The 144,179-nt window shown below is 33.7% G+C and overlaps 1 protein-coding gene across 1 annotated transcript; it reads right to left on the bottom strand.

Annotated features, from left to right (window-relative positions):
* Positions 1-62,276: 62,276 nt before the first annotated feature.
* LOC129217477 (WD repeat-containing protein 7-like) lies at positions 62,277-140,499 on the bottom strand. Its single transcript, XM_054851782.1, has 28 exons — positions 140,443-140,499; positions 131,903-132,095; positions 129,592-129,704; positions 127,116-127,194; positions 124,821-124,989; positions 122,370-122,440; positions 122,141-122,257; positions 119,983-120,128; positions 108,936-109,026; positions 102,599-102,761; positions 102,428-102,510; positions 96,657-96,819; positions 94,076-94,296; positions 91,403-91,598; positions 87,921-88,253; positions 86,502-86,633; positions 85,671-85,783; positions 84,933-85,222; positions 83,198-83,416; positions 82,825-83,101; positions 81,888-82,197; positions 80,520-80,714; positions 80,237-80,423; positions 78,598-78,868; positions 78,435-78,517; positions 71,531-71,630; positions 64,365-64,469; positions 62,277-62,644 (listed from the first exon to the last, which is right to left on the bottom strand). The coding sequence occupies exons 2-28, from the start codon at positions 132,062-132,064 to the stop codon at positions 62,459-62,461; spliced, it is 4,575 nt and encodes a 1,524-aa protein (XP_054707757.1). The 5' UTR covers positions 132,065-132,095; positions 140,443-140,499; the 3' UTR covers positions 62,277-62,458.
* Positions 140,500-144,179: the final 3,680 nt, after the last annotated feature.

Here is a 144,179-nt window from a genome sequence, read left to right as displayed (position 1 = left end):
GTAAAAATTAATATTTTCCTCTCGAAATTAAGCAGCAATTCTGCTAACGAAGAAACTGTTAAAAATGTAAACAAATTTAAAATTCCCGACTTACCCTTACCCTCATTTTCGGGAAGGTATGAAGATTTCCAGAACTTTAAAGTTCAGTTTATGTCAATAATCGGGAATAATCCTGAACTAACCCCCACGCAACAATTATGTTATTTAAAAAGTTGCTTAAGGGGAGAAGCTAAAAGACTTGAATCGTCTCAAGATACATATGACTCTCTTTGGTCATCTTTAGAAGACAGATATGAAAATAAACGCGCAGTAATAGAACATTATGTGCTTAAAATATTAACTATGTCTAAGATTCAAGACTCTCCCAATCAGTTAATGCAACTGATAGATGATACAAAATGTCAAATCCGCGCATTAGATTTACTTGGATTGAAATCTAATGAACTGTCAGACACATTAATTCTGCACATCTTGTTTCAAAAATTAGATCCAGATGTCAGGAAGAGTTTCGAAATGACACTAAACAAAAATGTCATTCCGAAACTGAACGATTTCTTAAGCTTTTTAGAAGAGCGTTCGAGAATAATTCAAGCGTCTACTTCTCAAACGCAGAAAAAGAAGTTCCAAGTTAATATGAAACTTAGCTCCCATCCAAACAGTGAAAACCACTCTCTTCTTCTGAAGAATAATAATAAAACTAAGCAATGTGTGATTTTCAATTGCAATGAAACGCACCCCTTATACCGGTGTGAAAAATTTAAACAAATGAATTTAAACAAAAGAATAGGCCTAGTAATTAAGTATAACTTTTGTAGAATTTGTTTGAATAACCATCTTCCAAATCCTTGCCTTTCGAAGAGCAAATGCTTCATTTGCAAAAAGGCTCACCATAGTCTGATTCATTGCATCGAGCAAGAAAAAAATGAAGACGCCAATACGTCTTCTCAAGTAGGCGATATATCAAGTCCACCCCTCCCTTCCTTTCCTTCTACTTCAACCGCCTTACTAGCGCATGAGAATCAGAAAAATCCTTGCGTTATTTTGAACACAGCTGTGATTTATTTGAAAAATAGCAGTGGATCATTCAGTTCATTAGTGGCTTCCTTAGATTGCTGCTCAAGTGTTAATCACCACGAATGCCGCAAATTCTTTAGGATTAAAGAAGCAAAAAACCCACGTTCCTATTGCAGGAATCAGTGATTCCATCTGTAATTCAAAATCATTTATCTCAACTGAGTTATCTAACGAAACTAAATCTAAATTATACCATCTGGATATGTTAGTTGTTCCAAAAATTGCTGTCTTCCCTTCATGTCATATAAATATTTCCAATTATAATTTTCCGTCAAATGTGAAACTAGCGGACAATGCATGGAATATTCCAAAAAAGGTAGATGTAATACTGGGAGCCTCCCTGTTTTTTGATCTTTTAGGCAAAAATAAAATTAAAATTGATAACTCACAGTTATATTTAGTTGAAACTGTATTCGGTCATATCGTATCAGGTACCGTTCCGCCATCAAAATCCGATAAACCATCATGTAATTCATGTCTTCTACTTTTAGAATCTGAGCGTTTGGACAAAGCATTAACTTCCTTTTGGGAAATTGAGCAGGTTGATCAAACCAAACCAATAGTTAGTGAAGAATTGCGTTATTGCAATGAACGTTTTTTAAATACTCATTATCGGAAGAATGATGGTAGATACGTTGTTTATTTGCCTTTTAAACCTCAAATATCAAATGATGAGGGATTGGGGGATTCTCAGCAAATCGCTTCAAAGAGATTAACTCAGTTGTGGAAAAAATTAGATCGCGACCCAAAATTAAAAGAATTGTATGTAGATTTTCTTCAAGAATATGAAAATTTAGGCCATATGGAGGAATTAGTTGAAGATAAAAATCCTGAAGAGGGCTTTTTCTTTCCCCATCATGGTGTGCTCCGACCGTCCAGCACGTCATCAAAATTAAGAGTTGTTTTTGACGGGAGTTGCAAAACAACTAACGGGAAGTCACTAAATGATTTGTTATTAAAGGGAGGAATGATACAAGATGATCTCTTTGCTATAACAACGCGTTTTAGAAAACATATTTGGGCGTTTACTGTTGATATCAATAAAATGTTTCGCCAAATCGAAGTAGATCCTTCTCACACTAATTTCCAAAAAATCTTGTGGAGAGAAGGGAAGGAGGAACCGGACAAAATTTTTCGCTTAAAAAGTGTCACATACGGATGTGCAAGCAGCCCATATCTTGCTACAAGAACGCTGCAACAACTTGCAAGGGATGAGGAAAAAAGTTTCCCATTAGCCTCGGAAATCGTCCTCAACGATTTTTACATGGACGATTGTCTCTCTGGATCATCCAATCTGACGGACTTCAAGGAATTAACTAGACAGTTATCTGAACTACTTCAGGCAGGTCAAATGTGTCTACACAAATGGCGTTCTAATGCAGATGTAAGGTCATTAGACTGTCCAGATTTCTCTTTCAAGGAAAAAGATTTAGATTCACCAGTGAAAACACTAGGACTGCTATGGAATAGTAACTCAGACACCTTTAACTTTAAGGTTACTGTGCACTTAAGCTCTACTTATACAAAGCGAGAAGTGCTCAGCCAAATTGCTCGCTTATTCGACCCGCTAGGACTAATCGGTCCGGTAATATGTCAAGCCAAAATATTAATGCAACAGCTTTGGTTGCTAAAATGCGACTGGAATGAACAAGTTCCACCTGACTTTTTACTGGAATGGGACAAGTTTCTAAGATCTCTTCCAATTATAGAAACATTTAATATTCCAAGATGCATCCTTGTACAAGATCCGACCTCCATCTCTATCCACGGCTTCGCTGATGCCAGCGAAAAGGCGTTTGGAGCGTCAGTATACCTCAAATCCTCTAACTCGGACACTCATAGCTGCAAACTTATCTGTAGCAAAAGCCGAGTTTCACCTTTAAAGACGGTCAGTATTCCCAGATTGGAGCTGTCAGCGTGCCTCCTGCTATGTCAACTGGTTAACAGAGTGATGACCGCTCTCAAGCTTAAAATAGATAAGGTGACATTGTGGTCAGATTCGACTATTGCTCTCGCCTGGATCTCCACCTCACCACATCTCCTCAAGACATTCGTCAGCAATCGAGTATCATTGATTCAGGAACTTTCTAAAAATTTTGACTGGAAACACGTGATTTCCGAGTGTAACCCATCAGATCCACTGTCCCGGGGACAAGACGTCATTTCGCTCTCTACGAACAAGCTTTGGTGGGATGGCCCTGAGTTCCTTGCAGATGACAACTGGACCTTCTACTCAAACCCAGAATCTAATTACAGTGAAGAACATTTTGCGAAAGAACTGAAACAAAATACAACTTCCTTGTTGATTGTACACGACAACTTATTTTTTGAGGACCTCTTTAGTATTACTAATAGTTTCTTGAAATTAATTCGTGTGATTAGTTTACTTTTTAGGTTTCACAATAACTGTAGAAAACCAGGTAGTAAACTAACAGGCCCCATCAGTTCGGATGAAATGGAAAAATCTAAAATTTTTCTTCTTCAACTTGTACAAAGTAAGTACTTTTTTGAAGAAATTTTGGCTTTGAAAAAAGGTTTGCCACTCTCTTCAAGGAGTAAGTTAAAATATTTTGATCCATTTCTTGATAAAAATGGTTTGATTAGAGTAAGTGGTAGGATAAACAATGCAAATTTAAGCTATAATCAAAGGCATCCCATTATATTGCCGTCTGAGCATAAGATAACCAAACTTGTTTTTCTTTATTTTCATGCTAAAAACTTTCACAATGGCCCACAAGCTTTGTTGAATTCGGTCAGGCAATTGTATTGGCCACTTAATAGCAGGAACATTGCTAGGCAGATTGTTCACCAATGTGTTATTTGTACAAAGGCAAAACCTATCCCTTCTCAACAAATAATGGGAGAATTACCTTCAGAAAGGATCAATGTTAATTTTACGTTTAATTCTTGTGCTATTGATTATTGTGGCCCATTTCTGATTAAGTATAAGGGCCAACGAAAAGGTAACTATCACAAGATATACGTTTGTATTTTTGTTTGCATGGCAACAAAAGCAATCCATTTAGAGATCGTAAATGACTTAACTGCCGAAGCATGTATTGCTTGCTTAAAGCGGTTTTTTGCCCGACGAGGTAAACCAGAAAAAATATTTAGTGACAATGCAAAGAATTTCGAGGGTGCAAATTCAGAAATTAAAAAATTGAGGGATCTTTTCAATAAACAAAATGATTCTTTGTACAATTTTTTAACTGAGGAAAATATAAAATGGAAATTTATACCTCCGAGAGCACCAAATTTTAATGGTCTTGCAGAAGCAGGAGTCAAGTCTTTTAAGTATTACTTCAAACGAACTGTAGGAGATACAACATTAACCTATGAAGAGTTTTTAACTATTGTTATTCAAGTAGAGGGAATTTTGAACTCACGCCCTCTAACTCCTTTAACGTCAAATATTGATGATTTAGATGTTCTAACTCCTGGACATTTTCTCATAGGTAGACCAATTAATACTATCGCTGAACCTAACTTAACTGAGTTAAATAATAACAGACTTAATTTATGGCAAAAAACAACTAAAATGGTTCAAAATATCTGGAAGAATTGGTCAAATAACTATTTGAGCACATTAATCCAGAGAAATAAATGGTTGTTTGCTAAACAAAATGTAAAAATTGGAGATATGGTAATTGTAAAAGAAGAAAACCTTCCTACCTGTAAATGGTTATTGGGAAGAATTAATGAGATATTCTACGGAAAAGACAACCATGTAAGAGTTGTTACAGTTCAGACTAAAAATGGTATATACAAAAGACCAATTACAAAAATTGCAGTTTTGCCTATTGAGAATGTATAAAGATTTACCTGTAGAATTTTATATTGTGTGTAATTTTGAATTGTATGTGAATGTTCTGTATTTCTTTAGTAATTTTATATAATTGTCTTTTTTACTATTTATATTTGTTATATTAATTTGTTGAAATCAACATTTCAACGCCGGGCGGAATGTTCGGTGTGCCCTGTCACGCCCTACAGCAGCGCCACCTACGGCAAGTAAGAGTAAGCTAGCAGAAGCAATTGGATGCTCAACGAATGAGGAAGTAATCCTCAGCTGTGCCCTGCACATATATGTAACGGCTCCTTGGCCTATGTGAAGAACTATTTCAGCTGTGCCCTGCACATATATGTAACGGCCCCTTGGCCTATGTAAAGAACCTTATCAATTCAATGCCCACCTTGGCATCAATAAAATAATTAAAATTTTCATAATACAGTCCACTCTTTTCTGAGCTCTCAACACTTATCTCGAGATTTTCACGTGCATGAAGTAATTTTAAACCCTTATTCCGCTATTTCATCGTTTAAATGTCAGTAATGCATTTTATGAAATATTTGCTCTGAAGACTCATTTAGCAAGACACATACATCCTAGTTTAAGAAAGAGAAGGTATTCCGTAGGGCTGTTATTTTCTTCCCAAAAAATGGCAAAAAATCATGGTGTAACTATACTGTTGTGTCAAGAATGTTAAGTAGAACTTTTCCTTGAACCTCGTTATAAGGTTCATGAAACTAAGCATGTTTTCTAACGTTCGCATAAACTCATTACTTATATTTTACACTAACTTTTTTATAGTACATAAAAATTATGAATTTTTTGTGACTTCGTTTTGAAAATTGAGCAGTCAGGGCGTTAATCGGTTTGCTTTTTGAATTTACAGACAGCAATTACGTGAAAGCATCAACCATAATTTTCGTTACTAAAACATTTTTACAAACTATTTTTGAATACGATGCTTGTTATTACGATTCAATTTGTAAACATAGTACCGTTTTAGACTTTTTACAGTAACAGGTATATGATTGACAGATTCAGGCAAAAATCAAGAAGTCTTCTATTACAAAAATAAATTTACTCCTGAGAAAGGAATTAAATTTATTCCCTAAATAAAACGTTTTTAAGTAGATACATAGTTTTGATCGAACTGATAGAAATGGTTCAGAAAATAACAGATCCTCTGAGAGCTACCAAATGAGGCAGTGAGAAGCAAAAGGATGTAAGTGCCAAAATTAAACATTTCAAGATAACCTGCACAAATTGTAGGAGAACCTCTCCTCTGTTTCGGGGCAAAATATAGAACTAGTAGCCCTCGTAGGTGCTGTTACACAGCAGGATTTAGAAAAAGAATTCAATGGAAGCTTACCAAGGATCTGAACTTAAAATACGTTTTTCATAAAATTTTGAAAAGTCCACTTACATCCCTTTGCTTCTCACTGCCTCAAATGTGCAACTACATTAGAAGTGAACATAAGAAAGAAAAACAAAGACTTTTATTTTTCTTTAATGACTCTGCAAGAAATGCAGATAATAGTCGAAAGCATAGATAATGGCGCCATAGGTTTCAAGCAAGATATATATTTCTCAACGCTATTCGCAAAAATGAGAAAGTTGTAATTAAGTACAAAAATTAGAATTCCATTATACTTAATGAACAAATTAAGTTTGACTCTCCCTTCGACGAAATAAATGATGAATGATCAAACAAGGTTCAACTCATTTGGCTTGTAATTTATGTTAGCCCGCATAGACTGCATTGTATCATTAATATCACAATAGAAGAAAGATTCCGGCTCCTTAATTATTTTCCGAGTCATAACGCAAAGATAAACAACCCTGAAATTCCTCTGGAAAGCTTCTCACTGAGAATTTTTTTTTTTATTCATCAATAGCTGGTTTAATAAGCATACAGTTTGTGCCAGTACAGTTTATTTATTTCATCATACTTTATTTACTGTTGGTGTGCTTTAACTGTCGTTTCTCCAAGCACATCTGAGAGATGCAAGAACTTATTGAAGATAGCCAGCAGAGGGAAGAAAATTTATTTTTGAGAAGCTCTGAATGAAAATTAGTAATAAACTTAATGCAATTTTATGTTAGTTCAATTATAAAAAATAAATCCCATGTGCTTAAACTAATATTTTTTGGTTATAATTAGGATACTTTTTCTGGATTCGTCAAAACGATAATCAGCAGATAGTTGCTTAATGCAATTCTGATAGGGAATTTCAAATTTTGCATCAATGAAGAGGACATTTTATCTAGACTTCTTTACAAATGAGCTGATGTGTGCATCACATGACTTCCTTTTACTCCAAATTAAAGATAATAGTGCCTCGGAGTGAGCAACAAAACTCTTTAAATGCTTTCATTCCAAGTCTGTTGCGAACCGAAGAAACAATTTATACAGATAAATTTTCCCAATATTGGCAGTTTTAATGTGATTTAATGGTTAACTCTCCAAATATGGCCAAATTGAAACCAGATTAAAAAAAAAAAAAAAAACTGCGAAATCTGTCGTTAAGTTGGCGACAAAACTTGGCGACCAAAATCTTGGCGATATATTGTCAAGTATTTTCCAAATGATTGCACCGCTTCAGTTTACATTGAAATTAACAATGATTTTACCCCAAAAAGGTGTAAAAGACCCCCTTTGAAACATCCGAATGCGACCAAAAGAGAAGGTGCACAACTAGACCCCACTGGGAGTCTATGTGCCAAATTTCAACTTTCTAGGACATACCGTTCTTGAGTTATGCGAGATACATACACACATACATACGTACTACGGACGTCACGAGAAAACTCGTTGTAATTAACTCAGGGATCGTCAAAATGTATTCTTCAGGTGTCTATACGTTCTTAGGCATGTATCCACGTGTGATCGGGTAGAAAAATAATCAATATTCATTCGGGGGCGAGTAAAATGGAAATTAAGGCCGATTTTTGAGGGAAATTTTTTTTCGCCAATACAATACTTCCTTTTTTGTAAAAGGAAGTAAAAAGGAGGATGAATAAATAATATATGTACATTTAGAATACTTAAAGACATTAATAATGAGTACAGTTTTGAAATAAACAAACGTTATATATAAATTATCAACTGGAACTGGTTAAGTGCAAAAAGATAGATAAAAATTTATTTTAAACAAAGGTAAAATTTTTCCTTCAAACAAGCGCTGAAGGTTTCATGTGCATGAACATGAGTAGCTGCGTACCGAAGTTACTGCAACATTGCAGTTTCCTCCGAATCAAAGGGTCTAACACTTGAAAGTCTTGGAAACAATTAATAAAAGAAAAATTAAAAATTTAGAAACTCATAACAGCGCGTAAAATACGCAGCGATAACTTTTAAAGTAAAAATTTTAAAATGTTTTGAAAACGTTTTGAAAAAAGATTGAAGTACATTAGCAGCCAAAATCATCCTCTAATCTTTATTTCCATAAAACAAAACGAAGACAAAACTAGAAAACACTATTTGTCTTTATTTTATGATAAATTCTGCTCACTGCCTGTTGAGAACATTCTTGACAAATTCCGGTGCTTTAGTTCTTTGACAATCCTCACGCCGCCTCAGAACAACAGTAAATGGGATTAAATGTCTTATTGTTAATCTGAGGCGACGATATATATAATAGCCAATGATCGAATTACGCTCCTGGCGCCATCAACAATGAAACTCGCTCCACGTTATAATAATTGATTATATTTTTTGGTAATGTTTAACATGCAGGGAAAGGCTATATTGTGACAAGGCTGAACTGGATCCAGTAACTTAACTATTTTACTGGTAAGACTGTCCTTTCAGGGGAATGAAAAAACGTGGTCAACAATTATTGGAGTTAAGGGTTAATCCACAGGAGTTAGGGTTAAAATGTCAGCAATCAAAATATCACCAAACAGGAAATTGCTTCGTTCTAATGTAAAAGCAATTTTCACCCGTCATATCTTGACGGGCGATTTTGTAGTAGTATATTATACTTCATCTTTTTGGGGAAGTAATTTTAGTAACCACTGTGAAGCATTTAATGATCATTGAATAACAAAAGCTATTCATCTAGCACTTAGACATGCTTTTTTCCGATGCTTTTTTCATTTCCGCAAAAAGGCTTTTTTATATTAGACAACATAAAATGCTAATTCCCTAATTTCGTATTCACAGAACAAAACAAATCACTTTCTCAATACTGTTATTCATACACTACAAAATAAAAGATCAACATGAAAAAAACCCTCCACAAAGTAAGTATTTAACTATGTAGTTAAGATTGTGTTTAAAAATTCCTTGAAACAATTTTTAAGACTTTACATGCAAATTGAGATGGATTGCAAGATTATTCACACTACAGTAGAAATTGAGATGAATATGCAAAACATGATTGATTAAACACGCGGCTAAAAGTTCTAATTCGTCTGCATAAGATTCAACTTGCCTTTACTCCTAACTGTTAATTTCTTTGAAGGGAGAAGATTTTTGCATTGTGTTTTACCAACAGGGACACATCTTATAAGCTGTCAAGAAGATCGATTATCGCAGCTGATCGCACTCAGGGCCACAAAACTGGCAGCTGCCCTTGGATGATCTCTGAGAGCTCTTGAAAGCAGCTGCCAACTAGATTTTGATGCCTAGTTCCATGTTAGGCACACCCAAACTCCAATTTTTATAAGTAGGATTAGACCGTCATGATAGAATGCTTGATAACTCCACTCAAAAAAACTTAATCCACTGATAGTGTTTGCAACTTAAAAGAAAATCCCCCTCTTAAACTAGTTTTCTCAACAGATGTTGTTGTTTTCATATGCCAGTGGATTAATCATGTGTGTAAACAAACAGGGCGAAGAAGAGACCTTAAAGCCAAATGGTTTCAAATAAGGATGCATGAATCATTTTTACCATCACTTCTTTTTAATATTTGGTACATCCAAAAAAACCTTAATCGAAAAGCACCTTATTTGTGCTTAGTATTCGTAAATAACGTTTGCTCGATAATTTCACTAACACTTTATAACACATCTGCTTCCCAATTGATGTAAAAAAGGTACCAACTTTTGAAAATCCAAAATCGTAGCAGCATTTTGCTGGGGGGAGGGGGGCGTGGCCGCAGAGTTAAACACACACACACACAGTGATGAATTGTCAACAGTATTAAGAACAAAAACAATGAAACTTAAAAAAAAATTAAGTATGATAGAGAAAACATTAATACGGAATAAAAATAAATGTGTATTCTTCACTGAGTTTTGGGCACTTTTTCCGCTCTTTTGCCAAAGATTTCAATGACTGGATCAGCGTCACGATCTAAAAACCGATCTAACTTTACAGCAAGATCGATGCTTCTTGCGCAGAGACCGTCAGCACACGTGTAGAAGTTTGATTTTCTCAACTTATCGGTTTAATTTTCATGATGTCTTTTATTTATTTATTTATTTATTTATTTTTTATTTATTTATTTTTTATTTATTTTTTTTTTTTGCCAGAATATCGTATTTTTTGGACCCGTTTTCGTAGCGTCGTAGATTAAAGTTGTAATTCGTAGAAACGACGATTTTTTTCACAGCAGTTGGCAGCTCTGGATGTAAGTGATATGCTTTATATTTGTCCAAAATTTCCGGCATTGCACAGACTTCACGCAGTAACATATAATACTTCAAACCTTTGGCATCAATATTATTTCAATGCAAAATATTTTAGAATTCATTTTCGCATCTACTTCTGCATCTACCTTTTTGAATAAAGCAATGGTAGAGCCAGTTCAGTTGAAACTGTAGTTTCTTCGTGATGCTTAGTTGTAATCTCTAATTTTGGAATTGATTCTTTCAATTACCAATCTTTTAATTCACAAATTGATGGATACTTACTGAGGAAGCTGAAGAACGAATGGTGTTTGAAAATTTCATCGAACGAGCTGATGTGTGCATCACATGACTTCCTTTTACTTCAATTTAATGTCATTTTCTCATTATTGGTAGTTTTAATGTGATTCAACAGTTTACTCTCTAAATATCACCAACATTGGCTAAATCGAAACCAGAACTTGGCGACCAAAAGACTGGCGATGTATTGCCAAGTGTCCGCCAAATTATAACACCACTTGAGTTTACATCGAAATAAACAATGATTTCCCCCCCAAAAAGGGGCAAAAGACCCAATTTGGAGCATCCAAATGCAACCAAAAAGGGAGGTGCACAACTTGACTCCACTAGGAGTCTAAATACCTAATTTCAACTTTCTAGGACATTCCATTCTTGAGTTATGCGACATACATACGCACATACATACATACATACAGACGTCACGAGAAAACTCGTTGTAATTAAATCGGGGATCGTCAAAATGGATATTTCGGGTGCCTTTACGTTCTTAGGCATATATCCACGTGTGGTCGGGTTGAAAAATAAACTCAACATTCATTCGGGGGTGAGCAAAATGGAAATTAAGGCCGATTTTTGAGTGAAACTTTTTTCGCGAATACAATACTTCCTTTTTTGTAAAAGGAAGTAAAAATACATGTCTTAAGTACACAACTTATATTACACGAAGCTAAAATTATATAAGAAAATTTTTAAACAAAAACTTATAGAACCCTTTTTTTTTATAATACAATCTAAAATATACTTAAATTTGATATCCTTTTACCTTCATCTTTTGCTAAAAAATTTTGAATACCAAATGCTAAGGACGGCTCTGGCTCGTCAGCAGAAAAAGCTGCAGATGGTTCTAATTTTGAATGTGGAATTTCGGAAAAATAATTTGTTTCCAATTTGATTAAAAACACTACAGTCCAGTTTTCCCAATCAGTAAAGTTTTTAAATATCTTTCTTAGTTGAAATTGAAATATTTTCAGCAACAATCGATACACGCTAAAACATTCACTCCTAGTTTATCTTCCTTTCTAAAACTGCATACAATGTAAAAGAAATAGTTTAACCCTAAAGTTTTTACCAATTTGCTGCGGTCCAAAATTATGTAAGTTTAGAATTTCGCTAATAGATTTTCTACAAAAAAAGTAGACTTTTACAATGCTTAACAATGTCGGTGAATAAAAAGAGAATGATTTGTGATTTTAGATTTTTTTTTTTCAATTTAGTCATTAAAGTTGAGGTATGCCCGACTCTTTTGATCATGTGACCTCCCATCTATGTCTCCGCCCAACTAATTCAGCTTCGGTTCCATAATTAAGACTTCGGCTTTTCCTCCAAATAAATTAATCGAAAAATATAGCGATGAGCAAGAGAGATTAAAAAACCTTTATGTACACTCCTGCCACTCCCCGTCCTCTCTCCTCATTTTTGTTACTCCCCCTGTAGTTCGGTTCACCGTTTGCTTGAAAGATTAATGAACTGAAAAAGCGGTCGCATTTCCGAAAAGGGATTTGTGTTTTCCTAAAATCTGACGGCTCGACTAGAAGTGGATTTAGCTGTTTGCATTTCATTATACTTAATTTATGAAGCAATAAAGTACTTGACCGCATTTAAGAACCTGAGAAAAAAAGGCAAAGGATTTTCTTTACAAAAAATAAAGACACTGATACATTCATCCAACAAGACGGTTTGAAGAATGAGTAAATTTATTTACGTTTCCGTCAAAGGAATTAATTGAACCAATGATTATGTAATAGTTATCTTTCTCTGTTTTAATTAAGTAGGAGTTTGTTTTGGTGTAAAAGGATGAATGGATATACAGAATCAATAATAAAAAATATTTATACATCTGAACCAGGGGCGGATACAGATAACCATTTTAGGGGAGGATGGTCATGCTGAGGAGTGACACTCTCCCCTATGAACGAACCTACGCACAGTGTGGCATAGTGGGCAAAAAACCACCGAACTCGCGGGTTTTGAGCTAGGATCTTCTATTATGGCTCAAAATGCGACAAAATCTTCAACTATTTCGTAGTGGTGCTACAATTTTGAATTTCTTAACCCCCTAAGTCCCGCAGAGCTCAGAATAGACCCAAGTCGCGATTTTGAAAACTAAAAAGTATGACCATATTTTTTCCCTGATATGTGGCTCATTGCTTAATATAAATCGAGGAATTGGATGACAAAACACAACTTTTGATCATTGCCGGGTGTTTAGAAATGCTTTTTTCCACCGTATAAGTCATGAAAAACACGATTTTTCAGGTTTTTCTGTTGAAAAAATGGGTCTTAACGGTCTTCACACATCTCCCGCGCAAGAACAAATATATTTTAATTTCAATCTATAAGTTTTCAATCATTTTCCAAAGTTCAAAAGGTAAAAACCTCCCTAAAACACCGAAAAATTGCTCAAAGTTCGAATTTCAGCTTGGGATCCTACCATTGTCCACGGGAATACATTTGTGCAATAGCGGCAAACAGCTTATTTTATATGTATACATTTATATGTATGCATTTTGAGAATAAATCGTATGCGTTCGAATTAAATGTGTAGACGCAAATTTAGTATGTTTGTCTGTTTCCTTGGATTAATTGTAATATTCGAATTATGTAAAAGTGTGAACATACCTGTTACAATTCAAATATTACGATTATTCCGAGGAAAAAGACAAACATACTAAATTTGCGTCTACACATTTGCTCAACTGTTACTTTAAAACATTAAATTTTCTTTAAAACATGAAAAGCATTCGAAATTCTAATTGTAAAGGTTTTAATCTGAACGCAGACGATTTATTCTCAAAATGTATACATATAAATGTATACATATAAAATAAGCTGTTTGCCGCTATTGCACAGATGTATTCCCGTGGACAATGGTAGGATCCCAACCAGAATTCGGACTTTGAGCAATTTTTCGGTGTTTTGGGAGGTTTTTACCTTTTGAACTTTGGAAAATGATTGAAAACTTGTAGATTAGAATTAAAATATATATTTGTTCCTGCGCGGGAGATGTGTGAAGACCGTTAAGACCCATTTTTTCAACAGAAAAACCTGAAAAATTGTGTTTTTAATGACTTATACGGTGGAAAAAAGTATTTCTAAACACCCGGCAGTGATCAAAAGTTGTGTTTTGTCATCCAATTCCTCGATTTATATTAAGCAATGAGCCACATATCAGGGAAAAAATATGGTCATACTTTTTAGTTTTCAAAATCGCGACTTATGTCTATTCTGAGCTCTGCGGGACTTAGGGAGTTAAGAAATTCAAAATTGTAGCACCACTACGAAATAGTTGAAGAATTTTGTCGCATTTTGAGCCATAATAGAAGATCCTAGCTAAAAACCCGTGAGTTCGGTGGATTTTTGCCCACTATGCCACACTGTGCTACGGCTTTGGGTACGAAAATTTTCTGAAACTGCTTGAATGTCAATAAAAAGTACCGAATTGGCCAGGAATAAAGTGCCTAATAGGGCATAAACATTGCCACTAAATTTAATAAGAATTGAAAAGAAGTGGCATTTCAAATATTTACTTCAAAAAATAATTTATAAATTGAAAAGATTACTCAAATTGTTTACATTTTATTCATAACTAGTGGTACTCGCACGGCTTTGCCCGTAGTAGAAAAGGTCATTTGGTTCGCCTGTATATTAACAAATAATGGATGATAAATTTCTCGCCAATTGGCTATGTTCATTTGCTTGCCCATGTCAGGGGTGCCCACAGGGGGGATTATGGCGCAAGTTGCGCCATCAAAATTTTTTTTGGGGGGGGGGAGGGGGATTTTTTTCCAGAAGGTTTTTTTTTTCTTTAGAAAATGGATTTTTGAACTTTGGAACGAAAAAATATTTTAACTCATTCAGCAAGAAATAGATGCATTAATAATACTTTTTTCACGTACTCTTCAGGGCCATCGCCGTAGCACCCCCCCCCCCCCATTTTTTCAGAAGTGGGGCCGCAAATTTCATTTTAGCGATGCAACTAACGAAGAAAAAGGAAAACTCTTCGTTGTTTTTTAAAATTAAAATAGTTATTATAAATGAACAATCGAAATAATAGTGACAAAAAGTATTTTTTTTTTAATTTGAATAGAAAATGTAATCTTAAAATACAATTTAAGAACATCCATGATTCTCTTTTATTAAGAGTATCTAAGTAAGGACCGCGGAAATGTAAGCTTCAAAAACTTTTACTAACGCAAAAAAAAAAAGTAATAAAATAAAATATTCTGTGCAGTACACTTGACCACGCCGCAGAGTGGGTATGTCTGTCTAGTCGGAAAGTATGGGCTCGACTCAAATTAAAGTATTGTACATAGAGTAAAATTAGCAAAATGGGAAGGAAGCAATCAATTTATCATTAGATGATTTTTATTAAAACTTTCAGTGATGTTGGTTTTTGTTGATGGAAGTAGAACAGTCTGTTCCTAAGGTGTTTAAGTTATTTTTCGTAAATCATATTTACTTTCTTCTATATCTAATACGTGTAGAAGGATATTGGGCTCTCCTCTGATATGCCCCCCTCTTGGCGAGATTTTAATTTTTCGCTCGATACGAAAATCGCCAATAAGGCGATAACTTGGCAACCCTGGTTTTGCAACTTGAACGCTGGAAAGTAGTTTCTCGAAGTCTGTCTTTTTGCACGTGTGTGTATGGTAGGAGGTAGGTGCTCATATGTTCCGCTCTTAGGGAGATTTTAAGTTGAATACTCTAAAATAAAGTTTCAATTCAAACTTTATTTTAGAGTATTCTTTTTCTTGTTGTTTTTTAATGTTAATTTAGTTGAATTTTCTATTTTAATTATGAGTTCGGTTTGTGATGTTGTCCAAATGTATCAATTGAAATTTTTGAATGAATCTTCTTTTTCTTTTTCGTCAGGTCGTCCAACGTTTGGACGTACCGGAGTCCTAAATAGATTTTTTATATATATATTTTATATTTAAATATTTTTGTAAAGTAATGATAATAAAAAATGGGATAATTTCCCTAAGAGCGGAACATATGTGCACTGCCTCACGTGAGGAAGTAAAAGAAAAGTAAAAAAGGTAAGTGAACATATTTTGAATTATTGTGTTTTTAGTGTGTTTCTGGTAGTTTGTATTTTGGTCTGGTTGGCATTTTTGTAGCACAAAAATGGTGTTAATTTCACATAAAATCTGTGACTTTATTGTATACTGAACGGAGGAGATCTGTGACTTATATCCGACTGTGATGTATATTAAAAGTCGGAGGGATAACGGACCGAGCGGCAGCGAGGTCCTGGCGAGCCCGAGGTCTCATAGTACTTTCGTAATGAGACCGAGGCAGGGCCGGCGAGCCGAGGTCTCATTACGAAAGTACTATGAGACCGAGGGCTCGTATCCCGGAGAAACAACGGAAAAAAATTAATGCATTAATTTCATTAAATAATTAATGACATAATTTGAATTTTTCCTGTTGGCGCTAAAAAAGCATCGCTAAGAACGATGTATGACATATGACGTCATACATAGTTTTCTTGGCGACGCTTTTCTGGCGCCAACAGGAAAAAGTCGCCAAGAGGGGGGTATATCAGATTTGTTCCGGATATTGGATTCGTTAAAACTCTCGAGCTCTGGTTTTCGATGTGTGCTCAATAGCTGAATTCATTTTCGAGGATTTCCGAAAAAATATCTGTCACGGTGTGTGTGATCCATCTTTTTTGGCTATGTGACTTCAATTTTGGGAAAACTAACAGCCCGTACTGTAGTGCCAGAATAACACCTCTTTATCATCAGTCATCTAAAACTGAGTTTTTAGTACTGCAATTTTGAAAAATTTATAGGAGAGAGCCCTGATTCCCCGTCTTTCTTTAACGCGATCAAACACCAGCCTAAAAATGCGTTTTTAGAGTATCAATTTCAAAAAATTGGCAGGGGAATGGCACCGAAATGGACTTTAACATTATCAAGCTCTATCAAAATTGCGTTTTTAAAGCTAAAAGTTCGAAAATTTAAGTGGAGCACCCCTCTCCCGACCCTCCTCCCCCTACTCTCATCAACATTATTGAAAAATCGTCTTAAAATTGGTTTTCAGGGCTTCAATTTCGAGAAAATTTCGGCAGAGCTTCCGAAAACTTTTTTTTTCTTATTTTCACAAAGGTCGGCTATGATCGCGATTTTAGAGCTTCAATTTCAGAAAACCGCTTTTCTCCCAACCATAGATAGCGTTTTTAAGACTTTTAATTTTAAAAATTTCCCTGTGGCGAGCCCTAGGATATCTTTTTTCCCTAACATTACCACAGATAGTCTAAAACTGCGTTCTTAGAACTGACATTGTGAAAACAAGGGAGAGCCCTCCTTAACACAACGTTGACTATCTACAGTTGCGCTTTTAAAGTTTCAATATTGGAAAATTACTGGGAAGGGAACACCAAACCATGTATCCTCCTAACATCACCAGAGATCGTCTAAAACTGTAGTTTTAAAACTACAATTCCGAAAATTTTCCGGGGGAGAAACCCCTGGACCCCCTATCAAAGTGACAATAAATTTCCGTTTCAAGATTCATATTGTATACATCTAGTAATGACTCCATCCCAATCCAGAAAGTTGAATCCACTCTCCCTGTAACTATTCATACGTTAAAAAAAAAAGGTGTAGCAAAATTCAGGGGTACCTAAAACTTGTTTACACAAGGACTGCGTTGTAAAATTTGGGAAGGCCCGGTGGGTCACACAATCCAACAATATTTCAGTTTGTTAGCGCTCGCCCCCCCCCCCCCCCCCCCGTTGAATTTGACTAGAAATTACACACTCTAAAAACTGTTATGTGTCACCCGATTCGAAAGCGGGAAAATTTTTGGGGGGGGGGGGGGGAATTTGCGCCATTGAGCTTGGGGGGGGGGAATGGGCACCCCTGGGCCCATGTTACGGTTCCATGTTATGATAATTCCGTAATTTATTCGTCCACGTTGTGATAATTTCCTCGGGAAAATTTTCTTAAAATTGGAAAATAAAAAGAACAAAATCGAATTTTCGAAAAATCGCATGAAGGTGCACACCCCCATGCTATAAACTAATTCTGTGAAAATTTCATGAAAATCGGCCTAACGGCCTAGGCGCTATGCGCGTCACAGAGATCCTGTGACAGAGACTTTCAGCTTTATTATTAGTAAAGAAGTGCTTGAACAGTTTAGGGAGGCGTGGTCTTGACCCACATGACCCTCTCCTTGTATCCACCCCTGAGCTGAACAATAAAAATGTATCGGAAAAAACTATTATGAAGCAAAGAGGATCAGTCAAAAGTTTATTGCATTTAATTCACTGAAATCCTGTGTTAAAGGACGTTTTTCGGAAAATTAGACACTATTTTTTGCAGCGCGTAACAAGGCAGGTTTTAGTTTGCAAGCTGATCAGTTTCAAACATGTCTTGAGCATTGCAACTGAAGCACAAAGTGAGCGAGCATTGATTCAATTTCGCGAATTAAATATTTGTGCATATAGTGTACCACGAAAATGAATTACTAGTTCAACCACTGTTAATTGTGGCAATTTACTGCCACAGTTAGAAATTTCTTCTATGAGGAGGAGCAGGTTTGGTCATAGCAAGTCAGAGCTTTTGCTAGATATGTTCTCATTGCAAGATTTTCTCCTGGGATGGATTGGTTATACACTCTTTTATTATACTTTCAAATATATATTAAAATAATTGGCAATATGACTAAAACCCAAGGGTTTTGGATGTCACCCGCAACGTCAAGTTAGTACAGGGGGATGCAACGTATTTCAGAATGGTCGCACGAATGCTGACGACCCTTAACACGAAGATAAACGTTTATTCATGTCTACATATCGATACTGCATGCTTGAGTAATCCTTTTAAAGTTATTAGAGCGAAGAACAAAGAGACCTTTACCCCTCATAGGTATACCTTTCACTCTCTCCCTCATTCGCATGTAACACTGGTTACGTTTTTGGGGGTAACCCATTGAATTTCGAAATGCCTCAACCACACTAGAGTACTTTTCATAGGTGTGCAACATTTATGAATATCAACCATCAGGACTGACGTTTCAAATAAGTCGTAAATCTTTGGAAGTTTTCTTGCCAGTTGCCAAACGTTGTTATAATACAGTGAAGGGGTATTCAATTGCAAGTGTAATGAGTTGCAATAATACAAGAATACAGTATTATTGTAATCTACTAGTGCAATAGGCAATATTACGCAACAATAAAACAGAAGAATTTCCCATGCATGAGCAATTTTTTCGAAAGTTACCTGAGAGGAATAATAGTTATCTAAAAACCGGACTAAATGTCCAGCGTATTTAAGAAAGGTAAGAGGTGACCTTGTATACTTGTACGACAATCGTTCAGCATTTTGTCCACTTGGAATTGTTACCATACCTGACGAGAAATCGTTTCACAGTTTTGATCTCTTTGAGCCGTTACCTGTGGTGATCAAGTTTCTCCCAAGAGCCCAGGTATAAGTTATGTTATTTAGTCAATTTAAATATTCTGTTTATCTAAAAAAATAAGGCATGAACTCCAAACACATTTTAGTTGAATAAAAATGAAGAAAAAAAATCCCGTATTAAAACAATTATGCTTTTTATTTTTTTTTAATTTTCGAGATTTCTTTTAATAACTTCTTTTTTATGTTTTGAAGTTAAAAAAATTTTCAAATCATTTTAAGCTTTTTTCTCGTTTATAGTGGTAGGGCATAAAATTTTGAGTGATTGAGCAATAGATCTGCCCGTTTTCTGAAGTTAGAATAGCTTGAAAATGTAGTACGGTAACTTCACCACTAACAGACAAGGATCCAGTAACAGACAGTCGTAAGTTTGAATTTAAATAATAAGAATTTTAGGCGGATAAAACCGATGTTGCTGCGACCCGTGAATGCGGTGCAACCATCCAGTGTTTATCAGAGTGAATTTTATGAGCCAGTTGGTATTTACAAGGCAGTGGTGGAAGGTTATGAACAGCTACCACGAGGTCTGCCGGTGTTTCATCTGCATTTGAATTTAATAAGTTTTTAGATCTAAAAATAAAGAACTTTTGCACATTTTGAAGAGAAAAAGAGAAATCTGTTCATTACTCATCCTTTCACCATCCGATCTGTTACTGGGTATCATCAGAATTGTCGGTGTCTGTTACTAGGGGTCGGACCTTTTTTTGAAATTGAGCAAAGAAAAATAGAATTAACTAACTTTGGGGATCCAAAAGCAGCGAAGCGCTCTTTGAGACGATGTTGTGTGAGAGAAAAATAGTTTAAAAAGTCTAAATTTACTATAGGCTGAGAAAATTGAGTTAATCTGAGAGCGATGTCTTAAGAATGTCTCTTAATGGTGCCGTTACCCTATGTAGGATTTTAAATACAACATTAAATTTTATTTTTTTACAACTGCACTGTAGCTCATTCGCTAGTCCAATATTTTAGTTCATAAAAAATCCACCTTAGTCTACTTTGTCAACGATCATACTTTTAATAGCATTGCTTGAATTTCAGATTTACATCTTTTCCCATAAGCTTAATGAATTAATCTTTTCCAGCCAAATATTATGAACATGCTTAGAAATCCAAAGTTATCTTTCGCTCATTGACTTCGCTTAATCTTCATTTCTATTGGTGAAAATGAAAAGACTTAAAAATGAAAATGAAAAGACTCAATAAATTTAACAAATCTGTGATACTTATTTTAAAACCATTTTAATACCTATTGTACCAAATTATGGTAATTTTAAGCCATTTACTTCAAACAGTAGCAAAGATTTATTGAGCTTTGTAGAAATGTAAAAGCTACAAAACTTTCATCTAAATAGTTTTAAAGCTAAGAATTTGAAATGGCAAAGTTCATTCTATAAAAGTTTCCCAACAAATATCTGTAAAACTTACAGAAAATCATTTGGTCTCTTAAAACGTAAAAAAATTATCTGATTTTAGAACCATGCATTTCAATTTGAAATCGCACAAAGTAAGGATTATACCAACAACAAAAAAATTTTTTCGCTTACTGTTAAGGCATTTATTTTTACGAACCATAATTTTTGTAAAAATACAGATATCGGCTCTTTCGCGGGCTGAAAATTTTGCAATTTTTATGTGAACAAAATGAAATAATGATAAAAAACAAATATTTCGCGAGTCTTAAATTTTTGTGACTACGATCGGCTCGTGAAAATGAAAGCCGCGCGAAAATAAGTGCCTTTGCAGTAGTCAAGCTACGTTCACTGGACTGCATCTACGAAACTCCTGAAAAAAATTGTTATATTCAATAGCACTCCTCACCTTTACAATTATTATTCTCAGATACGTAACTGTTTTAAAAAATCTCATCGTTTTGAGACACTGTGTTTTAAAATTCTCAAATTTCACAAGACAGAAGTGGCGTTGAATACTATCTTACGAGGACAATGAACAGTATTGAAATAACGGGTGTGCATGAAAATATGTATTGTACGAGTGCTCATCTAAAGTATGGTTGATAAATGTTGTCTTTGAAAACGCAAGCGCTTCACATGAGCACAAAAAGTAGGAACTGAATTAACTACAATCAAATGCATATATCTTTACAGATTAGGAAATCACGTTTTTTTTTTATTTGCTGTGAAATTATGTTTCCTTTTACAGTCATTTCTAATTGTTTCAGTAAATTTGTAGTTAAGAAAAATCTGGAATTCATGCAAAATGTCAAGAAAGTATAAGAACTAAAGCAAACATTAGAGAGATTTTACTTACATGAATTAACAATTTGCAACATAGTTTCTGCGCAATCAGGTGAAACAACGCGTTCAATTCAATGTGACCGATGCAAGTTGAATTTAAAACAGTAATTACTTTAATTTTCATGCTGTTCTTTATTCAATGAAAGCGTATAAATTCAATAGGATTACATTTTAACTTAGAACGCATTTCATAAACGCATGTTAATTAAGATTATTCAAGTTGAATTGAATTAAAAGTGTCCTTAAATTATTTCGTATAGCTTACATACCATGTTGTCTCTGTAATAAAGATTTGTGGAATGTCACATTTATTGTCGTCAGAATAGTCATAATTTTAAAATGCTTTGAAACAATATTTTTACACCATACAATTGTACAATTTATTTACTCAATATTCTTCGCCGACACTTTTTTTGTGTTAGTATCCAAACTTGAAACAGTGTCCCAAATTTGGAGCGTATTTGCAATTTCTTAAACTTATGAATGAATAAGTGAAACTGAATTGTTAGTAGAAAACGTTTGCACAAGTATGTATCCCAAAAGAAGTATAACAGATGTCCACGTCCACACTAATGCTCTAAATAACTTAAGTTATTTGCGTACTTAAAAATCGCAAAATGTGTTGAAATTTTCAAAACAATCGAACTTACCCATAAAACTGAAGCATCAAAGTGCAAATCACCTAGCCTCAAAAGATAACTATTCGTTTATCCTTTAGCACTGCTTATTTCTTATTGGTGGAATATTGACAAATATAGAAGCGCTCAAAGCAAAATTTGTCAAAATGTTTCAAGTTAGGGTACTGTCTGAAGTACAGGTATAGTTGACTGTAATTCCAGACGCACTAATGTCCGTATTCATCAAATGATTTGACTCTCGGTCAGACCCCAAAACCACAAATTGAATCTTTCTTTTTCAATAAAGAAATCTTCGACCGGAGGTTTGGCTGTCTGACCGTGGATCTAATCGTGTGGTGAATACGAATGTTATTTTAATTCAATATGGTTATATATTTGTTAATATGAAAAACAAAAAGCTATCTTTGTTTCAGTTTAACACTATCTATAAATGTGTATGATAACTATTCATTAATTTCCTTGGAAGACGTGAAAAATGGTACGAGCAATAAAGTTAAGCACATATAGAAAGCATCATCTTAAAACTCACTAAAAAATTTGTTCTCTACTCTGCAAATAAAATGCACAGTGATAAATGCTTTTTCAATATCAAAGGAAGTTAAACACTTAAAACAAAACGAAAAAAAATGACGTACTCACCTAATCAACGTGATCAAGAATCCATGAAGAATAGATCAAGTTGCGTTGTTACATCTAATTTTAAGAATTTACCTAAATTGGCTAGAAAGAGATACACTTTCGTTGTGAATTCTGATCTTTTTTTTTCCGGGGAGTATTGCTTAAGCTTTTTGGGTGAAGTCTGCAATCTCAGTGCTTTGCCTACCTTACATATGTTATATTTTCATCTCACACGGTAGATAACAAACACAAACAAGATTGAAAGAATTTTACAGCACAAAGTAGAGCACAAGGACATCAATAAACAAAGGTATCTATCTATCCAATGAGCCATCAGCTCAAAAATTAAAAGAAGACTGCGTACTCTTGCACCTAGCCACTAACATTTACAAAAATTTATTATTTGGTCACTAGAGGGTGCAGTGTTGAGTCGTTGGAAGGATAGGATAAACAAAGGTAATGACTATGACCAAATGTTTTGCATAAGAAATCACATCCAGTCTGGTCACGGTTGCCACGGGGTTAGCAAGGGACCAGTTAAGACGGTTTAGGCTGCGTTCGAAAACAATCCACCGGTCACACCACGTAGTTAGTCCGTTGTGGTGATGACGTAACTGGTATTTCTCTGAGGAGCCTGGTGGAACAACTGTGTTTCCGAACCCTCGTGGTTACAGCGCGATAGTTCTAGTACAGCAGCAAACGACGCTTCAATCAAAGCGTAACTTTCGTGATGGGAAAGTCAAGTGCGTTACGATCAAAACATGAAACACGACCGGATTGGCGAACACACACTTTGACCTCGCTAACCGCGTCGAGACGGCGGTGCGAAAGGTTACTACCGGGTCGACCGCCAGAGAGCGACTGCAGCTTTCCGAACGCGGTTAGGTGACGTCAACAGTTCCACCGCGAGCGTTTCCGAACGCTTGTGGTGGCATCGTGGCGACCGATCCTTGTTTCCGAATACATCCCAGTATGGTCCCCGTTGCCATGGGATTAACAAGGAACAAGTTAATACGGTTTATTGACAACGAGAAGCAAGTTACAACCGGGGCAAAGGGCGGGATTCGAACCTACCTCCTTGGAATTACTACAATGACGAGCTCCCCAACTGCACTACTGAGGCCCCCTTCAGACAGTTCCACCTGAATTTATTTGTTTACAACATACGTTTCGAGTTCGTGTACTTTGTCACACAGAACTCGTTTATGAACTCCTGTCCAATATGACAGGTTGTACAATACAGATATTTAGGGTACGTTAGGAAACAAGGAACGGTCGCCGCAATGGTGCCAAAGATTCCGAACTTCAGTCAGACCCTTTCACCATGGATAATTCAGTAGCTAATCGTCTGCATATAAAGACTAAGATCAGCAATGTAGCGTAGAATTGTCAGTGTTAGCAAAAAAGCAACACTGAGAGAAATAACAACAGGAATCAATGTGGAATTTGAGATTAACCTGTCTGTTGGAGCAGCGCGACAAAATTTGACAACAGAGTACAGACTTTAGTGCCTCTACCAACAGGACGACATCCCCTTCAGCGTCGCTCATGGACTTGTCACCATACATCGGTTAGACTCTTGACCAATGGAAAATCACGGCTTGATCAGTTGAATTAACATTTCTGTTGATAAGAGCTGATGGTATAATTCGACTGTAGTGGAAGGCCCAAGAAGTCATGAACCCATGCTGTCATCAAGAGACTGCGCAAGCTAACTTTGACTCCATAATGGTGTGGACAGCTTTTACGTGCCATTGTCCTTTGGTCCAACTGCACCAATCACTGACTGGAAATGGTTATGTGAGTCATTTTAAGACTTTTTGCAGTCATTCATAGATTTGATAGACCCAAACAATAATGCTTTTTTATGGATGACAATGCCGCAGGACCACGATATTTCACATTTGACTTAAACAACATTTTGAAAAATTCCAGCAAATGATTCTTTTACCTAGACCCCCTGCGTGAATTCCATTGATCATTTATGAAACATAATCGAACGGTATGCTTGTGTACAAACTTCTGCACCGGCAACGCTTTCATAATTGTCTACGTTTATACTGGCATGATCCAATATTTCTGCTGGGGCCTTCTAGCGATTTTTTGGGTCCATGCCACGTCGAGTTGTTGCATTTTACTGGAAAGAAGATTGGTCCGAATGTTATTTGGTATCCCATGACTTTTGTCGCCCAAGGCTCATTACGTAATTGCTTTTCTTAGCGCATGCTGTGTATTATATTAAAGTAACTAAGTTATTAAATCAGTGATTCTGATTTCAGATCACTTCTTGCTTTTTACTTCTATTAATTTCTTCTTTTTTTAGAGGTATCCAATCAACCATGTAACTCATTCACGTCATCATCCTTCTTCTGTTCGTTGCAATTGTCTCGTCGGAAGTAGTTCGAAAAACGGACAACCCGATTGCTGAAAAAGCAACCAACCACTTTAGAATAAAGAGAGATTCGAGGAAGACAGAAGCTCCTTCTAAAGGAAGATATAAATATCGTGGTGGATAAGGGATAAAAAGAAGGTTTTGCCAGATGTTTGGCTGTTATTGCAGTAGACCAAAAGGAGCTGTACTATGCTGTAGTGGATATCGGTATGATAGAAAGTTCAAAAAGTGCCTCAGAAGAGCTTGAATGAAGAAAAGACATATTAATTTCGAAAGCGCGAAGTATGAAATCGTTGAATTAGAAATAAAATTGCGCTTTAATGATCACAAAGCTTTTCTTTCTTTTGAACAGCGAATTCTAGCTGCTTACCGAAAGCTCGGTATACACTGGGAAATTCGCCGTGTTTTCGGAACTCGGTAAAATGTCGGCTATTTACTTTGCAAATGCCGAGTAGAAGTAACAATTAAAAATAGATCGCTGTTGGTAAAATTATACCAAATGTATAGTATCTTCCAGTCTGTTTGCTTTTCAATCCAATCACTCAGTGCTCTTCTTGGAGCAGTAACGCAAATATATTTTATGTTTACTTATGGGTTTCTATGTTACGGCTCCTGTAATATGAGATCTAACCTTAAAACTTTATTTCTCCTTGGGAAATTCATTTATGAAACATAAGGAAAACGGAAAAGGGAAGTCTTATTAGCGTGGATTTCAGTTGGAAAAACTTCTAAGGACCGACCACAAAACAGTTAACTCATGGGCCCCACATTCGTTCTAGGCCCATTGCCAGATGATGCAACGAGCGCCTTCTGTTTTGAACCGTAGAAAATTGTATATGAAGGGAAATTTTACCCTTTTTTCACCCCCATTGTTGCGAAACCTCTACAATTGGGCCGTGTTTCTAGGTAAAATCTCGCAAAAGCTTTTTAATAAAATTGAAAGATTGACTCATTATATGTCACATTTTCTTCAAAGAAAATTGTTTGATTAATTGTCTAGCATAAGGTGGGTTGGGTTATCCTATTCAATTTCCTTTAGTTCGAAAAAAACTATTCCAAGTGTTCTAACTATCATACATTTCTCAAGAAATTTCATCAGGTGCATGTGTTTACGAGGCATGAATGATGTGTAAATTCGTTTGTACAGTGAAGAGCAATGTTAGGACTTAAATTTAAATTCAGAACATTAAGGAACTTTTGTAATTTTCGACCAATTTACCGCTATTGAAATTCTTAAGTATCAAGATGTGTATATCCGTGACAGAAGAAAATTTGGTGAATATCCGATGAAAACTGGATTTGAAACCTGGGCGTGCCCTGTTGGGAGGTCATTGCAACTAACTTAAACCTCTCAAAAAAATCCTTTTTTCGGAAAATTTTGCTCATTCAGCAGATTTTGACTTATAACTGCAGTATTGAATTTAAAAAAATCTAATGCTTTTTTCATTAAATGTAGGTATGTGTACATTCTTGCATTTTATCGTTCCGTAAAATTTGGGGCTTCATTCCTTAAATTGACATCTTTTACAGAAACTAAATCTTCTTCCAAATTTAAGGGGTTTGCCTGCCTGCCCTTGAATGATCATTTTTTCAAAATCAAAAATCGCTTTTATTTTATTTCATTTTATATTTTAAAATAATCACTTTTTCGGACTCCAAAAATGCTTCTTTTTTATTTTTAAGATAATTAGAAACTAAGTTATATCCAGTTAATTAAACCGGAAGATATCGTAAGAACTGGAAGTTGAATTTAAATACCCCAAGGCCTACGAAGACCAAGGGAAACAGAAAAGCTTTTTAAAAAAATACACATATCGACAAGTCAAGTCAAAGAAAGTATAAACTACAAACATGGAGAATTTCAGCCTCAAAAAAGTTGTCTGAAACGTTAACATTAATATGAGAGAAACATTTAAATGCGTTTTTTAAAAAACTACTTTTTTCAATATTTTCATTTGCGACAGATCTCAATAACTTGAAAAGTTTTATGCCTATTAACCTGATTTTTTTTAAAATAATGTTTCCCTCATTATTAGCAATGTCTTGAACTACTCGAGTTTCTAAGCTCTTCGTCAGTGTTTAAAAATTTTACGAGCATTTAATCGTGAAGTTTTAAAAGAGCTTTTCGGTGGAAATTTTCGGACTGTTATAAAACTTTTATCTCAGAACAGAGGTAAGTAATACAGTAACTTACCAAAGAAAATATATTTTAATATATTGCGTTGGAATGAGTGTAGAGTGTTGGGCGTAAACTATGAAATTAGCTTATTTTACGTTCAAATTTCCCATTTTTGAAAAATGTGATGAGAAAACAACTATTTTTTTCAAATTATTTTCGAAATTTCAAATCACTCTTTAATTAAGAAAAAATATATAGTTAGTCAATATTTATTTATTTATTTATTTATTGAAAAAAAGGAACCCGAACGTTGGCAGACACTTAAGTTCACATCGCCACTGTCTTGAACATACACACAAACACACATACATCGTTGTTATATGTATAGATTCAGTAATCCATGGGTGCTCAGAAGAAGTAAAAGATCAGAGGCACTGGCTGCGCCTTTGAAATTTTTAGAGGTCATTTCAGGAGTATATTTTTTTCTTTTTGGGGGAACTCTCGTTCTGGGGGATATATTTGAGGGGATACGTCATTTCTCTTGGGGAGATGAAGGGCACCCTTGAATACCAATTCAACAGACTATCACACAGGTGTGAATGGTCAACTTATTCGCTCAAGAATAACTGATTCTTCCAAGGAATCGCTTTGTAACATGAGCTTTCTGAATTTTCCTTCAGCGGCTCCATTGAACTATTTACCCTTTTGTTTTTATTCATGAGATCACGACCTAAAGTACATTTGATATCCACATACGCGTCAAAACCACCAAAACCACTCCTGATGATCATTGCAGATGTATCGAACCTGCCGACAAAAGAAATTAGCTTCTTTCACACTTCGAGGAACGGGTGCCACAGTATATCATTCTCCGGGCTTCTTAGAAGAATGCAACTGCCAAAAATATGAATCTGTTCCTTAACACGTGAATGGTTGGGAAACAATCAGTAGAAGGAAAATAGAGGGAAGTGGTTACACGGAATTTGTGAACCTTGATTTATATGACATCATTTTTCTGCTAAGCCTATAACTAGCCTTTTTTTCTAATTGTGGTGCTTTAAAAATGTTTTCCAGAGTAAAATTGGTTTAAGATGAGAAATTCATTAAGTAAACTGAATTTAGTGTTTAGTGCACTACCCGTGACTTTGGGACCAGGCCAGCTATCTGGCATTCTTTTAGGGAGGGAGGAGAAAAAGTATATGTACTCAAAAAGAGTAGAAACCACTTCCACTTACATATGAATATGTTAATTTTGCAAAGTCGGGGGGACCCCTTGATCCCCTAAATGACAGAACTGCATGGGATCATTTATTCTAGAGGTGGTGAAACGAAAAAGAAAATCAAACATAAAACAATTAGGAATTTTAAATAAAGAAATAAGTAGGATGGTATGATGGTCAGGAAACCAGTTTACTGTAACGAAAATTCTAACTTTTGTTTTTTTTATTTCATTTTACATCATTGAAAATATTATCGCAGTTAATTCAGAGCATGTGTTTGATAATTTAAATGCAACGTTTGTTTTTGAAATTTCCTCTCAGATTTTGCTACTTGCTTATTACTTCTAACACAAAAAAAAAAAAAAAAAGAAACACACATTTAAAAAAAATAAACAGAGCATTAACAATTGATTCTATTAATAGAAATATATCGCTATACTTATTGAAATATTGATAAATTGGTGTAATTATAAATCCTACTTTTTCACTTTTCTTTACAGTAATATGACAGTTTAATGACTTGAGTAAAATCATCATCATCATCATCATTATTTTTTTTAATTCACTACCCAAACATTTTTTTTAAACATTCAAGCTATGGATTAAAATAAAAAATCATAAAAATCTAACGAAATTGGTTGAATGGGTAAAAGTTGCTTAATTTTTAACCATAAATCAGTTTCAATAACAATAAAAAATGTCAGTAGAACTCCAATCCTGATCCTACTTCTGGTATCCGAACAAGTCCTCTACTGAAATAGTGTCGTCGTGGTTTTACGTGAAGACTAATGAAGAGTCGCCAGAACCTAAATATCTATAAGGTGTCAGAATATCCATGGACACGCCTATCTCTCATCACTCTCTGAGAAGCCAAAGTTTGTTTCTATAAAAGCTTGTGACTTGGTTCATTAAAAAGTCATTGGTGGCGGGTCTATCATTGTTTTCGTCATAAGTTGAGAAGGAACTAAAATTGATCTTCTGTTCCGTCTGAAGAAAAAAAGGTTTCAAAAGGATATCGATCTCATCAATCATAAAAGATTAGTTTTTAAAATTTTTCTATTCAGATTACCTTAAAATTTTAAATAAACTATAATATATTTTTATTTTAGTTGACACATACTACACGAGCTAGAAAAAGATATCAGCGGCATGGCCAAATAACTTTTTGGTGCTCCCAGTATTTGAACTTAACAATTTTAGCCATTGGATAAAGCAATTTTAGTCATTGATTAAAACAGTTTTTGCTATTTGGAGTCCTTAGGCTACGTCCTAGGTGGCCTGTTTAGTAATCAGGCCCTGCTTATTCCCATGAATAAAAATAAGTGAAAAAAGTTTTAAAATGTGGGTTCAGAACATTGCATTAAAACAAACTTAAAATTTTGAAGTTACCATCAATACTTGATAGCACATGGTTAAATAATATAAAAATTGTGAATAGGTACTGAAGAGATTTAGGATCTTAAAATAGCCATCAATGATCTTAATCATTATCTTTACATCATAATTACAAGCGGCTTCATTACAACTGAAGCTACAGAGTGATCTTTACCAGAAAAATCTATGTAAATAAAACAGAGAATATATGTGTATAAATATGTATGTATTACTAGTGGCGTATCTACAATGCTTGCCACCCGGGGAGGTTCTTCAATTTGCCGCCCTTTCGTTGTGAAATAGCTAATACATTAAACTGTCAAGGGTATTTAAATTAAAACGAGAAATTGAAGGGAAAAAAAAACGAAATTAACTTACATACTTCCGAAAAAAAAAAAAGAAACGGGGGGTGGGGGCACACTTGCATAAAAATGCTAAATTTACGTAAAAATCGCAATTTTAGGCAATTTTTAGTAAAGGGAAGGGGAAGGGCGGGTTGTGTTTGTTCCCGATTTTTTTCAAAACTAAAATCTGTTTTACTGTTTCTTTGTTGACGTTTGGGGATCGGTGGTCACCGCAAGGAAATGCTCCGAAATCAAAGTTTTAAAATGCAGCTTAGGTTACTTTAGGGGAGGTTAAAAAAAAATCGGGAGTAGTCGGATACTCAATTCGAAAATTTTCAGCTCTAAAATATGCATTTTTAGGCTATCTTTGGCAACACAATTGCATGTGTATTCTAACGCAGTTGTAGGCGTTAGGGGAAACAGCGGGCACTGAGGTTTCTTACTGAAATATTTTTTAAATTGAAATCAATTTTAAAGGTATCTTTTGTGATTTACTGGAATGGGGGAGGTTCGGCTGAAATTGTTAAGCACCAAAATCTCGAAAACGCAATTCTAGGCTATCTTTGCTGACGTTAAAGGGTTTCCTAACACCTAATGACACCAAAAATGTTATGAAGCTCATAGAAAATGTCAGTAATTGACGCTCGACTTTAGGTTTTGTTTGATATTGATAATGTTAGGAGCAAAAGGGAGCAGATCTTCCCTCCCAAAGTTTTTCTTAAAGCTGAATTTCATTTTAGAATATCTTTTTGAAGTAAAGATTAGCGAGCTCTCCCACCCACGCAAATTTCTTTGAGCGAAACTTTGGATTATCTTTGGCGACGTTAGGAAAAGGTCTGAGGAGTTCGGCTTTCTTTCCTCGGAAATTTTTCAAAATTGAAGTTTTCAAAGCGTTGTTTGAGTCTTTTGAGACGTTAGATGATGAGGGGGGGGGGGTGATTAAGTTATCTGTCTCGGAAAAAATTCTGAAACTAAAGTCCTAAAATCGTATTTTAAGCTATCTTTGATCACGTTAGGGGACCAAAGACAGTCAAGGTTCAAATGCTGTTGTGACAAATTGGTACTGAAGTATCGAAGTTTTAAAAACGTAATTTTAAGCCATGTGTTGACACGTTAGAAAAGACAGAGGGTAGAAATTTTCTCCAGGAAAGTTTTCAGAATTAAAGGCCTAAATATGTACTTTTTGGCTGTTTGCTACGTTAGAAGAAAAGACAGGGTTCGGGGTCCTACCCAGAAATTGTTAAACATTGAGGTTTTAAAACTGTATTCCTAAGCTATTTTTTCTGATATCAGGAAAAGAGATGAAATATTCGAGAGCTCCTTTTGAAGCTATCTTTCACGCTGTTAGACTACAGAGTGGAGGTGGGAGAGGTTCCCAACCGGAGTTATTTGAACCTGAATGCGCTAAAACAGTTTTAGACTATGTTTGGCTAAGTTGAGGGACCAAACCAAATGTTGAAAAATGAAATTCGCTAATCTTCCATAAGAAATAGACTAACATGTGATAAAAAGTTTTCGGATAGATTTTCTACTTTTAAAAGCGAGAAAACAAAAATCCTTTTTACCTCTTTTGAAATGGAGAACTTGCAATGAATGAGAAATCAAAGTCAACTCTGCAACATATAAAGCCACCCCTGTGATGAGCAATAAATTGTTTCATGCAGCATTTTTCACTTCCCTCTCCATTTCTCACTCTTATCACCATTGGTCTTAAAGTTAAAAAAAAATTTTTTTATTTTACTAACAGGTTTTTAAGAAACTCTCTTAAAAATCCAGTATTAACTCTTTTCTGTAACGAAATTTGGAAAACTTCATTGTTTTCTTCCTCCTGGAGTTAACTTCTACAGTTTAAAAAAACATTGGTCGCATGAACGCAGGGAAGATTTTCGAATGCCAAAATGTCACGAACCGTTCAAATTTGAATTTTAGGGCCTAAAAATGGCATTAAACGGTCTTTCTCTAGCAGAAATAATTATCCGATCAATTCAAATTTAGCACCATTCAAAAACCCGCGAAAAATATCCCAGAAATTGAATTAATTCCTTTGAGTTTAAAAAGAAAACCAAGACTAAAACCACAGGGGAAAAATTTAAAAGCATTTTTATGCCTAATGGAACAGAATTTCATACCGGAAAATTATCGTCGGCGCCATCTCATTTTAAACTAGCGTTTAGAAAGTTGCCACATTTTTTTTTACTCGTCTGTGACTAAATAAAATTTTCTTTCTGATTTTGAGGCAAAAATTTCCCTTTTTGATTTTTTTTTTTTTTTTTTTTTTTGTACTGCCATTAGAAGATAATCAAGATTTTGGTTGAATTTATGGAGGGTTGCGTTTAATTTATTCGGGAATTTTTGATTTGCCGTTTTGGATTTTTAAGAATGATTATTTTGACGGGAAATTTTACAGTATTTTTTTTTCTAATTGAAGCCTGATTGTTGAACATGTGTCACTTAACATTACTTTTATTTTTGAAGTAGACCGTGCAAAACCGGGAAATGCAGCTAGTATATGATAAAAATTACTGTATTTCGCCATACTCTTTGCGAAATGAATGCACTATATTAAACCATTGAAGTTCGTTCCGGAAGTTTACTGCAATAATTGTAAGAAATTTTTCTCTCGGAGATCCTACCGCTGCTCTTAACAGTTCAATGCGAAAGTGCTTCGTTTTTGAAAATCGATATTCATTTGTCATGGAGCCATAACAGACATCGTGAATGGAGGTTAATAGATCAGTCCAAGTCTCCTTTAAATGGTAATTTTTCTCAATAAAAACTGACTAATTACTTGACGATTTTGCAAGTTATCGTGACGCCTAAATCCTTTTCTGATCGATTGGTAACTTTTTTTAAGGAATGAAATGTCCTCTTAAAATATTAAAGAGGGCGCAAGAGTCACGTTTGTAACAAGAGGGCTGTTATTCCCGTCAATGAGACAGGCAGACCACACTCATTTCCAAATTTTCTTTTTGAGCTAACTGTATCCATCACTGGTTGAGGCGGAACAAACTCTCAAAAACATTGATATGATTGACGTCATTGGTCACGCCCCGTTTCCTGGTCGTCTTTACTCCCTTATGGTCGTTTCCTAGTCTCATTTATTTGGAGGAAAGATAATTTTAGACAGTAGACAAAACGAATTTTTATGAGATAATGGATCATATTCTTTTTCCTTCAGCCGGATATAATTTCTTATATCTGTTTTTTTTTTTTTTTTTCAAAAATTAAAAGATTCTTTGATATTGTTCATCGTATTTTTTTTATGCGGCCGTCTTTAATAATGTCATGCTAAGAGGCGGAAGGGGGCTCGTGAAGTTGTGAGTTTGTGACAAAAAGAGTATGGACGTAACAAGAAATGTGACGTCATAAAAGTAGCGTGATATGTGACAAGGGAAAGGGACAAGGCAAAGTGGCACTTTGTGACAACGGGGGAAATGGTCAAAACATTGGGAAAAGGTGTGACATCATTTCTGCCGTGCTAAGCACAGATGTGGTATCTGCAGTAGACCTCAAAACGAGAAATTGACGATTAAAGTTTTACAACTCATTTCTTTGATTTATGACTTAATTAAATGCTCAACTTGCGGTAGTTGTTTCATAAATAACTTATCTAAAAACTGTAAGAGAGTATTTTTGTAAAAATGTTAATTTAAAATTAATAAATGCAGTTACGACAAATTTTCTTTTCAAAACCTTTTCATATACTAAGCTATTTTCACCGTAAGTGACAATTACTAGGCATTTTTAGGGGTATATGCATAGATACGACAAAAATAGCTCAGTAAAACGTGCTCCGAGTATCATTAAATAATACTAAAAACATCTGCTTTCTTTAGACTTAGCTGTTTCGCTTTATTTTGTTAATACAAATCTAACAGAATCTACCTTCTGAAAGATACCATTTTTAAAATTCCGAACAATTAATACTGTAATCCATTACAATTTTCTGTTTTTTATATTCTAAGAATGTGTTTTTTATAATGTTTTAATTTCTAGATTCATTTTTACCGAGCATGAAGATAATTTTGACAGCAGACGATACTTAAATAAAAATATTGCTGGCCGTAGAATGAAATGCGTTTTTTTTTTTTTTTTTGCATGAAAGAATTAAATATGAATATTTTACATGCATTTCAGTTTTAAAATTTGCATTTTAAATAAACATTTAAATAGAAAAAGCTGAATATTTACTTTAACAATTATGCAAAGTTGTATTAATTTTTATTATCAACCTGTATCAACTATTCAACAGTAAACTAATTTTAATATTCTGTGTTACAATAAAATGCTACATTATTAAATATGCTGCTTTACTAAGGTATAAAAGTCGTATCTACAAAAAATACTAAGGGAAAAAGTGGTAACTGCGCAGATACCACTTTAAAGGCTTAGTATTTGTCACTTACGTTCAAATTGTCTTAGCAAACTCCGCAAACTATGCAGTTACGACTTTTTTCTTAAAGCTTTTTTTAATATTTCGCGTTCACAAATCGCCAAAAAACTTGATATTTAGGTAAATTAAATTACTAACGACCACCTGGTGACAATAGCTCAATTTTGATAAAATGTGCAGATACCACATCTGTGCTTAGCACGGCAGATTTATGGACAGCCCAAGTGATCTTACGACATTATCTCATTTACAGGCACTTATAAAAAATAGGCAATGAAAATTTGGTTTGAAAATAATTTATTAATAACTTATTTGCTAGGATTATTTTACTAGTAAAAGTAAAATTTCATAAGAAATGCTGTAGTTTGGTTAGGGGAGACGCGGAGGGACGCTGTCCCAGAAGTATTCGGTTTTTTATTGTAAAAATTAATGCAAATGTAATGTAAATTAGTTTCAAACCTCCATTTCATTTGATCAGTCCCCCCCCCCCCCTTAAATCCCTGGGTGAATGCTTCGAAACATTTATTTTTAATTACAGTACGGATAAAAAATAAATGTAAGTCATACATGATTAACACATTCTGAAATTTACAAGAAAAGGATTGTAGTTATATGGAAAAAATAAAGCCGACTAACACATGGGATGAAGGGGTGCGCCTTTATTCTTGGGGTTTCCAATTTCCCCAAGAATAAGGGTGCACAACCTCCCCCAAATACAACAAAGATACCCCTGAATCCCCTTAGGTGGGCACTTCTAACTAATATGAAACGAATAAAATGCAGTGGCTCAATGCACAGCGCATTCGTTTTAGCACATTTTAAAATACAATATTTTAAGCGATTTTAGCGTCAATTGCAGTACATTATTCCATGATTTTGATTAACAATTACAACCCTATCTTTCAATTCAGTAATGAGTTAAACTTAATCTCCTCAAAAACAACCCTGTTGTAAAAATTTCCCCCGCCAAGAAAACCTTTAACTTTTCCGCACAAAAAAGGAAACCTGCATCCTAAACCCAAAAACCCTCAGCCATAAAAAGTTATGATATCTGTTTGCCCGTCAAGTATTGGCCAAACTATCATCCTCCCTCTTCTCCTTTTTCATCACAGCTACTTCCATCAGAACCTCCTCCCACCTTCAACTCCTCAGAAATATGAATAGATCTTTTAAATTGTTTATCTTGTTTGGCGGGAAGCTTTTCAAAGTGAAGTAATTGCTTGAAGAGCAAAAAGCTTCCCGTCAAACAAGATAAACAATTTAAAAGATCTATCCAGATACTTGGCGGGCAAACTAGATATCATAACTTTTTATGGCCGAGGGTTTTTGGGTTTAGGAGGCAGGGTTTTTTTTTTTTTTTTTTTTTTTTTGTGCGGAAAAGTTAAAGGTTTTCTTGGCGGGGAAATTTTTACAACAGGGTTATTTTTGTGAGATATCACATCTTCTTGCATTGATATTATTACTTTGTCTGTATTTTTAGAATTGAGAACTTCAAGTCAGAAAATTTTCAATTGAAACAACGCTGTTTTGTGTTTTTAAGGAACAATAATGGCTAGCCTATTTTTACGTCAAGTTATTTTCTGACTATTATGATTCTATGTTCATTTTGCGAGAATTGGGCGGTTTAATTTTATTGCAATCCTTGTATCCTCTCTGTTACAAAGAAAATTTCTTGGATAATAAAATACTATATTTTAAATTATATTGTTTTCAAGTATTTTACAACTTCGCAATAAATTCTATTACAGTTTTTTTATTTGACAGATAATTCAACATTTTCATGAAGGTTTCTTTAAATGTTTTACAGCTTGAGGGCTATTTTTATCTAGCTTTTCACTTTTTGTTTAATTACATTTTTTCTTAAATCGTGGATTATTTTACGTTTTATGGGATAATTTTAATTGTTTGGTGATTTATCTTTTGCTTGATAGAAGTCTTTGTCTTGTTTAATACCTAGTTTTGTTTGAAAGTTCATTTAAAAAACGAAATAACGCATGTTATCACCAAGTAAAAAAAAGAAAACTAAGTCATTAAATATTTTAAATTTGAATGTGTCAGAAGATCTATACAACTTTACTCAATGTCAAATCGCGGATATCCCAAATTTTCCATAACGAATGCGCATGTTGCGCGCTGACTAAGCTCATTAAAAGTCTTGCTTAAATTAATTGCAAAAATTTTTTCAGCTAACAAATTACTGCAAAGCACGGATATCCACACACGTATTTCATATATTTTCAATTCATTATGTGTTGTTTGTGAAAAATCCATTAATTTAGAAAATAAGCAAACCAGTTAAAAAGTGCTATTTTTCGCTTTCAATTAAAAAGTTATATGTGCCGTATCATATGCGTGCAGTTTCATATAATTTGTCACGTAAAATATTGTAATGGTTTAACCGCAGTTTATCGCCGACATTTAAAATTTCTTCCCTCCATAAATATATCAAAACTGAAAAACAGGGGGAAGGAAATTTCGTATCGGCAAAACTTTGGGGGGGGGGGGGGACAGCATTCTAATCTCATTCATTAATTTGTTTCTCTGCTTAAGTATAAACAAACAACATAGAATCTGAAAACAGAAAGCCCAATGAACTAAGTCTGGGCGCATGCGCAGTCGCTGTGGCAAAGTTGTGATATCCACGATTTAACGTCTAGTTGAAACTGTTGGATATGTTTTACTCTTGATTGAATTTCATTTCCTAAGACAACGTTGGAATAAATGTTAGATCTGTTCTAACCTTGCAATTGCAGTCCGAGATAAACAAACGCTATGAACTGAGAGTAAGTACATAAGAATTTAGGGAAAATTAGTGATTTTCAAACTTCAATTACTTCGGCCCATGATGTCCCTGGGGGTTGAATTTTTGTATATGTACTCAATGGCCCCCTAAGAATATGTACACAAAAAATCATTACCGTAGCCCCCCGGGGGGCTGTGATAGAACCCTGGGAAGGTACAATTTGGGGAGTAAAAACGAGGGGGAAGGGGAGGGAGGTCAAATGGCACAAAAAGCACATCAGTAGGGCACAAGAAATGTGTGTGCGAAATTTCAGCTGATTCCTTTTTTCGTCTGGACTGTAGCTCTGTCAAAGAAAGCGAAAACTTTTTTGAACAGCGATTTTATAACTTTAATACCTCCTCCCCCTGATGGTCTAGGGGATTGTATTTTGGTTTACGGCGTAAGGGGCCACTAGAGATTGAGTGTATCTAAAATCAACTCCGGGGGTCTTCATGGGGCTGAGATACAGAGGGGTGAAAAACCCAAAAGCCCCAACTTGTTCTGTCGTGTAATCTTGTTCTTGGTCGCTTTTTTTTTCTTTCGTCTTTGGCGTTGGATTTGCTTCTGTTGGCTGCTGACGTTTGGTTTCCTTGGCGGGGCGGAACGCTCCCGCGTCCCGTGATCATACTAAACCATCATTTATATTTTTCTTGCTATCATTAGTTGCGTCATAATACCAATGATTTAGCACGCTTTGCTGATAATTTTCCACACTCTATTACATTTGTCTTTATTTATGCATCACTCATTATTTTCTTCACTTATCCATCAATCATAATGTCATTTGCTTAGTTTAACTATTATTTTGCTCCGCAAAAATGAATGTGCATTATTTTTGTTGCAGTCAAATAAAGCAGTGGTGCCCTACCTTTTTTACCCGAGGGCCGCACCTCGTATTAAGATATATCTCGCGCGTCGGAGAACTCAGATAAAATTTAAGTTATTTGATTATTTTTTAATGGATAACATGAGAAAACACGGAAAAAGAAAGAAAATTACAAACCGAGAATTATTGTTAACATTACTACGCGTATATTTTATCAATACGAAGTTTCCATCTGTCTTTGAGAAACCTATTTTTGGCGATTTCACTCCAAATTTCCAATAATCTTTCTTAACTATAAATCGCTCGTCAAGATATGACGGGTGAAAATTGCTTCTACATTTGAACGAAACAATTGCATGTTTGGTGATATTTTGATAGTTGACATTTTAACCCTAAATCCAGCGGATTAACCCTGGATTAACCTGACACTCCAGTAGATAACGTTCATTGTTGACCACTTTTTCGTTTCTTCATTCTCCTAAAATAACAGTTTTCCCAGTGAAACAGTTAAGTAACCGCGTCCAGTTCAGCCTTGTCACAAAGAAGAATTTCCCTGTATGTCAAATATTGGCAAAACATATTATCAAATTATCATGTCGTGGCGCGAGTTTTATAGTCGATGACGTCAGCGTTACTCGATCATTCTTATTATACAGGGTGATTATAATAAAAGTTCCACTTTCAAAACGCTATAAAAATAAAACCACTGGTCAGAATGACGTCAAACTTCAATGGAATATTATCGAAGAAGGGGGGAACTTGATGACAGAAGAAAAATAAATAGCTGAAATTTTTAGCAATAGATGGCATTGTAACTATCGTAATTAATAGTGATCGACTACAAATGACAAATAAATCAAAAAATATTACCTAATGTGTAAACTATAACATTATAACGTACATTAAAACACCGTACTACTCAGCGTGCACGAGGGTATTGGTGTGATACTGTTAGTTAAGTATGCCCATCCAACACGGAAAGGTCATATCACATCGGATGGGAAAAATTGAGTTTTAATTGTCCTGAGGCCAAAAACCGCATAAAAAGCATCAGTAAAAATCAAATCGGTCTTTTATTTTCGTGAGACTGGCGCAAAAGATGCTAATATAATGTACCCCGTTTTCTGTAACAAGTTGAAATCGAGAAACAGCATGTTCCACGACTGATTGAAGTGTTTCTGGGGTCGCGTTTAGAATGTGTTGCGCAATCCATGCCTTCAGCTCAACAAAGTTTGCAATTGGAGCACTGAACACAACAGCTTTCAGATAGCCCCATATCCAGAAGTCACACGGGTTAAGATCAGGTGATCGGGACGGCCAGGTCTTTCATTGAGACTGTCATAGTGAACTTCTCAGATGCGAAATGAGGAAACAAAACGTGTATTTGGCGTTTTTATAACAACTTCAATGAGTCGTGCGCATGACAGGTGTTTTGATTTATATATTCTGACGCTTGCAGCGCCATCTATTGCTAAAAATTCCAACTATTTATTTTTCGTCTGCTATACGTTTTCCCCCTTCTTCGATAATATTCCGTACAAATTTGAGGTCCTTCTGACCAGTGGTTTTATTTTTACAGCGTTTTGAAAGTGGAACTTTAATTATAATCACCCTGTATATGAGGATACCAAAAGATGATTGGTTGTTTTGGTAGTTTCCAGAATATGATGTTCGATTGGTCGCATTAAACAGAAAACAGCGGGTCACGCGATTCAGCTTCGCGGATTGATTTGTGGGTACCACTGATTTAAAGCATGATAATCAATCTTTGCTAATAATGAAGCTGAAAGTCTTAGACTGTTCGGCTGATTTTCATGAAGTTTGGCACAAAGTTAGTTTGTAGCATGTGGGTGTGCATCTTGAAGCGATTTTTCGAAAATTAGATTTTGCTCGTTTTCTATTCCAATTTTAAGCACATTTTCCCGAGCAAAATTATCATAAGATCCACGAGTAAATTACCAAGTTATCATAACGTGGAACCATAACATGAGCAAGTCAATTGGCGAGAAATTCACCATACATTATTTGTAAATATACCGGCGAACCAAAAGACTTTTTAATTTTCTACTACGAGCAAAGCCGTGCGGTTACCACAGGGTTTCAAATAAAAGCGATACATACTTACATTTTGTTGCTTCTATTAGAACTGATATTCGTGTCAAATATGAGTTGAAAGCAGTTTTTTCAAAGATTTTTGAGTATACTGACAATAGGAAATGTAAAACTTAGAGTAATAACAAGAAACATACATATATATATATATATATATATATATATATATATATATATATATATATATATATATATATATATATATATATATATATATATATATATATATATAATTGTTTAATTGTGACAAAGCTGAACTGTATCTGGCATCTTAACTGTTTTTCTGGTAAGATTAGTTTTAGGATAATGAAGAAATGAAAAAGTGAGCGCTATCTGCTGGAGTTAAGGGTTAATCCTCTGGAGTTAGGGTTGAAATTTTAACCATAAAAATATCACCAAACAGGCAATTACTTCGTTCAACGGTAGAAGCAATTTTTCCCCGTCATACCTTGACGGGCGATTTTTTAGTTATTAAATAATGATATCAATAAAAAAAAAACCTAAATGTGAATGATAATCCTCTTTCGATTCCAAGTTAAATGAAATTCTTTTGAAATTTTACATTTACTTTTAAATTATTTATTTGACAAGGGGGGGAAAAGGAAAAAACAGCATTTTAAAGCTAAATGTGTGGCTGTTTTTTTTTATTTTTTATATTGAACAATCACGCTTGCTTATTGTTCTCACTTGACTGTTTTTGGGCGTCCTTTGATTTTATTTTCCCACCGCTTCCCTCTGCAGCACCACCGTTCACCGGCCTCACGATGCTGCTCCTCTAGCGAAAATCTTATCCAGATTGCGTCCATATCCTACGCGCATACATACACACACACACACTTACACACACATACCCACACACGCACATACACACATATACACACACATACCCACACACACATACACACATATACACACATACACACATGTACACACACATACACACATATACACACACATACACACTATATACACACACACATACACACATATGTACACACACACACATACCCACACACTCATTCCTGCACACAGACACAAACACACGCCTACACACACGCACACACACACACACTCACACACACATACACACACACACACTCACACACACATACACACACACACACTCACACACACACATACACATATATACACATATACCCACATACACACTCACATGCCTGCACACAGACACAAGCACACACGCCTACATACACACGTACCCACTCACACACATATGCCTGCACACACGCAAATAAACACGTGATTGCGAAAAACATAATTTGAATTCAAGATGTCAAAATTCAAATTATTTTTTTTCAATTATTATTTTAATTGTTCGTGCAGTGAGAAATGACTTCAAGTAACCGAATTTCTGCAAGAATGTTCCAGGGGTGCCCCCCCCCTAACAGCAAAGGTACTCTGTAATTATCACGAAGACCCCCTAAAAGCAAGAGCCCCCTCCCCTGCCAAATGAAAGAAAACACCCCTCAAAGCAACCCCTTCCCCCCAAAAAAATCAATGGCACAGTCTGCATCATGACCCTCCCCCCCCCCCAGGTGGGCACCCTTGAGTATTCACAATATGCTCTATCTCCCCATATTTTTGACTCTAGAATTATTCTGCCTTTTAAACTTAAGATTCACATTAACTCCTACTTTAAACTGTTGATAAAAAAACAACTTCACTCTTGACTCTTGTGCAAAAAGTAAACTCGTACTTAAGGAAGGTATGTGTGCACTTCTTTCTTCAAATCATTCGCAGTTTTCTTCTTTCTGCCACAAATCAACAACAGAAAGTTCAGCAATATGTGACACATGTTAAAATCCTATGCAATTATTCCAGCATATCACATTCCGTAGGTGACGCTTTTATGCTTTGATTCATATCACTCCCCGTCTTAAAATAAATGAATAGCGTCTAATATTCTAACTTTTTTTTCATTAGCGTGGGACCAACTGGAAATTATACGTTTTTCAAGACCGTTATTACAGCTAATTGAAGGGATAGTATTTGAAGGGTAATTTATGTGATTAACTTTTTGGTTATGTAAATAGTAATGAAGTAAAAAAAAGAGACTAGGGCCTGTTTACTTTTGACCATTCCAGCTTTAAAACAAACAACTAAAAGTCTTTGTTGAACTAGACTCCTTCTAATATGATTCCTTTTCCTATTGTTACCTCCAGTTTCCGCATTCTTAATTCTCTGGGAATGTTTCTGTGCAGTTTAAAATTAAAACAAAAAAAATTAATGTTTGATTGTAACGGAGTTGTTTTCCAGCTGAAAAATTCACCAAGAATGCAACTGCAGATTTTTTTTTAAATAATAAATTTATATTTCTGTTTTAATTGTGCGCAGTGATTTTTCTCTCAATCCGGAAAATTTTTAATCACTTTTTAACATTTACATTCGTCACTCGTCTGGCTATATTTGCATCAAAACGTTCGGGCCATGTTAAACTGTTGTACCTTAATATCAATTCAATGCAAAGACGCTTTAACGAAATGCAGTTGACGATCGATTTTAAATAAGCAGACGTACCTTTTATTCCGCAAAAAGCAATGTTTTGCAACAGAGGGTTGTTTCGCACGATCCGCATTTTTTATATTAAAAAAGGAAATATTGTATTCGCGAAAAAATTTTCACTCAAAACTCTACATTAAATTCCATTTTACTCACCACCGAATGATTGTTGAGTTTTTTTTTTTTTTTTTAATCCATTTTGACGGTTCCCGAGTTAATTACAACGAGTTTTCTCGTGATGTATGTATGTACGTATGTGCGGATGTGCGTATGTAGGTCGCTTAACTCAAGAACGGTATGTTCTAGAAAGTTGAAATTTGGTACGTAAACTCCTAGTGGGGTCTAGTTGTGCACCTCCACTTTTGGTTACATTCGGGGGTTTCTAAAGGGTTTTTTTCCTCCTTTTTGGGGGAAAATTATTGTTAATTTCGATGTAAACTCAAGTGGTGTTGTCATTTGGCGGACACTTGGCGATATATCGCCAGTCTTCTGGTCACCAAGTTTTGTCGCCAACTTGGCGACAAATTTGGCGATATTTTTTAAAAATCTGTTTTAATTTGGCCATTGTTTTTTAATGTTTAGAGAGTAAACTATTGAATAACATTAAAATTGTCAGTAATGGGGAAATGACATTAAATTGGAGTAAAAGGAAGTCATGTGATGCACACATCAGCTCGTTTATTTTCTTAACAAAGAAAAAAGAAAAAAAAGACGTTTAACTTACCATAAAAGAGTTAAAGAATTTGTTGAAACACATTTATTTAAATTGTTAAACTTTTCAATTAAAGCATTTAGCTGCTCTCAATTTAGGAACATTTTTAAAATGCTCTTTAATTCGCAGAGATTGAATTCGTAGCGTTGAGTTCGTAGTTTCCAACTAGAGTGCATGCTTGTTTAACTGTTTGGCACAGAAGCTGGCTGTATGAGGTAAAAGTAGCATTCGATATTCGAATATTCCATAATTTGGAATCTTTCTCACCACCTCATGGTGAAGTTATAGTAAGTGTTTAACAAAATTTACGCGCTTTAAGGACTAGAAAATCGCCTGTTAAGGTATGGAGGGTGAAAATTGCCTCTACATTTGAACGAAGCAATTGCCTGTTGGTTGATATTTTGATAGTTGACATTTTAACTCTAACTCCAGGAGATTGTTGACCACTGCTGACCATTGTTGACCACTTTTTCGTTTCTTCATTCCCCTGAAATGACACAGTCTTACGAGTAAAACAGTTAAGTTACGGGATCGAGTTCAGCCTTGTCAAAATCAAACCTTTCCCTGCATGTTAAACATTACCAAAATATATTACCAAAATTATCATGCCGTGGTGCGAGTTTCATTGTTGATTGAGGAGCGTTACTCGATCATTGGCTATTATACAGGGTGTCCCAAAAGGTCGTTTACAAACTTAACATGCTGGTCTGCCAGATCATGATGAACAAGATTTACATAGTAACATACGTTCGCAAGCCCAATGCTGGCGCACTACGCACACCAAGTCAGGCACTAACGGATGCAGAACATGTCGCATATTTATTACACAAAGACGATTTTACACAACGTTTTAGTTTTCAAGGAACTTATAGCTGTTGTTGAAATTTGCTGCCTTTAACTGTCAGACACCGTCGCAACGAACGAAGTACCAACCGTCGTAATAACGATCCATTCTGACAAGATTTCTCTGATCGCTGCGTTGTCATTGCAACGTGATTATGAGAGCTGGCAGGACTCAAATTTTAGCAACTGCTTTAAGCTTTCCTAAAAGACTAAAATGTTGTATAAAACCGTCTTTGTATAATAGATATGTGACATGTTGTGCATCCGTTAGTGTCTGACTTTGTGTGCATGGAGTGCGCCAGCATTGCGTTTGCGAACACATGTTCCTATGTAAATCTTGTTCATCATGATATGACAGACCAGCATGTTAAGTTTGTAAACGACCTTTTGAGACACCCTGTATATATGAGGATGCGTTTTACTTATTTTCTATGCTACCCGGATTATCCGGCCTTTCGGTTATCCAGACTGCTTTTGGTTCCATTTAGTCCTGATAAATAAGGTTCTACAGTATGGTCAAAAAAATTGAAGCGAAAAAAAAGATATTAATACATATATGTGTGTATATATATATTTAATTTGAATTCTGACACTTTGAATTCGAATTTTGTTTTTCGCAATCACGAGTTGCGACAGGACCCTACTCATTGGAGGATGTTGTTTCTAGAAACGGCTCATGTCCTCCCAAGCATGCCCCTCCTCCTGGGCGGTTACGTGTGTGTATGTGTGTAAGGACTTGTTTGTGTGTAGATGTGTGTGTATGTAGAAATGTGTGCGTAATGCAGGACATGGACGCCACCGCCTAGGAGGAGGGGATTCCGGTGGACAGTGCTGCTAGTGGAGGCTAGGACCAGAGGAGCAGCTCCGTCCTCCGGTGGACGGCGGTGCTGCAGAGGCCCCTGGTCCATTCTGAAAAAGGAACCGGACATCAAGGACGGTCAAATAAAAGCAACAAGCAATCGTGATTGCTCAAAAAAAAAAAAAAAAAAAAAAAAAAAAAACAGGATGTCAGATTAAAATCATTTATCTGAGTATTGGTGCAAAACCGTTAACATTGTCGAAAACACATAAAAAGCAGAAACTACAAATTTTTCTTTTTTTTTTTCATTTTTGTCATCTATGGTACGTTAGCTTTGTAGTACAAGCTTGAATATTTGATTTCCGCTGGAAAAAACACGAAAAAATGTCTCGTTCCAACATTTCCCCATGGTTAGTATTGAATCCAAAGCGTGTTTCTTCAAATTTCTCGAAAACTCGTGTCTGCAGATACTGCCGCTTGCCTGCCCACGGCAAGCAGCAGTCATCATATCATTTTACTAGATCTGCTAGGTCCTGCGATGGAGTCTATGAAACCACTCATCAAGGGGAAAAAAATCCAAAATCATTTTTCAATTTATGGAAATTGACCAGAAGTCGGAAAAGATTTCCTTCGCATCAAGCAAACCGATATTGACAAGCAACATCCTTGAAAATCCCAAGCGAGGCGCTATTTGTCATCGCGGTTTAACGTAGCTAGTCACGGAACAGGTGAAATAGAAATTATCAGCAGGTGGTTTCGCGCGCAACACTTTGATCCAGAATTCTAGATTACTGAGCATCGCTTGCTTCATCTGATGCTCATGAAACTCAGCCTTGATGGCTAAAGAAAACAAAACATTTCAACAACGCAAGATCAGATGAAGGAACTTAACACTGAAAAGCATATACGCATCCAAATTGTTTAATGTTTTACAAAGAATTACGAATCAAACATAAAATTTTGCTTTTTTACTTTTTCAGAAAGGAATTTCAAGGGGGAAAAAAGTTCGAAAAACAAAAAATTGTCAGTAATGCTACTGTACTTGCGTGCTCACTATTTTTGTTAAGTAAATTGAATACAAATTGTTTGGATAATGTTGCGTAGCATTTCTTCAAAAACCCAAGACACACACCAATTTGATTGAAGTTTAAAAACAACGCATGATGTTGCTGTTGTTGTCCTATACGGTAGGCTGGCAATTTGAGGAGCTCTGTGTCATTTTTCCAACATTCCAACTGTAACGTAATTTGGCGTGAAGTCCAACTTCCATAGTTCACACATGTCATTCATAAGGACCCGTTTATAGGATAGGCAACCATACACAGCACAATCACACCAAGAAAGGACAGAACAGAGAGAGAGTTCGAAATCGGAACCTCCTCATCCGCTGTCAAACTACTCTGACCACCAGGGCCGATCCTAGCAGGTGTGCAGAGCGTGCACTGAAGGCGGGCGGCCACACGTTATAGTTCTATTAATCACACGTTCTATTAATCACACGTATATAGTTCTATTAATCTACACGTATATAGTTCTATTAATCAAGCAAAATTTCTCACAATCTAAGTCGAAAAAATATGCTGAATTTTAAATGTTTATCGAAAAATCAAAATAAGTCCCGATTTTCCGATAGCATAGCATAGTTAACGAAAAATAGAATGTGTTGGTGCACAGTGTTTTCTGGTTCATTGTCCCTCACACTCATGCTTCGTTTGATTGTAAAATTTATGGCAGAGCCAGCAATCAGGCATGGATACACTCACGCACGCATGAATACGCTCATGAATAAGGAAGGGGGCATTGAGGAAATGGCCGCCTCCTGAGGCATTAAAGGTGCCTTCTAAGGAGCGCAGAGGGCGACTACTATTGCCTCCCCCTAAGCTTCTATAGACCCTAAATAGTGAAGATTTATCTTAGGGGAAAAAAACTGATAAGATGCATTCGCAAGCACTTCAAACAACAAATTATGTGGTTCAACTGGCGCGGATACAGGAGACGACAATATACAATTACGACTCTCCTGAATAGAGTCCAATACACACGAACAGCGAACGGGAATTTTCGCTATCCTCCTGCACGCTCTTTGTCCTATGGTTATTAAACAATGCCTGCAGTACGATTTTGAGACTTCAAAAACATTTCCGGAAGAGAACCGAATGGCATATGTAACTTTTCGCGATATTAGGGCAGCCTCCAAATGTCAGGAAAGAGTAGATAATTGAATTTTACAGACATTAATGTCAAAAAATATCCATAAAGATCCACTGTCGCTTCCCAGTTTGTCAGAAAGTATAAAATTGTGCTTGTATTAGATTTGTAGAAATATCTATCGGGGAGCCTTCAAACTCTTCCGTCCCAAAAATAGTTGATTTCAGTCCCGAAAAATATTTTGGTTGGGAAATTCCTCACGTCTCCTCTATCGTTACCAAGTATAGCCAAAAATGTGTTTTTGAAACTAGTGCCGAGGAAATTTCCGGAGAAAAGGCACTGGATCCCCTACCGTCACCAAAGACAGCCTAAATTTGCACTTCAGACTTCAATTTCGAAAAGTTTCGGTAGGAGAGAACCGAATCTCCCTCCTTCCAGTAACGTCAACTAAGATAACCCAAAATTACGTGTTTAAAACTTCAGCTTCGAAACACTTTCGAGAAAAGCCCGATTCTTCCTAAGCAACGAAAAAAAAAAAAAAAAGCTTCAAATTTACTTCAATTTGGAGGAAAAAAAAAGGAAAGAACCCAACAATACTTTTCCCTAAAATTTCGAAAAAGTTCCTAAAATTGGGATTTTTGACGTCAATTTTGAAAATTTCTCCATGGACCTTGAATATCCCCAGCTCCTTTCTCCTTGCATCATAAGACAGCCAGAGATTAATTAAAACTATTTTTCATACTTCAATTTCTAAAGTTTTCTGGTTTTTCCCCTCTACCCGCCGTTCCCTACATCTCCGTCCTTCCTCATATGATTTTTTATGACTAGAAATTTAACTATTACTTTCTTCAAAGATATATATTACACCTAAGGAGTTCCTTAGTATAAAACTTTTTTTTTACTTTTTATAAATTCATCTTTATTCTGCTTTTTTTTTACTTAGTGCTTGATACAGAAATTTGAAGGTAGATGGATAAGGACGTTAAGTATTAGTCAAAATATGCAAATTAATCTTGAGGGGTGGCACCTTAGGTCTTTGCACGCGGGCGGTCGACACCCTAGGATCGGCCCTGCTGACCACTAGACAAGGCGGTCAGCAAAACAACGAATTAAACAGTAATTATGATTAAAATCCGCTACACTTTAGTGTTCAATATTCGTTTCTCGAAAATATCATTACTAGAAACAAGGAATGTATTTCATTCACAAAACGTTTTCGGTGTAGAAGTGAAAAACCACATGATTTTAATTGGAAATTGAATGAAAAATTTAAAAAATAAAATAAGGTCGATTTACTTCAAAATCTGCTCATTTTAAAATTTTATCGATAAATGAGACCACTTTTTCAAAAAAGAGGCTACTATATTGCATGTACTAATACTAACTGGTGACTAAAACATTCCCCCGTTTTACCCCTTAATGCTTTCATGTGAAGACTAAATTTGTGGGTAAAATGAATAGAGTAAAGAAATTACTCTATGCATTACTCTATGTATATTTCTTTACTCAATAGTAAAATGTAAATAATTACCTTCTGGGCCATTTCACGAAAAGCAGACATTTTATTCCGCACGTGATAAATCTATTAAATTTCAAAACGTGTAGTAAGTAATTTATTTTTGCTTTAAAAACAGACGTTTATGCGTAGCTTTTTCTTAGGAAAAAATTCTTTGTTTCCCAATTTTTTTTTTTTAATTACTTCTGACACAAAATATGGAGCTGTCACGTGTTGGGAAACATGTCTGATTTAAGTTAGTCACATTCGGGAAAAAATAACAGTATATAACCAATCGAGCAAAATAAGCATAACCACGTGATTAGTATAATGTGTAGAAAACGATTACCATATTTGGCAATATTAGCCAATTTACCATTATTTATAAAGCTCACTTGGCAAATTAAAAGAATATCCAAGGTAGCAATTATTATGTCACATAAAAATTTTGTTACCTCATACGGGGACGGGGAATGAGTTGTAAATATTCAAGTGTGGTTATACAATTGAAATTGTCAAAATATGGTGCAGTTCTCACATATGTCAATTATTTTTGGCTAATTTTATGGCTATTTCCAGAATTTTTCATTTGACAACCCTGATCTGAAAGACGGAAATAGAAAACACACAGTGTCATGTTCCCAGATTAGGTTTAATTACTAATAGTGATTGATTAAATGTATTATTGAAATATTAGGTATTGTATTATTTATTAAGTGTATTATATTTGAGCGTCTATTGAATTCTGAGGTTCTTTTTACTATTAAGAGTTCTCTCTCTCTAAAATTTTAAAGAGGACGTTTTGTGGGAAAGAAAAAAAAATCTGGTCACCTTTGTATTCCGCTTCGCTGGCGTGAAATCCTAATACACTGAGACAAAAAAAATGTTTTAGATTGTGCTAGCTGTAGTTATGGCATTGTGCAATTCTGGAAATTTCCTTTGATATTATTTCTTTTTTTGCCCGTTTGGTAAAAATTAAAAAAAATGTGCTTTCATGAATTGCACTTCTTGTAAAATTTCTGACTATGAGATATGAGTTATCATAGGCTAAATACTTGATCATCCTTGCTATTTTATGATAAAGAATCTACTGATCCACAGCGCAACAATCTTGCTAAAACTTGAAAAAAAAAAAAGATTTAAAAAACAAACTTTCCAAGTCGTGTCTGTACATATAAGAGGACCTTTTAACCCACGAGTTCAAGCCTCCTTATAATCTTCAAGGCTGGGAGAAATGGCACGATCACTTTCTATTTGGAAAGCAGCTGACAGAAGAAGAAAAGAAATTCTACGTCAACTGATTCACACGAACAGAGAGAAGAATTTTTCATACGCTTATAACTTCCTCGTACTATACTTCTCAAATGATTTCTGAACGTGCAGCGGTTTTTATATTGTGTCTACTAGGAGAAAGTCATTCTTCTGAAACAGCGATTTTCTATTTTGTGATGTTAGCATCATGGCCTGATTTATCAATTGCCCAGGAAGTTTGGTTCAGTGGCTCCCTTCCTCCAGAAGCCACTATAAATTACAGGGGGAAAAAAATGCAAAACTGTGACTTTAAAATTGTTTGTTGTGATGCTTAAAATCAAGACTAGTGATGATGTGTATCGCAATGTTAATTTTAAGTATCTATAGTATACACGGTGACATGCCCACTCTCTTAACATCATAACCGGCTGCTACTATATTCATAATAATAGTGTCTAGGTACAGTAAAAAAAAGTAGCCTTGCGCTACTTAATAAAACCGCTTTTGGCGCCACCTGGTGGAAAACTGTGGAGTTAGAATTCCTATCTCAAAAACAGTTTGCGATTGGGAAAAAAGTGACAGGCAAAGTTATAGTAGGACACCATCGATTTAGAACTAAAAGATTATAACGGCAAAAACGGGCATTTGGTTTCTCGTAATTTCTCGAAAATATCCCGGATTTACGTTCTAATGACGTCATGAAATTTTAACGGAAGGAGCCGGGTCAAAGATGACACAGAAATGTCAAATAAAGGTATATAATTACAGTTTGTGAACAAAAACAAGTGCGTGTTTCAGCGTTCTATTCTTTACATTGATGTGCGTTTCAGCGTTCTATTCTTTGCATTAATGTTCACAAGGTGCCTTTTTGTACGAAATCCATCGAGAAGAGATGAAATAGAGGGAGTGAAGACTTTCATTCGTGAAACAAAGACCTCAAGTAACGGATAGATTTTAAAGCGAAGCATTGGAAGAAATCAGGTTTCTTTCGTTATAGTTTCACTAAAAACGTGTCAACCATTCGTAGCTGTTAAGTCACGTGACTTGGGGTCTTTCCCTGAGGTTTTGCTAATGGGATAGTTTCTTCTAGTTAATAGTGTACTACTTTTCGTCACTGAACTTGCATTAATAATAATAATATCATTATGACGTCACAAGTAATGTATTTTGGAGTGCTAATCTATTGTCCCGCTAAATGTTTACGTTTTGCTGTCAACCGCGGTTCCAGGTTATGATAATTTGCGCTGTGTGCCAATGGCTGGCATTTAATCACTCCCCTAATAGCAAAATTTCTTGCATCAATCTTGACAGATCTTGATATTATACTGACGGCGTCAATATTGACGTGTTTCATACTGCATAAAGCTTGCATAAAGATTAAAAAGCAATATTACAATAACAACACGTATGCAACATTGCATTCATCTTAAAATATCAATATTGATATTACCTTACAATAACAACATTGCATACATATTGACGCCGTCAAGATGTATTGATTTCATGCTGTCGCCGTCAAGGTAATTAGTACACAGTAGAACAGGTGGACCTTCGTTGATACTTGCGCATGCGCACAGTTCTTTCTACCCAGCGTCCCTCGAATTGCTGGCACATCTTCCTCCTTCGACCTACGATTTCAGTCGGTTCAGAGGAGCTGCACGTGGCGTTGTCGTTGCGTTCTTTAGGCTTCGTTAAGTTGGTTGCTTAGTTATTAGTGTGGAATAGTATTGTTTTAGGAATAACTTATGAATGACTGATAACTGCATTTGTTTATTAATATAGTACTAAACAAGTCATATCGCAGACGATGTGCGATCAATGTTAGAAATGGCCGAAAATAACTTTTTTCGTCCCTAGACTTCGAAACGAAGGACATGAAGCCCAGAATTTCGTATTATCACTTCAAACTCATGAGTAAGATGAATTTTATTCAATGGTTATTTATGTTATTCTTTAAGATAAATTCATGTGTTTTGTCCATGGGATATTTTCAAATGCTGACATCCATTTGGAAATGTACTTTATTGTATTTATTTACTTATTTATTATTTTGCTTTCTTTATTCTTAAATGTGTTATAAAAACTTCCGCAATTATTCCTAACTAGGCATTTTATGTCTTTATAATACAATTAGAAGCATGAATTTATAAAATAAGTCAAGTATTACGCAAAACGAAGAAACTTTCATTTTTTAAATTAAATTGCGAGTACTATTAATACCTTTATATGAATTTCCGATCAGATGTCAGCTTTAAGGAAATATTCTTAGGCTAGAAAACTATCTTGAAGAATAACAGAAATAATTACAGAATGAAATTTAATTCTCGAGTTTCAAGTGAAAATAATACAAAGAAATAAATAGATAAAACACCTTGCAAACGTGCTGATTTCATACTGTCATGTCAATGTATCCTGACATTTTCCTGTCATATCAATACGTATGCAATATTACAAAAGCAAGATCATCTTGCCTAGACCTTGATTTCATGCTGTCATGACAACATCTTGATATTATCCTGTCATATCAATACGTATGCAAGATTACAAAAGCAAGATCAGCTTGCCTAGACCTTGATTATATGCTGTCATGACAACATCTTGATATTATCCTGTCATATCAATACGTATGCAATATTACAAAAGCAGCCTACCTTGATATTTTCCTGATATTATGTTGCATACACCTTGTCAGCCAATATTGTGGCAGCCTGCTGACAGCATAAAGGGAGTAACATAACAACATTGAGGCAGCATTAATGCAAGATGATTTTTCTTGCATGTCAACCTTTATGCAATACTGAGGCAAAATATTTTGCTTACTGGGTCGTGATGTCATGTGCAGAAGCGCAAAAAAATGAGTTTCAATCAGCGCACCAATTAAAATAATTGTTAACCCTTCAAGCGGCCGTGACGTAAAATTCCTTCACTCAGCGATGTATTGAAGAGCGGCCGTGTCGAAAAATTTGGCCTTGAATATTCTGCTCCGAGAACGGCTGCGGCGTAAAATTCTATAGAAGAATATTCATGGCGAAATTTTTCGACACGGCCGCTCTTCGATACATCGCTGGGTGAAGGAATTTTACATCACAGCCGCTTGAAGGGTTAAAAAATATTTAACTTTGTCAAATTATTTAAAAAACGGTTAAATCCTCACGCTCTTTCAGAAAAAAATGTTTTTGAAATTTCAGAAAAACGACTCCATTCCTGCTCCAAGACGAAATCGATGGTGCTTTACAACTTTGTAAATCACTTTTTTTCTTTATCTCAATCCGTTTTCGAGACAGAAATTCCAGCTCCGTAATTTTATTCAGCAACGCTAAATCGAACCAGCTCAAATTAGTATTGCTTCGGATCTTAATTTAATCTTTGTACGGAGCATTCGAAAACCATAATAATTTCGTTTGCATATCCAAAATTGAAAAGTATTGTTACAAATTCTGTAAATAGTAATTATTTTTATGATTAATTTGTTGTCATCTATCTAAATTTGGCGTTTATTCCATTATCTCTCATCTAAAATTATCTTAGTAACGTAACCTGTAAATACACTGCTCGACATTGAAAATGCAACACCAAGGAGTGTTCAGAAATTTATGCAAATTTTAGAGTAGACATACATCACTGAGTTATGTAAATGATGGGAAATGCGCAACGTTCCGACGCACGTGAAGTAAGATATAAAGAAATGAACTTTCAGGATGGGCAATATTCGTGTCGTTATTTCTGACTGGAGAACTATCGAAGAAATTTTGTTTTTGTCTTGGAGGATATGTGTTACACGGGAGAATGCCAGGCCGACGTCAACGAAGGCACTTCCAGCAGATAGACGATTTTACGAGGGGTATGGTGATTGGACTGAGAAGGGGAGGTTGGTCCGTACGTCAAATCGCAGCTGATACCCACATGGATGCGAGCACGGTGCATCGGCTGTGCCGAAGATGGTTGGAACAACGAAATGTGGCAAGATTGAGGGGTGCAGGGGTAGCCAGAGTGAGGTCAGAACGCGTGGATCGATGCATCCACTGATAAGCTGTAGCAGACCCACAAGTCACTTGTTCCTCGATTCTGCAGCAGGTGCAAGATACCCTGAATATTCCCGTCGTTTGGTCGCACGTGGTCTGCAATCACGGCTTCCGCTAAGAAGACTGTCATTGACCCCACAACATAGACAGCAACATTTAGTGTGGTGCCGGACTAGAGTGACGTGTATGACAGAATGGCGAAATGTTGTGTTCTCAGATGAATCTCGCTTCTGTTTATCCAGTGATGGTCGCCGCATACGTGGGTGGCGTAGACGTGGAGATAGAACTAATCTGGCAGTAACTGTGGAACGTCCCACCACACGACAACGTGGCATAATGGTTTGGGGCGCAATTGCGTACAATTCCATATCACCTCTAGTTCGTATTCAGGGTACTATGACGGCCCAACGATACTTGGATAATGTGCTGCGGCCGGTGGCAATCCCTTACCTTCAAGGGATACCCAATACAATTTTTCCGCAGGATAACGCCCGACCACACAGTGCTTGCATTTGCCAAAATGCTCTCCAAGGCACACAGATGCTTCCTTGACCACCATACTCTCCTGACCTGTCACCAATTGAACATGTGTGGGATGTGATTGGATGCCGTTTGCAGACTCTGTCCCTGCCTCATTCAAAAGACGAACTGCGGCAAATGGTTGAAAGGGAATGGAGAGCCATCCCTGTGGACACCATCCGCGCACCCTTATTGACTCTATGCCTAGACGTGTTTCTTCGTGTATCACTATCCGCAGTGGTCTTATATCCTACTTAGCCGACGCCATTCTCGCTTTGTATTCTGCCTATCATTTTGAAAGTAAGCTCATTTATTATTCCTTGCTGTCTCTGTCTTTTTTCCAAATTTCATCACTTTCTTACTACTCCTTCTTGGTGTTGCATTTTCAATGTCGAGCTTTGTAGTTTCTCGTAATGTACATACAACTGGGGGAGTTAGTTGGTTTGCTTTCTAACTGTGGAGTTTTGTTTTTCGTTGCGCTTCGCGCTGTGTTATTGTGTATTTGGATGTAAATACGTGTTTTTCCATTGAGTTTATGGTGTTAATCGATATTTGCCTAATTGCTATGGTTAAATTAGCAGTTAACGATATTTTTTGCACTTAATTGCAAATAAATCTCCTGTGTTTTCTCAAGAACTATCTCGTCATTTAAAGAAAGTTAGAAGTTGCACCGGAACTTGTAACAGTATAATTTTCAATACCTCTCCTTTCAGGAATTTGTCTCTAAACTAATTACAATGTTACCTTAGTTTTAAGGAAAATAAAATTTCCCCGACGACAAATTTCTCGCTTTTGGCTATTTTAAGAGTTAGCCATAAAATGAGTTTTGTCTCTCAAACTGTATCACTTTAGATATTAGATTTTAACTCTAATTCGAAAATATTATATAATGTTTCAACAAAGCTCAACTAACCTAAAATATTTTTTCAGGTTCATTAAATATTCAACTTGATTACTCGTTTATGAAATCTTTCATCCATTTTAAATGAAGTCAATCACAGAAGCGGAAAAGGGCAACAATTTATTTTCTTAAGGGGAAAACTTGAATCATAACTAACAATCGTCTTATGACTGAGTTAGTCCGACCAGCGAATGAACCGTTCTTTTATACTTCCTTTTACAAAAAGGAAGTATTGTATTTGCAAAAAAATTTTCACTCAAAGTTCGGTATTAATTTCCATTTTGCTCACCCCCGAATTAATGTTGAGATTTTTTTCAACCGACCACATGCGGATATGTGCCTTAGAATGTATAGATAGCCGAAATATCCATTTTGACATTCCCCGAGTTAATTACAACGACTTTTCTAGTGACGTCCGTATGTATGTATGTCGCATAACTCAAGAAAATTACGTCCTAGAAAGTTGAAATTCGGTACGTAGACTCCTAGTAGGGTCTAGTTGTGCACCTCCCTTTTTGGTTGCATTCGGATGTTCCAAAGGGGGTCTTTTACACCTTTTTGGGGGAAATCAATGTTAATTTCAATGCAAACTCAAGTGGTGTTATAATTTATGCAAACACTTGGCAATATATCGCCAAGCTTTTGGTCGACAAGTTTTATCGCCAACTTGGCGACAAATTAGGCGTTTTTTTTTTTTAAATCACGTTTCAATTTGGCCATTGTTGGTGATATTTAGAGTTAACTATTGAATCACATTAAAATTGCCAATAATGGGGAAATAACTTTTAATTGGTGTAAAAGGAAGTCATGTGATGCACACATCGGCTCGTTTATTTTTGTTTTTTAAATAAGGTTTCAAAAGATTTTTTTTTCAATGAATTCGCAATAGTGACTACTAGAAATTCCAAAAGGTGAATCCCTAGAATTTGTTTTGTTTATCTACTGGTTAGACGCGTGCACTAAGCGGCTACACCACTTTCCTTTTAACCCCAAAAAGGAGAGGAAACAGCGCCACAAAAGTTCTCACTGTTTTCTTACTCTTTAAAATAATTACACACATAAATAGAAATGTTTACTATTGTGTACCAAATGTGTTTAATGAAATGATGAGTTTCTGAAAACGAAATTGTTTTTAGGTACTATTTACTGGTCCACGACCCTATATATCTGCACCTCAGATCCAGAAGGACATAAGTCATATTATGAAAATTTTACAGGAGAGAGGAAAAACTGGTGCACTCAAAGGATGGGACGCACTCTTTTAACCCTGGTAAAAAATTTAAAAGTTTTTTTTTTTTTTTTAAGAATCACGCTCACATGGCTTGATGCAGAATAGGCATCTACATACAATCTACATAAATAAAACAGCAAATATATATGTATACATGCTCTCTATAAAAATTCAGTTTACGTTGGATCTCGACCAAATTTGATAGGGAGGTACTTCTGCACCCGAGAAGGAACATAGGGGGGGGGGGGGAGGTTTCAAACGCTAAAAAAGTACCAACCGTTCGAATTTTAATTTTAGTACCAAAAATGGCATTAAATATCTCTTTTCACACAAAAAAAATTAATCGATTTTCTTAATTTAAGTCTGATTCGAAAGCCCACGAAAAATACACTTCAAGTGAATTAACTTCTTTCGAATTAAAAAAAAAAAAAATCAATGCTGTAAAATCGTCAGGAAAAAAGTTATAAGCATTTTTAAGTCTAATGGAACATCAAAATCAAATCAGAAATTTATTGTTTTCCAACTAGTTCAATAAAATTAGCGTGAATAAACCATTGAGAAGAAAGATCTATTACCATGTTTTTTTCGACTGTGAACAAATAAAATTCTTACTTTTGCTTTGAGGTAGAATTTTTGCCTTTGATTATTTTTTGGTCCTTTCTTCTCTCTCCCTATTCTTTTTTTTTTTGCACTGCCAGTGGAATATAATCAAGGATTTTAATTGTATTAATGGATGGTTGCATTTAATTTATTCGGGACTTTTAGAATTCCCATTAACGAAATTGAAGAATCATTATTTTGACAGGAAATTTTGCAGTATCCCCCCCCCCCCCATTAATTGAAGCCTAATTGCTGAACACGTGTCACTTGACTTAACTTTTATTTTTGCAGTAGACAGTGCAAAGCCAGGCAACGCAGGTAGTGCACTGACTCTGAGGTACAGACATAAGGGAATAAAATTCTAGTTTTGAATATAGAGGAGACTGCACTTCAAGCTTTATGTATGGACACTATCACTAATTTTTTACGAGGGCAAAAAATTAGCAATAATATTTTAATTTCTTGTGTGTTCCCACATTTTAAAATATTGTTTCACATCTTGCTGTTATTTTACTGTTTATCTGCAACTTAAAAAAAACTGTCTTAAAAACTGTTTACTTTTATCCTAAAAGTAGATCCCAAATTTTAGCATTTTAATATCAGCTTAAATAACAGCACTAGAAACGCTGAACAAGTAGTCACCAACTTGGCCTGGATAAGGTTTCCAACATAGTTTGGGTGGTAGTCTCCCACCCAAACCATTTTTAAACAGGGGATATAAGATTTGTTTTAATTTCAAGCTATCATACGTGTAATATGTTTCAATAAAAATATAACATAACTTATTCAGTAAATAAGTATACCCAGAATGCATTGATGAATAATTACGACCCATTCAAAATCATAAAAGCTAATGGATACATAAAAAATATTTATCACTAAGACAAGCAATATTTCCAATATGTGAACTGATTATTAGAGACAAGATATCTTTCAATAATTTACAAAAGTGGACTTATTGACCTACCATTAGGAAATATATTGACACATGAAATGCTTTTGAATAAATAAAAAGTAATCAAGAAATATTTCAAAAATAAAAAGAGCAACAACATGTAGTTTATATATATATATTTATTACAACTGTTTCACAATCAATAAGAAAATTTGACACTATTGCTGCAAAATGTAGATGCTTCATTACATTTCTTTCTTGAATAATGCAACGGTCAACTTGTGAGATTGTTTGGAAATCATTCATAGAAATTTTCAGCACATTTAACTCTCAGTGAGAACTTTTAAGCAAATGACAAAAAAGGGTTAACAGAGTAAGTTTTAAGACAACACAAGAAGCAACATAAAATAATTTAGAGAAGATATTTAAAGATACTTTTTTTTTTCATTTGTAAAAAGCAATGTATGTAACAATTAACCTTAATAAGCTGGTAAACATCTACAATGTTAAAAAAATATCACTTAACAATGAAATATGAGTATATGTTTACTATAGCAGATAACAGTTTCATAAAGCTAAAAAATAGAGTTGCATAGACAGGTTTTCTGGCAGGAAAAATGCAGGTTTGAATAATTTTGGAAACATACAAAAAAAAAAAAAAAAAAAAAAAAAAAAAAAAAAAAAAAAAACCTTCATAAAAACAAATAAAATTAAAAGTTAGTTAGCTTGGTTAAATCAACAGATGGAGTCAAAAATATTATACGTACATTTGTTTTTAATAAACGTATAAAAGTAAGTTTTTTAACTACATAAAAACCAAATATATATATATATATATATATATATATATATATATATATATATATATATATATATATATATATATACATATTTACAATTTTAGTAGACTTATAAGCTTTAACGTACAAGCAAAACCTAACTAAAAAATAAAATTTTACTATTTTTAAAACTTTGTAAACAGAGAGACAGCATAATACTTTCTACTTCCAATCAGGAATACATTATCTTAACAGAAATCTAAAAAAATTACAGTATGTACAAATCTTGATTTTTTAAAACAAGAAACAGAAACAATGTACTTAAAGAAATAAATAAAACATAAAGCACATAAAAAGGTAATATCACATTCAAATTTTGAAAAAGTGTTTTATTTGATCCAATATCAGATTGCTTGAAGGAAGAAATAAAAAGAAAATAGATAACAATACAGTAATTGAAAAAAAGGTTTTTTTAAATATTTTTTGGCAGTTTTTACTTGAAGTTGTAGTTGACTGAACAGCAGAACCTCATTTCATTATTTGCTTCGATGATTACTGCTTTTAAAAAATGCATAGCTCAAAAAAATTAATGCATTAGGATTCATCCATATACAACAACAATTAGATTATTAAAATAGAAAATACATTTGAAATTACAACTAATCTAAAATTATTAACATTCAAGTTGGCATCAATAGTTGCTGACGTATTTCTTCTGAATATAAATTCTACTCTAATAGGAAGAAATGAAATACAGTAATCATTCACAGACAATTCATTCCAAACATGGAGCAGCTTCAAATTACACATACAAGCATACATAATATACACACACAACATTTGACTAGTTTAAGAGAGAAAGAGTTACACATATGTATTTATTTGCTAGTGTATAGATGATTGCATTTTTTTTTGTTTACATTTCATTAATTGTTCAGAAAAGTAAAGCTAACATTTAGGAACGAGGTCAATTTTAGCGACTTAAGCAAAACATTTTTATTACTTAACATCTTACACAGCAATTCTCATATTAAAGTATGTTCTCCTTTTGAAGAGAAAATGTAAATTTCATTTCTATTTTTATTTTGACAAATATTTAGTAGTATGAAGAAGCTTTTGTGACATCATAAAAAATTTCGTGATGTGTTTAAATAAAAGAAAATGTAAAACTTGTTATTTGGTTTAAAACCCTTTTACAATTTTTTTTTAACCAAACAATTTTAAAATACCATAGTACAGTAACAAGCGAAAAAGAGAGAGAGTAATGCATGATAATTGATAATTTTAAAACATGGTGTGCAGTAAAAATGTTTTTTCTTTCTTAATTATTTTAAAAAATTATTGCGTAAATAATTTGTTCAATGATTTAATCTGGTACAAATATCAGGAAAATTTTAAAATTTTATGGATAGGTTATTAGTGTTTTTGTTTTAAAAATCATTATCGCAACAAATATATATTTTTTGGAATGTTAAAATGTGTCAAATATAAAAATAAATAAAAAGTACTCTGAATAGTCCGTAACATTAACACATAACAGAACTCACGTCACATTACATTCCAATTCACAAGAACATTATAATAACATTTTCCTTCTTTAAAACTTATAACAAGAATAATTCAACTATTTCTTTTTTGAGTATATTTTTTGAATGTTTCACATAAATCCACAAAGTATAAGTACAAACAGTTTATTTTGTAGGTAACATAATTTTTCACATCAAAATATGTTGGATGCTATATTTTGTTTAAGGAAAATTAAGGTTCGTTGTCAGTATCACAGAAATGGAGTAATACTTAAATAACAGTAATATTAGAAGGAAAAAAAATGTATCTTCCATTTTTTGTGAGTTAAAGTTGAATAATGCCATATGTTACACTTGAACTACAATCAACCTAAAACTAAAACATGGTAAAGTGTGAACATGAAGAGTTGACTCTTGGCTCAGGTTAGTTTTAGAATTGTCCTTTTTGTGAAGACGATATGGAGAGAAAAATTGAAACATAATTTGATAGTGCATCATTGGTTCTAGAGCTTGAATGCGTCACCTAGTAACTTAAGAAATTAACCAAAGAGGAAAAACTTTTTAATGTTGTGCGGTCAGGCAGGTGTCTGATTCAACAGGTCACAGCCTACGCAAGTGAGTGGGTCTTAGTTTTACTTCTTTTAGCAGTCATTGGTCAGAGATAACAATGCTCCTTAAATTTAATTTCATTTGAAAAATGAGAGTAGGGTTGCAATAAGAATACAAAACTTCTCATTTTTACTTTTTTGCCAACTGAATGCAATTACTGCTGCAACTCAAACCTTTCAGGTGTAACCAATCATGTAATGAAAATATACTAGAAGCACTTTTTTTTTCCACATTGCCAAAATGTTGCTAAACTCTAAAGTATGGCACTCATCTTTCTGTCCTTCTCTACCTGTTTTAAGGAATGTACTTATTTTCTCAAATGATTGACAAGGGTCATTTGTTCGCGGTAGGACTATAGTAATCAAATTTTTGTTTGAAAGATAATGAAAATGTTCTGAAAAAATGCACTTAAATTGTTTCGAATATTATGGTTTAAAATGCAAAAAAAAAAAAAAAAAAAAAAAAAAAAAAAAAAAAAACAGTTGAAAACGTGAAGGGGTTATTTTTATAACTTTGAAACAGCTGTTTGCAGAGTTTGTAAACTCTTTTTAGTTGCTTTGATTTTTACACGTATACATGTTTTCATATTTTTACATCCTAAGTCTAGAATATTTACCTCAATGATCTATTACTAGTGATATTATTACAATTTTATTTTTTAAATTATGTATTTTCAAACTTTTACTATTAAATACATACAAATAAATTTTGTTTTGCAATTCATAATAAAAACATTGAGCGAAAAGTTTCCATAGCCAAAAAGAACAAAAATATAATACCATTCATGTATGTTGTATATTTAGTAAATTTTTGGTTTACTAAATATACATAATACTAGTATTTTTTAGTATTTGTTTAGTATTTTTTAAATAAAATATAGCATTTAATAACTTTTAGTTTTTAGTTTTGAAGAGTTGCATCCTTTTTACAATATTTAAAGAAGTTTGAAATTTTTACATGAAAATTATGTACAATTCAACGAGTACAATAGATACTCTAACAATAATAATTAACAACTAAATATTTATAAACCAAATACAATACAAACGTAACAAACATGTCAAAAAAACCTAGAAATATATCCTTTTAAACATTCAACAACTCATACTTTGTACAATGTCGCTTCTTGGATACATTATTTTCTTAGTTACTGTATAAATAAAATGAAATCAAAATTGCATAGTAAAATACATATATTTGATTCCACACTTCTACACGTAATAGGAAACTAAGTCTTACACTTTATACAAAATAATCAATTTCTTCCAGTATCTATGGTGATATTATAAAATTAAATAAATAAACAAATAAACTCTGCTTACAATATGAGATAATTAATATTTCTTCAAAAATCAAAAATGTTTCCTCTCAAGTCACGCTGAAACGATACTCCAAATTATCATCAGTGATCAAGCTAACAACTTTGTTAGCAGCCCACTGTAGCCTGGCCATTTTCAAAGGATTATTTTTCACAACTTCATTCAACAAAGGTGTATTATAAGTTCGTATGCAACGTGTCTGTGCATTTCCTAGACCAAATAGGCCAGTTGCAGTCTGAAAATCAAAAGAGTCACTCTAATTAACTGAATGAACATTAAACATGAAACACATTATGGACAAAGAAAATAATTTAAAAAAATATTTAGGAAACTTGATTTCCTTGCAAGTAGTTGAAAACTCTAAAAGCAGATGAAAAATATAATTTCATGGCATATTTACTCCACCTCAACAAACAAAACAATGGTACTTACTTAAAGGAAAATAACGGGTCACAACAAAAATCGTTACATATAATAAATTATCAAACAAGTACAAAACTTCAATTATCCCCCATGTGTATTGGCAAGAAATCTTTATTTATGAGTGGAAGAATACACACTGAAGATTAAGGAGAGAGTTAATAACAAAAATGTATGTCATGATTTATTTTTAGAGTAAGAAATTTCCATTTCCAACTAACTTTTTTGCACAAGTTATTAGCTGACCCGAAGTGCAGAGGTTTTTTTTTTTCCTTTTTACAAAAAAAAAAAAAAAAAAAAAGTGAAGTGAAAGAGAGGAACTCACTAGTTCAAAAAAAAGTTTTTTAACTGGCCAGGAGTGGAAGGTTTTTTCGGGGGAGGGGGAAAAATAAGCCTCATTGGTCTGCGCTTTTTTTTTTCAAAAGCATTTGCTAGACCGCAGGTAAAACAAGATTGACAAATGCTACTGTAGTGGTTAGAGATTGGCCTCTCATGTTCAAAGGTGCAGGTTAGAACCTTGCTCCAGTTGGTGGGTTTTCATGATACTGAAAACGGACAGCATCCATGTCACATGATTATGCGGCATGAAAAAGATCCCTCTGTACTCATTTGAGTTTGAGTACTCTTGGCAAAATTAAATTCATAGTGCAATTTTGCATTTAAGAGAGTGCAGGTGAGCTTATTTAGCATCAAAACTCTTGTGGCAATGTCATCTGTCAATAGTAGGGAAACATGAAAGAATGGTTGGTTGGTAGATTGGGGTATCTCACTAGGTCTTCAAAAAGCAAAGCTTCTTATGCAGCTCCATTAGAAAGAAAAAAAATATTGCAAGGCTGATGCCCCCCTCCCTCCACACACACAAACAAAGCAGAACGTCAATTCTGGCTGCACTAGTTGTATCAAGCAAAACAAGGTTAAGACTAGACTTGGTGCTTAGTGATACAAAATGAATTATTTCTCTTTTTTTTTCTTTTTCTGTGCTCTCCTGACGAAAGATCTTGAACAGAGACCTGTAATCAGGAAATAAGTAATATTGAAATTTTATCTAACTTGCAATGTTTTTACTTAAAATTTGAGAATAGTTTCTCTTAAATGTTAATAACTTTTCTCTCAGTTTGGCAAAATTTGGTTGCGAACTCTGGCAGTTATACATCAACGTATGAAAGATTTCACGAAAATGCTGAGAGTAATTATCTATAGTAAAATCATTCAGTGGAATTTGCAGCTTTTTTACAATGTAAAATCATTAAAAAATATTTTTTGCTTTTTTCTCTTAGTTGTTCTTTTGAATGCAGATGTGGTAAAATTCTTATTAAGAAGGGAAAAAACAATTTATCATCTGTTTAAAAGAAACTCAGAAAAAAGGGGTGTAATTTTGAAAGTATTAGTATGGTTATATAATGTACCTGTTAAATTACTATGCATACTCTAGATTTGCATATTTCTTGGGTTTAGAAAAAAAAGACAAATGTTTAAAATTTTAAAGAGCTAAATTATATAATATTCTAAAAATTGCATTGAAATACTTCAATTACCTGCCAAAAGCATAATTTATTTTCTTGATTTGAATATGAGGCTAAGTACTTTCCATCAGGGGAAAAGGCACATGCATTAATGGCAGCAGCATGAGCAGATATATTCTGGAAAAGAATTAAATCATATTATGCTTTATTATTTCAGAGAAATAAATATTCAATAATAAAATCATAATTTGTTTTATTTTCATACTAGCAGCATTGCCCGGCTTTGCACAATCTACCTCGAAAATAAAAGTTATGTCAAGTGACGCATGTTCAACAATTAGGCTTCAATTAGAGAGAGAGAGAGAGAAAAAACTAACATTTCATTCTGAAAGAGAGAAAACATGGAATCAAAAATTCCCAAACAAATTGAATGCAACTTTCCTGATTATCTTCTGCGGACCGTACAAAAGAAAGAAAGAAAGAAGATAAACTGTCAAACAAATCAAAAGGAGAAATTTTTACCTCAAAACAAAAACAAAATTTTATTTCCTTGCAGTGGAGAAAAAAAGTGGCAACCTTCTGAAACTTTATTCACGCGAATTAAAAACGATATCACACAAACAATCAGGCTTTGCAGTGCTTTTTAATTTTTTCCTCGGTGATTTTACAGCCTTTTTTTTTAATTTGAAAGAAATGAAGGAACTCTATGGGTGTTTTTCGCGGGCTTTCGAAAAGGACCTGAATCAAAGAAATCAGATAACTATTTCGGGTGTAAAGAGCCATTAAATGCCATTTTCGGGCCCTAAAATTAAAATCCGAAGGGTGTGGTTCTTTTTCGGTGTCCGAAAACTCCCCTACGTTCCTTCTCAGGTGCCCAAGTACCTCCCTGCCAAATTCGGTCGAGATTCGACGCAAGCTGTGGATTTGTATATGGAACATACACACACATACATATATTCTCCGTTTTATTTATATAGATTAAGCTTTTTTGCTGGCGTGATTGCAATAAAAATCCCTGAAATCATAATCTTCAAGGACAAATAACAATATTTTATTCGTGCTAAGTGAAGTAATCTGGTAGTTTTACCTCTGAACTGCGTTTCTTTCTACTGCATATGCAAGAAAAATTAATTTAAAACAAAGAGATTCAATTTAAAATTATTACTTGTAAACTGACTTTGTATAAATGAGAACGTTTACGGTAGTATTGACATAAAATAACAGCTATACTAGCCATCAGGGTGTCGAGTTTAACTGCCTTTGGTGGTGTACTTCCAAGGGTTTTTCCCCTTCCTGCGGCACCTTAAGTCATGGGCAGAACATAAATTATCACGGCATGCGTCTAACTTAATCTACTTTTGCTCAAACCATTCCCAGGTTGACTTTTCCCTGCACCTAACAACTTCTCACTCCTGCTATTAGCAAAGAAAGAGAAATTATTGGCAATATGCCAGTAGTAGAACTGATATTTCAAAGAGAGAAAATGCGGCCCAGAATCTAAGATTTTAATTAATATTTCAATATATCCACAAATTAAAGTCCTAGAAAGGTGAGAGAGGACGATTGGGCTTCCCAGAAAAATTATGAATTTTTATACCTATATATCTGTACCTGGATTGAGTCCCCGTTCGCTTTTGTCCTCGAGGAGATGCAGTTTCAGACAAACAGACAGACATGAACTAATTTTAATGATATAGATTTTTTTCACTTTATTTGTAACTATTAACATTATAAATGTTTAGACATTTTTTGAAATATCAATTTTAAAGAGAAAGAAATAGCAAAAACGCGAGTACAGACGAAACTGTATGTCTTAAATCTTATGGAAAGAATAATTTCTGATAGGAAGCTTTTTGGACAGAGAGATTTTGTTTATAGAATTGGACATTTATCAAATAAAAGTCAAAAGGGTTGAAATACTTTTTAGATTCAAATTCTTGCATTAATATTGTTGAATATTTTGTTATACTATTTATCTTAAGTATTTTATTAAGTTCAGCAATGACATCAACAACAAAAGACTTTAAATATAATTTAAAAATTTTAAAAACTTTAAATTGTTGCTGTTAAAAAATGTTATGTTTTTTTACTTTGTCCTCAAATAAAAGAAAATTGAACTTTCGTTTTAGGCATATCACATTTGTTTTACTTAAGGATTACAATTTTAAACAGATAATCCCTAGACAATACGACTCTTCTTTCTAACTTTCAAACGTAATCTCATTTATTCATAATGCAATAATTAGTTCAAATTAGGGGCGGCATTTTAGCATTTCATTTGGGGTTCGATTTTCTAAAATATGAAATACCTCAGTATGGAACAAAACACATATTGGTTAACAGCAAGTAATCATGATATGGGGTGGGGGGGGGGGGAGATTGCATAGTTAAAGAGCCCCCAGAAAAGATATTTGTTCATATGAGTTTTTTTTTTTTTAAATAGTAAAATTAAAGAGACTAAGGTTCCGGGACCAGATAATATTTATCCAAAAATTTTAGTTGAATGTGCAGAGGAATTAGCAGATGTAATTGTAAATATTTTCAATGCGACTTATAACTCGGGGACAGTGCCAGAGGACTGGAAGCTGGCTAACATTGCACTGCTCTTCAAGAAAGGGTCTAAAGAGAGTGCAGGAAATTATAGACCTGTGAGTCTAACTTTGGTGGTTTGCAAAATTTTTGAAACATTGATAAAAATTAAGATAGTAAATTTTTTAGAGACTAATAATCTATTGACTAGTTTTATGTACGGTTTCAGGAAAGGTAAATCTTGTGCAACTAATTTATTACATTTCTATGACAAAGTTACCATGGCTTTGGACAGTGGCGGAGTGGTTGAAAAAATCGGCCCTGGCATTAGGAGATGTAGTGGCCCCATAGCTCAAAAAGATATTAAATTTAACCTAATGATTGGGATATCACTTAAATATGAGGAAATTATGCTTAACAACTAAATATGTTTTATTTAAACAATTTAACAGATAGGAACACTTCTGCGCTTTAATGGTGAACAAATTGAGAAAGTACTAGCTAAACCTTATTTTGGGGGAAATTGTGATTGTAATTGTCCATTCAAGTATTTTTATAATGCCCAGAACTTGATTGAATATTTCCGTAATGATAACACTGCTTGGCTAGTAAGTCCTTTCCTGCAGTCATAACAAGTAATTTAATTGCCCTGTAATATGAAACTGATCTAGCAATGTTCATGGGTGAAAGACTAGGGTGAAAGACTGTCTTCGAACGTGATGGGTTCCTGACCACAAACATACATTACTGGACCCTATCATAAACATTCTTTTTTTTAATACTGCCATACCCTGACGACCCCCGCCCGAATTCGATGCAAGGTCAAAAACCTGGTGGGAGGGGTCGGGTACGAGTTTGGCAGCCCCTTAATTTTTTTTCAAACGCATGTATCAATAGAAAGAGAGAGAGAGAGGACTAAGCTTTATGGCTTCTGGGAGTCATTAAAGTATTATCAATATAAACTTCTTGGAAAGATTAACATCGAGTCTGAAATAGGGGATACAAGAGGCCTCTCCCCTGGAAAATTTTCGAAATTGTAGTCTTAAAAACTCAATTTTAGACAATATTGGGGACGTTAGAGGAGCGTAGGTTCAGGGTTTCTCCTGCTGCAATTTTTCAGAAGTTGAAATACAAAAACATAATTTTGAATTATCTTCGAGTATATGGTATGAAAAGCAGTTCTGGGGGCTCTCCTCTGAAAATTAAAAAATATATATATATTAGCTCTGTAAACGCCGTTTAAGAAGACCTTTGGTGATTTTAAGTCGAGATAAATTCCGAGGCCATCCACCAGAAAATTTACAAAATGAAGTCTTAAAAGCCTTTTTTGGTAAAAAAGGCAAGACTAGGGCACCGGTAGTTACTCGAAAGTTAAGTTCCAATAACAAAATTTTTGCTGATCTTCAGTGACGTTAGGAAAAAGAGTTTACAGGATGCTCACCCCGGAAAATTTTCGAAATCAAAGCACTAAAAACGAGATTTAAAACGTTCTTCAATGATGATGCCGAAAGAGAGGAGGGGACGGGGCACTTTCCCAGAAAAATTTTTGATATTGTTAATTTAAAAACACAGTTTTAGACCATCTTTGGGAATGTTTAAAAAATGGGAGCAGTTCGAGCATTTTCCTCCAGCAAATTTTCGAAACTGGAATTCCATGTTATGGCGGGAGTGGATTGGGCTGTTTTCTTTTGAAGTTATTCAAAATTGAAGCCCAAAAATTTAAATTTTACACGCTCTTTGATGATATTAGGAGAGGAGGGGGGGGAGGTTCTGAGGACCACCGGAATTCTTTCGACATTGGTTTTTATCAACTTATTTTCTTTTTAAACTGAGGAGACCGAAACCGTGAATTTGTACAGCGTACAGACCACTTTATGTTTCGTCAAAAAATGTTTGAAACTCGCATTTTGGCGGTCTTTGGCCTTTGATTTGATAATTTTAATAATGTCGAGTCTTTCATGCTCCTCAATGGTATTTTAAGATTGCATTTCTTAAAACAATTTTACGTAAAAAATATTTTGTCACTTTCATTCTAATTGTTACAAACAGGGTCGCCGAGAGCAAAAGCGGATCCAGAAAAAAAATGATTTAGGTCATTTCTTTCAAAGGCCCACTTATTCACCTTTCACCATTAGGATAGTTTACCCTCTGCGAGAGTTAAATTCCGAGCAGGGCCCCGATTCTCCAACTAAGCTGACATGACCTCACGTTGGCCCTTGTTGTAAGTTGCATTTTATAGCAATTGTGAATTGTCATTTATAAATAAAAGCGTCAAAGAGACCAAAAGTATTTTAACTTTTTACGGCCGCTAAGGTTTCCCTGTTTTTTAATTTTTTTTAAATTTATTCATTTATTTTTTAGTATACCACTAAAAATATATTGGCAGAAAAAGGGCCCGACTAACTAAAAGTGAGGCCCTAGGCCCACAATTATTTGGAGGCCCCTGAAGCTTATGCAGTGTTTGATTTACATTTTTAAAGCATGAATGCACTTTTGGAGGCCTCTTTGTCTAATCACACAACTATGTATAAATCACTTTTGTGCATTTATGAATCACCTTTGGGCCCCCTCATAATCGTGACCAAGTAAATTCATTACTGGCAGAATGATTAAAAATTCGCCTTTAAAGAAGTTTTTTTCCAATTAAAGTCATAATTTTTATTTTTTTCAAAATTCATGTATTTTTCATATCGTTGCAATGCTATGCAAAAATGTGGGGCCCCTTAGGAACATGGGTCCCCAAGCCTAGGCTTAGTCAGCCTGTGTGGTAATCAGGCCCTGGGCAGCCCCATTTCAGAAATCCCCCCCTCTTGGTGACGGTCTTGCCTCCCTTCATCCACAAGCTTTAGCCCATGCGTAAAGAGGAGCTGAGGGTGTATTTTGCGAATTTGCTTTATTCTAAACACATGCCGCAAAATTTACATTTTGCTGTTAGTAGACAGGCCCGAAAGACTTTGCTGTTAGTTGATCGGCCCGAAGCATGACCGGCCCACCGGGAAAATGCCGGGTTGCCCGCCGGCTATATCCGCCACTGGCTTTGGACAATAAGAGGCCTGTAGATGTTGTTTACATTGATTTTCAAAAAGCTTTCGATAAGGTACCGCATGTTGCTCTACTTAGCAAATTAGCTGATATAGGAATAGGAGGGAAAACTTTCATTTGGGTAAAAAACTGGCTGACCGGAAGGAAACAAAGGGTAGTTGTAAGGGGAAACTATTCTAATTGGAGTGAGATTTTAAATGGGGTTTCTCAAGGATCTGTGTTAGGGCCTGTTTTGTTCATTGTTTTTATTTCTGGGAACATGAATTGTTTTGCTGATGATGTCAAAGTTATGGGGAGTGTAAGAAATGAAGAACAAGCAAATCAGCTGCAAGAGGATCTAGATCATATTACAGAGTGGGCTGATAAATGGGGTATGGCTGTTAATGTTGGGAAATGTCAAGTGCTACATTTAGGGCATGGAAATAAGTGTACAAGTTATTATTTGCAAGGTTCAGTCATTAGTCAGGCAGAAAAGGTTACTGATCTGGGCGTCTTAATAAGTCAGGATTTACAGTTCAGTCAACAGTGCAGCATAGCTAGTAACAAAGCCAATAAGATGCTTGGGTTTATCAATAGATCTATTTCAAACACATCTAAAGAAGTTCTTCTGCCCTAATATAGAAGTTTGGTAAGACCTCATTTGGAGTATGCTGTTCAGTTTCGGTCTCCTTATCTTAAGAAAGATATTAATGTATTGGAAAGGGTTCAAAGGCGGGCTACAAGGCTAATAAATGGATTTTCTCATTTAGACTATGATTCCAGGCTTTGAAGGCTAAAAATATAGTCTTGAGCAAAGAAGAGACCGAGGGGACATGATTCAGTTGTTTAAATTTATAAAATGAAAGATGTAACGGGGCTAAATTTTAGCACTGAAAACAGGACAAGGGATCATTGTTTTAAGCTTTTTAAATCTCAGGCTAACATGGATATTAGGAAAAATTATTACTATAGAAGGGTAGTGGAACTTTGGAACAGCTTACCGGAAGAGGTGGTAATGAGCAAGGGAGTAGATAGCTTTAAGAGGGCCATTGATCTTCACTGGGGATTATAAATTGACCAGGACCAGTCTAGCTGGACCCAGAGTCTGTTGCTGGTCGTAACTTTTGTATTTGTATTTTTGAATAGTATCTATGAAAGTATATTATGCATTGAGCAGTTGAAATGTGTTTCTAATGGAAGAAAATGATGAATAGACACACTTAAAATATGTGAGCGTAACAATCAATTTAAAATAACAAGGCATTTCCTTGTGAAAATCATGCAGCCACACCACTGCACGGGCCTCTCATAACCATCATTATACAGAGCACACAAGAACGAGATATTTAGTCTATATGAGGAAATGAAGTCTTTAGTTAAAATTAACCTTTATTCTTTTTAGTTTTTTCTGTTCTGAAAAGGCTGGTAAAGGCTTGATGAATTTCTAACTATTTAAAAAATGGAAAACACTTGCTCATGTCTGAAAATGTGTCGAGTTTCATCAACCATTACGGAGAACCAGTAAGATTGTTTTCCTTGAACATTGATTGGTGATTTATGTAAATTGAATTTGCACATTTTATCATTCCTCTCAAAAAAATTTCTGGGTGCAACCGCCCCCCCCCCCCTTTTCCGCCCTTGGTTCAAATCAAAATGAGGAAAATTTTGTAATAACACCAGATACATACTTGACACTTATTAGCACGCAGTTCATATATAGCTAACCCACCACTTTTAGCACCAACTGCAATACGTCTTGTAGAACTGCAATAAGTTACATTGTAAAATCTGAAAAATGGGTGATATTAGAAAAGCATGTTTTGAAACAAACAAAGCAAAATATAACAATGGAAATTGAGAAAATATTGAATGAAATCAATTTCACAAAAACAACATATGCAGAGCACATTTCTACAGTTAAAATTCCATTCACATTTAAAGTTCTCCTAAAGCTTCAGAATATAGAAATAGAATAATCTTTACTAATAATAAAGCTGAAAGTCTCTCTGTCTGTCTGTCAGGATCTCTGTGATGCGCATAGTGCCTAGACCGTTTGGCTGATTTTCATGAAATTTGGCACAAAATTAGTTTGTAGCATGGAGGTGTGCACCTCAAAGTGATTTTTCGAAAATTTGATTTTGTTCTTTTTCTAGTCCAATTTAAAGAACATTTTACAAAGCAAATTATCATAACATGGACAAGTAAATTACCAAATTATCATAACGTGGAACCATATCATGGGCGAGCAAATTGGCGAGAAATTCACCATCCATTATTTGTAAATATACAGGCGAACCAAATGACCTTTTAATTTTCTACTACAGGCAGAGCTTTGCGGGTACCACTAGTAATAATAATAAAATGAATAATCTTCAGCACCGAAGAAAGAGCTGCCGCAGGTAGCAAATCATGTTAATTTTTATTGCAAAATTGTAACACAAAAGATAAAATTCTGTTCTTTGAATGAGCATTTCATTTATACTTTTCCTTTTAAGTCTTTGATCTAAGTCTTAATTTTGTGAAGAACTACCCTTTGTTTTTTCCTGACTTTTTAGAAGTAGCACCTCTGAAAAATAAAACTTCTTAATTTAGATTTAAAACTTTGAGACAAGAACTGATAAAGAAGATAAACGATTCAATCAATTTAAAGAAGACCGTCTAAACATCAAAACATAAATTCAGAAATAGTTAGTATTTTTATTCAAAAAAAAAAAAAAAAAAAAGAGGTTAAAAGTTATTCAGAAAAGTGTCTAATATTGAAATGAACAATAACATTAAAATTAACTCTTTTTTTGCATACAGTAGACCCTCGTTTATGCGGGTTTATTTTACGCGGTTTCAATTATACGTGGTTTAAGATTTAACACCTTTTACACGGATGAGTTTCGGTTTTAAGCGGATGCGGCAATGCAAATAGATAATATTTTCCTCTCTTTCAAAATCCAAACTCCTAAAGATTGCAGATTACAAGTAATAAACTGCAGTTTGGCGTGCTAATAACTGAACTTGGACCCCTGGCAGGGGCGGATCTAGAGAAGGGCCATGGGAGCCATGGCCCCTTCCAAAGCCTTGTCATTGTAGGAATTTTTTTAAGGGAAAAAAAAGAAAAAAATATTATGAGAAGATAACAAATGTAACGCATGTATTTTATTGAAAAAGAAGTATAGGCCTTAATTGGGAGATAAATTATATCCCTATCTTCAAAACAAAACGTTTATTTCCAAAAATTTTCTCCATCTTTTACGTCATTTCTTGATTCCACGATCTCTAAATGCTGCGGTTCTCAGATTATACCTATTGTTTACAAGACCAAAGAGAGCCTAAATTTTCGTTTTTATGGCTTTAATTTCAAAACTAGGAGGAGAACCCCCTTTTCCCATGCCCTTTCACAAATGCCTTGATATGTAGCAAAAAATTGTGTTTTAAGTCTTTTATTTGGAAAAAATGTCAATGGAAACTAGCTTATACAGCCTTTATCATTTAACTTGCTTAAAAGTAGGCTTGCCAGATTTCTGAAATGTTCAACCGGGACACTGGAATACCCCCCCCCCTCTCCCCACACTCCAAAAAAACTTTTGAAATATGCTAATAAAAACTATTGAATATAAGCATTTTATTTATTCATTTATCTTTTTTAAAAATAATTTTTCAGCTTCAGAATGAGCTTGTCAGCCCAAAAGTTTTGGAAACTTCGGATTAGAAACACCCCTGAAGGGAACAAATCCCTGGTTGGTTTTTATCATGTTTTAGAGGGTAGTTCATTTTCAATGCTATGAAAAAATACTTATTTTGAACCTAAATCAGGGGTAATAATGAATGACACTAGCAGTTAAATTTAAACAGTTTATTTCTTACATGTAATATTTGTTAGTTACTTTAGTAAGAAGAAATACTTCGAATGAGGAATTAAAACTTGAACAATATTTACATGTATTTTTCAATCGCTAGGACTTTTTTTTTTAGAAACTTGTTTTTAGTTTTAATGTTGTTGTAAAAGTCCTTACAAGCTGATTCGATATTAATTTTACAAGCCTGTGTTTCAAATGACAAAGTATAATTACCCAAAATAATCCTTCACAGTTAATCATTTGTAGACTTTTTTGGTCATATAATCAAAGTTATCTTTTTCCAGGACCTGAAATAAACCGGCCGGGACACCGGGTTTTTGCCTGAAATACGGGGCTGTCCCGGTCAAACCAGGACGTCTGGCAAGCCTACTTAAAAGCAACTTAAATTAATTTTTTTGGGACTTCAATTACAAACAAGTTTTGATAGGACCCCCTCCCTCCCTAGTTTATATCGTGATGATAGCATTAAAAGGAGGTTTTCTGGAGGAGCTCACAAATCTTCTATCCCTTTTTAAAATATGTATAAATATAGTTAAAAATCGAATTTAAAGAGCCTCCAAGGCAAAATATTTCCAGGAAGGAAGGATTCTAAGCACCTTCACACTTCCTTTAATGTAAGCAAACATTACCTAAAGGTGCACTTTTAGGCTGGACAGCTAGAAGAGCATCCCTCCTCTTCTAACTTCTCAATGTATAATGACAGAATATTTTGGTTTCTAAGCTTTATTTTCAAAAAGTATTTTAGGGCCAGCGCCCGAAATCTAACCTTTCTCCTTACATCATCAAAAATAGAGAAAATGCGTTTTTAGTTGTCTAATTTTCAAAAACTACTCAGAAATTTAAATTTTGAAACATTTTCGAGGGAGATTTCTAAATCCACCCACTCACCTAATGTCTCGATACCCCGAAAATTGAGTTGTTAAACCATCATTTTAATAAAATTTCTGGGGAGTTATTAGGGCTCAGTTTTCTAATAGGCAGAGTAGGCAGCTGCCTAGGGTGGCAAACTTTTCAGGGGTGTCAAATTTGCTATTATAACACACATTTTTTGAATTAAATTGTTATTCTTGAAATTAAAATATTAGCATTCTTTCCTTTTCCACAGAGACAATTTTTTCTTGCAATTTAATAATAATTACTTTCACACATCTTATGAAAGTCAAATGTTTTCCAATCATGGTACTATTTGCCGAATCGTCAGCAAAATTTGCCGAATAAAAATTTTTTTGTGAGATTACTGTGATCATTTCATCAAGGCGCCTCAGAATGTGAAATGCCATCATTTCTTAATAAAGTTTGACAGTTTGAATCTGGAGAACACTTTATGTTTTTTTTGAGTCAAGGATATTTTGCTTCTTTTAGGGGGAAGGGGCGGCAGATTACAAATTTGCCTAGGGGTGGCATGGAGCTAAATTTTGCCCTGGGGAGTTTGTTCAAAAATTTCGGATGCCCCCTCCCAAAGCACAATTGGCTGGAACTGCCATAGCCATATCTTCCTTATAAAAGAACACGAAATTAGTTGATGCTTATTGTGCATAAAAATCGATATAAGTACATATTAAACTTATTATACAATTAGTCACCACTAGAATGAAGTTTTTTTTTTATCTACGGAACCTAACCATTATTTTAACTCTACTATTGGGTTTCAATTTAAGCGGTTTCAATTTCCGCGGCATTTATGTGGAACATAACCCTTGCGTAAAACGAGGGTCTACTGTAGTTTGAAAGGAGAAATTAAGTAACAGAAACAATTACTGAAAAATATTGATACTAAAAATACTTCTTTCAGCATCAAACCTGTTGATAAATAATTTTGCATTAATCACATCAACCAAATAACCCTGACATAGTTTGAATTTCTTTCTTTGTTCTTGTATATCATTAATCAAAGCATTAAATGGGAAATTCCTACTTTATTAAAGGTTAAATGCATTTGTGCTATTAAACGTAATTGTTATAAACATTAACTAAACATATAGTAAGTTACCAAGTTAAAAAAAAAAGCTCAATGCATTGCGGATAAAAAATATCATTACATATGCATGCACAATCAATAATCGGTTCACCTCAAGAGAAAATCTGGTTTGATTTTATTCAGGTACATTTAGGCAAAAATTAGTAATAATAATGATACTAAAATTGAATATTTTGCAAATGACACATGAAAAAAGTATAAAGCTTCTCATGGCTGAAATCAAAGAAGCCCGAAATAAAAATTTTTGGAGGGGGAGGAAAATTCTAAGTTTGAGGAAAAAAATTCCAATTTTACCAAATCATAAAGTACAAGCATGTACACATATTGCACATACATAATATCTAATGGAAAGGAACATTATGGATAAGTAAAAAACAAGTTAAAAAAAGAAAAAAAAAATCTCAATGTTGCAAATTGTCGCCAAATTTGCCAAATACTTCTTTTTTTTTGGAAGGTTACAGTAACCATCCATTGGGGCACCCCTGGTTGCAGTAACTGGATGCCATAATCTAAATGTAATTAAATCTACTATTTGTAGTTGTTGCTGTTTTTAATCTCTTAAATCGATGAAGTCGTTGACCCTTTTGAAATCTGACACTAGCAGTGGACTGTTGAAAATGTCGTTCCAGTCCAATCCCAGGCAGCTCAAGATATGCTGTGGTGATGCCTGGTCTTGTTGGCATCTAGGGCAGATGGGGAACCTCTTGGCGCCTCCAGAGAAAGTGAGACTTTTCAGACGTCCACTGGCGAGGCGAGACAGAAGGGTGTTAGTCTGCCTGTCACAGGGTAGGGCAAGAGATTGTCCTGGCTTTTTGCCTTTGTACCAATTGTGAGATGGAGGTATTAACCATTTTTCTTTATTATTGGCTTTTTGCTTGGAGAACAGTTCTAGATAGGTGAGCTCCGAGGTGAAAGATGTTGGATGGGCAAGACTCTCTTTGGCAAGAATATCGGCCAGCTCGTTACCATAGATATCGACATGGGAAGGAATCCATTGAAAGTGAACCTTATGCTGAAGGGCTATGAGCTTTACTTTACGTATGATTGATAGGCTAGTTTTGTCTTCTATGAGGGACCAGTTCTGAGGTGTTGAATTGAACTTTTACTGTCAGAAAGTATCCAAAGATCTCCGAAGTTGTTTTCGCACATAATTTTCTCCAGTCCTATGAGAATAGCAATTAATTCACTTCGGAAAACTGAACAAAAATCGGGATTTCGTTGCTTTAGGAAGAACTTCTCTTGAGGAGTTTTAATGTAAGTTCCACTACCTGCCTGAATATTCATTTTGCTGCCATCTGAATATATTGTAATATCATTTGGGGAGATTTTATTGATGACTTCCAGGGCCAGTTGTCTAAGAAGTTCAGGAACACAATCTTTCTTATTGAGGGTGGTAAGGAGACCATCACAAAACTCAACATTGGAGAGGTCTGTACAAGTATTTAAGTTACAATGAATATAGTGAGGTTCCACATTTGATGCAATTAGTTGTTGTGATTTTATCAGTGAAAAAGGGCTGTTTCTCTTTAGTCTTTTATTGCTTGTCCAACTGTTTAGGTAGCAAGCAGTTTTGTTTCCATGATCTAAACTAGAAAGTTTATTGAAGTATTTGACTAAACTGGCCTGGCGTCTCATGGAAAGAGGCTGTAGATCTGTCTCAAAGAGGACGATTTTGGATGGACAGCTGCGTTTCATTCCAGTAATAATGCGGGCAGCACTCAACTGGACCTTTTCCAGCTTATTCAAGTTGGTTTCAGATGCACAACAATAAATGGGATATCCATATTCTAAGATTGGTCTAATAAGAGCCTGGTAGGAAGTCTTAAGAGTTTTTGCGTCTGCTCCCCAGTTTCGACCTGCAATGTGTTTTAAAATGTTGAGGCGCTTCCTGGCTTTCTGGACTATGAAATCAATATGTTTATTACATGAAAATTCTGGATCAAGGATGAAGCCCAGGTATTTTGGGTGTTTCTCGTAGGCGAGTTTCTGGTTTTTGAGCATCAAAGAAGGTTGATAGTTATAAAGCCTTTTATTGGTGGTAAAGAAAGTGGTTATTGATTTAACTGGGTTGAAGTCCATTTTATGTTCATCTGCAAACTTTGAGATGGCGTCCAAGGTACTATTGAGTTCTGATTCAATTTCATCGATTTCTCTGCCTGAGCTCCAGATAGCAATATCGTCTGCAAACATTCCAACAAGAGTCCTCGGGGAAACGGTTTTTTCAATTCCGGCCATAAACAGAACGAAGAGAGTTGGGCTGAGAACGGTTCCCTGGGGAACACCCTAGCCTAGGCTAAAAGTATCGGAGAGGGTATTTGTATAACATGTAAAAGAAGAACATTCTCTCTAAACTTTTCATCACTAAGTGTGAACTCTTTTTCAAGCCGGTTTTAAGTTTTACTATATTTAGAGATGAAAAAAGTAAAAATAATGACTGAAAATACAGTAAAACCTGTAAAGTTGACCACCCCTAAATTGACCCCTTTGTTCAGACACGGAATTAGCCCTTATCATATAAATCAACCTCTGTAAGTTGACCACCTGTTTAAGTTGACCACTAAAGCAGTGCATTGCAGGTGGTGAACTTACACAGGTTTCACTGTACCTAATAAATGACTTAACATTTCTTTCATTCAAGACAAAGAAATGTGCATTTAACAAAAGATATAATCTGGTGAAATCATAATTCAACAACATTTATACACATTCCTAAAAAAATGAAGAAATTAATCTAAAAAACATATAAATCTAATGAAAAAAATGTACCGGCATATAGCAGGAAAAGTTTCTTTCAACCCTCTGGCTTTTAACTGTGTGTGATCCAGGCAATGTATCACAATGTCCATAACCTAAGAAAACACCAGAGAAATTTTTTAAAAATAAATGTATTTAAAACTAATTTCATTTGAAAGGGGTAAATAATCCTTACCTCTACCAGCAAGTCTGATACATCAGTTTGCATCTTATCAATGAGAAGTTCAACAACTCTTAAAATTTCAGGCTTGGAACGGCTTAACACAGTCATAGTCATGGAAATGTTGAGTGCTTGAGCGTTCTGCGCTAATGTATTGTACCGTGCAACTTCCTTTACTAGAGTAGTAATAAATGCAGGAGGTCGGGCAAGGGCAATTAATGAAAGAGCATGTCGAGCTGTTCGACAGGAATCAGCAGCTGGAGTCAGAGGCAACCCATATGACATGCTTAAGAAAAGAGAAAAAGCAGAATATTTAAGAATTATTTTGCATCCATTATAGATTAGCTTCAATTCTTTTCAGTATACATCTCTTATAGAATGGAAATCAATTATTAAAGGTGATCTGATGAAAAGCCACTTCTCAAAAACTTTCCTTATTTGCATTATTATCAATAATGTAGGATGCTGTGTTTTGCAGTTGCCATTGAAAGAAAAGTTAAGGATGTTTAAATTCAATAGTTCACACAAAAAGAAACAAAACAATGACCTCATTTTTTCCTTTTAAATCAATGGGATCAGAAAATAAAAAATTGAAAACACATCAGAGGGAGCTATAAATTCACAGCATCATCATGGCATCAAAATAACATATGAGGAGCCATTTTGAATTTTGCATGACAGATTTATTATCATCTTACAGCACTGGAATGTAAGAAATTCATGAATTTTTTTCTGTCTATTAGTAACTTTTTGTTACATATCATAGACTAGATCATGTGACAGAAGTCGTAAATTTTATACGAAAGAAATAGTGGTGGTTAATGCTTTTATTCTGTTGAGGATGGTAGAGAATTTTTTGATTTCATTGTCATATTGTTTTACCTTTTGGTTTTAAATCTTTGCCCAAACATAAGTTTGAAGTTAGCCTTATAAGGTTTTCAAACTATGTAAGATTTTTGCTTTAAAAAAAAAAAAAAAGTTAAAATAAAATCACCTTTTATACTTTAATTTAACCTCAGTCTTCTATAAATGAAACACTAAAAGCTTTAGATTTAGCTTGAAATTTAACTGAGAACATCTGCCCATTAAAGCAGGAAAGGTGCATCTCCTAAGTGGTTTTGACAATGAGCATCTTTCTTGTCTTGAATGATAGCAATATATAAATTCAATATTTATTACAACAGAGGTATCAAAGTTAACTTTGTATAGCTGTATACCAAGTCAATAAAATTACCCTCAGATGAAAAAGAAATTGTCAAAACTAAATTGAAGTACATCTTCCTTTCTTAGCAGGACTGACACCCAAGATGTAGCTATTACATTCTAGATCGTCCAAGACACTACGAATGCTGTAAACTAAAATGGGAAATGGTTCAAGTTTAGGTTTATCCAATGAAATGGGAAGAAGAGACTTTATTTTCAACTGATTTAAACGAGTGCTATGTAAAAATAATAATGGGCTGCCATAGGATATTTTGTTTACAAATGTTTCATTGAAAAAGAATGTTGAGAAAAGGTAAAGTACTTATATAACTCAACAAACCAGAATCTTTATTAAGTTTCCCATTTCACTATTTGTGGCCTCAATTATTGCATCATTATAAGCAAATTTTGCTCAAAGGAGGTCAAACGGCAGATAAAAATGGAAACTCACCTAGGAACAAGTTTGTCAGAATCACAACAAAGTTCTAACAAGCCAAGTAAAATTTTGGATACATCTAAGTACGGTTGCCAAACAGTAAACCCTCTGCCAATTAAGTCTATGGCAGCACGCCTCAAAGCAGTATGAGCTGGAAAAGATGGAGAGGGTGGAACCAAAAGCAAAAATGCCAATGCTTGACCTAAAAAAAAGATTAAAAAATTATACATGTAATTCACAACAGTTTTCAACAAGAACAAAAGATCAAACATGAAACTAAGAGTGATTTTTAACTCACTTGTATGCCTTGCCAATGAATAATTAGATAGACCAAAACCATCAACAACACTTCGTCTTTTTTGATCCTCTGCTTTCTTTTTGCTAGTTTCTATTTCATGACCATACTCTGCTCCAATAACTCCCAGAAGAACTATTGCAGTCGTCTGTTTTCGCTTGCCTTCTGCAACACTAGAAGGTTTCCTTGAGCTAACTTCTAAATTAAAATGTAAAATATTTTCATTAAAACATGTAAAATATTTTATCTGAATTAAAATGTAAAATTTTAGCTTCTAAATATTAATTACTGATACAATAGTGGTAGTCATTTAATTAATACATTAGAAGTTATTTTATTTTAATTATACACTAATCAATCAACATTTAAGAGTGATTTCCTAAATTTTCATGACTGTTAATGCATTAGTTTTAAACCTTAACAATTTTGCTCGGCTGCAATAAGCTGTAAATGTCAAAAGTTTCTATGTTATAACTCTAAAATGTAATAATAGTGTAAATATAGAGTAATGTAGCAGTGGCTTTGGGATTTTAAAAGAGATTGTAATTGTAAGTTTATATTTCCCCCCCCCCCCTTTTTTTTTTACATCTTGCGCTGCAAAATAACTGCAATTTTAGAAACTTAGGCAACAGAGTTGGTGCCCAACACATTTTGGTGCTCTGGGTCTGGGCATTAAGTGCTCATAATTTAATCTGGTCCTGAAGGAGAAAGCCTCAAAATTCAGTACTCTCTTAAACAAATCAGGAGATTTGGTAGCTAATAGCTTCATAAATTTGCAGGCACACGTCCCATTTTCTTCATTTTCTGAGCCAAGAATTTGTTATAAAGAATATCTATGCTGGGTGGCAATACTTAAATCATGCATAATTTGTCAATACAAAGAGGGCAATTGCAAAAAAAAAAAGGTTTTGTTTGATTTCCCTTTTTATTCCTTAATTTTTTTATTGTTTTCAATTGTCTTTATCTATTTCTTTCCATTTTCCTATTTCTTTAAGTTAACTTTTCTAATTATAAAATTTAACAGAATCTAACTGATGAAACAGAAAACGTAGATTTGGTAGAGCTCATGTTAAACAGAAAATCAAATCAGTAACTCAACCTTGTCTCAAGATGTAACAAACAAAACAAAACAGATCGACTAAGCAACAAAAATGAAAAAAAAATTTGAAAGTTTTTTAACTGATAAAATTCTGTCTTTCTTATCAGTTTCATACAAAATGCATATTTATAGCACACATATGAGTAAAAACATATAAACTTTTAAATCGTTGTTAGTTATAACTCTTTATTCTTATAAACAAAACATTTAAACCCACTTTTGATAATCAGTGCTTTAACTTAAATTTCGGCTGTATTAAACATCTGACTAACCTTCCAAACTATGATCTTCAGTTTCTTCTTCGGAAGATGAATGTTCCTCATCTTTTATATGCACTTGTTCCCCGTTTTGAGTAGAAGAATTAGACACAGTGTTTCCAGCTGAATTTGGTGTTGAAGCGGGAGCAGGGGGTGCACTGCTTGCATCAGGCTGCTTATGCTGATTCGAAACATGAGGATTCTTAGGATATGGTTCACCATAATTTGGTAGGTATGGCGCCCACTCTTCTACCAGTTGCTTCCTCCCTTTAGGTGATATTCTTCGAAGCTCAGCTAACAAAAGAGCCTGAGCAGCTTCCCTAACCTAAAATTGCAATTACATTTTTTTAAAAAAATTAATTTTTGTTTCACGGCAAATATGACTTTTATTGCTTAGCATGCTTGTTTCTTTAATGTAAGAAAGCGATTGTGTCAATCTTTGCTTCTAAATTACTACTTATAAGTAATATTTTCAATTTGATTTCAAACAATTTAACAAGAAAACTTTATAATGAAAACATGCCGATACTGATAGTTTTAGATGAAAATAAAACACATTCTTAATGCTTAATTCTAACATTTTAAAAAATCATAGAAGATGCAGCTGTTCTATCTCTGGTCTATCATATACTCTTAAAATAAAAAAGGAGGTTATTAAGAATTTTGGTCAATGAAGTATAGAAGCAGAGCAGCTGCAAGGAAATCATATAAAAATAAAGAGGGTAAAAAATAAAATAATATAGAATGCCTCCAAGAAAATTCAAGACTACAATACGAAAATTCATAAAATCAAAGAACAAAAAAGAATTAAAAAAGGAAACTAAACAATATGCACCAAAAAAAAGAAAATCAATATTTGAATCTTGAAACACCCAATAGACACAGAAAATATAAAATATCAATATAAACTGAGACTTTATGCATTGATTCATATGAATTTCAGAACACTTACTTCAAGACAACGATCTTGCCAACGCCGAGCTAACATTTCTACTTGAGGACATTTAAATTTAGGTGATTTGACTAAATCGGGCAGCAGAACACAGTGGAGCGCAGCCAGTAAGCTCCAACCTTGTTTAATTTGAGCCTGTTGACTGCTAAAAGCTCCTGCTTCAGCTGCCATCATTGCTTGAACTGCATCATCTTTGCTTTTAGCATCTGTACTACCTGGTGTTCCTGGCGAAGTTGGCTGAGAATTAACAGCTCTACTGTCAGCTCGGCTAAGTCTTCTGGAAGTTACAATTAAATGTAAGGTTAAGAAAAGTGAGATAAAATATGATAAAAATATACAAAGCTACAAATTAAACTTGGGCAAAATAAATTACCTGTGCAGCTTCCGTCTCCGTTCTTGCTCAGGAATAAAAGTAGCACTGTTCATAGACATCAAAGTATTGGCTAAGGCAATTATAGCTAATAAATGAGTAGTTGTTATGGCTAAAGATAATTCCCAGTGACCCTTTGATGAAAATATTCGAGCTCTTTCCTCTTCCTCCACTAACTCTGGTGGGATAGCAGGAGGCACTAGTTTGATATGCTTGCCTTCTCTAAATTAAATACAGTAGAAAATTACTACAAGATTTCCATGAAGAAAAGTAGTTAAATTTCTATAAAACACCACAACGCAGTTTTGACAAAAATGAAACAAAAGTCTAATAAAATGAACAATTAAAAAAAAAGGGGGAAAAAAAACAATTAATATAAGTAGGTTTTAAAGCTAAGAATATTTCAACTTACAAAAGAAAAACACATGTTTTTTTTTTTTGCTTTGAAAAAATAATTAAGCAATCTTTAAATGCATATTAAAAATAGCAAACATGAAGGAAAATGAATGTTATGGTTAAAACATTAGTTGTTTAAGAATGTTAATTATATTGCTTTGTATAAATAAGTCATTGATGATATTGTTTTTTCTTTGGCAGTAATTTAGAAAACATTCAAAACTGTTTATTGATTGAGCAATGTATTTAAAACATGAAATTTGAAATTTACTTTTACAATTACCAGTTATTTATTCTGTTTAAAAATTGAAAAGAAAAACATTACTGTACAAGCATTTTACATTAGTATGAGCAAAAAACTTAATACAAACAGGTATCCTGTTAAACTTTCATTCCTCTCTGCATATTACTTATTAACTCAAAAAGTTGCAGATCCTTTGTCGAAAGCTAAACTAATGTCTAAAAAGTGTTTTAAAGCTCAGGGTTTGAATTTGAGACACCACAAGAATTATAGTAAAAAACTGAAAACATTATTAATGCAAAAGTACTTTTAAAGTTGGTACCTTTGTTAAAAAAAATATGCAGCATACATTTAAAATACTTATTAAGCAGTTTTTGAACTCAATTTTTTAAAAAGCACATTGCCTTGCAGGGGCAAATCTAGAATTTTTTTTCTCCCTACTTATTTTTGAGAAAGTATTGCATCAACATTTTATTTTTGTGAAAGTCCTTTTTTTTCTCAGCATTGCTTTTGTGTTTTTTTAAAGGCACATTCTAATTTTGTAAAAGAAAATTAGAACAACTTAAATTTTAGTTTGAAAGTGTAAATGTTATCTAGTACTATTGTTTCTAACCGTTTTTTTTTTTTTTTTTTGGAGGGGAACGGGAGTTAATATCTTAAGCAGTACAAAAATACCATCGTATTTTAGCTCAATAAGCTTTGTACTGTGTACAATTCAGGAAATTATCAGAAAAACAGCACTCCATAACAGTTGCTAAGAGATTGCGATAAAATTGTGTAAAAGCACTTAGGCGAAAAATGAGTTAAAAGACTACGAAAAAAGTTGTTACTAAAGCAATTGTTCATATAAATCAGCTAAGCATTTTATGAGTAAATTTAGTTTTAAACAAAAACAAAATTTTTACGAAAATGGATTTTTGTGAAATTTCCAGCTTTTTAATGTTGTTTTTGTGACGATTTTCAAAATAAGTTTTGTGAAGCTGCAGATTTTATTACTTGATTTTTGTGACAGTAACGATTTTTAACTATGATTCTCATGAAGGTAGTAAAATCAGCCTGTATTTAGCCTTGGTATTTATTTATTACAAAAAAGATGCTTACACAGCAGCCACCTTCGGAGTTCCATCTTGCTTTATTGTATGAAGATAGGTGGGCAAAATCAATGACATGTGCCCTCCACGAGATAGTAAACCAAAACATACTGGGCGCATTGGTCTTAAAAGACCTAGTTTACTTTCACATACACGATCCAACTCGGAATCAAGGCCCCAAGCATGAAGAATTGAAAGCAAAAGCTGGGCAATTTCCATTGTCAAATTCGTCTCAGCCAGATTCATCTGTTTCCCCTTTCTTCCCGGAGCTTCGGCACTTCCGGAGCTGCCACCAGAATCCTGTTAAAATATGCACAAGAATACAGTAACTATCAACATAAACTATCAGACCAGAAGCTGATTCATTTAAAAAGAGGAAGTAATTGTTTCATTCTTGTATGCAATATTATATTCATATTTTGTCTTATTTTCGAAATTACAAAAGGTTATAATGTTGCTTAAAATTTGTATAGAAAACATCCATTTTAATTGATCACACAATAAAATGAAAAATAAAAAAAAAGTCGACTTTATAAACTGAAACTGTAACAAATTTAAAACTCAAAATATCATATTCCTAAAGTATGACATTCAAATTCGATATTCCTATGACAAACGTTGCTTAAATATTACTATGAGTACAAACAAAATCTGCACGGATTATGTCATAAGTAATTTTTTTTTGGTTTAGCACATAAAAGTTTTCATGAGCATATTTTTGCTTTAACATAATCACGGCATTATCTACCTTGCGACGAATAGTTATTTCTCCAGAAGTAGTTTTGAAGCCAACACTTTCAGCCTTAGCTTGGATTTTTTGAGCTGCATTCTCAGCAGTGTCTTTGACTTTGGCGATAAGACCTAATAAGGAGAATGATTGTTTTAGTATTCCATTATATAAAAACATGAACTATCAAAAAAAAAAAAAAAATGCACATGATTTAATATTTTTGGAAAAAATATTGTTACTGCAATAACATATTGTTAAATCCACTTAGATTTCTCAACAAGATATACTCATTCTTCCTCTAAAATTTCCTTGCAGCAAAAGTTCTCACAATTTGCTGAGGAGTGGCACAAAAAATAATTATAACTGTCATTACTTTTCATAAAGGATTTTGCTGCTTGCGTTTCAGCATATCAAGCTTTTTGTAATAAATTAGTCATATTTTTGCGATCAGTGTTGTGATTGTAATTAAAAAAAATAAGTAAAAAGTAGATGTTTCTCTTTTTTTTTTTTACTTTTTTGATGCCAAATTAAGAATGAGTTTAATTTATTACTGAGGCACTGAGAAGCAAAGAAACACATTAGTATGTGCAAAAGGAATGGCAACATATATCGCTGATAATGAATGAAGAAATAATTGTTGGGAGCAACAATATACTTTTTGTTGAGAAACAAATTACAATTTAAAACAACAAAGTAAGCTAGAAGTGTTTGTTTTTATAAACAAATTTCAATTCCTATACAGAATGAATTCAATAAGCATATATTTAGCTAAACAGAAATCTAATTTTTATTTTATATCAGAAAACACACACTGTTATAGCATGTTAAACAAATTCAGAACATAAAAACCTGAGAATTTCCTTTGAGCTTCAGGAGAACTGGAAAGAGCTAAATACTTTTGGTGTTCTGACACATTAATAAGACCTTGAATTTCAAGTTGCCCAGGAGATAATGATGAATATTCTTCAGTCAAAAGTTGGACTACAGAAAAGGAATATAAAACTTTTATTACTTTTCATCAATTTGAAACTTTTTTTGCAAATATTTATTACATAGTCATGAAATGTGTCAAAAAAAAAAAAAAAAGACAGATAGATGCTCTAATTTGAACACATTAAGTTAATGGTGCATCATAAAAAAATTTGATCAAAATACATTTACAACATAATGAAGGGACAATGAATCTCAATTGGAATTTTCATTTATAAAGCTTGTTCAACAATGCAATGGCTTGCATTATACCAGAGGTAGGCAACCCGTCGATCGCGATCGACCGGTAGATCCCGAGCCCTTTCCAGTTGATCACATACAACCTTCTGGACTATTTTTTTGTAAGATAACCTTTAATACGCATTATTTCAGGGAAACAAATGGGCTCAACTTCTTAATCAAAATTCATTTGAATACATTTGAAAACATTCCTGTCACTGCTGGAAGTGCCATAATTTATTAATTTCATTGAGAACTTCTTTTTGCTATTACTTCTTGAAAAATGTACTCAAAAAGTACTATAGATTTGCAGTTTACCAATTTTTAAAGTGGGAAAACATTGTTTTTAATGGCATTTTACCGATGGTACAGTGAAGAAGGGAGCCCCGCTCCCCCCCCCCCTCCCAAAGTCAATCTTAGTGCCTGCCAAAATTAGAAAGTAGATTGGCATTTAGTTTATGTTACGTACCACTGCATTAAACCAACAGCTTGGTTATCACATCCAGAGACTGTATTTTCATCCTTATTGTGGACACATCAATCTGGAACAGTGAATGACCGAGCTGGAGGCAGATTTTATCTCATTGAAGCTAAGAGTGCCAATGGCAGTTTAATCAACAGGCTACATAGGAAACGAAATTTCCAAAATGTTTTTGAAAGAGTCTGCATCATATAAAATGCTAGTTTAAAGCCAAACCCTCAAGTCAGGCTGACTATTTTATTTTACCAGGTTCTACTCAACTACAGAGTAACAAATTTTTACTAAACATTTACACAAAATTCATCCTAATTCATTAGAATGATACATTCAAACAAGAAAAAAATTAGATGTAAACCGCATATTCAGATGCAGATAGCAATATATTACAAAGGGAATAAAATGTCCTTTAGCCTTATACACATAGTTAAGTTACAAAAAATAAGTAAATGTATAAATAAATAAATTAGAAGCACAATTTCGCAAAACATTGTAGAGAAAATTCAAAAATGAGACAGAAATGTACATAAAATGTGCTACACGCTAAAATTTAAGTAACAGTAAAAATAATGCTATTTTACCTACTAAGGCTTCAATATCAAAAAACAAAACATGGCTATCTTGATCTTTAGGATTAGTGCGAAGCCCCTGAATAATCAGTGGTTGAGCTCTTGACCTCTGCATTTCACTTCCATCACCAGTATGTTGAGAAGACTCATGAGAATGAGGTTGATGTAACTGATTAAAACCCCACTGAGCAGCATTCCGAATCGCAGCTAAATTCCGATGCCGTAAGCCACGGAAAAAGTGAATAGCAGGATTTGTCATTCGATCACCAGAACTAACGACATTTTCATCACATGCACTCAAGATTTCTTCAGCAGATAGACCCTGAACATACCTGTCCAGATGACCTAGAAAGGAGTTTGAAATATGTTAGCACCAGCAAAACAAGATGTAATTCACTAAAATTAAAATTAAATTAAAGGATAGGCAGCCTGTTAGAGGAAGAGAGGGATGGGGGTAACTGCTCCCTCAATTTTCAGAGTTATATCGATTGAAAAATGATTTTTTCTAGGTGGATTGATTTATTTCACGAAAGTAAAAGCTACAAATTCCAAATAAATAAACTTTTTTCATCTTATTTCATAAAAATAGAACTTTAAAATGGAAGGGGAAAATCTATGGTGGCCATCCGTCACAATTTTTTATTCCATATTCCACATTTTTAGAAGCTATTAAATCAGTAATATTAATATCCAGTAACTAAACTAGCCTATTTTTCCAAATAAATAAATAGCTTCAGGGGCAATGCCCCCAAACCCCTTCAATTCTTTGGAATCCCCACTTTTTTCATGCACCAGCAGCCTATGAATTAAAGGGCAATATTTTTTGTAATTTTTAAGCTTCATTTCATATTATATCCAAGGGTGCCCACCTGGGGGGGGGGGGGGGGAGTTCATGGTGCAGACTGCATCAATGAAATTTTTAGGGGGGGGGGCAATTTGAGGTGCATTTTTCTCTTTTTGGGAGGGTGTTCTCGTTTTTGAGGGGTCTTTGCAATATTAAGGGGGTCAGGGGTAGAAGTGATTGACTTGCCGCATATAGGACATTTTCAACAAGAAATATAGGACAAATATAGGACACATTATCTGAATAGTTTCGATATGAAAAAAGAAATAATACATATTATTTAGTTATTCTAACCAGTGATTTTGTTTAAAAAAAAACCCTCAAACAAAATTATAACTTACACCTGAAATGAGTTTTCTGAAGCTGAAAGAATAATTTTTGAGAAAACTTTATAGACAAAAAAAAAATTGAACAAAGTGAAATCTATTGATAATTAATACAGCAACTCACAAGTTTTGCAGGGATAGAAGTGTCACAAACAGTTTATATTAATCTCTACATAGTATAAAATGAAGTCTCCAAAAAGCGTCTGTTTGTTTGAACTCGCAAAACTCGAGAACTACTCGGTCGATTTTGCTCAAAGTTTCAGTTTGTTCCTTTAAATCCTGAGAAGGTTTTCAGACCAGTTCGAAAACAATTCGAGGAATGGTTCCTTTTTTATTCCAATTTAGGGCCAATTTTCACATAAATTCCCGAATATGGGGGCGAAAAATTACTCACAAATAGTAATATTATCTATCGTTGGAAAGGGAAGAATTTTCCGCGTTCTACGCAATTTGTTCCAATGCTCTAACTTCATTGAGGCGAGAGCTTTTTACGTTTTTAACTCGAATTTGTTTAGGATTAGCTGAAATTTAGGCACTACTTTCTTCATTAAATGAACCAATAAAAAGTGAAGGAATTGTCCTACAGTTTTCTTTTTGACTGCATTGGAAAAAGCGACCTTTTTTACTCCAGATCTAACTCGACCTATGGTCGAAAAAATAAGCTTTTATCTCGAAAGGAAAAAAAGTTACAAGCCGAAGAAAGCCAAGAAATCTCGATTCCATTCAAATTGTGAACCATTTTCTTTCGCATTTTAATTTCTTAAACTTATTTTGTTTTGTTTCCATGGTTACGCATTTTAAATCCATCTTTCTGGATTTAGTTTCTTAAAAGTATTTTAATATCTGTCGTCATTGTTTGGAAAGGAAATCATGATGGATGTTTTTATTTATTTTTTACGCTTGGTTGTTGAATATACGTCACTTGACACAATTTTTATTTTCAAGGTAGACCGGGCAAAGCCGGGCAACGCAGCTAGTAAATAAATAAAAACCATCTTTGTGTTGAGAACTAACAGGAAATAACCAATGCTTTGTAGCACACATATACAGATATTTTGTGCTATAAAATTCCACAAAAAGAAAAGATTGCAAAAAGAATATTAAAACATTCCAATCAGAAAATGCACTGAACACAAAAATATATCAGCGAAAACGAAAACCCGCTGGAAAACAAAACAAGCGGCTGTTGCCAAACGTAAAATTCTAAAACCAACTTCAAACTTCGTTCTCGAAACTCCACCCACTACAGTGACGTCATATTACTGTAGCCAATGAAAGAAGATGCTTGTTGCAGGATTTAGTCAGTTGCGGTTTTTAATTTGAAATTCGTTTGCACATGTACTTTCAACGAAAAATCCGAAAGTCAGATATTTTATTTACTATTGTTTTAAAGAAATAAATTGGATAAAAAACAGAAACATAGGAAATATAAGACATTTTTCAAAAATATAGGATGATTTTGATGCTTTTTTTGAAAATATAGGAAATATAGGATATATAGGACCACTTCGACCCCTGGGGGGTGCACCTCTGTTCTTAAGGGGGGGGGCATCCCTGTTATATCCCATAGTAATTAGACAACTTCATTTTTTTTTGGTGTGCATTCAGGAACAACATCAATACACATTTACATATTAAACACATTGATCACTACTGTCATGTGATTGTAAGAAAGAGATTCTCAGAAAATAGTGCCCCCTGAATTTGTTATCTTTGTTGTGTTGTTCTTGATATAGATCATAAAAGCCTTTGGAGATCTATGTTTTGTAAATAATGTAGGATAATATGGAAGCAAATATGATTGCAGAAGTATTCTGTGGGATTGTACATTGAAACAGAAAAATGGATTACAGTATTAAGTTACAAATCTACCAAACACGGGAAAAAATTATCTGTTGCAATTACCACTATGCATTTAAATTAATTATAAAATTTTAGATCGGGCATCAAAGGAAGTGGAAAATTTTCATTACTATTTATATTTTTAATTCACCACAATTTCATATAAATAAAAAAACTCAGCAATTAGAACAGTTCCAAAAACAATCATTTTTAATGTTAACTATGCAGGTTTGATTATATGTTGTAGGCTATATACAAAAAGGAATCTACATCTGTAGTTATCAATTTTATAATGTATGTTGCTCTATTTTTCCTTAAAGTTTTGTCACTAAAAAAACAGGTACGATAAAATTGATAAATTGTAATTGACTTCAACATTCATTTAGAATTTAAAATTACACAAAAAAATGTAATACTTACATGTAAATGAGCTGAAATTGAAATTTAATCAATCAATAGTCAGTAAACTTCAATATAATTACCTGTTTCCATTTCCCAGACGTATACTGAGCCATCAGCACAGCCTACAACCATAAAATCATCTAATGGGCGCCATTTTATCACTTGAATAGGAAATAAATGTCTACTAGCTAGCATTATGCATTTCTTATCTTTCAAAGCAAGCAGAGCAACTGAATGATCGCTGGCAACAGAGCAAATAGACTGTAGAACACGATTCTATAGTAAGAAAAAAATATATTAATATACTATTAATTAAACATCTAACTGATACTCAAAAAAAAAAAAAAAAAACACACATAACATTTCTTGGTGCTCGAAAAGTTACAGCAAAGCATTATTGTATTAAAAACCATTTAGTTTTGAAGTGATCAAAATCTAAAGGACCATTTGTTCATTATTTTATACATTAAATTACCAGTACAATATGTAAACATTCTATACCTTAAGAGTAATGTTATTCTGTTGTGTTTCTCAAATAGGGAATAGACGAAAATGCTCAAAGTAATTATTTTCAGTGAAGCTTTAACAGCACTATGAAAATTAGATGAAAGGAAGATAAAAGAAAAGGGGGAAGAGGTGTACCCATTATTCATGTAGACTTGCTCGAAATTATGCCTCTTAAATTTTTAATATTTATGTTCTTTCAGTTATGTGTGAAGAGAGTTTACTTTCAACATGCAACAAATGTTGTGCATTCAGTGGAAGAAACAATAACTTTTACACACTGTTTGTAAACAGCAAAAAAGAAAAATCAGAACATAATTAATGAGGAGTCATCTAATTTATTCTTATTTTTCTAAATATATCTAGTCAAATCCCACTGTAATGAACCCGCAACAAACTGACTTTGAGAGATTGCTATACCCGAGGGTTTGCTACCCCCATCCGATCTTCCAAAAAAAAAAAGGTTCAAAATAGAAAAACCATAAGACACTTCTGCAAAAATCTTAATTATATGATAGAAATTTAACTTTTTCTATGCAGAAAAAGCTTTTCATTTACCTGCAGGTTACTGCTAAGCTTACAGGGTTACGAGCGAGATTAAAAATCAGCAGAAAACACATGAACGAACTCGTTGTTCCAGAACACCCAAAATTGCTCTTGGCTATCATGGACTGGCAAGCTACATACAATATACTGACAACCCGTTTATTCCCTATTCCAGAAACCAGATGGATGAGTCTAAACAAGGATGAAACTACAGTCTTTAAATGGGATAACCAGACTGTTAGTATATTGAATGTAGCTCTGGCTCATGGGCAGTAACTTACTGGCAAGACGTTTGCAAAATCCCGAGTGTTTGTAAATTAGAGGCTCCTAAAATTGAGTGTTAGCTGTAATTTTATCTTCTGCCTAACTCTTCATTGAGCCACTATAGAATGAGGGGCCTAATAGTGACTTTATATTGCAGTTTCACTGCATATATCTTCAAAAACACATGATAATTGTCCACAGGTAAAACATCTATTTAATTCAGACCTCATTGAAAACTCATTTAATCTGACCACTCACAAATGAATACATAATGCAAAATTCAGTGTGTAATATAATAGCAAACTTACTTAACTTAGTGTAATATAATAGCAAAAGATTTCATAAATTGAATCAGATAAAAATTCTCATTGACAACCAGAGCTAGATAATGTAGACGCACGCATGCATGCCGTGCGCGGATACATCCGCTGGCGTGCGGATACATTCGCCGCGGAATTGCACGTTGTCCGATAATCGTAAAAGCTCTTAAATAAAAGATAAAGATTAGATCAATTAAAGATCAATTTGAAACGAAAAAGTAAAGACAATATCTTTTCTTCAAATTCGTTTAAAATTAATATTGATATTATTTATTTAGATTGTAAAAATAATTACAAGATGTATATAGTACACCCACTCGTTCGGTGGATGTATTCACTGTGTGCACGCGCATCTCGCGATAATTGTTCAAGTTCTTACTTTTCACTTTTAATTTGTTTTAAACTGATATTATTTAATTAATTTTAAAAATTATTAATAGATAGTATGTACGCAAGCGCGTAAGGCGAATATATTCACTGCTGTGCGGATACATTCGTTGTGAGCACGCGCGTCTCACGACAATCATTCCGGTTCTCCTTAACTTCTAATTTGTTTAAAATTAATATTGCTAATGTAAAACTTAGTAATCATAGCTAGATAATATAGACTGCTAAAAGAAGCTTAGTGTTTAAATTTTGAAATTTAATTTAGGTCTTTGCATCCATAGGCCCACATAATTGGCATGAAAATTAGTTCCTTGTAACATCAAAGCATATACCTGCAAGTATTTATTTCTTATGATTAAAAATGTTTTTTTTTTTTTTTTTTTTAAATTTAGAATGCAGACACTCCCCCTTCCCCCGTTTTTATTTTCTTTCTTTTTTTGTACATGATAGACAATGATTAGCTTGCAAATACTTTTGAGTTGCGTGCGCAGATACTTAATATTTTTATCTGATTCTGTTGACAACATGAAATTACATGTCTCTGAATCAGCATAAATTACATAAATGAAACATAGCAAAATTCTCAATGATATCAAAAAAATGTAGGAAGTGTATTTAAAAAATAGATTTTAAACACATTTAATCTTTTCACAACTAAAACTAATGCAACAGAATACTTCCCTCACATTTTTTTAATGTTTTTTTTCTTTTTCATTTGTTTATCATACTTACATTGCAATTTACTGGTGGAACAAGCAACTGCGTAATTTCTCCTGCGTGAATACAGAACCGATACAAAAGAGTTCCAGTGTAGATATCCCATAGGCAAACAGAAAAATCAACTCCGCCAGAAAGCAAATGCGCAATGTCATATCTGTTATGAATCAAATGGGGATAAAGCAGACAGTTTACTCTTCCATTATGTCCATGAAGTAACTGGTGTGGAGGCCAATCTATCAGGAAAAATAACATTTCAGATAAATACAAATGTTTAAACATGTATCAAATCTTGAGGGGGGGGGGGGAGATGTGGCTAGCTATCAACTATGCATGGTTTTCATTTAAAAGAAAAGATAATTTAAAAAAAAAACTTCCAATTGAGAATCTCCAAACATGTAATACAAAATATGATTCTAGTTTATAGAATAACATTCAAACAAAGTATTCTAGTTTATAGAATAACAATCAAAGGATGAGCACATTGCATTGCAATTTAATATATAAATGAACACTTTAAGGAATTTTTTGGGAAATAAATGATATAAATAACAGAAAAAATTAACAGTTGGATCATTTCACAGTATTTGGCTGTGAAATACCCCATAGGTAAAGCTAAATCTTGAAATATTAACACTTCTTTCAATGAAAAGTATAAAAAATTGTTGAAAATAATAGATGACTCCGGTATCTATAAACTTACAGTGAAAAAATTATAAATATTTCAAGATTTAGCTATATGTATCAGAAATTTCATAGCTAAATACTGCAGAGTGAAAAGGAAAATAAGAAAAAAGAACAATTTACTGACCAAGTTTTATCAAGTAAGTTATTCCTACATCAGGGGTCTGAGTGGTGATTTCAAAAATTTTATTACACAATTTTAATAAAAATTTTAGAACATTTTTTTAGGACAACAAATATCAAGTTTTTATTAACTTAAATATAATTTAAATTAAAGATATCATGTTTTTTTAAACTTAAATGTAATTTATAAGCTTGATTTTTGTAGTGGATGATAAAATGTTTAAATTAAATCTTGATGAAAACTACAATAGAATGCATTCAATCTTTTATTTGTCAACACAATAACACATTATGAAGTAGAAATATATACCACATACCCAGTAGGATTAATTTATGTCCGATTGTTTCCTTACTTGCTTTGTTGTTGATCCAAGTGAATTGCAAAGAATGATGAAAAAATATCCTTAATAAGGAGAGATTTCAAGTAGGGTGCAAGTCCAAAATTTATTGTGTACTTAACTTTTATCCGATAATTTGATACTTTTTGCTACCTCAGAATTATCAAAAACATCCCTGTAAATTACAGATAAATCATTTAAAGATGCAAATGAATAATTGCTCGTTTACGGTAACTAAAACTAAAAAAACCTCTGCTTTCGAAATTTTATCTTGGAGTGAATTTCTGGAATTTAAAATACAACTAGATTTTTCAAGCTACTTGTCAACCTCTTATATCTTGCTGCATCAGCATGAGACAATACCTGTGAAATTCCTTGATTATCAATATTGGAAAGATGATGTCCAATCAGAACAAAATGCTTTAAATTCACCCTTTTTTTGCACGGCACCATGTGCTGATCCTGCATCCACTTCTGTTTGCTTTTCCCAACCGCAAGGAAGATAATTTCATTTTCTGAGACATTTTAATAAAACAAATTACTATTTACATTTTTAAAGCAAAAAGTTTTTTGAACCAAATGTTTATATTTGGGTTCCAACTGAACACATTGTATTTATTTTATTTCAATTAGCTATGATACCTCTCACATCACCCCCTCCCTCTGCCACAGAATTGCAATTTGAGAGAAGGGGGGATAACTCCCCTCCCCCGGTTCATATTTTTTATTCCTTATCAAAGCGAAACAAACCAAAAATATCAGATGCTATTCCTTTCCCCTAACTCTTTTTCTGCAACCTTTGCTGCTGAGCTGTTTATTTTATTTTTACATATTTTTTGCAGAAAAGGAATGACTGCAAGAGTTACAAAGTATAGATAAAACAAACAACTTTACATTGAGCATGTGTTTCGGCTAACTGCACCCCCCTCCTTCCCTTCTTCTCCAGCAAAAAAAGCAGCAGCACAGGTTTTTCTCTTTCTTTCTTAGAGAAAATTTCTTAGGGTTTACGAAGTTTATTTTATCCTAAAATATAGACATATCATCATAAAAAGTTTTATATTTTGACGGAATTTTATTTTTCTGCCCAAGTAAGGGACGAAACAATGCAAATTTTAGGAATTTTAGGACAAAACTCAAAATTTTAGGAGTTTTATAACAAAATTTGAAATTTTAGGAATTCTAGAATTTTTAGGACAACTCCTACCCCTGTAACTACATACTAATGTTATCGATTAACATAATGATTTCATGGTTTAGAAATCTAGTATTGGAATCTCAGAATAGAGCTATTTGGAAAAAATAGGCTTCGGAATCTGCACGCACTAATAATTTTTCAATACGCCATAATGACTTACATTTCAAGTAATAAAGTAATGAAAATTATTTAGTTTCAAATACTACTCTTCACAATTTTTTTTTTTTTTAATGTAGTAGTGTGATTTGTAACAAACCTTCATATGTCTGATGCTTTCCATACAATAACTGTAACAGAACTGTTTGAGTGGCAGAGATAATTAGGATTGACCCATCTTCTCTCCCACAAACTAAGCGACCTTGAAGAGGCAGGTATACACTTGCAGTGAGCTTCAAATGAGCAGCATCAGGAGCATGGTACTACGAGAGCATAAATTCACATGAATGAACTACAAAACATCTGCATTAAGATATTTTTTTATACAAGCTGAAGAAGAAAAAATAGTTTATACTCATTTTATTTTACCAAATTATATCGAAAAAATAATAACATGAAGTAAGACAATATACATAAATACAAAATTACACACACTACCTTTTCACATCAGCTACAAATGTTTTGGAACATTGTGGTTAAAGTTAGGCTTGCCAGATTTCTGAAATTTTCAACCAGGACACCGGAATCCCCCCCCCCCCCGACAGGATAGCGAGTATTCAAAAGGGTACACCCCTTTTCGGTTTTTCGGGTGTTTTTAAGGTTAGTTCATTCCCAATGCTATGAATCAATGTTTATTAATTATGAGCCTAAACCAGGGGTAATAAATAATACATGAGACATTTAAACATTTACTTTCCTATATGTTAATCTTTTTATGTTACTATATTAAGAGGAAAAACTTTGAATGAGGAACATAAATTTGATCAATATTTACATATTCTCTGCATTGGCTAGGACTTTATTAGAATGCCTTTTTTGTTTTTAATCTTGTTGTAAAAATCTTCACAAGCTAATCTGATATTAATTTTACAAGTCAGTGTTACAAATCTGTAACTCAGAGCCAGACTAATGAAAGTCACATAATCACTACTTTAAAGGAGATAGGAAAAACATTTGTCTGGCGCATGCAAAGGGTAGGATGTGCACTCTTTTAACACAAGTAAATAATTACAGAGCATTTTTTTTTATAGAACTATGTTTGCATGACTCGTTGTGGACTAGGATTACAATGCAGTAATAAATAAAATTTTGCAATTCTTGGACTTACGTCAGTCTGATTGAGGTCCAGAAATGACAAAGTTATTATTTTAAATAATCCTTCAGTTAATTATTTTTAGACTTAAATATGTATATACACATAGAAATACAAATGTAGCTTTTTACATGAGTATACTCGGAGTAACACATATCTGTACGCATATTCTCATGTGTACACGTACATACACATATTTTCGCTTGTGTGCAAGCATAAGTATGTATATACACAATTAAAAGCAAATTTACCTCTGTACACGAGTATACTCGGGGTAACACGTATCTATACCCATATTATCATGTGTACTCGTATATACACATATTTACTTGTTTATAAACGCATAAATATGCATACACACGTAGAAATACAAATGTGCACCATCGTACACGAGTATACTCGGGTTAAACTCTTATCAATAAGCCTAGTGTCGTATGCACACGTACTTACTCGTATATACACATATTTTCTCGTATATGCATGCATCAATATGTATATACATGTTTAAATAGAAATTTACCTCTGTACATATACTCAGGGTAACACGTATGTTTACATATATTCTCGTGTGTACATGAACATACTTATATATATATACGTCATTCTCATTATATCAGGGGTCTGTCCAGGATTTTTCACAGGGTCCATTTTTTGTGAAAAATCAAATAATTTTGTGAAAAAAGAATTAATTTTGTGAAAAATAAAAAAAATTCGCAAAAAAAAAATTCTTAAAACGAAATTTTACAATTTAGAGATGGCACAAACTGCATCAATTAAACTTAAAGTTGAGTGTTTTCCTCTTCTATGTCGAGAAAATCATTCTGGATATTTTTTCTGATATTTGGCGGGGGGGGGGGGGGGGCATCGCTCTTTCAAGTATCAATATTTATCTACCATTCTGCATTATGTTAAATTTTATACTAGATATATTTCTGTACAATATTTAAAATAATTGTAACAAAAATATAAATAAATAAAACAAAATTCAGAATAGGGTTCAGCATTCAACTTTTTGACCCAAGACACTCTTAAAAAGCACAGAATTTCGTTTAAAACTTATAAATTCCGTGATTTTAACAAAAATAAAAAGATATTTCAATTGTTTACCTCTTAACAAAGCGTAATAATCATCAAAAATTCGAAAAATCGGATTCCCCTGGCGGATGCAAAGAGATCGCAATTCTCAAAGTGAAGGCATCAAAAGTATAAAAACGGCTTGTAAAAGAAATATTTTTGATAAAACTATTTTAAAATTGCATTTTAGAGTCCTATGATAACATATCATTAATATCTGTGGACACAGTTGACCCCCCCCCCCAAAAAAAAAGGTACAGATGGGATATACCCCCCATTTGGCGACATTCAATTTTTTTGCACAAAATTAAAATATTTTTCTCGCCAATGAGGCGATAATGTTTTATGCATGGCATCCCTGGCCAAACTAACCTGTGTTTAGCAATCCGAAGGCAATCTTACAGATCTGTTCAAACTTGTTTACTTGGGTTGTTTGGGTTTCACGCAGGAGAGATACGTGGTGTTGTTTAGTGCAATATACCTTACAGGAATGCTTATTTTGTGTTAGTTTAAATTCAGTAGTTGTGTTTTGAAGTAAAAACATTAGAAAATGCCAGTTTCTTCAAACTTGAAGGTTAATTAAAAGTTAACTCCAACGTGGTGTGTATCAGTAACGTGCCATTGTCATATGATGTATTGTTTTAGACTGAGTGAATATTTATACCATATAAAAAGGTAAGTTCTTTATTTTAGAATTCAAAAAAACCTCTCACTTCTAAAATTCTTTGTTTTTACAAATCCTTGAGGGGTTCTTGTAGTTTTTAACTTTATTTTTACGGTATGTAAATTAATTTTACAGAAATAGAACGGTTATTTTGTTCTAAAAGTTAATACTTATCGATGCCATGAATTATTTAGACATTCTATTAACGTGCCTCCTTTAGGTACTGAATTTTATGTTAACAATTGAAAGTTCTTTCGGTTGTACTCTTAAAAATGCTGAATTTTATTAATAAATCTGCACAATAATGGTGCATATTTCACACTTAAAACTGTGTCATTATTGCACACTGAACGGAAGGAGCCACCCTTGGGTGTCTCCATGAAAATATACATAACTGAGACCATACTCCGACTGTAATGTATATTAACAGTCGGAGGAATAACGGAGCGAGGTCCTGGCGAGCCAGAGGTCTCATAGTACTTTCGTAATGAGACCTCGGCTCACTATGAGACCGAGGGCTCGTATCCCGGAGAAATGATGAAAAACAAATTAATGCATTAATTTCGACTTGTAATTAATACAATAATTTATTTCATTGTATTTTAATATGTTTACAAAAAACCCCGGCCCTGTACATTTTTGAAGCATATATTTGTGATGTTTTTTGTTGTGCTTTTATGTTGTTTTTATATATATTGTGTTCTGAAGTGCTTTGATCATGTTTTTTTATCTGATTTTTTCCTGTTGGCGCTAAAAAAGCATTGCTAAGAACGATGTATGACATATGTCGTCATACATCGTTTTCTTGGCGACGCTTTCTTGGCGCCAACAGGAAAAAGTCGCCAAGGGTGGGGTATATCACATCAGTTCCAAAAATAATAATAATAATAAAATAAAATAAACCATCTATTCAGCATTTTAATTTTTGACTCATAACAGAAAATGGAATTTTGCTTTAAAAACTTGAAATGAGAGTTCTAACAGAAATAAAGAGACTTTTCATTTATTTGAATCCTAATTAAGCGAAGTAAGCTGGAAAATAGAACAAAATGTGATTCTCATATCGGATGTTAAAAGATTGCATTTTTCAAAATGTAGACATCTAAAGAAAAATAAAAATGGTAATTAAAAGAGTTTATTCAAAGTTAATCATCCTTGTTGGCATCGAAAAATCAAAATCCATATAATTTTCTCCCAAAATAACAATTAAACATCGCACTGCACCGTAAAAACGCAAATATTGACAAACGGACAAAATGATGAGAATATTTTCTAATCAAGTCATTATAAAGGTTCAACGCCAGATGCTAAGTGGTGATAGTTTTGAAGTTGGTAACCCTATCTGAAGCGATCATATTTTTTCCTCACCCTTACTCCCTTTGCAGTTCTAAGTTCATTCTGCAGATATATATTATTATTGTTTATTAAATCATGAGCGGGAGAAAAGTGCTTACCAATGCCTTTTCAGAAAAGTTTACAACAACACCTTTGCTAATTAGCTGTGATAAAACAAACAACCATTATATTTATTTGGCAGTAGCAATTATTTATTGCTTTTGCCGATTTTTTCTTTTTTTTCCTTTTCACAGAAATATGCGTTATTTTGCTTTCAGATTTGCTCTTTCAATAAACAATTTGTGACAGATCCGATCTTGTTTATCAGAATTTTGTGAAGGGTCCGTTTTGTTTGATCGGGATTTTGTGAAAGGTCCGTTTTGTTTGATCGAGATTTTGTGAAAGGTCTGTTTTGTTTGATCGAGATTTTGTGAAAGGTCCGTTTTGGTTGATCGGATTTTTGTGAAGGGTCCGTTAACGGACACAAATATCCTCTGGCCAGACCCCTGTATATGCATGCATAAATATGTATATACACGTACAAATACAAATGTACCTCTTTACACGAGTATACTCGGGGTAACACATATCTATACGCATATTCTCGCATGTACACAAACATACTTGTATATACATGTACTTTCTCATGTATGCACTCTTGAATATGTATATACACGCAGAAATACAAATGTACCTCTTTACACGAGTATACTCGGGGTAAACTGGTATTTATACGCATATTCTCATGTGTACACGTATATACACGTACTTTCGTTTGTGTGCACGCATAAGTATGTGTATATACAATTTAAAGCAAATTTACCTTTGTACATGAGTATACTCGGGGTAACACATATCCATATGCATATTCTCTTGTGTACACATACATACTCGTTTATACACGTATTTACTTGTGTATGCACACATAAATATGTATATTCACTTAAAAATTCAAATATACCTCCGTACACGAACATATGCGGGATAACACGTTTATATACGTATATACACGCACATAGTCGTTTATACACGTATTAACTCGTGTATGCTTGCATAAATATGTATATACACACAGAAATACAAATGTGCCTCTGTTCATGTGATATTTATATTTTACGAACTTAATCTGAATTTAAAAAGTAATCAAATCACTTTAATTACTTTTAATCTGATTACTTTTAGTCTGACTAAATTCAGTCTGATTAATTTAATCTGAACTAAAATAATCTGAACTAAATTAGTTTCTTTCAGCAACTAACGAGTTAGTTTAAACTAACGTTAATCTTCGTCTGCAACTGAAAAAAATCAGATTAAATTTAATCTGAACTAAATGTCAGTCAGATTACTTTTTATATTACGAACTATCAACGGACTGCACAGACTGCAAAGCACAGTATTTTTTTTTTAAGTCAATATTTTTCAATCACATTTACACATTTAATGGGCCTTATTTTTAATTAAAAAATTTCAATGTATCTACAAATGAATTAACTAATCTGATTTCCCTTAAAATCTTAATTCTACATGTGAATTTTCCATACATAAAAGTTACAAACACCCAGTATCAAAATGTCATTGAGCAATGTGATATGGCATGCATCAAGTAACCTTAAATTAATTTTAAATTATATCAATTTCCCACAATGTATCAAAAACAAAAAAGTTATTGTTCATTTGATCATGAACACGAAAAAACTTAGCATACCATTTGATCTAATATTCCAGCAGGCGGTGGATGCATAGAATCCCATGCTTCTTGCAAACTCAGTGATAGTTTAGGGGAATACTCTATATAATAATATTCAAAAGCATTTTAAAGTTCATTCTGAAGTTTCAAAAAACAGTTTCAATTTGAAAATCAAGAAAAGAAACTTACCAAGAGGCTTTCCTGTTTTTGCCACTTTTTCAATTTCATTATCTGGAACATCTGGGACATACCAGAACAGAACTCTTCCACTGGAATCCCCTCTTAAGAGTATTTTTTCTGCAGAATTACGTGTTATTGGAGTGAAGCACATCACAGGAGGGCAAAGTAGTCGCTGGAAAAAAAAAATATATTGAACAAAATTTTTCTTCTTAAGTAGATTTAAAAAAAAGTTTTTAAATATGCTGCATTTAAACCTCATCATCATTTATGAAAATACTTAAATTTAGCTCAGCAATGTCAAAATTTTCAGTAGGTCAGTTGCACACATACACACATTACAGTAAGTTCCAGGCCATTCAGGCTTCATGCTATCACGCCTTGTAAGAAACTGAGGAATGATCCCAGCAGCTTTAAGTTATGCATCTTGTACTCAAGTTTTAAACATGTCAACACACATTAGCAGACTGTGAATTGCTGGCAATAAAAAGTAATTTTCATTGACGTAAAATCCAGGTTTTTGTTTAGTATTTTGTTTCCAATGGGGCTGTGTAAGAAGTCATTCGGCCTTTACCAGACCTAGTGTGTGCCCCGACAACGCATCAGTTTTTCACGTGACATCATTAAGGTGCTGATGCATGACACAATTAGATTTTGACATCCAGTTTCCACCAGATGGAGGCACCTGGGCCCTTTTTGATACAAAACTGCACTAGAAATTTAATTTTACCGGGAGAATTCAAAGCCATACGAATACCCAAGGGAGCTTTTACATGTTGCATAATCATACCACATGGGCGCTGATGATTTTCTGCATCTCAAAATCCACCGATTGGCCACAGCAGGTCAGAACCTGGGTCCCAGGCATAGAAGGCCAGCACCTTACCATCACACCACCAGCCGGCATGTAAAATCCAGGTTGACAGAGTAATTTGAGCATTAAAAAATAAATAAATAAAGGAAATTAGCACATTTTCCCCTAATTATGCTTATGTGGTATGTTATATCCAATTGTAAGTTTTTCATCTTATCTTAAATATGAAACATGTGTTTTTAATACCATGATAGGATAGGAAATGGATAAATATCTATAACACATTGCCTGATTTGGTTTTCTTGTTATCCAGCCGAATTTTCTGTTACGTAAGGTAGGATAGTCAGGAGTTAACTGTACATTTAAGCATGGGAAAAGTAGTTAGTAAAAGTAGCATTAACTTTTACTTTTACTCTGTTCCTTGAAACATTAAAAGTGAAAAAAAAAATCTGCTTTAAATTTGAGACTATGCAGTAAAAATGTCATATTTCTCACAAAATTAACCTTTTTTCTTTCCGAAGGATAAACAACATTTGAATGTTTTCCAGTCATTTTAATCTGTTGTAGTTTTAACACTAAATTTGGATTCTTATTTCTTAAATAAAAAAAAATTAAAAAAAAATTAATTTGAATTTTGAAATTTTGAATTCATATTATGTGTTTTGCAATCACAAGTTGCGACAGGACCCTACTCATTGGAGTTATTGTTTCTAGAAACGACTCCTGTACCCCCAAGCCTGCCCCTCCTCCTGAGCAGTTACGTGTGTATAGTTGTGTGTGCGTAGACCAGTGTGTATGCTCTTAAGTGTGTGTGTTTGTGAAGGCAGGTGTGTATGTGTGTGAAGGCATGTGTGTATGTGTGTGAAGGCATGTGTGTATGTGTGTGAATGAGTGTGTGAGTGTGCATGTGTGTATGACATCGACTAGGAGAAGCGGGTTCCGGGGGGGGGGGGGGACAGTGCTCAGGACCAGAGAACCCGCGCTTGCAGAGGTCGGCGGGCGGTAGTGCTGGTGTGCCTGTTCCAAAAGGAACTGGACATCACAGACAGTCAAGTGAGAGCAATTGTGATTGCTCAAAAAAGTAAATTAATTTGAATTCTGAAATTTTGAATTCAAATTATGTTTTTCGCAATCCCCAGCTGTGACAGGACCCTACTCATTGGAGTTATTGTTTCCAGAAACGGTTCCTGACCCCCAAGCCTGCCCCTCCTCCTTGGCAGTTAAATGTGTATAGTTGTGTGTGTGTAAACCAGTATGTATGCACGTAGGCGTGTGTGTATGTTTATGAGAGTGCAGGTGTGCAGGACATGGATGCCACCAACCAGAAGAAGCAGATTCCGGGGGACAACAGTGCTCAAGACTAGAGAAGACGTGCCTGCAGAGAACGGTGGGCTGGAGAGCTGCAGAGGGTGGCGAGTGGGAAATAAAATCAGCGTAACGTCAAGGACAGTCAAATGAGAACAATAAGCAATGTGATTGCTCAACCCCCCCCCCCTAATATTAATAATCGAGTTTTATCTCAAGCATTTGGCGAGTTATCTTTTTTTATCTTTTTTTCTTCTTTTTTGTCATCAAAACCTTCTGGTACTATGATAAGCAAAATTTCTTTTCTGTAAAAAATTATTTACTTAATGCTAGATGAAGTATTATTTTTAATAATGACGATGGTTATGCCATGTTTTTAAATTAATGAAACCTTTCCTCTGTAGACAAGCATGATATGAATGTATCACCAACTATGAAAAAATGATTGCATATATTGGAGTAAACCAGAGCATTTTTTAAGGAATTTTCACTAGGCGACCACAAGTTAAACATGAAAACTGTAACGTTCCCAATAATTTTCCTCTCTTCCTAACAAACATATGCTTATATCGTCGCCTCCAAGTGATATTCCTATAATCAGCACTGTTTGTTCTGAGGTAATTATACAGAACTGCTGATGGTTTAAGAGGAAACTGATAAGAAGATATAAACCTAACCATAAGTATAATATTAACTCCTAAGTTAAGGGGGCCCAAGTGTTTTTTCCCCCGGAAATTTTTCGAATTTGTAATCTGAAAAACGCATTTTAGGTGATATTTGGTGTTGAAGGTTCGAGAAGAGGTTCGGTAGCGGCAGTGGCTTAGCCAGGATTTTGACTGGGGGGGGGGGGGCTCATTGGAAGATAAATTTCCATCTGAAAGTGGGGGCAGGGGGTCTAGGGGCTGTCTCCCAGATTTTTTTTTTAAATTGTTGCATTAAAATGCAACTTTTTTTTTTTTTTTTGGTGAAAGAAAGGCAGAGGGGAGGGGACTCAGCAAAAATTTGTGGAAATTGAAGCCTTAAAAGCAAGATTATAGGTTTTACATTTATTGACGTTAGGGTAGGGATGGACTTCAAGACTATCCTCTACTCATGATAAAATCAATTCCTCCTCCCACATTCAATTTTTTTTGAAATTGAAAATCGAAAAACGCAACTTTGAAAATTTTGCGAGAAATTTCTCCTTTTGATGGTGGGGGGGGGGGGGGGTCCTCCCCCGGGAAAATTTTGAAATTTTAGTCTTAAGAATACAATTTCAGACGATCTCTGATGCTATTGCGGGGAAAAAAGGTTCAGGGGACCTTCTGTGGAAATTGTTAAAAATTAGTCTTAGAAAAGCTATATGATATTTTGCGGTGAAAGTTTTTCGAAATCGAAGTCTTAAAAACAGGAATGTAGACCATATTTGGTAACTTTAAGTCGTTGAGGGCTCAGCAGTTTTTCAAAACTGAAGCTTCAAAAAAGCAGTCTTAAAATGATTTTCGATGTTGTTAGAAGGCGAAGTGCTTAGTAACCCTCTCCTGAACATTTTGCGAAATTGAAGCCCCGAAAACGACATTTGAGACTTTCTTTAATTGTTTTGGCGGGCTGAAAGACTTTCTGAAGCATAGCATTTTGAAGACTTTCTTATTTTTAGACCTACTAGAAAAGAGAGAGGAAAAAGGGAGGGGGGATGAAAGAAATAAGAGCCGTCAGTTTTGATTAACTGATAAAAATTCTACAATTACTGAAAATATTTATTTTAAGGTGTTTTCTAAAGTTGTTTACTTAGAGGGACATAAGTAACCTTCATTCTTAAGAATGAAAAATCATAAAATAATTAAGTTCAAAATAAATAAATAAAAAGCTCAAGCAGTATAAACGTTGGTACGTTTTTTTTTTAAAATAAAGGAACTATTTTCTTAATCCTTAAGCTTAAGTGCAGATTGTTTTATTCATTACAATGTTGATGGAATGTTTTTTTAAATATAAAAAACAAAAAAAATCCTATTGAAATAAATTTAAAACTATTTTTTTTTCTCGAAACCCAATTGCCCTTCCCCCCTTTATTTTTTAAAAATAATAGCAGCAATGAAATGTGAAAAAGAAAGCGAACAGGTCATAAAATATTGCAGGATAACTAACCGCATTTATTTGTAGAAGTAGAAGCTATCTAAAAATATCTCTTTCTCTTTGAGCATGCTGCATGCTTTTTTCTTCTGAACCGAAGGACAACTTATAACGGAATTTAAAACAAAAATGGAAAAAAGTTGTGTTAGGGTAGAGAACCGAAAACGGAGTACAAGCAAGGTCTGTGGTGCTGCAAGCAACGATATTCTGCTATGCAAAGATCATTCATTCTGCTAGAAATCTATGGTAACGTACGAGTTTCAATGCGCGAATTCACTTTTCTTACACAGGGTGTTATGATCAGTTAGCCTGAAACAGAAGCTACTGATGAGTTTCTAGAAAACGGCCCTTCTTTTGTATTTGGTGTTTTTGGGAAAATGCCTCTTTTTGCCTGCAGCTTCAGATTCAGACAGAAAACACGAAAACGGGAAATGATTTGCTGAAGGCGAGGGGCTTCCTTGAGGGAATCGATTGAAGTAGATTTTGTTTCTGCACTTTTTTAGGATTCTCGGACAGATATAGCCTTTGCTCAGGAAAGGAAAAAAAAGGTTGAGCAAAGATTTAAAATCAGTTTACAAAAATGAGGAGTGATCAAATATTGGATTTTTCAATGTCGCCCAGTGGTTTGATTTTTCACCTCCCAGGCGACAATTTTTTTTCACTAGGCGACATTGGTTTCGCGTTATCCCAATCTTAAAAAATGCTCTGGAGTAAACATTTATATTGTATAAGTCATCTATTACTTCAACTGCATTGTTTCAATGAATACTACAAGTTATATCATTATCCACTTTTTTGATGGATCAACAATACTTAGCTACAGAGGCGGCAATTGGGGATTATAAGCGTGGGGCAAGAAATTTTTGGAAGCTGAAGACAACTTTTGGCTTTCTTTGGGTGATTTCAGGGGGTGAGAGAGGAGGGCTTCAGAAACTTTTCCCCAAGAAATTTTGAAGCTGAAGTATCAAAAGAAACGTCTTTGGTGATGTAAAGGTAACTACCTGAAAATAATCCTACAACTGGTGTCTTAAAAAAGAAAATTTAGGACATCTCTAGCAAACTGAAGGAAAGGCGTTCTGGATTTCTATCCCGAAAATTTTGCAGAGTTGAATCAATTCAAAAACGCTATTTCAGGATATCTTTGAATGACTTAATGAGGAAAGAAAGAGTTCAGAGGTTCTCCCTGATAAATCTTTTGAAACTGATAAAGCCCTAAAACATCAATTTTAGACTACCTTCGGTGACTTCAAAGGAAAATATGGAGGATTACTTCCGAATTTGATTCTTAATTGGAGGTTTAAAAACACATTTTTACATATTTTTACTGATTTTAGGAAGAAGTGGGTTCGCTTCCTAGAAAACTTTCTGATTCTTATAATAATACAAATTTAAGCCCTCTTTGAAGACACAAGAAGGAAGGAGCATGTTTACAGGGGGGGGGGGGGTCCTCTGGAAATTTTTTGAAACCAAAGTTTAAAAAATGCAGTTTAAAGCTATTGTTGGGTGATCTCCCAGAATTATTTTCAAATTAAAATCTTAAAAACGTATAGGTAATCTTTAATGATGAAAAAAATGCACAGGCAATCACCCCCCTCCCCCCCCCCCCTCTTGCCTTCCGAATCCCTTTCACTGCTTAGGTAACTCGCATTCACAAACATAACAGTTACAAAATTTTCACTTTCACTATACATATGTGACCAGTAAAGTGATATTACCTACTTATGATAACTATTTACAAACTACTAATATTTTTTATAAGAATATATAAATAATAGTATATTGCATATTCAATAAATTACCAGCTTATAGCCAGGGCTGAGGCAGAAATACATGAAATACACCACCAGCTCAGTCAATTCCAGCCGAGGACTGCAGTTTCATGCTTATTAGCACTCATCAGCCCGGCATAGGAGTGACTGAGCTGGAGGTGGAAAACCTCTTAAGGAAGCCAACTTGTCTGGTCAGTGATAATTCTGTATTCCTGGCGATGTACTTCAAGTATATTGCATGTTGTAGTTATATAATGGAGAATAAACTATTCACATTATGAACATTATAGAAGCACAAAAACTTTTACAAAAATGAAAAATTAATCAAATTTTCAAATGCAAAATTACATACCTTATCATCAGGCACAATTAAAGTGCAATACAAAACTGAATGATCAATACTTTTTGACTGCGAATGGAAATCCTTACTCTCAGCATTGCAACTAGAAACAAAAATAAATTCATAAATTAAAATTTATAACAATAAATTTTAAAAAGTATATTTCAAACAATATTTTGTTACTGAAGGAACATTACGCTAGCAATAAAGTTTGAACCATTTATTTATTGCCATTTCAAAATATAATGAACTATCTATTTTCACTTATCTTTTTCATTGTAAAAAACCAAATTAGCACAGGCATAACAAAGTCATACAGTTACAGTGCATAATATGGTGGAATCAAAGATAGCACAATTATTGCTTTCATATTATACAAGATTTATGATACATAAAGAAAAATTTATCTGTATCATCATTTTTTTTAGAAAGTACTACAACTTTTTGTTTTGTGGCACTTTGTTACATAGCTCATTTGGAATCAGTGTTTTTACTATGTCTGCTGAAAATTTGAAGGAAATAAAACTTTGCTTTGCAATTGAAAAGTAAAAACAAGGTATTTCCCAGGAAAATTATTTTTCTTTCTGTTTTAGCCCATGAATAAAACAGGAATGTTTTCTATTTATCTGAATTTGCTTGCAGTTATAGTTTTAACTGGTTGGATTATTATTTCATCAAAAATCCCTCCCCCCCCCCAAATTGATATAATTGGTTTTATATATAAAAAAAAGCTAAGTTAAAGTTATTTTGTTTTTTCAATTGAAAAAGAAGAAAAAAAAAATCCCAAAAAAGAATCAACTAAATTTATTATAAAGGCACAAATCAGTTGCTTGATTGTAAGGTGAATCTTTATTTTTATAGTTGCGTCCCACCTTTTTATTGATTCCCAGACAAGTGTAATGTATTGAGGGGCTACTAGCCATGATGGCGTAGTTGGTAAGGTGTCAGACTTTAACTGGAGGGTCCCGGGTTCCATCTCAGGCGGTTGAAGATCCTCCATGTTCATTAATGGCGACTGAGGCATGTTAAATATGTTTGTGGACACAAAGTCCACTAAGTTCCCATTCCAAATCAGTACCTCAGGTGGTGCTGGTTTGGATAAAAAACAAAGCTGCCTTCGTGGTCCCATCAAACTGGTTAAGTCTAGGTAGGTACGGGGGACCCTGGAGCATAATGTAAGATGGGGGCTACAGTATTTAAATTTGAAATTCAATTAGAATTCTTGTGATTCTCTGAAATATTTTTGGACAAATGTTTTGGAGCCTGTAGCTATGCTACTGATATTAATTTAATATTACCTACACATACACAAACTTTTCTACACATGAAATGTAAATTTTTCACAATTCTCTGAAAGATATTAAACACAGAATCATGGAATTTCCAGTCATTTTTGTTTACATTTATATTATTTTTAATCATTGGAAAAAAATGATATTCAAGTCAATTTAGCATCTTTCTATTTTTTACATTTTACATATAAAAAATGAGTTTTTAAAGACTGCTACAAATTATTCGTTTAAGCACTAATTTTTATTGGTATTTTATTGTAAAAATACATTCAAGTTTCTTAAAAACATGCATAATTATCACAGACATGCAGCAAACTCATATATATTTGAATATTAAAAAATCAATTTTTAATGAGATTAATATATCGATTTAATCTTACTTTGATATATTATCAAGTTAAATGATGCACATTAAGCAATCTTATAAACAACTTACAATTCACAATGATGATTAATATCCATACTAACCTAACAGTTTTTCCTTTGAGCTTGCTAGTTAAGGAAAAAAATTAGATTTGGAATGCATATTTGACAAAATCATTTATGAAAATTTAAAGGTAATTTCCCCCCAACAATATGCAAAAAGTGCTCAGATAATTATGAAATCAACTGCAGATCTCAAGATTTCATTATGAGCAATGCAATTAAGTAATTATTAAGAATTTCATGAAACAAAGAAGCTAATCTGCAAATTTACAGTCATTGCTTACCTTTACTCTGAAATACCATTAAGAAATCTTTGCAATGTTTAGCTTTGTCTTTAAGTTGTTGTACTTTAGATAAAGCAACCAAAAGGAAATCAGGGAAATGAAGTACACATATTATTACGTCAGACATATTATTGCTTCAGAGCATCAGTAGAATATCTAACATTGTTTTGTGGTTGAGATATCTAACTATTGCTCTAAGGTTGCAATATGTTCTAAAAACATGTGAAATCACAAGTTAGCAAAACTTGAGAAAAAAAAAAAAGATACTTGACAAACTAAGTTTTTTCCCCCTTAAAAGCTGATACTGTAAAGTAAACAAAAATGTAGACAAATAGAGAATTTCAGTATTAAATAAATAAATAAATAAATAAATATCTAGAGCAGGTAAAATGATTATCATGGCATTCATTCTTTCAAATTAGGAACAAGTCTGCAAGTAATTTTTCAATGTTGCTAACAGTTTGATAGAAAGGAATATATATTACACATTAATTTACAGATAACCCTCCTATAACATGCTAGATAGGTTCTTAGAAAATGCTGTGTTGTGTGAATTTCTGTGGTATAAAATTCAGATACAGTACAAAAAATAGAGAGAGAAAATAATTAAGAGAATTAGTTAAAATAAATCTGATATTGGAAAATAAGTGTGTGTGTGGAGGGGGGGGGTAATTTGCGTAATAGGTTTGAAGAAAGGAACGAAAAAAAGAAAAACACTTTTTCTTACCGGCTTTAAAAGGTATGCAAAGCTATTTGTTTGATTAAAAACTCTTATGTCATGTAGTTAAAGTATTCTATTTGCATTAATGTTCATAATTTGATTTTCTTCAACTTTGCATGGAAAGTTACTTCATTTTTAACACGATAAAAGTTACTTATTATGGTAAAATTGGATCACTGCTTTTCAATGTGTGATTAAGTCTTGTTGCTCGCTTGAAATTTAGGAAGATGGAACTTCCTTTCATTAGCATTTAAGAAATATTCCTTCGTACCGATAAATACTTTCAGTGCAGCATTTCCCAAACTGTAACTCCACAATAATATTATCTATATGATTTAGATATAGTGTTAATTTATCTAGCGGTTTTCAAAATTAGCCCCAGTAATAGTTAAAAAATCTCAATGAGATAGATCTTGGTAAATGCTTCTGGACAGAACCCAGATCAAAGCATACTTCGACCAAAAGATTTTTCCAAAATTTTCTGATATATTGTTTGCACTCTTTCTATTCTTGCAACAAAAAACTTTTCTTTTCAACAAAAGACTTTCTACAAGGTAATTAAAATAATGAATGAGGAAGTAAGCTAGAGCTAAAAATGACAGACAAGCTTTGTAACTAATCAGTTTTACTTTTTCCAGTGGCATATCATAGGTTCCTATCATCCAGTGTGAATGCCAAATTAACTGTCACCTTCCTCCATAAAATATATTTTTAGAGAAAATATTTTAAAGCAAAAAAATAATTTGCTGAAAAAGGTTTTTTCTACCTCTTATAAAAAAAGCTAAGACAAGAAAAGAAAATTCTTACAAACTATTTTTAAGTAAAACATCCATCCATCCTCACACACGTTCAATTTTTCAGACTATCACCATTTATATGAAACTAAATCTCTAAGTTTTATTTATTGTGGAATTTCAGTTGCAAATATTTAAATAATAGGTTCTTATGTTGTTTTTAACAACTTGAGCCTTGAGACTCTGAATTGACAGAGAGTAGTGGAGAATATACAGTTGGTTCACTGTTTAAAGATGCTCTATTTAACGACTTTCTCTATTTAAAGACTACTTTTCAAGGTTCCAGATGCTCTACTGGAGTTTTAGAAACATTTTATTTAAGAACGCATTCTACATAAGGACGATTTTTTTGTGGTCCCTTGATAGTCGTTAAACAGAGAGCCAACTGTATTTTGCCCTTGTGAAACAGTTAATGCCGGATCTTTGATTTTTTTGAGGACTTGCAACTGCCTCTCTTAACTATTTATAATAGCAATTAAAAAATTTAAAAAAAAAAAATAGAAAGGTTTGAATTTATAAACCATATTGGTTTAATAATGAGAAATTCTTAATATGTAATTTATTGCTTTGACTGAAAGATATATAACAAAGTTACAAGTCTAAAAAGGTAATTTTAGGTTCTCTTTGGTTACAGCAGAAGGATGAAGGTCAGGATTAGGTTTCGAAGATCATGATCTTCATAGGAGAAATTTTCAAACTTGAGATCAAAAACAGCAATTTGAGTAATATTCTGGTAGTGTTTTGGGGAGAGTGGAGCAGGATATCAGTGATCTGCTTTCAGAAAAACTTTATAATGGATGTCTTTAAAATAGAATTTTAAAGTCTTTGTTGAAGTTAAGAGATACAGCTGCTCTCTAGAAATTTTCAACATTTAAGTCTTAAACACAATTGTAGTACATGTTTAGCAACCATAGAAGAAAGAAGTTTGAGAGTCCTTTTTCAAAACTAAAGTCTTCTTTACCTCTAAACCCTTATTCTCCAGTCTTTGGAGAATAAGAGTTAATAGGGGTAGTTGCACAGAAATTTCTGAAAGCAAAATTTTAACCTATCTTTAGTGACACTAAGGAAATGAGGTAGGTTAGCAGGTTTTTTCTGACAATTTTTCAACACCAAAGTTTAAAAAAATGCTATAGTACCATCTTTAGTGACCTTTGGAGGATGGTCTGGTGGTTTAACATCACCAAAACTAAAGTGATAAGGATTTTCCCCAGAATGTTTTGAAAATTGAAGTGTTAAAAAGGCTAATTGAGGTTTTATTTGGTCACATCAGGAGCAAGAGGGCGTTTGGGGTCCTCAGTGTGTTTTCGAAACCTTTTCTAGCATTTGAAGTCAATTTCAGGATATCATTCAGAAGAAAAGGCTCAAAAATCTTCCAGAAAAATTTCTAAAAACAAAATTTTAAGCTACCTGTGGTGGCCTTAGTGAAAAAAGAGGTAAATTTGGAATCATTTCCTTGAAAAGTTTTGAAGTTGAAGCTTTAAAAATGGGTTTTGGGCTATCTTTGATGATATCAAAAAAAAAAGTTCAGGGTATGGGGGCTGTCCTCAAAATGTTTTTGATATTGAAGTTTTGAAAAAGCAATGTTAGGCTGCATAATGAGCCATTAGGGCAAAGAATGGGCACTCTTTCTCGGAATTTTTTTGAAACCAAAGGACTCCAAAGGTACTTATATTTGGTCACATTAGAAAAGATTTCGAAGACACTCATTGGATTTTTTTTTTTTTTTTTTTGACACTTAATTACGCTCTAAAAATGCAATTTTAAGATCATTGTTGAAGTCTTAAAATTGCGAGGGAATAAATGGGATTTCCGGGAGTTCTTCCTCCTAGAAACTCATTCTAAAGTAATCTTAGCTCAAATTACACGAGGGATGCAACACTAAAAATGCAAGTTATCTTCAACCCTCTGACGGTCCTGGGTTATGACTAAGATGCATAAAATTCTCTCCCATAAAATATTTTTTGGAGCAATTTGCCATGTTAGTCATGTGCCCTACCTTATATGAATTCCTAGGCATGGCCCTGCACCTCGGACCACTTGACAACAAACATTTAGCACAGGGACGTAACTAGGTCATTTTCGAGCAGGGGCAAGACCTCGTTTTGGCGCCCCCCCCCTTCACTCCCCGTAAAAATAAATATCAAAAAGTTATTATTTAAAAAATATAAATTTAAATTAGGCAGTGATAAGGAGGCCGCATGTGTTGATAAGCCTATAAATGCGACTTTTACGTAGTTATAAGTTTTTATAAAGTTTTATCACTGGATTGCATTTTTTAAAATTTCGATAGTTGGTAAAATTCATTAAATATTTCATTTATTATTTTACATACGAAGTTTTTCAAGTAAAACTATTTTGTATTTCCACAAGAGAGGAATTAACAACTTGTTGCATTATTATTATTATTTTTTATCAGGTGGCTCTGCCCCCTGCTCGCTGACGCATACCAACCTCCGAAGATTGCTTCGCAGCCTTATTTGATTCACGAAGATTTAAATTGTCTGTCAGAAAGAATTAGATTGAAAAACACGTTATGAGTTCCGTTTCGAACAAAGTGAAAATTCCCCTTTCCCTCCCATAGAAAATAGAGTTTAAGTGAAGAGCTAATATTTTGAACACAATCCCACTCCTACCCGAAATTATAAAAATAATTTGTTGAAATATGCATAAATGAGGTGTAAAAAAAAATCGCTTTGAAGAGCATTTTCCCTCGTCCCAAACGAACTTGAACCAACTTCCACAGCTATAGGCGCTGGTGCTAAAAAAGCTCCTGAGCATTGCAGAACGGCAGTTTTGTACGTTTGAAAAACTACTTTTAAGTTCGTGGTCTCTAATAATATGTTTTGCTCCTTAGCTCCGAACTGAACATAGGACTTTTCGCTAAAATAGAAACCCTTATACCTTAAAATACACCGCCAGCTCAGTTATTCCATCCGAGGACTGCAGTTTCGTGCTTTTTAGCACTCATCAGCCCGGAATAGGAATCACATGAGCTGGAGGAGAAAAATCTCTTAAGGGAGTCAAGAGAGCCAAACAAACTGGTAGCTAATGCAGAATTAGCAAACCAGATGATACCTTATACCTGCTGTTCTAATTTGTTGATAAAATTGTTACAAGTTTTATTTGATGTAGCAAAAATCTTTTTGGAACAACATGAAATATTAAGGGATGTGAGAAATCTTTCATCCCTTGAAAGGCAATTTATGTGAAATTCTAGCTTAAAAAATTAATTACAAAAAAAGCTAATTAGAAATTTAAAGTAAACAACCCCAGGTTCAAATCCTTGGGGCTCGAAGTAATTTTGTACAAAATTTTAAGGCTAGGTGCTCTGAGGTCTCCTGGACGCAGGCCCGCCACAGGAATCTTTTCACAATTTCTTTGACGTTACTTTTTTTTTTTAAGGAACGAGATGCAAATTTAAAAATACCACTTTAAATGGAAACAATAAAACAGAAATGTTTTCAACTATTTATTTTTAAGTATTTATATTATACTACTATGAAGAAATTTGTAAGAAAAATAACAGTATTCAACTATCAATAACGTGTGAAATAATTTTTACTCTGATGAAAAATTTAGTGGGCTATTTGTTTTTGTTTCTCACATGAAATTAGTTGAATATTGCCACTACTTAGTATATAGATTTTAATCCAACAACTTACAATAGCTCGAATTGAACAGATTGTCTTATTTAAACATTACCTTGAAAATTTTATATGCAACACATTTTATACTGTCGCAATCTGTGTAATTAAATATTAATTATTACAAGAGATATTTTTTATAAAGGACGCACATTCCCCACCTCTGGTATTTAGTTATACATCTGAAAAACATTTCTTAGAAAAACAAATACCTAATGTGCTTCATATCAAAACTCTTTCTTTAACCTTTAAAAAAAAAAAAATCTTAAACATATTAACATTACATGTTTTCAGTGAGTTTCTTTTCAGGTTTTTTCCATTTACAGTACAACCTTATTTATCTGGACTAACTTGGACCGAAGGCAATTTGAATAAACGATAATACGGATAATAATCAGTAATTAATTCGCAAATAAGAAGACTTATATTTTATTAGCAGGAAAAAACGATCTTTAGCAGCAAAATTACATTGAATTGTTACACGCAAATACTTGGTCATTAATAGTTCAGCTGACAGTGGTGTCAGACTGACACTCCAAATACGTCACGTAGTTCAAGAGATGACTATAATTTGTTGCACGACCTATACATAGCAGTTGTGTATTTAATCAAAATAAGCGAATACTTGGCACATTTATAGTTTCGTTCTTACTATCATTAATTTAGAATTATCATTTTAGTGAATATATTTTTTAACTCTACAAATTTGATCCGGATAAGCCTGATGTCTGGATAAACGGGAGCCAGATAAATGAGGTTCTACTGTAAATATAAATATGCATCAAAAGTACCAAAGCAAAATTTGAGAGGTGTAAAAAATAGTTGATTTCTAACACATTAATTGAAGTAGATGATTTAAGCATATTTAAAATATTGTGTGGGTGGCAAAAATATGTCGAAACTAAGTCTAAAATTTCTCATTTTAGCTGAATTTATCTCTAAAAACCTTAGTGTTCTCTAAACAAAAATGAGCAGCCTCTCGCACTTTAAACTGAATCTCCATTATTATTATGCGAGATTTTCCCCCAAGAATTAGAAAACTTATAAACTAAACTAGACCAATGGAACAGTGTAACGATTTTCCTTAGGCCAATGTTGTAGACAAGCTCTCGTCATTGTAAATGAGAGGAAGACATCATGTTGGTAGCTTTATGACGTTTAATTGTATAAAAATGAGATTTGAGCATTTCCGCTGTTTTGTACTTTTCATAGCTTCGCTCCTATATTCCTCCTCCGAGAGAGAGGTTCTTTAAATAAGATATAACAAGAACTGGTCACTCTAAGAAAATACTTTCATGCTATTTACTGCGCCATCCTCGCTCTCTTTTGGTCTATCTTTACCACTCTTCATTCCATTAAACCATGCAAGCTTTCTGCCTGCGCCCGCACTGAGTTTTTTTGAGCAATCACGATTGCTTATTGTTCTCACTTGACTGTTTTGAAATCATATCATTTTATTTTCCCACCAGCACCCTCTGTCAGCACCGCCTTCACTTCGACCGGCCTCACGATGCTGCTCCTCTTGCGAAAACCGTCTCCAGGTTGCGTCCATATCCTACACACACACACACGCATACATACACACACTCATGCCTGCGCACAGACACAAACACACACTCCTACACTCATGCCTGCGCACAGACACAAACACACACTCCTACACTCATGCCTGCACACAGACACAAACACTTATGCCTACATACACACACACAAACGCCTACACACACGCGCGCGCGCGCGTACACACACAGCTCTGCATACACAACAGGCACACACACACATGCATGCATACATACACACACACACACACAAACGCCTACACACACACGCGCGTACACACACAGCTCTGCATACACAACAGGCACACACATGCATGCATGCATACATACACACACACACCTACACACATGCGCCTACACAAACACACACACATGCGCCTACACACACACGCTCGTGATTGCGAAAAACGTAATTTGAATTCAAGATGCCAAAAATTCAAATTAATATTTTTTTTTAGACTTCTAATAATTTGTTCTTTTTTTACAAAAATTAATTTGAGCATTTACTTTGTCAGTTTAGCGCCCCTAAAATCTGACGCCCGGGGCACAAGCCCCGTCTGCCCCCCTCTAGTTACGTCCCTGATTTAGCATTAGAACAATATGTGTAAAACACTTTTGAAACGTGCTCGCTATGGTGCACAGCATCCAAAACCCTCAGAGAGTTAATGACAGTTGGGTGGGACGTGGAGATTGAAGGCCCTTTTCCAGAAATTTACTGAAATTAGAGGCCTGAAAATTAGTGTTTCGGCTTTCTTTCATCTTCTCGAAGGGGTCATAACCAGGGCTTGGAGTTGGAATCCTACTGATTTATTGGCAAAGCAGTCAGAGTCAGGAGTCAAGATTTAAAATTTCAAGAGTCTGTGTAAGAGGCTCATTTTCCCTCAAAGTCTGCAATTCTGCCAGTGCTTGAGGAGTCGGAGTTGGAATTGGACTGATTTTGGGGTAAAGAAGACAGAGTTGAAGATTAAACTCCCGGAGTTGGAGTTAGTCATTTTTTCTCCAACTCCACAGCCGTGTCATAACCCCCTTTTGGATCTGTGCATGGCTGCAACACTTGAATTAGCCATCCTTTAAAGTTGCACCAGGCGTAGATTGCAGGAGTTCAGATTCAGCACTGGCAATAACAAATGCATCTTGTACTGTTGCCTTCGTTTCAAAACTTCCAGGATTTTATTTGGAGTTTAAGTTTTTCTAATTATATTTAATATTAATTTTACTTAGGAAATTTGCCACCCCTTGCAAAGCACTGCCAGGGATAGTGCCCCCTATGCCCCTCTTTGACCCTTTCTAAAACTAAACCTGAATAAAGGTGCAAGTTATTAAAGTTACATAAGTTACAAGGGAAAAAGTGACAAAATTACTTTTTTTCATAGCCTAAAATCTCAAAAAAAGATTTCGTATTTTTTTTTATAAATATGTGGTAGCACTTTAATTAATGTAAAGATAGGTTGCACAAAGAAGAAAAACACAGAATGTAAAGATTTGATTTTAACTACTTTTATTAAATTTCATCTACTTCAGATTCTTTATTAATTACTGACAACAATGCAACTATCAACAAAATTATGTTTCTCTGTATCTTATGCATTGAATTAACATGAACATTCGTGGCAAGAAACAAAAAAAGGTCGACTAATGAGAAAATTAATGAATTTAAAAATAGAGAGAAAGAGAATGAAAATGCAACATGAAATTTCAAAACAATATATAACAGTTCAATAATATTCATTATTTTCACACCACAGACTTTTAACATAAAACTTCAATGAGACCAGTAACATGGAAGAATTTACAAACACCAGCATAATATATGACTTTTCTTTTTGTTTTAGTAATTGCCATATGAGTCATTAGACGTCAAGTGACCTAGTGTTTCCAGTTTGACCCTCTTCAATTTGGATGAACTTTTATAGAGGTGTAGAGATGCCTTTGAAACTAGTCTATACAAGTTTTTAACTTCTGAGATCCAAATCTTGAGGATTTAGGACCTCCCAAAACTGTGATCCAAAATGGCTGAGCCTCAGGAATTGGATCTCGGAAGCTAAAAATTTGCATTGGTTAGTTTAAAAGGCATCTCTACACCTCAATAAAATTTGAATTCAAATCGTAGAGGGACTAGCTGGGATGTTTTGAAAAATTAGGTTAGTTGATGTGGAATGACTCATATTGATTTTTTTTTTTTAATTGTCATCCTTTAAAACAAATTTTGAAAAAAAAAATAAATAAAAAATTGGGGAAAAAAAACCAAACATATGAAGCAATTTTTATTCAATCAAAAGATTAATCTTATATAATGCTTACTGAAATAGGAACACTGTAATGTATTTATAATAACTCACTTCTTAGGAAGCTTATAAAGAAAACCTTTCCCACAATCACTCCAAATTAAAACACGATCGGCTGACAAGAAATCACCACCCAACCAGCGTTCATTTTGAGGGTTGTTTGTAGAACACAACAATGAGAAATCTCCAGCATCATAAATCTAAATAAAAAAGATAGTGCTAGTTATAGTAATTTTCTTTAAATAAAAATTTTAATTTAATATTTTTAGTTAAAAAAAAGAAGAAAGTGGAAAAATTGCATTTTATCAAAATTGACAGACAACATACGCTGCATAAGTTACCAAGATATATTTTTATATAAAAAAAAAAACTTAATTGATTATGCTTAAATTCAATGATACCATGTTTTACATTGTTTTACACTTCAGTTTTTATTCAAGTTTCTTTTTTTTTTTTTTGAGTAATTGTTAACAGTGTAGAAATAAGTGGTTGGTCCCATTTTGCAGCCAGAAATAGATTTGAAGCGTAGATTTCCAACCCAAGGGCCAAACTTGATGCCTTAAGATTTGGATAACATTGAGGTTTTCTTTGCTGACTCATTGTGATTATGATCTGCGATTGGGACAAAGGATAAATTTGTTAAGTTCACTTCAAAAGCAATCAATTTTGTCTTTGAAAAATCATTTTACTTTTGATATTTCAAAAATATGTTATACAACTCATTTTAATACTCATTACTCAATTTTAATTGATATTACAGGGTTCATACTCAATTCAGATAAAAAAAAATCCATGAATTTTCCAAGACTTTTTCATAACTTCATAAAAATGTTCATGACCTTGTTACACGAATAGAATAGTACTCTTTAATGTCAAAATTGCCGATTTTTAGAAATGAGCATTAGCAAACCTTTTACGTGAATGCAACTACTTCATTAAAAGTTATTACTTGTATAATATAAGTGCACACTGCAGAAACTAACTAAATATTCTTGTCTTTATTATTTAAATTTAAGTAAAATAAAAATATTGTGAACAAATATACTGATGTTTGAATGCTTAACAAATAAAACAGAATAGTAATGAATGGGACAAAATTGGAAAGAGTCATTACTAAGTAATAAATTTACTTAATACAAATACTGTCTAATCATCAATCTAACTTGACAGTATTTTCCTTCAGTAAAGCCACGTTTGTCAATAAATTCATTTTTCTAAACCAGATATTTCAGCTGGCCACATGGATCAGTTTTGCGAGCTGTATGTTGGGCATCACTACTTGACTTAGAATTCCCCTATTTCTATGCTCTATCGCCTGACTAAAGGCTTTAATTTCTAAAGCCTTCAATAAATTAAGGTAAACTCTGATAAATTTAATGCTTTTTTTTACAAGTAGTTGAAATAAACTCGGATGCAATTGAATTACATTTTTTGAATGGGTGTGGCAAAATCAAGAAATGCTAGTCGACTACTACAGAATATAACATATAAGAAGTGCTGAAAATAATGGTGAATTCAAAATTAGTGATGTCACAGTACTAAAATCACATTACAAAGAAAAAAGGCACGCGGTTGAAGCAGATGCAATTGGATTCCTAAACTCAGATTTGTTTTTGTGGTCATTCAATTTTCGAATATTAACAGCTTTTACATGCAATACTGTTAAAACATTCAAGATTTCTAATGCTCTTTCAGCTACTGTTACTTTATTGCTGCCCAAGACATTTTTCCATGACTTTAAATAAATTTCCATGCCTTTTGATGAAAATATTAATGTTCCATAACTTTTCCAGGTCTGAAATTTGTTAATCTTTTCCCCATGACTTTCCAGAATTTCCATGACCCGTGCAGACTGCATTTCTTGACAAAATCCTTCCAATGGCTATTCTTGCGGGCTCATTGGAAATGTTGTTCTTTTGTAATGCCGCTGGTCGCGCTCTCGCAAAGCAGCTGTTGTTGTAATGGGCCTTTGATTCATTAAATACAGCAACTAAGTTGTTCCTTTTGATGCCTAAAAACTTATACTATGTGTCATCATGATGTCTAGATTTAACCTCTTATCTCTAACATTGATTATTAAAGCACAAGTAACAGAAGGTAGAAAACTAGTGGATAAAACTACTTTCTTTTTTGACTTTTACAAGCTATGTATGTGAATCTAAATTTTCTGATATTTTTACTGAACAAGTAAATAATGTCCATGTAGACTTACCTGCCAATACTTTGTACAAATTATGAGAACTGTTCTCTGATTATAGATGCAGCAAGTCAATTTTAAAGCATTCAAACATCGAATTGGTTTTGATTCATCTTCATAAACAGGTTCATTCTGAAAAAAAAAATGTATTATCCATAAAAAAGGACTGCAAAGGAAAAAACATACACTTGCCACAGAAAAATGCCGAAAAAAAAATTAAATTAACATTAATAAATGATCATACTTTGGCTTCATTCCCGTTCAATGTCCAGATTTTTACCATGCCACCAGCAGTGAGACCAACAATGACATCATCTATAATGCCAAATAAAAAATTATATGTGTTGTGTTGATTAACATAAAATATTCCTTTTTATTACTTGATAAATACCAAACGTTTACACACGCATACAAAGAAATAAATAAAATAAATAAAACTTACATACAGTATTTCCAAATATAGACATTTCTAATATAAACCCTTCCTTGGGCAAAAAAAAAAAAAAAAAAAACTTCTCACTTTTTAAAATTAAGCAATATTAATGCAATTCTTAATTAACTTTAACAGCTGCTTTACCTTTAAATATCAACCTCTCAACAAAAATTTAGCTGACAAAGTTATTTTAATTATGTTTGAAGGGGATTGTAGCATTAAAGATCATTTTATCTCTTATCCATAATTGATAAACATACAACAGAGTTTACTTTAATTACACAGGGGTAGTTTGATTTAATTACACTGTCATGCACAGATTTGGGGGGGGAGTCTTATTGATTGGGTGTCATGACTCCCCCTCCTCCCCCAAAAAAGGCTGCATTTAGAGGACTCTTTTTTAAAAGTTCACTCCGGAACCCCTATTTATGCATGAAAATTGCGTCTTGATCTCCCTTTTCCTATAATAAACCCTTCCAAACTCAAAAGCTGGATCTACCCTAACAAAACATATTACTCATACTAAAGGTGAAAAATCAACATCAATCAAACAAGTTTTATAAGCTCGTGTTAAGCCTGTAGTATTATGCTGTAAGCAACTTTTATTTTAAATTTGTTTAAATGTAAGAATTTTTGATATCATCTACAAAAGCATAACTAAACAGGAAGCTAATTACTCTTTTTTTTTTTTTTTTGGTGTGTGTGCACTTTTGAAGTTTTTCTTTTAGTAAAGTACAAATGTATACTGGCATTAAAAATGAACTATATATTTTTCATATTGAGTAGTTAAAATACTTAATTTGTGACAACACTCCCAGACAAACAAATCATTATGATCAGCTGGTGTCCTCAAAGACTTTTTCTGTATTTAAATCATTTGGAGAAAACTTTTTCATTTGTAACAGGAAATTATTTTTCTTTTTTCAAAGTTGAACTAATAAGTTTTTTGATAGGTAATTAATGCACTAAGATGCAATTATAGATGCATTTTTCAAATATGGTTCATCAAAATATATAAATATAAATACAATAACAATCCATATAAGGGGCTGCCCACAAATAATGCCACTTTTTTCAACATAAGTAACAAAGGGGTGTGGGATTTCCCACCCTCTCATTACATTTCACTTCACGCCTTTCTCCTTTTCTTGTCACATGACATAGTATATTACATAAATGTATTGCTATAAACTAATGCGTTTATTTCACAAAATGTGCAATGTCACTCACACTTTATGTTAACACCTCCCTTTCTTCACACAAACTGTCACATTTAAAGAGCAATATCATTTGTAGATGATCCCTAAATAAAATCATACTTGTACCAAAAAAATATTCATATTTGTATGAAATGGTACAATGGAAGGCCCTTAATACACTTGATGCTCTTGTTGCACATGTTTCAGCTACTATAGTTCAAAATAAATTCATCGCCTTCAATTTCATTGTCAAGCAAAATCTTTAACAATAGAACCATGATAGCATTTTTTTGTTTTTTATGATGCTGCTTATACACATAATTAGTGCAATAAGTAAGAAGTGAATTTTTTGCTGCAAATTTGTGTCAGCAAGAAACAAGTTATAGATTGCAAGCTCCATTTGTCGTTTGGTTTGCATTGGTGAACCATTCATTCTTCTTTTTATGTACTAATGAAGGGGCTTGCATTCGATAACCCCATAACAGCTGTTTGCTGAGCTTTTAACTCATTTAAATGCTTTCATTTGTGCTTTATACAAGTTGTGTCATTTTACTTAAGCTATATATATCATTTCAAAAGAAAATAAACTATCAACTATGTACAGTAAGGCTCATCATTTGAAAGCTTTTAAGTTGCGAAAGGGGAAGAGGTAAACACTCAAGACATTTAAGATGAAAAAAAAAACATACATGCACGAAATATCAAAAAAAAATTTTTTTTAATCTAGGGGGAGGGTTTCCCCTAAATGACAGGCTTGTGCATAGTTACATTTCTATGTCTACAACATTTCACTACTCTTTTATAAAAGAATGAATATACATTAAAAAAGGGAAAAATAGCCTAACATTATACAGTAAAACCTGTCTACAACGATACTGTTTGGACCTAAAAAAATATTGTTATAGACAGGTTATCATTATAGACAGTTCGATTATTCATGCTGACATTTTTCTGGGACCAAGAAAAATATCATTATAGACAGGTTTATTGTTATAGACAGTATTGTTATACACAGGTTTCACTGTAGTAGCAATTAATGAGGAAATGTTTTAGAATCAATTACCTTGACTTTTAACGGGACGAAGTATATGCATAGCACTGATCCAATTCGGACTAACTCTGGATGAAAGTGTGAATAGAACAGTTAATGTAAGAACCTCCATCACTAATATTTCAGCATAATAGCCATTGCAAAACAGCCTCACATCGTTTGTTCCATGCATTTGGTAGGACTAAATGAGAAAAATCATAATCAAATTTCAAATACGGTAAACACAGGAGTAGTGGCCACTTCAAGGTTACTTATATGTAGGCTTGCCAGACGTCTTGATTTGACCGGGACAGTCCCAGTTTTCAGACAGAATCCCGGTGTCCTGGCCGGCTTACTTGACGTCCCAGAAAATGATAAATTTGATTATAGGTGACCAAAAAGTCTAAAAATAGCTAACTGGGATGGGATATTTAGCATAATTACTTTTGCATTTGTTACCTCAACGCATACAATGGGGTAGTTTCCAAAAATTTAAAAGTATTTTTTTCTGGAAGAGCATATTTAAAAATGTAGGATCTGACCATTTTTAAATAATTTACTTAAGTTTAATATTTAAAAAAAAAATACTTAAATCTGTGCGCTTTCATTGTTTATATTTCTGCCGATGACATCACAAATGATGAAATGCCATTCAGTGTGGCCATTCACAGCGCAAAATATTTAATTCGCATCTTTACTCACTTGTATTGGCAATGATATGGTTGATAGCAAGTGTAGAGCGCAATGTATAATTGGCTTCTTGGTTATCATAACATGGTAACGCTGTAGAAAGATGAGCCAAAATGCATCATTTGTGACGTCATCAAGACCACGCCTTGTTTGAAAAATCAGACATTTAAAAAAAATAATTAAAAAATAACTGTTGGGAAAATGAAAAGTATTTTCTGGTCCCATGTTATTATTTTTACTTATTCTATCAATTTCAGTGACTAAAAGTAGTACTTTTGACTGAAGGAAACAACCCCATTGACATTGGATTAGCTTGCGAGCGTTTTTACAATAAGGTTAAGACCAAAAAAAAAAAAAAAATGACTCTTGAAAAAAGCCCTGGCCAATAAAAAGTACAAGTGAATATCATGGTCAAATTTTTATTCATTTCAAGTGTTTCTTCTTTCTTAGGTAACTCACAAATATTAACAAGTTTCAAATAAAATGTGTAAATATATATGCTTGAGTAATTTATTATTGGTACTGGATTAGGTTCTTAATTAGTAACCATTTATTTATTAGCTTTTATAATTACCCACTAAATCACTCTAAAAACCAGCCAAGCATGTAATCTTGAATTTGTGTGAAGCTGGGGGAGGGGGGCGGGTGGACATTCTGTTGTCCCGGTTGAACATTTCAGAAATCTGGCAAGCGTACTTATATACTTTGAAGAAAGAAATGTACAATAATAATGCGATTAAAATATTGGTAATTAATGTAACTATCATATTGAATCAATTTTATTCATCAGTTATTTGAACTTAAAGTAAGTTGTGCGAATTCTTCAGATGGGAGAATGTCAGATCCACTACTGAAATTTTCAGATTTCGGATTGGCCACTAATGGATAAAAAAACCCACTACTAAACCTTGAAGTGGCCACTACTGAAGCACTGGTCACCATTGGTGTGTTTACCATAAATGTAAATTTTCACATTTTAAAAATTAACATGAATAAGAATTTAAGATCACCCTAATTTCAAAAGTAGCAAACTGATTCTGACAACATAGCATATGGAAGGTTAAATTTATATGTGATGTATATAACATTTTGGGAATTGGAACAAAACTTTTATATAAGGGCAGTGTAGCCATGTTCATCAAAGTTTCCATTGATAACAATTTAAAGATGACAAAAAAATTAAAAACACTTTTATAAGAATTATTTATTAATCTTTTTTTTATACATTTTCAGATTTGCATTGAATCAACAAATTCATTGGATGCTTTTATGAAAAAGATTGTATATACTTTTACTCTTTTTTCTTTTTATCCGTCATTTTAATACTGAATTTGATAAAGAGTTACTTGAGTGATACAACACAGAATTAGCAAGAAAGATATTTTAATCAACAAACTGTTTTGCCCAAACACCTTTTGGCTGCTGCAAAAATAACTAAAAAACCAAATTACATGTTTAAATGCAACTTTTTTTTTTTTTTTTTTTGAAGCAGTCAATTAGAGAGCAGTAGCCATAGTATTTAAGAAGGTATACTTTTATAAAAATGAAACTACTTATTTGTTTCTTAAACAAGTTAAAGTGCAGAAATTTAAGGTATTTTTAAAACTACAAATGCAAAAACAAATTTGTATACATTACATGAATAGATGTGTGAATAAATGGGAGTTTTTGACTTTCCAGGCAACGACCATCAGTCAAAGCCCATAGAGACATTTCTCTAAAAAAAAGAATCCCTAGTGAAATAACTATAGATAAATTTATAATACAGATCATACAGAAAGAATTAAATAACATATTTTAAATAAAAAATTAAGAGCAATCAACATTTTTAAAGTTTATGTTTGATAGAATATATAAAATCTATTACAGGGCCGCCCAGAATGGGGGTCCATAGTGTAGTCTTAGGCCAGGGGCAGAGTCATGGGGGTCATAACTCCCCCCCCCAAACTAACCCTCGCCCACATCGTATTTAAACACTTTTGACCAAAATAAACAATTTCAGCAATCTTTTTTTCTTTTTTAAAAGAAACATTTGAAATACTACTTCTTTTTATTGCTTATGAAATTAACATTTATGCCATTTCAGATACCTTAAAACTGGCCAATTTGGTGCTTTTTATAGATACCCAAGCAGTTAAATTTTTTGCACCCAAAACCGTAGGTTTGTTTATGGAAGGGGAGAAGGGGTGAGGGGTCAATCTTCAACATGACCTCCTAAAATGGTAGTCTGTATTCGTCTCTGACTGATCCATTGAAATTTTTAGGAGAAGGGGAAAATTTTGAAGGATTTTGCACTTACCTAGGGGTTTTGTTCTCGAGAGAGAGTTCTGTAAAATTTTGGAAGGTGCAGCACCCTTGGGAAGGAGGGAGGATGGTCACTTTTTCATAAACCCATTGACGCTTCTTAGTTTTTAAAACAATTCAGCATTATTAGTCCATACACTAAAAGTCCTTGTCAACCAAACATTTCATAATCAGAGTTACTTGATGCACCGCAGAAATTGCAAATCTCAAAAACATGTAGGTACTCTACAAAGAAATGATCATGGGGGAAAGAGCATTCTGGACAAATGGAAGATTAATTTTGAAGTTGTAGTGAGTTGGCCACCATGGGACCACTTTAGTTTAAACACAGATGTGCTAAAAGAAAAGGTTAGATGGCTTTCCTCCTTTCAAAATGGTTTGCTGCATATAATGTTGAAATTTTACTGCTAAGAACTCTCTATCAATAGACATACCTATATATGTATGCTTTTGGAAATAAGCTATTTTCAATAAAAAGGAATGTGCAATGTTGATTCACTGTTTGCAATAAGGCTTAGTTGAAAGATAGGGGTTTGATAAAGGTCATCTGGAAGGTACAAGAAATGCTAAAAAACTAGTATTCCTAAAAAATGAATATGTTCCTTTTTGATAAATTACTCCACATTTTAGATGATGAAAAGACTAATTTTACATTCTAACTGATTACAGGAGTCTGTCAAATTTGTTTGACTTATGAATTATGCTAGAATGCTAACCATAAATTTCATGAAAGGCATAAAGTTAAAATGCATAAAAGTAGCAAACAATTTATTTACTTCGCTTTTGCCTTAGTTATTTATAGTCAGATGTGCCCACCTAGGGGAGGGGGGGGGGGGGTTAAAGACTGCAGCATTGAAATTTTGGGGGGGGGGTGTTTTGAGGGTTATTTTTCTTTTTTGGGGAGGCTCTTGCTTTGGGAGGTGGGCACACCTGTCATAGTTAATGCACTTATTGAATTATAAGTATTTTGAAAAGCTAAAAAAAAGCTTTTCCATTTCATTTTTAATCCAAACAAGAAAGATCCAAGCCTAAATGAGTAATATGAGGGTTGATACAAAAGTAAGGTTCCGATGTATTTTGCAAACATACAGCACTGTCTATTCTCATCGAAATTTACATCGTTAGAAATAAAAAACGTTTCTCTATTATTATACATAATCGCCATCTTTTTCTGTGCACTATTTTCGATGGTGCCCTAACTTCAGTTTCGAGTGTCATAGAATTCAACCACTAACCTGTTGAGGAAGCATTTCACCCCTTTCTTGAATTCGTCGTTGCTCCAGAAACGTTGGCCATCAAAACGTTAATTAAACTTAGGAAACAAGTGATAACCACTAGACTCAAGCTCTAAACTGCAATCAAGAACCGAGAAGTTTGTTAACTGTCATGCCCCACTCTGGTAGTGGAATTCTATGACATTCGATACAGAAGTTAAGGCACCGTCGACAATAATGCAAAGAAAAGGATGGCGATTGTATATTAAAATAGAAAAACATATTTTCTTTCCAGCGATGTAAATTTCAATGAGAATAGACAGTGCTGTATATTTGTAAAATTGATGGGAACCTTACTTTTGGATCAACCCTTGTACATTATTAAAGCACAAATCGCAAAAAAAAAATAACAACAGTTTAGGCAATAAACCATAGTAAGCAGTTATTTAAAGCATCAGTAAATATGATATATATATTTGATATATATATATATCATAGCAGCAGTATATATATTTGTTTTTCATAGCTATGCAGAATTTTCCTCCACAAAAAAATACACTAAATCATAAAAATACAGATTCTATACTTGTTCGTACCCAGCTTCTGATGAACTCACAAGAAGTGTGCTCTCCCTGTCACGGGCTATGCTACCATTTGTAAGGCAAAGAACTGGTGCAGTATGTCCAAATAATAAACAGCGGGGAACAATCTACAAAAAAAGAAATAAATAAAAAAAATAAATAATTATTATTATTATATTAGACATAAAAACAATACTTTAGCAATACAAATTATTGTCGAGTCACTTAAAATTTTCAATGAAATTGGTTGTAAGATACGTGCATTAACTCAGGGACGCTATGTTTTATACCTCACTCATTATAAATTTACCATTTGGCAAATTTTGTTGAATTTTTAGGCGTAAATGATTTAAACTATTAAAATAATTTATAGATGATAATACAGTGCAACAATTTTGGAGCAGAAGATATACATTAATTCTATTTTGAGAGGTTTTTTTTTCTTTCTTTTTATCACTCATTGCAGATAAAAAAAAAACATTTATCAGGAATAGGAGTAAAAGGAGCACCAGGTAATTGAATCAGTGGTTAATTGAGTCAGTTGTCACCCGTAGCATTAACATTGAAGCAACAAAGTGCAAATTCTTAGGACTTTGAAGCTTTAATTCCACAATTTTATGATATTGAAAAAAGAGTATCGAATTTAATTACTACTTATTTTCAGCAAGCAACAGCTGATTCATTTTTGAAGCAGATATGATAAAATTTGAATTCTGAAGTTGCATTTTCATATTGTTTTCCGATTAAATTCTTTAAATAGTCAAAGAATGAATATTTTGAGTGAATGCCACACTTTAAATGATACCTTTATTTGATGAAATATCAAAGAAAGGTATCTTAATTGTGTGTAGAATTCTACAATTGAAAAAAGAATCATTCATTTTTTGCTTTTTATTGAATCATCTATTTTATTGAATCAAATTTGTTTGAAACAAACATGATTCAAATAAGCAGCAATCAATGTACATCATTATGTCGCCAAGTACAGATGACGTATCTCCTTCCTGGAGAATGCTTTTACTGCCAACAACGATGTTCCATAAACATTATGAAATTTCAATTAAAATTACAAGTGGGAACACTTAAAAACAGAGTTGTAATTTTAGCTGGACAAAACCTATTTTGGCCATGCCACTGGCAAAAACTGGTTAAAACCGCCCAAATCTGGATTTAAACAAAATGGAGCTGGCCAAAAGTGTATTATATAAAAGTACACTAATATGTATACACATACAGTTTGTATGCATAATATTGCATATTTTAATTCACGGAGGTGAGAATTCACATGTTGCGAACCAAAAATATACTAAAATAAAAATTATTATTAAAATTATTTGAATACTTTGTGCTTCTTATCGTTTTCTTGATAAAAAATAAAGTTGTTTCAAAAAATCGAATTTTGGGTTAATAGTTTAAAATTGTTTTTTAAAATACTTAAATGAACAGCATAATTCATTATTTCATCAAAACAATTCCAAACTACCAAGTCTTAATGCTGATATGCACCTTCACACAAAAACATCTTCACCGTCTTGATTAACCAAGTTCTTAAATTGTTGATCCAACTAAGTTCTTAAGATTAAATTCTTCATTTTATCATCTGTTTACAATTATACAAAAATTTAACCAAAATGTTGAGTTTATTTTTATCTTTAAGTAATACGTTATTCCAAAACGTTTTGAGCTTACTTATCGTTGATTTTGGGACGGAAAACGTGAGCTTTCTATTTTTCGCACGAACAAGAAACTTTCTGCAAGAAGAGGTCCTATCTAATCCAATTAATCAGAGAACTTTGCAAACAATTTTAGGTGAAAATTAAACGTAGAATTTTTCATTTAAATTCTACAGAAACTTTTACAGCACTCAAATGAGTATTTTTCATAATTTTTTTAACTATAACTCTCCGATTACGCTTTGTTAACTTGACCAGTTGACCTTTTCTTACCTTGTTTTGGATCGAATTCCTTTCTTTAAAGAATTTTCTCAAGCATTTTACTGTAGAATGATATAAATTAATTAATTTAGAGACATTTAGTGTATCATCAGAGTTCCACTGTAGCTACAACACACTAGCATTTTTTTTTTTTTTTTGAAAACAACCTAAACATCAATCTATTTCTAAGTTTATTGTCCTCCAAGAGATAACAATGTTGCAAAGTTCCTTATGTTGCCTAATTTTTAGTAAATGATTGCAGTAAAAGAGAGTAATAGTAAATGAGTAGTTTAGTAAATGAGTGCAGTAAGATTCGATTTTGCTGCACAAAATAAAAAAATAAGTATAAAATTATATTTGAAATTTTTTTCAAAATTCAAAATTAATCATACCTTAAGGTGATCTTTCACATCCCAGACACAAATGCGCCCGTCATTGCAGCCAGTCACAATTGTTTTCTCATCTTTTGTTAGAAATATGGCTGAAATACAATGAGTAGGAGCTCTATTACCCCATAGGGTAATAGGCACAACCAACTGATTGGATATAGTCATCTTTGTCTTTTATTCATGCATAGTTAGAACTCTAAAATGAAAAAACTTAAATTAATGAATACAGAAAATAATCTTGTAAATTAATGTTCCTAAAATTCATATAGTTTCAGTCAGGCCCGTGGCAAGCCTGATCGGTGCCGTCATGTGAATATCTTTTGCGCGCCTTTATACATTAAGTTTCGAGCAAAATATAGTTAACACCTGGTGCGAGGTTTTGTAGACAAATGTAATATGAAAAAAAAATACGTTTGGAATAAAGAGATGGCCAGTTACAGTGAATCAAAGCATTTCACCCCAACAATTTTTACAAAATATTGGAATTTGATTGAAATAATTATTGCTTATTTTAGTCTAACAAGTACATCAAAAAAAAAGGGGGGGGGGGATGGCTTTTATGCAGCTTAAATTTCTAATATTTGATATATTGTGTACAAAAAGCAACTTGTCTATTTCTGGACTTCGTATTGATCAAATTTTAGTTTATTTCTGAAAAAAATGTTTCAAAATGTAGAAAATTGTGGAAAATTCAATTTAGAGAGATCGTGGGTTTTTTCAAATATGCCCAGGGTTGGCAAGTTTCTGCCGAGGCAGTTAAAACCACTGGTAGAAACCGGTTAAAACTGGCATGGCAAAAATCACATTCTGCCACTTTGCGGCAGAAACTGGCAAAAACTCACAAAATGAAAAATTAATTCTTGATATACAATAGAAAATGCATGGAAAAAATAATTGTTAACCAATGCACTGTAATTTTATTACAAAATTATCACAATTCAAAATCAAATGTTACATTGTTTGGACCCTGCAATTGCCTCTTAGAAAAGGTGGTTTCAAAAATCTAAACAGGTTCTCACTTTAATACGCACAAATGAGAAATTTTAGAATATTCTTGAAACAGAAGAGCTAGCAGACAATGCATCAAGGAGCAAGCAATGTTCGTGAAACTTTCATCTATTGTATAACTGGTCCACAATGTAGTAACTGGGGTTGTGGTAAAAATTTGACTGGAAAAATAAGTTTTGAGAAATGGGGCCAATTTGTCTTGCAAACTGTGACATTAGGTAAGGTAATCTAGACAAGTAAAATTCTGGCACTTTCTTCTTGAAGCACATGACATGATAATTTCAGTCACAAACAATTTAGAGGAAGCATATAAGTGAGCACATTACAATCAGTAATGCCTGTTTAATTCTGCATGTCACTCCTCTTTCCTAAGCACCCCCATATGATTGTTTATCCTTTGTTAAACTAATCCAAATACTATGAGCCTAAGCAATTGAAAAGTTCCCTTTCTGAACTAAATCAAGGGCACTAGCAATGGATTTTATTTTTTTTAATGATGAAATGATGCTTAATTTTTTAGTTTATGTAAGCAAATATCATTTACTAATTACTTGAGTTATTAAAGACATTTTTAAATTGTTGCTAGTTTTTGCCGGTTTTTACCGGTTATAACCAGTTTCTGCCACTGGCATGGCAAAAACTAGTTTCTGCCGGCAGAAAGCCAACCCTGAATGTGCCTGCCCGAAAAAAAAAAACTGAGCGTGTTTTTCCATTCTGAGCCTGGTTTGACGAAGATGCCTTAGATATGCCAATGCATTTTTGGGAAAAAAAAATATTTGAAGCATCAAAGTTAACACCGCTCTAAATATTTTTCTAAACTCTAATTGATAAATAATTACTCACAGTTTTATGCCTGTCAAAACAGGACAACCGAGTACTGAATAGATTTTTAAATTGAAGTATAAAATATTCTCACTCAAAATCTGAAACTGAAACCATTTCCAGTAAAATAAAAAGTTCTAAAATATGGAACCATTACCAAAGGCAGAAAGGCAGATAATTTAATATATAAAACAAATACATATCTCTCCCAAGCTTTTTTTCTTTTTTTCAAAATTTAATACACAAATAGTTGAAGAAATAAAAGAGGGTTGGGAGGAGAATTGAGTAATTATAGCCAAGTCATTACTTTTTGGAACTAAAAAGTTAACCAAAATTATTGTCTACAATTTTTAAATATTACACACATCTAAATAATATGCAAATGAGCTTACCGTGTTTTTTTTTATGTATGTTAACACAAAACAGTGGAATTAATATGAATTAAAATCGAATTCTATTACAAGATATTCACCGCAAGAACCAATGTCGGGAATAGCAAATTTCTTGCGCCAGTATGCTCAACCATGTGTACTATAGACATACCAAAATAGCATTCACAGCTCCACATTAAGAAGGAAAATGCTAATGCATACACTTATTAAAGCTACTTGTTTTCAGTATAAAAGATTGCACTTTTGAATAGCATGTTTAGACACAACAAGTCAACAATTTTTCTTTTAGATTCTCAGCGAGACGGATTAATTGTTTCCATGAACAGTATAATTCAACGCCGCCATTAGATATAATGAATAATTCCATTTTACTTTTTTGGTTTGAGATTTATTTCTAAATTCATTTGGAGCATTTCTGATCGGTAAAGCTCGGTGACTTTTTGGCCTTTTTTTCCTGCTTTGCGTGACTTTGCACATAGGGGCGGCGCAGCCCTGGTTTTAATTTATATAAGGTGCAACTCGATAGCTGCAGCATTTGAGTGAGAGTTTCACTTTCATGCCTGCAGTTTTTAAAAGAAATTATAAACTAGAGACGTACCGAGTAGCACTTTGGCCGAGTAGCCGAGTACTCGGCCTTTCACTACTCGGCCGAGTACCGAGTTACCGAGTACTCGGCCTTTCACAACTCGGCCGAGTTACCAAGTACCAATTATGTTTTAACAAGAACCACCGACACACATGTGATGAATTTTCAACTTATTGGAATAGTAGTATAGACCTCCTTGTCCATATAATAGTTTTTAAAACTATATTCCTGGTGAAATTTAATTACGCATTATATAAACAATTTTTTTTGTCAAAAATTTTACCAAAAAATGATTTTTAAAATTAAAAATAAATAAATAAAAGGTATGATTAATCAAGTTGGAATTAAAACAAATTACAGTAAAATCCCTCTAATGCGGACACTAACAGGACAATTTTTTTTGTCCGCAATAGAGAGCAGGACAGGGGTTTAATAATGTTATTTGCATTGGAACTGGGGAATTAAAAATTGTCCGCATAAGAGGGGTGTCCGTTAGGAGGGGTTTCACTGTATACTAATCAATTATAGTTCTAGTCTGCCAAACATAAATATTTTTTTAAAGCAGATAAAACAAATGTGCAAGAACACTGCAGACACATGTTTCCGTCCCCCCCCCTTACAAGGAATGTCTTTTTCAGTGCATAACATGTGAGCTAGAGAAGGTAAAGACATTCAACAAAAAAATCCAACTTTTGTCGGATGCCTTTAAATCCACGAGCTCCCATTTTGTGCATAGAAAAAGGAATTCCTTGTAACTTCCAAAACACGTATCTGCAGTGTTCCTACACTGTGCTTTTAACATTGTTTTATTTCCTTTAATTTTTTAAGCAAAGGTATTTTTATATTTTTTATAACTAATTTTTGTTTGTATCAAATATCCATTTTTAATACAAAAATTCCATATTTTCTATATTTGCCTTTTTTGCATAATTTTTAATAAACAAGTTTAATAAACTTTGGGGACATTAAAAGAAAGATTTATACCATTGAAGCATTACAAACTTCATTATTCTCAAAATTTAAATTTGACTTATAAATTTTAATTGTAAATTATTGCAGAATATAATGCTTGCTTTTTTTTTTTTAATATAAATTTTGGTATCTGTCTTGGACAATATTCAATTTTTTGCAACTACTCAGTATTGGCCAAGTATCTGATCAGAATTTGGCCGAGTACCGAGTACTCGGCAAATTGGCCGAGTATGCCGAGTACCGAGTAATTACCGAGTACTCGGTACGTCTCTATTATAAACACTAGATAATAGTTCGAAACACATATGGACTTGTACCAGGGTTGGCAAAAACCCGTTTTTTTTTAAAAAGCCCATGGGCCCAGGGTTTTTTTAAATAAAACCCAAAAAAACCCAACTAAAGCTGGGTTTTTTTAAAAGAAATTGGGTTTTTTCGTCCCATTTAGGCAAAATGTGGGGTACTTGTGGCATATTGTAGTGTAAGTATACAGACAAAGCGCAAAAATTGTCTTGGGGTAAAAAAAGTTGGAAAACTAGTTAAAACTCAGCGTTTTCTGAAGAAAAGTATAAAAGACGATGAAACCCAAGAATAGTGAAGTTTCAGCGTTTTTAGTTTCCATGATTACCAACAGTTAAGGCAAGTTACTTCTTGAGTGATAAAATCTATTGTTTGCTTTTAATTGCTACATTTTTTTTCTTTTTTTTGCATTTTACTTTATTGTATTTCATTTTGTTATGCAAAACTACTGTGGAACCTCAAGTAGTTTAAATCCCTTTTTACTGAATTCCAGCTTCAAGACATTTCTTTGAATTTTATGTTGCCCTTTTTTCTATTTCTGTACACAGAGTAAGAAATATTAAACTTTCTCGTAAAATAATATAAATACTGTACATCCTATTCTGTTTTCTGTCCGACCGTCTGTAAAGCCTATTAATTTCTAAAAAATATACCTTGTTTATTCGAGATTTGTGACGTGTTGGTTTGCAGAAAATAATTCACATGAAAGCCTTTTAGCAAGAGTAGTTTCCTCTGTACAATCTACAAATATTGAGGAAATCAGACGTGACAGGACTTAGTCAAGAAAATTTGAGTTATTTATTGACCAGTTTAAGAAAAAGTTAAATATATTTATTTAAAATCTTTGAAGTATTTTTTTAATTCGTTAAGAGTAAAGAAATACTATTAAAGTTCAAAGATCATTTTTTTTACATTGTCTGTGATGAAAAACAAATAAAAAAGAAGTTTAAATTGTAAAAGTATTTAAATTAATTAATTTTTTTAAAAACTTCTCAAAATTAAAAAAAAAAAACCCCAAAAGTGGGCTAAATAATGGGTTTTTTTTAAATGGGTTTTTTCAAAAAAAAACCCATTGGGTTCAACCCAATTGGATCCGATCCGGCCAACCCTGACTTGTACGACAAAAAAGAGAAGAATAAATAGCAGATTTTACATTGAAAATATTATAAGACTAATCTTATTTAAGTTTTATTCCGTTTAGCATTTCACTTAATCATTTTTGAAAACTAGAATTTAAAATGATTGAAGAACTTAGGTTAAAAATTTTTGAATAAAGGTTTCAATCAAAATAAGCACATTTTATTTCCTTTTATCAAAGCTTTATAGGTTAATAATTGCAAATGGAATGAAAAAAAAAAATTAAAATCCAAACACCAATATACAAAAAGATAGCATTTTTCATCAGAAGTATGAAAATGAGAAATAAAAGAACTTTAAATAGAGAAAGAATAAAAAAAGTTGAGAATTTTATTTTAATATGGCCATGGTGAACAAAAGAAAAAAATAAGTATGGGCAGGGCTGTTTGAATATTAGTGTACATTAAAATAATTAATATTTGAATATTTTATTTTAGCGATCAACCAGAATGCCTTCTAGTCAGATAAACGAGGTTATACTGTAACTTATTTCTATTACAAGCTTAGGTACAGATGTGATGTAACCCCCCCCCCCCCCCCCCCCCCGCCACTATTTGGTGACATCCGATTTTTTACACAAAATTGAAATATTTTTCTCACCAATAAGGGGATAACTTTTTAAGCAAGGCATCCCTGGCTAAACTAACCTGCGTTTGGCAATCCGAAAGCAATCTTAGATTTGTTCAAACTTGTTTACTTGTTAGCGGTCCATGTAGGATAGATTCTTGTTTTTTCGTGCAATATAACAAGAAAGCTTATTTTGTGTTGGTTTAGATTCAGTAGTTGTGTTTTGATGAATAAATATCAGAAAATGTCAGTTTCTTTAAATGTGACCGTTAATTAAGAATAAAATCCAACTTGGGGTGTGTCTAGGTAAGGCGCATTGTTTCATATATGTTGTGTTTCAGACTGAGTGAGAGGATTTATACAATAAAAAAGTAAGTTTTTATTATAGAATTTAAAAAAAACTCTCACTTCCAAAATTCTTTGTTTTTATAAAATCTTGAGGGTTTCTTGTAGTTTTTAACTTTACATTTACTGCATGTAAATTTATTTTACAAAAAAAAGTAGTTATTTTATTCTAAAAGTTAATTATTATCGATGCCAAGAACTATTCAAGCACATTCTGTAAACGTGCCTCCTTTAGGTACTGAATTTCTGAAAATAAGTTGACGGTACGATTTTATAAAAATATGAAGGTGTTATTTTATGTAAAATATAACAGATATTTTTAGTATCTATTTTGAAAGCATTTTGGATAGCATATCAATGTGTGGTATTTTTGTATTGTTTAAGTCTGGGATGTCCTGTCGAGACATTTTTACTTTTCATACATCGAAATTTGCATAACTAAGCATTTTTTTGGCTGAAATAGTTATATTTTGGAGATGTTTTCTGCTTTAAACATCACATATTGAATCATTTTGTTCTTTTTTAGTAGAGTATGAGAATTGTTCTTGTTCGATGAAATGCATGTTAAAAAATAGCTTTTATTTCTATTGGTACATATTTCTTTGGTGAGCTGTGATAGTAATTTGTTAATTTAAGCATTTTAAATACCTACTAGTAATTTTTCTTTGAGTACAAAAACTTTCTAGTTTCTGGTATTTTTGAAGCAAATATTCGCGATGTTTTTTGCTGTGGTTTTATGTTGTTTTTATATATATTGTTCTATGAAGTGCTTTTATCATGTTTTTTTATCTGAATTTTTCCTGTTGGCGCTAAAAAGGCATCTCTAAGAATGATGTATGACATATGTCATCATACATCGTTTTGTTGGCGACACTTTCTTGGCGCCAACAGGAAAAAGTCGCCAAGGGTGGGGTATATGACATTAGTTCCCAAGTTTACACTACTAGTAACAATTAACTTATTGCAGTGTGTAGAAAGGGTGTTAAGAGACAGTAGTGAACATAATACTTTTGTTCGACGACCTCGATCGGTTGGTTGATCACATGACAGCTAATGAATCAGATGAATAACACGCAGTGAAAAAATACTTATTATTGGTCAAAAATGTCACATGCTTCAATCAACCAATCAACAGCTTAAATTGCAGTTGACTGGTAGGTCATAGAACGCTGCAGTTAGCCACCGGTCGACCAGTCGATGCCATCAAACGCACTCAATGCAATATAAAATATCACATTAGAATTGGCAATATGTATTAAAACCAAGGTTTTTTTTTTTTGTGGGGGGAGGGTCACTGTGCCCCTTTGTGTACATACACAGGCACTAAATTAGATACAGTAGACCCTCGTTTTACGCGGTTTAAGATTTGACGCCTTTATTTTATTTTACGTGTAACTAAGTAACTGATATTCAGTTCATATAGATTTAAAGAATACAATGAGATAAAACTCATATTTGTAAATAGAAAACTGGATATGGGACAAATTTCAGTACATAAGTTTAATAAGTGGAGATTTTAACAGCAAACTTTTTTCAATTATCTTCAAGAGACCTACAACTCACTAAAAATTTTATTCAACAAGCCCTACAAGAGGGAGGGGAGCAATGAGTAAAAACTCAATGCATATTTATGAAAAAAAAAACAGGCCCATATATATGTAAATTAAATACATTAATTTCCCAAAGTTAGGGAAGGCAGTTACCATGTCCTGGCTTCCTTAAATACTGAGCCTGTTCTTCAGGTTAGATACATCATGGAGTTGCGATACATGCATAACAAAATGAAAAATTAGTTGGGATGTCATCACAGCATATCGTCCTCTACCACAAATGTAAGAAGAAAAGGGAATGTATCCCTGAAAAATGCGTTGCGACGTTTCCGATCCATTTAAAAACATTCAGTTTGTCATATATAACTCTTAGAATCAAGTATAAGTGGACAATAGTTAAAAAACGAAAAAATATAAAAAAGGGCAGGAAAGAAACGAAAATGCAGTCATGTATTTGAAGAATTTTTCTTAAAAAGAAGAAAATAAAATGAAATAAATAGTCAAGCGCAAGAATTAAAGTCCAAAATAAAGTATCAATTCCGCTGCATAAATGTCAGTGTTGAGAGTATAAGTCATTCATAAGGGGAGGTGCTTACAGAGATAAAATATTATTGCCAAAAGGTTTCATAGTACATCAATAGATTTTGTGATTCTACACTTGTTACGAAATTATTTTTGTTCGGAAAACATCTTTATCCAGTACTCTAAAACTTGACTTTTATCCATAAGTAGCAAAATTCGGAGAACTACAGTCTGGTACATTGAATGTGAAAAACATGAAACTGAAAATGATTCATTCGTTTTACAAAACAAGAAATTAACCGTGAAAGTTTTGACCCCACCAACTGAAAAGTAATATTCTCTTACCAAACAAAATAATTCATTAAAAACGGAAATTTGCAGCAACTTTGCAGCAGACAGTCGTACACAATAAACTGCAGTTACAGTTAAGCTGTTCTCGTAAAAAGGATTTCGTTGGAACATGTGGCTAGCCACTAGTTTCTTTTTTTTAAAAAAAAGTCAAGTTTTTTTGAGCAATCACGATTGCTTATTGTTCTCACTTGACAGTCCTTGATGTTTCGGTTCCTTTTTCAGCTTGGAATAGGCCTGCAGCACCACCGTCCACCGGCGGCGACGCGGCTGATCCTGAGCACTGTCCCCCGGAATCCACTTTTGCTGGGCAGTGGCGTCCATGTCCTACACACGCATGCTCATACACAGTCACCTCACAGCCTACGCGCGCACGCCTTTACACACATACACACGCCTACGTGCACACACGTAAGCCTACACACACACGCACACAACTATATACACGTAAGCACCCAGGATGAGGGGCATGCTTGGGCGGGGGAGCCATTTCTAGAAACAATAACTCTAACCAGTGGTTGGAAGTAGCGCGCTACAAGTAGCGACGCTACTGCAGTAGCTACATTTTTTAGTAGTTTGTAGTGTAGCGCACTACTTTTCAAAAAAAGTAGTGTAGCGAGTAGTTCGATACAATTAAAAGTAGTTTGTAGCGATTTCTGGAAACTACTTTTAAATAAAATTTCAAAAAAAAAAAAAAAGAAGAAGAAGAAAGAAACGAGGTTTCAAACGAATCTGACTGGTGCAAGTCATACGCGAGTAAAACTTGTACTAATCAGATCCGGAAGACTCTAAAAAATACGAGTTGACGTCAGATTGACACCATACGTTCTACCTGTTTGACGCCAGTAACTTGTTTAGCATCGACATTTTCACATTTCCCCAATATTCACATCGAATGGCATAGAAAGAATAAGCGATAACTTTTAATGCAGTACCGCGTTTCATGGGCACCCATATAGGGGGCAAGTGGGGGCTCAAGCCCCACCCCCCAACCTTTTAGAAATTAGAACTTCCTTGCTTATAGTACTTTTTTTCTTCACAAAAATGTAAAAACATTTCTTCTCCAGCCATTATTAAATAAGTTATTAAAAATGTCAAATTTTAATAATTCTAATCTGTACTGAAATCAGTTTCCATGTGAACTTCTCCTGCTAAACAATGGGGAAAATATCTGCCCCCCTCCCCTAAAACTATGCAAAATGGCGCCTATGCTGCGTTTCTGTTTTCTGGCAGCTGAGAATGTCCCGTGGATGAACATTTTAGACGTCAATGAAATTATTGTGTCAATATCCACCTAGTATGGAAGCTACAGTAAATGTTATGGAAGAGGATGATATTGAACTGGCTTGGCCGGCTAACAATAAATATTACAGTGTTATGGAAATGTATCACGAAAATTTTTCCGTTTCTTGCAAATATGCTCTTTGAGAAAAAGCTCTCGGTATCCATGTCAGATGTCATCTGCAGATACGGTGGAATCTCAACTTACGCGAGGGATGCGTTCCAAGACTCCCAGCGTAGGTTGAAATTTCGCGTTGTGGAAAAGGCGGAAAAATGCGATTTTTTATGAGCATACCAATAATTTTGAAGCATTTGAAAACATCCCTCAAATGATTTTTACCCATTTCTTAACCTTCTATTACCAAATTTAAACATAGAGAACTGAAGCTTTACTGTATTTTTAAAAAAAGCTATGTTATTGAATAAAAATACTGTTAGGTTGCACAAAAATCAAAAGGGAGATAATGGCATAAAATGAAACACTGCGGTACGTATAGTATGTAGCAATAAAAAAAGTGAAACACTACAATAATACTGTACAGTAGATATTGTAATTATATTCGATACACATTTTAGTTGTTCAAGCATATCGAAAATCTTTACATATCTTTAGTTATCAGAGATTTCTATTTTTCCTTCCATTTTTAAACTTTAGATGAACAGCAGCTTATGCGAAATTATGTTTCATCAACTTCATATTTAGAATGAAAAAGATGCGAGTGGTGATTTGTAAATTAACAAAGCGATGTTTCGGTTGGGGAACTTCCGCTTTCAGTGAATCGGAAGCGAAAATTTATTCACAAAACTAATATTTAGTAGCCAGTAAAGAAGGTGATACTTAAGCCCCGTGATTCCCACTCGAAAGTTTTCGTGTAACGAGGTGAGGAATTCGCGTTAGCTCCAAAATTCAGTACTCGAGAAAAGCTCGCAAAATATCCATTTCGTTTAAATAGAATCGCGCTGTCGCACGAGTCCATTGTAGTTTAAAATTTCACATTGAAGTAAAGTATGCATTCTTAGTTATGTTTCATGTTTCAGATGTCATCATATATATACTAGCGAATGATCGAGTAACGCTCTTGGCGTTATCAACTATTAAACACACGCCACGACATGATAATTTGAAAATATTCTTTGGTAATGTTTGACATGCAGGGAAATGCTGTATTTCGACAAAGAGTAATTTCAGGAGAATGAAGAAACCAAAAAGTGGTCAACAAAATTAACGCTATCTACTGGAGTTTAGAGTTAATCCACTGGAGTTACGGTTACAATTTCAACTATCAAAATATCACCAAACAGGCAATGGCTTTGTTCAAAAGTAGAAGCAACTTTTGTTTTGATTGGGTATTGGATATATTAACATGATAAAAGTCAATTATTAAAAAATGTAAGTTTTTGAGGTTATTCGGTGAAATTGAAAAAATGCTTTTATTTCATTTTATGAGTGGCGTAAGAAAGGAGATAGTGCTTTGGTCCGGACCTCTAGCTAGAAGCTCAAAATGAATTCATTAGTTCCAGCAAAAAAAAAAAAAAAAGTTCCTATAAAATTAACTGATATAATGAAAATTAAAGTTTTTCTCTTTTGTTTAAAAGATGTTTTTCCTCATCTAAATCAATTTTATGTACATGTATGTCTATATAAAATTTAAAACAAATTATGACTGCATCTATTTACATTTTCAAGTAGCCGAGTTGCACTTCTTGAATGAAATATTCACTGTCAGGGAAGGATTAAGCATTTTAAGGTTGAATTCCTTCCACGTTTAAATCCTTTCTTGCAGCGAATATGCGTAAAAGTCGTTACAAATATTTGAATGACAAATTAGCTCAGCAAGCGAAGGAAAGAATAAATAATACTTGGTAACAAACCATGTTCAAATGGATTCAGTTTACTAACCTAAATCATTTTATGAATTTTTTCGTTCAATCCTCAAACAGTGTATAAGTGAATGCTTTTTATTGATTAACTTTTTTAAAAAATAACTAAAAAGTAGCGAAGTAGCGACTAATTTTTAAAAGTAGTTTTTAGTTGCTACATTTTGAAAAAAGTAGTTGTAGTTGTAGTAAACTACATTTATACTAAAGTAGTTGTAGTTGTAGTTCGCTACAAAAAAAATGTAGTTTTTCCGACTACTGACTCTAACCAGTAGAGTCTTGTCGCAACTCGTGATTGCGAAAAACATAATTTGAATTCAAAGTTTCGGAATTCAAATTAGAGTTTTTTTTTTTAAATCCAAAACAGGTTGAAATCCTATATAATGAAGATAAACAGAAAGGGGGTTGAATTTAAAGAACAATTTCCTATCAAACAAACACTGTCCTGCTCTCATCTGTAAATATTTAAATGGATTTCAAACTAGTTTCCCAAGAGTCCTCATAAGACTCGATTTTCCTATGTCGTAGTTTCATATTCTCTATTATATTTTATTATTATTATCTAACTCTACTAC

The sequence above is a fragment of the Uloborus diversus genome, chromosome 2, assembly GCF_026930045.1.
Source record: "Uloborus diversus isolate 005 chromosome 2, Udiv.v.3.1, whole genome shotgun sequence".
NCBI lineage: Eukaryota > Metazoa > Arthropoda > Arachnida > Araneae > Uloboridae > Uloborus > Uloborus diversus.
Note: the sequence above shows the minus strand (reverse complement) of the source record. Positions and strands in the feature narration are given on the sequence as shown.

Coding starts and splice junctions, on each gene's coding strand:
- LOC129217477 (XM_054851782.1), bottom strand. CDS start 132,064: ATGACTATATCCAATCAGTTGGTTGTGCCTATTACCCTATGGGGTAAT. Junction 94,297..96,656: donor AAAGCATCAGACATATGAAG/GTTTGTTACAAA, acceptor TTTTCCTGATAG/ATTGGCCTCCACACCAGTTA. Junction 86,634..87,920: donor TGATATTGAAGCCTTAGTAG/GTAAAATAGCAT, acceptor CCTTTTCTGTAG/TCCAACTTTTGACTGAAGAA.